A 144,179-nucleotide genomic window follows, 5' to 3' on the forward strand; every position below is an offset into this window, starting at 1 on the left:
TATTATCTAGTTAACAAAAGCACAAGTTCAATCACAACTATACCTGCTTGGGTTATGTTTTTCAATATCCAGCAATCCTTCTGATTCAAAAGGTGCTTTCGTCCCTGGGTGGGCTCGAACCACCAACCTTTCGGTTAACAGCCGAACGCGCTAACCGATTGCGCCACAGAGACGGGGATGTCACTGCCCTCAAAACCAAAGCAGTTCATGTGAATGTACCCACCAACACAAACAGGACAAACTGATAATAGAAAGTAATAGTACAACAGATGTGACCGTAGCCCTATTATAATTATTATTAAGAAACTGCTACATTAAATTTGTTTTCAATTTATGTAGCATGTTGTCATGTTCTACCATTTATGATGTCTTAGTATAATGACCACTAGATGGCAGTGCAGACTAATACATAGACAATGGAACAACTTATAAGTGTAACACGTTTTTGATTAAGCTTTTTGTAAATGCTTTTCATTAAATCAAAATTAAATATCCTCCTTCTCCCCTTAGATCATGCATGATGTTATTAAAAAAATATTAGGCTCTTCTTTTTTTAAGAAAACTCCATCCTCCATTGAATGAGTTGTAAACAGGTTGTTCACAGCCGTATCTGGTTTCTTATTGTTTGCTAGTCTACAGATATATTGTTGATTGTGAAACATTCTTTTAGTGGATTTTATATTTTACAATTTATTTTTGTTATTCTCCCCATAATATTATTTTAAAATGTATTTAATGTCAACTACTCTAGAGAACATGCATGCATCTTCTACATAAAAAAGCAAGCATTAAAATCATTTTAAAAGGAACTATTATGTATATGACCTGAACATTTATTGTGTGAATGGCCCCTACAGATTATGGCTTTGTGTGCGTCGTGTCTATAGGCTACACACATACCTCCTGAAAGAGGTCATTCCATTTCTTCTGACGGGGAACATGCGTGTTGTCAACATCAGAAATCCAATTCTCTGTGGATGCAAACCGCTACTGTTGGGACACTCATTGCCCAGTGACTTTGATTGGGACATTTTCTGAAAACAAACACAATGAAAATGTTTCTCTTCTACTTCCAGCATCCAACACCTGCAACTTCTGTGTTAAAATAATTTAATAATTAGTATGTTTGTTTTATTAGATTATGCACAAATATAAAATAGACAGTTGTTGTAATTTAGGTGTTAAACCCACCGAAATGAGACTGGGGTTTCTTGAAAACCACTCAACAATGATTAACAACAATAAATACACTAAAACATTTGTTGCTCTCATTTTGTATCTCAACCTTTTTGACTACGGCTGTCCACTCCAGAAAATTTCTACCCAATAAAATATTTTAGAGCTTGGCATATCTGGAAGGATCTATATTTTTAAAAAAAAATGTTAATGATCAAATACTAATATATCGACTTTTAGATGCTTTAGCTTATTTTAAAGCTTTTTTCGTCTTATTTTAAAATAATTTAAGTCAACTGAGGCCTGCTTGGAAGTTTGTTAAAGCCCCCTGGTTGAGAACCATTGTTCTAACTTTTGGAAACTACCATTTCATCTCAGAGTGGGTCAAAAACCCAAAGATAACAACCCCGCATCTCTCGTGTCCTGGTTTGAGACTTAAAATCTAGTCATCATATGCAAGCTGGACCAGCTTGTTAGTTTTTCACTCCATTGATCCATGTCTATTTCAGCCATATAGTAAAGTTAGTACTGAACTATGGAAGCTGGTTTCCGCCACTTAATAAAAAATAAAGATAATTGTGACTTGAGAGATATAAAGTCCCAATTGTGAGTTAAAAAGTCAGAATTGTGAAATATAAACTCGCAATTTTGAGTTATAATTATTTTTTAAAATATATTTTAAAAAAAATTCTCCCTTCAGAATTTGACTTTATAACTCGCAATTGATAATTTATATCTCATAAATCTGAGGAAAAGGTCAGAATGAGATAAAAAGTCGCAATTATCTTTCAAACTGTGATAATTAAAAAAAAATATGCCTTGCTGTCAAAAAATTGTTACCTGTAGGTAGTAAATGTCCTCACGTTTGCAACAACAATCAATTCGTGATTCAAAAGCCCTATTCGGACGGGACTAGTTTTCCAAATTCGTGTTTCACAGACGTAACGTTAGCCTACTTTGCCATTTTAAACCGTCCGAATCTGCCACGTCTGTGGGTTTTTTTCCCACACCGATTAGGTGTATGAAACCACAGACGTTGAGTGACAAGAATTGTAACTCAAACGTCGTTTAGAAAACTTGTCCTGTCCGAATATAGTTAAAGATGTCATGAAATTAGACGTAACAGTTACATGTCAGTGACTGGGCAGAAAGCGAAATGGGAGTGAATGCTAATAGCTCACATAGCCTACGCAATACGAGAAAAACCCAATATTAATACTATGTACCGAGTTATGTAGCATGAGAAACTCATTCGATCTATTTTTTTTCTGAATGTTTTATTGTTTGAACGAATTTTTAATGGATCAACCACAGCCACGTAGGTCTAAGCCTTTATGCCTTCTTCGGTGATGGCGGAACGCATGGATCGAGAGACGCGCTTAGTTCAACAAGCCCGGCTAGCTCAGTCGGTAGAGCATGAGACTCTTAATCTCAGGGTCGTGGGTTCGAGCCCCACGTTGGGCGATACATTTTCATTTGCTGATTAAAAACTTAATTTACGCTATGTAACTTTTAAATAACAAAACTATGCATTTAGCGGAAGAACATTGTTTGGTTGTGCTTCGGCTCTGAGAAAAAAAATAGGGTATATTCGTCCGCACAGTGCGGATGAATATGGTTCTCATAACTAAAAGAAAGCGATACAACATACTTCGCATAAAACATTCACTACTAGGCTTAAAATAAATAACCGGTTTATATGGAAAGGATATCAAGCCGTTAAAGAGCTACACAAGGCAATACATATATTCGATAAAGTACCTTACTCTCCTGTTGAGTAACAACAAGCCGTCTCACGTTGTTTTTAGATTACAAATCTCTATTCTCGCCATCTCTGAAAAGCCAATCCAATGCTGATTCTCATTTTATTACGAACTCTATCGCGTTCTGTTTTTGCCAGCAGACTCTCTGTTCGAAGGTTTTTTTTGTTAGTTTTTTTTTTAAGCGGGTGATTCGCCGAAAGTTCAAGATTTGCATGCTCCACGCTAACAGTTCTTGCTCGTATAGCGGCTGCCGTCTTATTCTTTTTCTAGTAGGTAGTTACAACTTATGGTGTATTACTGCCACCAACTGGACTGGAGTGTGGAGCAAAGGGTAATTTTATTTGATAATATAATACAAAACAATTAGGCTACTTATGCAATATGTGATCTACTTTTCAATCCTGTTATTTAAAGACAATTAAGTATTTCCCTCTGTATTCTTGACTGTCCTAAGATACAACTTAATATTTGATGAGTGAAATTGATCTTTTTTTATTTCTCTCAATTTTGTAGCTACATGCTCAGAAGCCTCTGCTTCACTACAGGATATACATAATCTAGTTTGAGGTTTCCCTATTGTGAACAATTAAGGATTTAAATCAGAATGTCCTATTCAGAGTCTAGTAATTTAGATATTGTAGATTGTCCCACATTTCTTACCCCATTATATTCATTTTTTAGAAAAAAAAAAAAAAGAAAAAAAAAAAAAAAAAAAAAAAAAAAAAATATATATATATATATATATATATATATATATATATATATATATATATATATATATATATATATATATATATATATATATATATATATATATATATATATATATAAAATATTATAATACTTTTCTAACAATTTATGTATAGGCTATGTGTCTTGAAAGTCTTGAGTGTCTATGTGTCTTGAAATCTTATAACTTTAGTATCTGACAGATTTAAAGAGTACCTGAAAACCAAAAGTACAGATATCTTACAGCAAAAATTACTTAATTACAAGTTACAATACCGCTTGAGTAAAAGTGTCAGTGGAAAAACATGAAGCAGTTGATTTGTGAGGAGAGCAATCATGTATATGTTTTAAAATCTAAATAAAACTGAGCACCTCAAAATTGCAATAAACCAAGGTCGACACAACAGACTCTTAAACGTCTATAAACACTCAAGTCTCAGTTAATCTCAAGTGCTCTAACAGGGCATAAGTAAACCAATATCCTTCAAAAAGGTCTCTTCAATATAACGGATAAATAAAATAATGTTAAGTAAAATTAAATGAAGTTCCTAAACGTAAGTTAAGGAGGAGCGAGCCCACCTTCATCTTATCTTGCCCTTTGTAATCATATCCTACTTATTTAGTCACAGGGGGTATATCAGAGATTGAGTTGAAGCTGCTTCATCAAGCCCCTCATCAGTGGACAGCAAGCCAAATAATAATATTTAATCTAATATTTTAAAGATTATATTGACAAATGATCTTGTTAAATAGTCTAAGCCCACTTGCACTGGAAGTGCTGGTTTCGGCCGCACTAATATATTTAAATGGCTCCCAATTTGCTGTTTTAAATGTCCATCTTATCCTCTATAATTTCACTAACATCCATGCCTAATGACTTAGTGATCACTTCCTATTGTAGAGTCCTCCCAAACATCACACATATTCCTGCTGGACATTCTGACACCAGTGTTAGATCTTTAGAAGAACAACTACCCCAGACAACATCAATTTTGCTCTTCCATCATGCACACTAAACCCTCAAAATCCAGTATTTTTTCTATTACCTTACCATTACGATCAGTTGCCATTTCCCATATTCCCAAGTATTATTCAAATCCTTGCACCATATCACCATTACCCATTCATCTTTTCTAACACTTCAATACCAACCAAGGATTCTAAAAGTGAATCTCTTAAAAACACCTCAAATGTAATTGATTCATATTCATCACTCAATTCTATAATCCTGTGTAATTTCATTTGCAATAAATACAGCCACCCCTCCCATTACCTGCCTGTCTACCCCTTCAAATAGTAGTATAACCTTGTATCAAAGTCTAAATGAGATTTCAGCCATTTCTCTTGTATAAAGGTTAATATTCCTTATCTTTTTTAGCTTTTAAAACTTTTGCAATTAAGCTCCTTGCATTTCACGGTAATACTAGTAATACCATTATAAGGGCCTCCATTAAACCTGTATCTACTACTTGATCCTTAAGTTTTTCATTTACTTGTTCCAGAGTGATTCCCTCAACCTGTAGATGTTTTTCAGCGGCCTTAATTATGATTTACGAAGCTTTAATTATGAGACTTCAAAGGAATACTATTCAGGAACTATTCGAAGAGGATGATGGAGACTGTGAGAAACAGAAGTGCAGGTAAATCGTCATGTAAGTCACAGGTATGAGCAATGAGACAAGACAATGGGTGTTTGTGAGATGGTTGTTTATGGCAGTCCTTGATGAGTGAAAACAGGTGGAGGTGATCAGAATTCTTGGGATTGGGAACGTATGGAAGGAGCTGAGGAGCCTAGCACTGAGGGAATTGGGTAGATTTGTGATATTACTGCAACGGTGGATACATTAATTGGAATTCCAGAGATTACTCCCCTTAACCAAGCTCTGTACAAATCACAGATTGACCAAGCATTGATGTTATGCCCTGTGCCACTTTCTGCTGTTTTTCATTCCATTTTTAATTTTACTCCATTTACTTACTCATGTATTCCCATCACTCCATCTCCTGATCTCTTCCAGTACTACCGTCACTTCCTTCCATCAATGTTTCAGTCACAGTCCAGTGTTGTCAACCCTTACCCATCAAAGTAGCCGGAGCAACTTTTCTCTATTTACGGATATGATGAGACACGCAAGGGCGAGTGACGTACAGTATGTACATGTCTACTTCTCTTATTGATTGCTATCAGGATGTGAAGAGTTTCAACCAGTATAACAAAAAGTGTTTTAAAACAAATTGCCTACCCTACTTTTGAAGCGGCAGGTCAGATACCTGTGTCTCTTCTATACACATATCCTTTTCAATGATTATTTTTATTATATCCATAACCTGAATAATCCAGGATAATCAAAATCAATATCTCTTTCTCTGCTTTCATATGTAATCCAGAGATGATTGTAATTCTGTGAGATTTTATTCTTTTATATATTTAGTTTGAGGATGATTTTGTAGAGTTAAATCTAGTCTCCCCAGCTGCTCTGGGTTGACCTCCAGCCAGGATGCATGGCTCACTCTCGTGAAGGATAGCTGTGGCGGTATCGCTGTTTGGGTATTGAGTGTTCTCTTGATAAACGTTCATAATCCCCTGACATTAACTAGAGTGTGATGCCCTAGTGCTTTTATGTGTGTGCTTTTCACAAGTTCTGTGCAGGTTTGTTGGAGCTATCTGATCGGGGCCTGACCCCCGTCCCGACATGCAGGCGCCCTTTACGGCGTCCGAGGCCAATCTTACCCTTCTGGGAGGGATGTTGCGACGAGCATCCTGACTAAACTACGACATTCCGGCATATCTATACATGTGTGACAAATGTTTAGGCTTTTAGGTCTCTGTAGCCAATTAAGGCTTAGGCCATCTGCTATTGTTTATGTAATCAATGTCCTTGTAACCAGTATAACTGGTGGGCAAAATTCTCTGTAAGTCAGAGTCTGGCCGGCGATTCCACGAGAGACTCTGACGCTGGCTTCTGCTGATGAAACTGCAAACTATTCTTCAGTAAATATTTCTTTAATTAATCTAACTCCTGACTCTTGGTCTTCATTTTTCACTACTGGTCCTGGGTCCTAAACTGTTACCCCAACACTTTTATCTGGCAAATGCTAAAATATTTAGCCTCCCTATATATTTTCCAGGAACATTTTAATATGAAAAACACATTGCGTTTAACTCCTTGCCAACTTAACATATTTTTGTATATTTTGTACATTCTGCTGTGCTGATTTCAAGACTTCGGAACAGTGACCTTCATGAACTTTAGTTATAAATAAACACATCAGTCAATAATATGCATGTGAAAATACAGAAATATTTTGCAAGGTCTGGACATGTGTTCAGAGCTCTGGAATGGTGTGAAAAAAAGAAGAAGAAGAAAACCAAGGGTTTGGTTCTTCAGCCAGTTTGGCCTTGTTCAAACTGTTGAAGATTTGAGTGGTTTAAACCCCAAATCATGATGGCTAAAATCAGATAGATCGCTTGAAACCCATTAGTTTATTTGTCTTGATTTATTCTGGCCTCAGGACCAAACACAAGGGCCAACAGATTTCACTTGCCTGTGCACTGCTCAAAAGACTCTCTGTTACCGCGGACTTATGTATCGCTGCCCAGACAAACTACTAATAGGTTTAAAGAGGGTCCAAGGAGCAAGAGGCTTCCAGAAAAAAAAAAAAACTTCAGCCACGATGGGGCCTTGTTTCACATTGAGTAAGATTGCTCTGAGGACCAAACACTTGTCACACGCACTTGGTGCTTGGCATGCTTACAGATTTGGAGACTTTTATTCCCAATCTCATGTCCATTATAATCGCTGATTGACCTTGCATGAGATTTCCTATGGCTTTTCCCCTCGTTTGCAGAAGTTAATTAACTTGTGGAAAGCCCTCCGGTGGCACGGCTGCAACTTCATTTAGGACTAATCTTTATGAAATGGGAGGTTTGGGCCAAGACAGGCTCAAGGTTGTGCTGGGATTTCACAAAACTGCTATGCAACGCATTGCAAATGACTCCAATCAAAGAAAGCTGGGTTGAATTTTAGCAAGACAAGTAAGTCTCAGATTCAGGGAAAGCAAGTCTCCGTATTAGGGAAAGAACAATGTACACTACCACTAATAATTAGGGAAAATTTCATCATGCTTATCTAAGTCTAGCCTAATTTATGACATTAAGTCATAAATATATATTTGCCAGAAATGCTATTATAATTAAGTACATGACAGACACGATACACACTGCTTTGGAAGCATAATAAGGTATGTGATTATCCCCCGGTTTCACAGACAATGCTTAAGCTAATCCTAGACTAAAATGCATGTTTTAGCTGTTTTAACTGAAAGAATCTTGCACTGACAAATCTTAAAATATGTCAGTGGCATTGTTTTGTCTCAAGATGCACACCAGTAATGTTTTTTTCTTGGGCACGTTCATAAAAGTTACTTAAATGTCCTAATTGAACTAAGGCCTAATCCTGGCTTAGTCTAAGCCCTGTCTGTGAAACCGGGCCATTAATTACTAACTTTAGTGATTATCATTAAGAAGTTCAAACAGTAGGTGGCAGCATTCCCACATAGTTCCAATGTGGTTTCCTGAAAAATCCTCAAATTCTGTATCAGAAACATTTTATTGCAATGAATATAAAGACAAATGTGTAATCAGACTCATTCCAATCATTTCACAGAATATTTATTTTGTTATTATTTAATATGAACTAATTTGACCGATTAATATGCTGTAACTTTATTAATCTGAGATATTTTATAAGATATTAAACAAATGTATTATGCATAATATAATTTTAGAAAATTTTATTTCACAATATATGAATATTATATACATATAGGCCTATACTGTATACACTTTTCTATTAATGTAATATATTTGAGATACATAGTATAGCCTATATTATATAGTTTCAACATTTTTGTTTTAATCATTTGTAGATATTATATTACTTTAACTCCCCAAGTGTGAATTCATATTTTCCTTTCAATAGTACAATTTACATTTATTAATTTAGCAGTTTATCTAAAGTGACTTACAAATGAGGAATCCAACAAGCGATTCATCTTAAAGAGGCAATAAAGACGTGTTAGTTATACAAGGTTTCAAACATTTCCATATTTACTAATCTGAGAGAAAATTTAGTTGTGAGTTGAGCAGTTCTTTCAATTACCTTCTGAAAGTACACTTTGGCATCATCTCAATTTTCTGCATTTTCTGCGTTTTCCATCAAGATGTTCAACAGATGTGAGATGTTGTATATGACATAACACAGGTCTTCATACCACAGAGAAACACGCTCGCTAAATTGGATCTAGTTTTTAATCCTATAATGGCAAAATAAAAAGTAGACATGCAAAGCTGTGATGGCCACATACAGAAGAAGCTTTATGCAGAAAAATGTCCAACTGTGCAAAGAGCAATATGATAAACATGTTAGTGACAGATTGACATATCCACCTGTTAACCTCTAACACTAACATACCTGCCAGCACTGAAGAAATCATGAGAAATTCAGCTGGCCGAGCTCTCCGGAGCGACACGCAAGCCAACTCTACCTGCCAAAATCTGCTCTGTGGGCAGCAAAAAAACATTATGCAACCACCCCATTTGGAGTTTAAAGAGATTTTTCACACAGAAATTCATACAGAATAAAGATGTGCTTGCCTTTAAGTTGTACCATATACAATATGGACCAGAAGAGCAAAGTCAGAAAAATGGAGAATCCCAAAGTCTCTGTCTTTCCACATAACATATGTTGACTATCGAAGTTATTCTGGTTATATTTTAGCTATCCTGTTTCAAAACCTAGTAAGCATATTAGCATTTTAAGGTAGCCTATCTGATCCAGATGCAAAGGCTTTTCTAAAAGGTAGACAATACAATATGCTGCCTTATAAACTCAGCAAAAATAAAAAGAAATGTCCCTTTTCCAGGATTATTTTAGAGGGTTAGTTAACCCAAAAATGAAATTCAGTCATTAATTACTCCCTCATGTCGTTGCAAACCTGTAAGACCTCCGTTCATCTTCGGAACACAAATCCATAGGCAGCAACGTCATTGCAACTTTCAAGGCCCAGAAAGGTAGTAAAGACATTGTGTCTACAGCGGTTAAACCAGGGGCGATTCTAGGATTTTCATTTTAGGGGGGCTCAGCCCACAGTGAGGGTATGAAAAAAAAAAACTTTAGTTTAGGGTCCAATTCTCACTACTAACTAGTAGCTTATTAGTTTGCATATTAGGATATTGGCTTTTTATTATTACGTATACTTATAAAGCAAATATGAATGCCTTATTCTGCATGACCATATTCTACATCCCTTAATCAAACAATGTAGGCAGGTTTATAATCACTGAGATCCCAAATGTGAGTTTAGGGGGGTTCGGGGGCATGGCCCCTCGAGAATGTAGATTTCTATGATCTACAATATGCACACATTCATTACTAATCTTATGCCCAATACAGGCTGAAAAAAGTTGAGCTTTTTTATTTACTGAGAGCTACACATGGAATTATTCATTTACAATACGCACACATTTATTACTAATATTACTTTGTTAATATTTCTTGTTTGTTAATTATATAATAAATGACATTACATAGGCCACATTCAAATCACATTTCAAATCAAAATGGCGAAATTAGACAAAAGTTTATTAATTTGCTTGTCATTTGTTTAACATTTCGGACTTAAAGAAGCAGCTTTCAAATATGAAACGTTTAGTTTAGCTACTTACATATCTCACACTTGACGTTGAGTCGCGCTGCTAAAATTCACACTTGGCCTCAGCAGCTTCTGTGAACATAAAGCCCGCCTACTCTGATTTGATTGGTTTTCTCAAATATTTTGACATTGACGAGCGGTGACAGACCAATGAGGCTCAGATCAACGCACACACCTCTGCTTCTGACGTGCGCTCTATTCGACGCCGCTACGGATTGACGAAAACGCTGATTAGCGCAGATTAAAAGACGGGACGAAACCGAAGCCTCCCACCATCACATATTTTTTTAGGGGGTCTGGACAGAAGTTTAGGGGGGGCTGAAGCCCCCCTAAAAAGGGCCTAGTGACGCCCACGGGTTAAACCTTAATAGACTGCATTCAAAAATGTGTTTGCTGTTGACGTAGTAAACACAGTTTTTATTGGCTTGCTCCGGCGTCAGCATCACACACATGCGTTGTTGTGCTCACAGGAACAACGCCGACCAATGGTGAGCCAGCGTTCTGATGTAGAACCCGGAAGTGCTGTACTTTATTTACTACATCAACAGCGTGGGTGAATGACACAGACGAGAAGCAATTGTTGAACAAAGTCGTTATTTTTGTCTTATTTTCGCGCACAAAAAGTATTCTCGTCCCTTCATAACATTAAAGTTGGATCACGGCAGTCACATTTTCACTGATGTCTTTATTACCTTTCGGGACCTTGAAAGTTGCAATGGCGTTGCTGCCAATGGAAGGTTCAGAAAGCTCTCAGATTTCATCACAAATATCTTAATTTGTGTTCCGAATAAGTCTTAAACAATGTTTTTCATGCTTGTTTGATGAACCATATGCAATTATTGCACTTGCACCTGTGGAACAATCCTTAAAGGGATAGTTCACCCAAAAATGAAAATTAGCCCATAATTTACTCACCCTCAAGTCATCCTAGGTGTATATGACATTCTTCTTTCAGACGAATAAAATCTGAGTTATATTACAAAAGTCCAGGCTAATCCAAGCATTAGAATTTGATTCATAGTTGCTCTGTTTTTGAAGTCCATAAAAAGTGCATCTGTCCGTCAAATAACGTGCTCCACGTGGCTCCGGGAGGTTAATAAAGGCCTTCTGAAGCGAATCGACGCGTTTGTGTAAGAAAAATATACATATTTAAAACTTTATCAAGTAAACTTTTCGCGCCCACCGCCTTCCGTGGAAAAGTGTTGAATGTTGAAAGTGAAACTCAAGATGCGTGCGTGACGTCATGACGAGCGCACCTGGCCGCGTTAGTCTTTCGATCGGCAGGGGAACTTTCAACAATTTTTCCATGAATTGAACAGGGAAGGCGGTCGGCCGAAAGTTTACTTGATAAAGTTCATAAGGCCTTTATTAACACCCCAGAGCCGCGTGGAGCAGTTATTTGATGGGCAGATGCACTTTTTAAGGACTTAAAAAACAGAGCAACTATGAATCTAATTCTAATGCTTGGATTAGCCTGGACTTTTGTAATATAACTCCGATTTTATTCGTCTGAAAGAAGAATGTCATATACACCTAGGATGACTTGACGGTGAGTAAATTATGGGCAAATTTTCATTTTTGGGTGAACTATCCCTTTAAGACACTAACAGTTTTCAGACAGTAGACAGTTAGGTCACAGTTACAATAACTTAGGGCACTAAAGACATCTTTCTACTTCACCAGAATGAAGATGCCCAGGGTCCCTGATCACCTGTGTGAACATGCCATTGTCTTTCTGCCGGAGGCATGAGGACTGCAGATGTGACCAGAGCAAGAAATGTAATGTCTGTAAGGTAGGACGCCTAAGACAGTGCTACAGGGAGACAGGAATGACAGCTGGTCGTCTTTGCAGCGCCAAACCATGTGCAACCATATGTCTACCTAGACATGTTCGATAACTTCTTGCAAATGCCTGGGTGGAAGAGTGGACTAACATCTCACAGCAAGAACTGCTAAATCTGCTGCAGTCCATGAGGATGAGATGCTCAGTAGAACAATAGCAGCTGGTGGCCACACCACATACTGACTGCTACTTGTGATATTGACCCCCCCTTATTAATTATTCCATTTCTGTTCATCAAATGTGTGTGAAATTTGTTCAGTTTCTCAGTTGTTGAATCTTTTTATGCTCATGAAAATGTTTACACATAATAAGAAATATTGCTGGAAAAAATGCAGTTGAAAGTGGGAGGGCATTTCTTTTTTTGTTGAGTATATGACGCCTCATTTGGCCAAATTCAAAGACACCATTTTATGCATTCTTTGCAAAGAAGACAATCCCATAATGCATTAAGACAAGCTCAGTAAACAACTATTCAAGAAGGTGGAATAAGTGAGAAAAAATTCAGTCTATAAACATAATTGTTTTACAGTTGTCTTCCGGTTTCTTATTCTGTCAGAACCTCGCAGTTTTGTAACTTTGTATAGCAGCATTTCTTATATAGCCAAGCTATACAGCTTCCTTAAGATGAATCGCTTATGTTTTTCTAATTTTTAAGGATAAAAGTGTCTGCTGAATGAATAACTGTAAATGAAATGTCATATTAGCCCAAAGGACATCTGGGTAAAGGTGACAGCGCAGTTCTTTCCTTTCGAGATAAAGTTTAACTTTAAGAATGAGCACGACAGTAGGCCTACGCTTCTAATGACGCTGAATAATTCCCCTTCATTGCTCACGGTGAGCAAGTAAAAACATGCTCAGCGTCACCGCTAAACGCCTTGGCAATTTTTTCACTCTCTGCCAAATGATTGGCTTGAAGAATCAAATGACGCCCACACTCTTAAAAATAAAGGTTCCAAAGAGGGCGTTTTTGCAGCAATGCCATAGAACCATTTCTATGGAATTAACATTTATACGACAACAATATACTAAAAACGGAAAAGTGTTTCCTTTGTGTTTTTCCGCCCATAGATGACAATGCTGTCAAAACGATCCCCGTTCACACGAATACATGAAAATGACTAAAAACACAGTATTATGCATGCCAGGCCAGGTAAATACATATGCTCATGACATCACCGTTTTTACAAATATGCGTTTTTGTAGTTTAGACAGAGACGATAACATTTTTTTATTCTAATCTTTTCATCTTCAAAAACTTGTGCTTTGAAAACCATTTCAAAAGTTTTCATGCCCCCAAAACGTCATTGTCGTGTAAATGAATGGCTAAAACGCATAAGAAGTTTTCTGGTTTTAGTTGAAAATGGTGTCCCCTTAAAGGGATGGTTCACCCAAAAATGTACTCATCCTCAAGCTAGGTGTATATGACTATTTTCTTTCAGACGAACACAGAGTTCTATTAAAAAAATATAATTGCTCTTCCAAGCTTTATAATGGTAGTGAATGGAGGACGAGATTTTGAAGCCCAAAAAAGCGCATCCATCCATCATAAAAGTCAATACCGCTCCCGTGGGTTAATGAAGGCCTTCTGAAGCGAAGCGTTTATGTAGGAAAAATATCCATATTTAAAACTTTATAAACTAAAATAACTAGCTTCCAACAGACGGCCGCATGCATTGATTTACCTGACGCATGACATATAGACGAACGCAGAGAATAGAGCAAAACAAAACACCGGTCATGAATTAGAAGTCTAAAACGAGAATTTTTTAAGAGAAATGTCAGACGATTTCGATATAACAGAAGAGGAGCTTGAGTTTGTTGCCCAGCCCTCTTTGTCTGAGAGGCGTCAAAGCATATGCTACTCCTACCCTCTTAGTAGGCGTAAGTCAACTTGCGTAGGCCGTCTGCTCAAAGCTATTATTTTAGTCTATAAAGTTTTAAATATGGATATTTTTTTTTCAAAAAAACATCGCTTTGCTTTGGAAGGCCTTTATTAACCCCCTGGAATTTACTCATAGATTACTTTTATGATGGATGGATGCACTTTTTTGGACTTTAAAAGCTTGTGCTCCATTCACTTCACTCTAAAAAAAAAAGATGGTTCTTTTAAGGTTCTTTACACATAGTAACAGTTCTATTTAGAACTGTATCGTTCTGAAGAACCTTTTATATGCTGAAATGGTTCTTTGTGTTACAGTTTAAGGCTTTATTCCTGCCTTTTTGTTTTTCAAATGTGTAATCTGTGATCTCATTACTGATTTTCTGCTCAGCTATACAACTACACAGACTGTTAACACACTCTCGACAGGTAAATGATTTCTTTCTTAAAATGTCTATACATTTTAACCTTAACAAATTGTAACTGGTTTCCTACCAATCCTGTCTTTATCTCTTTTTAGTGTAACAGAACATGAAAGTGTGAGCAGTTTATATCCCATGACTTTATGTCACTTTTTCCTTTTACCATGGTGAATCTTGTCCTCAATTCACTGCCATTATAAAGCTTGGAAGAGCCAGGACATTTTTTTTTTTTTTAAATATAGCTCTGATTGTATTCGAAAGAAGAAGAAAGTCATACACACATAGGATGGCTTGAGGGTGAGTAAATCATGAATTTCCATTTCTGGCTGAACTATCCATTTAAAGCACCTCTTTTGTGCAATGAAAAAGTTCCATGGATGTTAAAGGTTCTTCGTGAAACAGATGCCATTAAAAAAACTTTATTTTTACTCAAGCCTGACTGGCTCACACTGTGAACCACTTGCGACCTCAAGAAGTTTCAAAAGAAACTTGCGTTTCAGGGGGGCCAAATGAAGAAGGAAGCTGATCAGGCGTGCATGATACCCATAAAATAAATCCAAACTGTGAAATGTTTTCCTTTAAAGCACAGCTTTCAGCGCAGATAATGCTCAACAATATTTCAAGGAGGAATGCACGTCGCTGTTATCCTATAAACGTCTTCTGAGGTTATGAGGTTTAAAGATAGCTATGAATATAGAGCCGCGCACTGTATAGAGCTTTTTTTTTCCTTTAAAATGCTCTCCGGCTACTTAGCAGAATCTCATTTCAGGTCGTCTATTGTTTTATTAGTGATGTTTGCTGAGGCGAGCATCACTATAAGCGAGTAGTCTAACTCATTTTGCGTAGTTTGTCACTTCAGATCTTTCAGCTTGTTAAGGAGAAGTGTGCTATTACTTTTCTAAGCAATCAGTCCCATTATTTGTGCCTGGTGAATGATAAAATGGGGGAAAAAAATCCCTTAGACTTAAATTGAAGGAGGAACCTGAGTCATATAGACCAGAAGACCTAACGGTTGGCTTATTTGACTATCATTATGGTTGCGTGTCTCATAGCGTTATTAACATTGAGTGGCATGGAATCTTATGCACAGAAACCATTGGCACATTCCAATATTTTGCATATATTTTTGCATATATTTTCCAAACATATAGTCAGTTTGTGGCACATCTTTATTTCAGTGGCATGTGCCACTTTCAATATGTATTTAAATACATTGTAAAACGTGATTTAAAAACGTATAATAATAAATATAATATAATATACAACGACCCACAAGACACATATTTAACATATGGAGAAGTCTAATGGTTGTTGTAAAAATTAACTCCGGGATGTAATAAGCATCCGGGATGTTACAAACATAAATGTTTGAAAGCAACATATTATTTATTAAATGTCGTTCTGCATATGTCACACCACCTGCATAATGCTCCGGCAGACAGTGGCATGTGTCTCCAGGTTATTGGAGGTGCCACAACACAGTGACATGCTCTGCAACAATGTCAGTGGCATATAATGCAATCCATCGGCACATGTCATGAGTTTTAGTGTCACATGCCACCATCCACTGACACACGACAATGACAACCGAATGTGCCACTATATGTGCCAATGGCTTCTGTGCATAAGATGCCATGCCACTGAACGTTAATAACGCCTCTCCATGTTTGGTGAAATGTAAAAAAATTCAGCTGTGTTGACAGTGAATCTGGGGAATGGTGTCTACATTTAGACTAGATGGTGTTGATTTTCATAAACAGAGATATCCTGATAATTTACAAGTGGAAAACAGAGCGTCTGGCCTTTTTTCCCCCCCTTCTAACTCTGCAGGGAAGTCACAGATGGTAGAGATAGTAGAAAAAAAAAGTTGAAAAAAAGAAATGATATCACCATTTTTGAAACAGAACTTAGCTGTGAATTCACTTTGAATCAGTGCTGTTGTGCAGCTTGAGTTAATAAACCAAATAAAACAAAGAAGGACGTAACATAGACAGACCTGTATATTAAAGGGTTAATTCACCCAAAAATGAAAATTCTGTCATTAATTACTCACCCTCATGTCGTTCCAAACCCATAAGACCTTCGTTCGTCTTCGGAACACAAATTAAGATATTTTTGATGAAATCCGAGAGTTTTCTGACCCCACATAGACAGCAACACAACGACCACTTTAAGAGATCGTTAAATAGTCCATGTGACTGCAGTGGTTCAGCGTTAATGTTATGGAGCGGCGAGAATACTTTTTGTGTGCAAACAAAACAAAAATAACAACTTTATTCAACAATCTCTTCTAGTCTGTGCCAGTCTCCTACGCTGATGATGTAGTAAATACAGTGCAGCGATTTCGAAGCGCTGCATCAGAACGCTGACTTACCATTGGCTGACGAAGTTCGACGCATGCGCGTGATGCTGACACAGGAGCTAGCCAATGGTGAGCAGCCATTCTGCCGTAGAACTCGGTAGTGCTGCACTGTTTACAATACGTCAACGGCGTAAGAGTCGGACACAGGCAAGAAGAAATTGTTGAATAAAGTTGTTATTTTTTGCACACAAAAAGTATTCTCGTCGCAGTTGAACCACTGGAGTCATATGGACTATTTTAACGATCTCTTTACTAACTTTCGGGGCCTTGAAAGTGGTTGTTGTGTTGCTGATGTCTATGGGGTCAGAAAGCACGAATGAACGAAGGTCTTAAAAGGTTTGGAACGACATGAGGGTGAGTAATTAATGACAGAAATTTTGTTAATTTTCGGGTGAACAAACCTTTTAAAACTACAGCCATCATGTAAATAATTTACAGTGGGATAAAAAAAAAGTCTGAGAACACCAGTGAAAATGCTTCTGTTGCTTTTGACGTATAGTAGGCTATTTACAGGGTTTGGTTCAAGTTATTTTGCTTTCATTACAGCAGCACTCGAGCTGACAGCTGACAAACAAAACTTGTATTCTCACTCAGGTCTACATGAAAGAAACCCCATATTTTTAATGTGGTCTTTTTTGGACGTTCACTGTAATTCTAAATCAATCTGGTTGCAGAGCATTCCTCCTGTCTTTTCAAACGCTCTCAGTGTGATTGCAGTGACTGACTGCAATTATCATTTCATTTTTTTCCATTTCCTTTTATGACTGTCACATGCAGAGACATAGGATAAAACTGTTGAAATACTTCATAATATAAATATATTTTTATCATGTATCATCAGTGATGAGAATTGAATGAAGACATTGAAATGTCCCTTACAAAAAAATTATTTTCAATTTCGGTTGGAACATGAGGCAGACACGGTCTTGACAGGTGTCATGAGCTGAGACTCACCAGTTAGAAATAGGCTTGTACTTTTAGTCAGTCATCATTAGGGATCGTCACCAGCCTCGTTCAAAAGTGAATAAACCGTGAGCTGTGAATCTGCACATCTCAGTTACTTCCACTTATCTGGATAAAAACGCCTTTTATTGGCGTCTATCTGACACACTTGCGCATGCAAAGCACTAGCCATAAGCTCGTGCTGCTAACCTCAATAGTAGAGCGCACTCATTCTGCCATAGGCTTACAGGACAACACTTATATTGGCTGGTGTGCCATCTGTCGTGAAACAGGACCAATATTTCAGGTTTATTGAACTTGAGCTCACAAAATGAAGAGATAGGAAGGGATGCGGTGTTTTGAATGGGAGAAAATAATGCAGGAGTAACTCGAGGAGGTTTTGGATGTATCGCGTGCCAGGACTGAATGTTTGATGCTCGTGTTTTGGTGAGTGTGGAGGTGATCAATTGTGCGTGAATCATTTACCGCAAAGTTACCAGGCTGGACTATCGACGAGCAAATATGCGTTTGTTGCTTGGTTTTGTTTTGTCAACTTTTTGGCTTTGGGAAGCGTCGCTTTCTCGCCTTTACACCAATCACTGGGCTGTTCGGATCCCTGGAGGACCAGTAGACGCTGATACACTCGCCTCAAAATATGGCTTCACTAATTTGGGTCAGGTAAGGATATTTTTTTATTTTCCCCCCTTGTGCATATATGACGAGGAACTAATTTAAATCAGTTTAAAGTCCACGAGAATACAGCATCATTGGTATGTGAGCATTATCAAAAACTAACAAGTTAGGTCATGCATAAATTACGCACTGAAACGCTTTGCTCAGGGCTGTCATTCTACGTTTAGGTATTTTTAGCCTGCACGCAGCGATTCACAGTTGTAATTCTAAAACTGGTTGGCAGCAAAAGAAATGGTCGTGTCCAAATGTAAACAACGCAGTGCTAGAATTTTACTGCGAGCTGTTTAGCAACAGTCAACCAATCATCAACTACTTTGACGCGTTTCTAATTAAATATGTATTAGTGGCAGAAACTTGCTTATTCGAGTGATAAAGAGACGATTTTTCCCTTTTGGTTTTTAGCAGATATCAATTCAGGTCGACTGCTGTCGCCTAAACAATTTTGATAACCCTAGAAATCTCGAAATCTTAATATGCAGGATTTCTTAACTCGGTGTGGACCGTAAGAAACATTGAACAAGATAACCTAGGATCTAATTTTTAAATGTCTCAGGGTTAAGTGTGCTGCGTTTTAATAAAATGTCAAGAAGGGACCCAACACAACAAAATAGTACAAAAGCTAAACTTAATTAAACATTGAAATGTATTAATATTACCATAAATTGCATCCAACATGTCAATTATAATGATGACATTGGCTGAATAGGAAAATTAAAGTGTAGGTACTTTTGTATTTTGATGGTTTTTTGATTGGTGTGGCAGCCAGTAGCTACCACAAATATCAAACGTTAATTGTGGAAGTGATCCTGTATATAACTAACTAGATAGTTTCAGTCATGTGTAATAAAGCACTAGGAGATCAAGCTAATTGTCCATGTGTCACTTGGTAGAAATGAGACAGGTGAAGCAGGAATTTGCACCGAAATACTGTAGAGTTTGATAGAACGTACAGCCTTTGGTTTCAGTTCATAAGCTTGTTCATGTTTCTATCTTAACTATGGATAATTATATCCTTACTTGCATTTGTAGCTTTTTTCACCTCTGTGAACCCAATCTGTGACCAAGTCATACATTCGTTTTTGCTAACGTGTACGAAATTTTCCCCTTTCCTCCTATTAATTTACATGTTTTGTGGGATCAAATTGATCAGCCAATCAATAAGAATTGGAAGTGGAAAATTTCAATTGAAGTATTCCCACTTCTGATTAATCTGGATCACGTTATCATTAGCCATTGAATTAGACCACCCACTCTTCCTTTCTGTAAAACTACAACTTTTGTTATTGTTGTGGTTTAATAGTCTAGGTGTCACGTGTGATATCTCAAAGCTTAAATTTCACTGGTATTCTTCAGGTTGTGGGATAATTTTATATGTGGTATTACACCTTTAACAATTTCAAGTATCAAAAAGCCACTAGGATTTCCAAACGCGACAAGAGTCTCTGGGTTTTACTTGCTCAATGTGCATTCTTGCATTATGTACAGAATTACCCCTCTATCTTTAAATAAACTCTTCCTAATCATGTTTACATTGCAAGAACTTGAGAAATCATACTGTGGATTGTTTGAACACGTTATTCAACTCTTGTTTCTCAAGTCGACCGCATGGTATGAAATGCACCTCTCTCTTGCACTCAAGTGCCTTAGGACATCTGGAGGTGGAGTCTGTTTAAATTAACACTGTCTAAGCTAATAGCCTTGAATTTAGTCTCTGTGAGGTTGCTTATCTCAAGGCTTCAAGATGTTCTCCTCTGAGGTCTGTGAATCTTAGATTTGATAGGATTGGTTGCTCAGTGCCTCATCACAGTGGCAGATCTCTTTCATTACTTTGTTAAAAACACAGACAAACTTGTCTTTCAAGGTTATTTTAAGTCCTCATTGTCACATAATGCATTTACATACATTCCAATTCTGCTCAGTGTGTCCTGACGGCAAGGAGAATCAATAGTGAACAAAGAAACATGGAGATTATTTACAGACAAACACATGTGAACGGATTCTTCCCCACATTTTTAGCAAAGGCATATTTAATATTACACCCTCTCAGTTGTTACAAAAAAAATCCAACTTATTTACAAGAATAACATTTGCATTGCAGACAAATCAAAGTAGTTAGAAGTAGTATGTTTTGCCTCTTTGTCGCCATCTGTGTTTGAAACCTGCAATTGCAGTTATTTGCAGAATTATCATCTTTACGTGGGTTGTGCATCAGCACGGCTCCTCAGTGTGGATAAATCTAATGTTTAGACTTTTGAGGAGTATGTGTGGCTGTCAGTCAATGCACCAGTGTGGATACTGTACTTTGGAATCACGGATTCTGAGACTCGGAAGTATGACCAGAATTTTGCGGATTAAATCTAACGATCGCTTAGCTCATATCACATCAAACTGTGCAAATTATTATTATTGTTGTTTTGAAATTGTTAAAGGGAGGGTCTAATGCTATTTCATGGATTCTGACTTATTTACACTGTTAAAGTTGGATTCTCATGCTAAACATGGCCAAATTAAAAAAAAAACTTGTTGCATGTTGCAAGTATTTCTGTGCCAAATACACTCCTTCAGGATTCGAACGATTGGAAAGTTTTTTTCGAATATGGCCCTGCATGACATCATAAAGGGCGGAATTCCTTGTATGGGCACTTCTCCCGGATGAGCACGTGCGCACATCAACCAGAGCGAGAGCAAGAATATGCCCATCAACAAGCTTTGTTCAAGTTACGGAAGTCGTCGGCAGCGCTGTCATTTTGTTTTTTGACCACGAAGTCAACAATGTCACTAAAGAAGTGTGTTTCTGGTTGTGAGGGAAAGATAAACTTGTTCAGCTTCCCAAATAACCCAGCGTTAAAGGTCCCATGGCATGGCATTTTTCTATTATTTTATAATGTTTCCTGAGGTGTACTTATATTGTTAGTATGATTTTTACATCATAAAATGTCATCATTTAGAAATAAAAGGCATTTTTTCAATACTGATGTTTGTCCTCTGGCTGAATGCCCTGTTTCAAGGGGCGTGTCTGCTGTGAGACTTCAGTAAAAACGCCCACTGTTGTAATTGACTGACATCTTTGCATTTGAAATGAGCAGAGGGGGCGTGGTTTAACGAGGTCTACGAGGCAAAAGCTTCTGCCAGAGACGGATGGACCTGAGTTCACTTCACATCAGTTCTCATCATGTCTCAGTTCAGTGAACTGTTGTAGTTAGAATATACTTCAGGTTATTCTTTATTTCTAGTCGGAGGGACTGTCACTCATGTCAGAAAGTTAGTAACTTTAGTAAATTATGGATCAGCGCTGACTCGAGACGCGAACCCTTTAGAACGATTCAGTCCGATTTGGTGAACTGATTCGGTTCACCGGAGCGATTGCTAACAAAGTTATTTATAGTAACTACTGAGTTGTGAGAGCGCTGTCTGTCAGCGCGAGTTTATTGTGTTTGTATCTGAGAGTCCCAGTCACGCCGAGTCCGTCTCTTAATCATTATTCTACCAACTTTGTAACATGTAATGTACCATTACAGCTGTCGAGATGAACGAGTTACGAGTAAATGTTGATTATAGCATTATTTTTAGATATGTTCCAATCATATGAAAAGCGTCAGTGACGCGCATTGAGTACACAGCGCAGCAGTAATCGAATGTAATCCAGTTTATTGTGGGGATAGCTGGCTAGCCTAGCCTGGATACCCTCACGCTTACCCCCCTTCTGCTTAATCTCACGCCGCGTTTGGTGCCTCCGCTGTGGGCCAGATGCAGTACTGGGGGTCGGGGATGTTGAAGGCCGACCGGTCAGTGCAGCCCGAGCCTCGGCGTGTGTGAGGTTTATCTCTAAAGATGTGACTCTGCTGATGTTGAGCAGAAACTCATGACTGTATGCATATTTTAGAACAGATAGACGCGACGAGGACGTACAAAAACACTGACTCGCAAGATAGAAAACACGAAAATACCGTTCTGTGTCGGGAGAGAGAGAAGCCACAGCGTGTGCACGAATAATAAATAATTACCTACACATACCTACACATCACAGATCAGAAGGAACTGAAAAAAAGACTTCTGTTTTCATTTGTACATCCAAACACTGAGAAACTGCCAGCATTCACTCGTTCACAAGCCATGATCTCTCGAGGACAAATATAGCGCTTGCATGGGCGTGCCAGATTCTCTGGGTGGAGGAAAGGGAGGTAACCGTTCCTGTTTTGACGTCAAAACAGGAGACTTCAGGATTGGCTAGTCTGGCCTGTCATTTTCTCAAAGGCAGAGAAAGACAGCCAGAACTTGGTTTTACACAGATCAACATTTCTATCCACTTGGGGACAATATTCAGGCTAGGGGAACTCATATTAATGTTGAAAAACCTCATAAAATGAAAATTTCATGCCATGGGACCTTTAAAGCTACACTATGTAATTTTTCCGTCCACTAGAGGTCGCCTGTTCAAAACAAAGGGGTAGTTTGATGACGCCACGTTTGAGCGCAGAATCTTGGGACATGTGGTCTTCACCTCACAGCCGGTGGAAAAGAGTCAGGTTAGGACTCGGGCAGAAATCATGTTCATGGATGCGATTATTAACATTACTGTAGTATGAAGCAGAGCAGGACCGAGTGTTGTCGAGCTGAGCAAGGCCGCAGGAGCGATTGAAGAGCGGGACTGTTATTATGGCATAGTCGCCGGCGGGACTTTTATTATGACAGTCGCCGGCGCCACTTCCTCTTTTCCAGTCATGAGTATGAGGTAACGCAACTCTGTTTATCGTATTAGATATATCTGAGTGTGTTGAAAAGGAAGTTATGACGTTGGCTCGGCGGCTGCTATGACACTTGTTCACACTGCAGTGAGAGTAAAGCGTTTCTGCTAAATAAAACCGGAAACCGAGGGTGACGCAGATATGACGCAATCGACAGGCGACTCCCTCAAACGCATAGCTCACACGTCCCGGTTCCTTGGTTAAAATAGCAATTTCTCACGATTTACAAATAGTTGGAAACATTTGGGATATTCTAAGTACTCAACTGAACAAAATATATAACTCTGGCCTAGTGGTTTTTGGATATTTTACTGCAAAAATCTTACATAGTTCACCTTTAAGGAAACAGTGAATGCAGTTTGATATTCCGGAGCAGCTACAGAGTTCTGCAAGTGTGTTTGTTTGTTCCCGGTCATAAGTCAAAATCGCAGGCGGTGAGTGAAACTGCCGATATAAGATAAAACTAAAATCTCTTTGGCGATATGAAGGATGCAATGCTACTTTAAAGGTACTCAAAATTAACATGAGATTGTCAGAAACTATGTGTGTTATGTACCCTTTAAAGACACCAATATGTAATTTTTTGATGCTAGAGGTCGCTTATTCAAAACAAAGGCGTAGTTTGATGACCCTTGATTTCGCAGAGCTTTTATTATGCCGCAAACGAGCGCTTCCGCTTCTTCCGCTCATGCGTATGTGGGGTAACGCAGCACTGTTTTATCATATATTACAATACACACATTTGAGTGTGTTGAAAATGTTATAATGCTACTCTATAAGACACTTGTTCATACTGCAGTAAGCTAGATCGATACTAGGCATGGTAAAACATGGTACTAGCGATAAATCAAGAAAATCAGATTTAAAAAATAAGACTAACTGTGTTGAGCTGTATAACAATGATTCGTTTTCTGTCGATGAATGTCTCCAAACAGTTGCTCACCTGTATTATAAAACACATCATATATTAAAGTGTCTTTGGTGTTTCCATGGTTTCTACAAAATAAAACCCGAAAATTCAGACTTTTTTTCTTTCATGATAGACAATTTTTTTTTTAATAATCTTTATTCATCTATTTTACATACAATCAGCTGCACAAAAACACCATAAAGTAGGTGTTAAAGTAGGTTAGTACATACAACATACAGCTTATTCTCTCTTTATCCAGTGAAATGTTCCACCAGAGTTCTAAAATTCTAGTTAAAAAATGACACCTGCATCATTCCAAGTACGATGTCATGTACACAAATGCCATTGGTAGGCTACTTGTGTATATCGTAGGCAAATGATGTGACAGTTTAAAGGGATAGTTCACCCAAAAACATTGAACATTGAACATTTACTCACCCTCAAGTTGTTCCAAACCTGTATGAGTTTCTTTGTTCTGCTGAACACAAAAGATGATATTTGGAAGAATGTTTGTAACCAAGCAGATAGAGCAACCATTGACTACCATAGTATTTTTTCCCCCTACTATGGTAGTCAATGGTTGCTCTCTGCTTGGTTGCTCTAACTCTTCATGACAGAGTTTTCATTTTTGGGTGAACTATCCCTTTAAATATATAGGAAGGAGAATTATGTTATTATTTATGAAATTTAAATGATTACATTTTTGTCTGTTCCCTGTGCAAAGCTATTGAATAATGGAAAATTACTCTCATTGAAAAAACAACAACAATGCATACAGGTTTGGAAAAACTTGAGAGTGAGTAAATACTGAAGTATTCCTTTACCATTTGTCTCAGAAGTGCCAGTGTCTGAAAGATGTGCTGGGGGGAGAAGGCATGTGCCAACTAGATTTTTGCCTTCCATTGCAACACCCACTGTGTGCCATATGTCCATTCTCTTTGGCTTGTTGTGAGGCTGGAATAGCAATCTATGTGCAAGCACTTTTTATACTGGAGTCTGCTGTATGTGTTGTTATTGGTCCTTTTGTGTTAGCAAGTCCCTGCCAAGATGGACTCCAAAATATCTGTGTCCTCCAAAGCTGTCTAATAAAAGTTCATTTCATGCCTTTCTCAAATGTGTGACTGTCATTTCCCTTGCTGGTTTTCATGTTTTTTTTGTTCTTTAGATCGGAGGACTGGATCACCATTACCATTTCCATCACAGCAGGGTGGTACGCAGATCCACCTTTTCCACTAGGGGCGCTCACAGCTTCATTCACATGGACCCAAAGGTAAGCCTTCCCTCCTGTGGCCACCCTCACCAAACACTCCACTGATGACAACAAGAATGGCACTTAAAATGCTTGCAAGTTTATGAAAGCTATTGCTAAGTGAAAAATGTTTACGCTACTGTTCAAAAGTTTACTTGCATATTCAAAATAATGAAAATTCAGCTTTGACATCACAGGAATAAATGATGTTTTCAAAAATATTAAAATGGATCATTTGATCAAATTGTAATAATATTTCACAACATAACTATTCTTACAGTATTTTGATCAAATAAATGCAGCCTTGGTGAGCACAATAATCTTCTTTCAAAGACATAAAATCTTACTGACCCCAAACTTTTAAATGGTTATCTAAAATAAAACTTAAAATGAGACTGAGAGTTTACAGCTGCTGTCTTCATGACAATTCTCATTTAGTTGATCTAAATGGCCTCACACAAAACTATTGAATATATTTCTAATATTTTACACAATAAACTTCTCAAAATTGGCCCTGTCCAGGCCATCTAACACCAAAGTGGACGGAGTTTGTGCTGATGAATCATAACGCCGGTGGGATGGTAGTTAAAATTTACTGCTAAATATGGCAGCAGTGATGCATTCATAGCACATTTCATTGTCCATATGTCCTGCAGTATGCTGTTGTTGTGAATTTGAAAAACATATTAACCTCAACATTGATATTATTATTTTATGTTAGTATGTGTCATCATAGCCAGAAGGAGCAATGTGTCCGCTGTGCCATAAGGGATGAAACACAGACTAAAACTAATGGTTTAAATGACTTGAATACTCATCCAAATTTTTTACATTGGTTGAAATTCAGTTAATCTATTCTCAGAGAGACCCTATTTTTAATTTTGGTTGGTTACGGAATCATTTTTCTCGTTACAGTGTCATTTTTGTGGTCTTATTCTGTTTCGACACTGAACAGGGTGACTTTCAGCCTGGGGTTGCAAAAGCACTCAATATTGCATAATTAAACAATAGCACAGATGGACCCTCCTCCCTCCACTGTGTACAATGACTGTAAAACTATAACTGAAACTTTATGGGAAAAAAGATTTAATAAAAAATATATACTGTTATGTAAACTGTTTATTCACAATTTAATGTTTACTCTAAAATCTTTATTTTCTTTTTTGCTGGATTTTTTTTGAGTTTTACTTACTTCCCAAAACTTAATTTTGTCAAATACATTGCATTGGAAATAATTATGTTTTAGGATCTTTTGTTTTGCTTGGTGACAGTACAAATAGATTTTTTTTTAAACTATTTTAAGATCAAGCAAAAGCCTCTTCGAAACAGTTGTCGGAGAGCTATAATCCTACTACACCCAGTGCCTATTTACCATTGTTTGCTTCTCAGCAAATCAGGTAGGAGTACCGGGACTACTGTTGAATATTAATTATGACTACATAATGAATATTCATGAGCCAAGCTGTTAAGTTCTGCTACGTTTGTGTCCCCCCTACTTTCAGATGGTTCCTATGCTCCGATGTTCAGTCCTCCGACTTACACATTAAATCACTTTGGTCCCGGACGCATTAATATGACGAGCAGCCGTGTTTGTCCAAGACTTCATTTGACAGAGCAGCCAGGCATTCAAAGTCAAGCTGTTTCCAGGATTTGGAAGCCAGCCTTCCCCTGCTAAGATTATCTCCTCCCGACAGCCGGCATCTCGGGAGTAATAAAACAGTCCAGGTCTGTTGGAGGGCATCTGATGGAGGCCCTCTGATCATATCCTGCCCCGGGCCATGTGTACAAATGGTGCGGCGTGGCAAATGCCCAATAACCCATTTCATCAGTGTCATGCCACAGGCAGAGGCCATGCGAGGCGGCGCAAAATGTTTTGTTACCGCAAGCAAAGAGCTGTCAAGCTGAAAAGAACGGGGAAAAACAGCTATTCCAATAGATGTGTTGTGCTCCTCATAAAAGGACACTGAAAATGTAATCTTTCACATCTGACATGCAGTGTTCAATCTGCTGTTTTTGCTGTTGCACACCATTGTTCAATAATTAATTTTTAAAAAGAAATTAATAATTTTATTTAGCACGGATGCATTAAATTGATCAAAAGTGATCATAAAGACATTTATATATTACTAAAGATTTTGTTAGTTTTTAAATAAATGCTGTTATTTTTAAAAATGTATCACATTTCCACAAAAATGAGCAGCAAATCAGCATATTAGTATAATTTCTGAAGGATCATGTGACACTGAAGACTGGAGTAAGGATGCTGAAAATGCAACTTTGACATCACAGGAATGAAGTACATTTTAAAATATATTCAAATAGAAAACATTTATTTTAAATTATAATAATATTTTACAATATTACTGTTTTTATTGTATTTTTTATCAAATAAATGCAGCCTTGGTGAGCATATGAGGCTTTCAAAAACTTTTAAAAAAACGTACTGACCCCAAACTTTTGAATGGTATTGGTGTTGTTACTGTATCAATAATAAAAAAAAATTGTCAAGTAATACAGTCCAAAGATCATATTATAAAGTGCAACTTGGTGTATTAATGTAGAATGATGCATTCACAGGTGTTTATTAGTATTGTATCGGCTTCCAATCATCCAATTGAACGATCCAGTTTACAATGTGGTGTATGCTACAGAACATACTACAAATCAAGTGAACTGCATATTTTATTTTCTTGTTACTTAGTACATGAGTTGCTGATTTACTGCCACAACGGTGTGACATGCTATACTTCATCTTAACAATTTTAAACTCTAATACATGCAGTTTTTATGACCTCATATTTATTAAGAGACCACCTATTTTTTTTTATGTGTATAGCTCTTTATAGGCCTGCTATATGTACTACTAACTATATACACCGATCAGGCATAACATTATGTTCCCGGTCTGCAGTGGTCAGTATCTATCGAAAGTGGTCCAAGGAAGGAACAGTGGTGAACCGGCGACAGGGTCACGGGCGGCCAAGGCTCATTGATGCACGTGGGGAGCGAAGGCTGTGCAGTGTGGTCCGATCAAACAGACGAGCTACTGTAGCTCAAATTTCTCAAGAAGTTAATGCTGGTTCTTATGGAAAGGTGTCGGTATATACAGTTCATCACAGTTTGTTGCATATGGGGCTGCATAGCCGCAGACCAGTCAGGGTGCCCATGCTGACCCGTCCATCTCCGAAAGTGCCAAAAGTGGGCACGTGAGCATCAGAAATGCAGGATAATGCACCCTGCCACAAAGCAAAAATGCTTCAGGAATGGTTTGAGGAGCATAACGAGTTTGAGGGGATGACTTGGCCTCCAAATTCCCCAGATCTCAATCCTATCGAGCATCTGTGGGATGTTCTGAACAAACAAGTTCGATCCACCTCGCAACTTACAGGACTTAAAGGATCTGCTGCTAACATCTTGGTGCCAGATACCACAGCACACCTTCAGGGGTCTAGTGGAGTCCATGCCTCGACGGGTCAGGGATGTTTTGGCAGCAAAATGGGGACCAACACAATATTAGGAAGGAAAATTAGGTCATAATGTTATGCCTGATTGATTTAACTGAATCTTTGAGTGAGTCAGAACAATGAAATAGCTATTTCATTAAAAAGAACTGGCTCATAGAAGTAATTTGTTCATAAATTGCCAGATTCAACGATGGGTCAGCTACAATTGTCGTGCTGCAATGTTGCATTTAAGATGAGTTGTCTATTTATTATTTTTGTACTTTTGCTGCACCCAGCCTTTCTCTCGCATAACATTCAATTCAGCCTCCAAACAACTTGCTGGAGATTCATTAGTGGTTCAGTATGATCTAAACATTCAAGAATTATTAATAGAACCAAATGTCATAAATCATTTGGTTCTGTTCATTTATTTATTTATTTCATAGAACCGATTTTTAATAAGAACTGGTTCTTGATTCCCAACCCAACACAACCCATGCATTTATAGCATTGGGACTGTAACAGAGAAATACATAATTATTGCAATATGTGATTTTCATTACATTTCCCTCTGGACCTCTTTAATGAAGGCAAGAAAGTGTAGTGCACTAGTGATTCTGAAGTTAAGTTCTTTTGAGGGGAACCACAAATCCAGTCATTGCCGCAAGACAAATAAATCTGCGGGCATGGCTGGGTGACTTTTCTAATTAGAAGTCCACATCCCTTTATTTACAACAGATGATACATTTAACTGGAAGGATACAGAGATCTAGATAGATCTGAATTTGTTTGGTGCTGCTCTAATCGATATGGAAAGCACAACAGCACTTTCGTCCTTGCCTTTTGTCATTTTTAGACTAGCGCACACTCTAATCCATTGTTGCCTTTATATTTAGTATTCAAACATGTTTCCACTAACCAAATATAATAATAATAAGTGAATTCTTAAATTGGCACATATTAGGGACAGTAATGTGTATAATAAAAGGTGAGAAAACGTGCATGTATTTTGGATGGTGTGATTATTTCTTCTTCAGGCTGGATTTAGGAAAGCACGTTTCGGAGTACTACATTCCCATTTGTTCCTCCTCAAAATGCAATGACTTCATGAGCCTCACGTAATGGAAAAGCTAGAGCGTGACTAAATACAGGCTGTGCATTTCGCAGACATGTTTATGTGCATGAAGGTGAGCATAAACTGTTTAGTCTTTTATGTGAGTCGATGTAACCCGGGCTTTTTCTGCAGGTTGAATGGGCGCAGCAGCAGGTGGTGAAGTCACGAGTGAAACGCCACGCCAGGAGTGACCCGAGCTTTATCCACTTCAACGATCCCAAATGGTCCAACATGTGGTACATTGTTAGTAGATATTTCACACATTCAGTCCTTTATTTCATATCTATGCTATGCTTACCTTTTGACCCTTTTTTCTAATGAAGAGATTTAGCAAATGAATCGCTGCCTCATTTCCAGGGACTCCTGGAGAAAAGGGCCACTGATTTGTGCTTCATTAAACGGGCTCATTTGTGAAGCTCCTGTTGTTTTATTTGTTTTATAGCAGGACTGCTTCCGCTGCCCTTGCCTCATAAAAACCGAACTGTGTGAAAGTAGTGTTTGTGTGCTCTAGTTTGTTTCTCTAACAAGCTTGATGCTATGAATTACAAATTAATTCATATCGTAGGTTTAGTGATGTTGAGAGGAAATTAAATGAACACCGTCACACTAACACTGGCATCAGTCAGTCAGTCATAATCCCTGGTTCCTTTGATAAAAGCTGATTTTTCCATTGGCTTTTGGATTATTGCAGAAAATAAGCTCTGTGACCAAAACATGCAAGTATCATAAACTTCTGTTGTTCACAAATGAACGCAACTTTTATGAATTCAAAATTGGGATTTTATTTGGTAAAGTGAACAAATGTTATCCTACTTCTCTCTGTAATAATTGTTTTAGTTTGCATGGTAGGCCTACTCCTGCTCTTATTTCAACAAGCTTCTCTTTTATTACTGATTGAAGAGTGTTTTCCTTCCTTCCGAAAAGTGTCTTCGAAGGACTTCAGACCTTGTGTGTCAATGCAAATCCTTTTGTTCTCCGTATATCAGTATCAAACACTACATGATTAATGGTTAATCCATTAGAACTGATGTTTTCAAACATTATTAAAGCGTATTCTGTGTTTATTTGCATTCGCATGATTAATATTGCAGCACAAAGGTATCTGAGACTGTTTTCAATCCGTCCTCTGATGTTGACTTCACACTTGGGACGTCTTTGTTGATTGTGTCCTCAAAGACTGCGTTGAAAAGAATCATAAATGAGACCCTGAAGGACACGCAAACCTCTGCCGCTGAATAAACATGAATCGTCCCGTTTAATTTACAGGTTCATGCGGCCACTTGCTGTGACATATTTCCTCACAGACGGATTGAGTCATAAGGTTACTAAAGTAATAAAGACTTGTGTTTGTGTAGAGCAGATAGAGTGTCACTAATGTCCCAATGTTTCCTATTTTCAAAGTCAAATGCGTGTGCCTGAAACTGATTGCAAGTGAAGGTGCATTGATGTTGATGACTTCTTATTGTCTTCCAGCACTGTAGTGATAAAAGCAGCCGCTGTCGTTCAGAAATGAATATCCTTGCGGCCTGGCAGAGAGGCTACACGGGTCGGAATGTGGTTGTCACCATCTTGGACGACGGTATTGAGAGGAACCATCCGGATCTGGCCCAGAATTATGTGAGATTATCTTGAAACTTTCTGTAATCTTTTAAATTAATGCTGTTAATCGATTTAAAAAAATTAACTAATTAATCAAATTTTTCAATAATTAATCGTGATTAATCACACCTAACACTTAGTAAGTATTTAATACATTTTTATATTGTAATAATTTCACATTTAATCTCCAAATTGATGTAGAAACAACATACAGTAGCCTATATTTTAAATATTTGTTTAATAATTAATAAAGATAATAATCTTTTTATGAAAGAAGGCATCACCAATACCAAAACCGCTACTGATGTCTCTATGAAATAATTATTTTCTAAATTTTAGCTATTAATTATAGCCTTATTTCAGCATTATAGTATAATTGAAAGCTATACATTTGAATTTTAACAACTTTTAATATAATTGAACTTAAAACAATCTCCACATAAACCCATTATAATAATGCTGCGTTCCAGGCAGGTTTTTGAGCCCGTAAATTACAACTTCAAACCACGACTCACGACTTTGTAGTGTTCCAGGCAAAGTCACGCCAAACTGCCTGAGCGCAAGGAATTGTGTGGTAGTTTGATGTAAACAAAGCGTGGTGGACCGTACGGGGTGTATGCTCATTTACAATCATTTCTATCGCCAAAGGTGCTTACTCCTTGTTTATTTGAGGGAAACGGAGGAGAAAAACAGCGCAGACGGCAAGAAATGCTGTTATACCTTTTATTTTACGTTATTTGTATATTTGTTTCATAAACACTTCATCCGTAGGGGGCTGCCATTGTTGCTTCGCGGGCTATGTGACGTCAAAACTCGTAACTGGGAGTACATCGATCTAGTACGAGTTCACGGGTGGGAAGTCACGGGTTTGACTGCCGTTCCAGTGCACTTTCACGGGTAGAAGGTTGGAAAAACACGGGTTACGGGCATTAATGTCACATTAACTTGTGCCCTTCAATACATCAGGGCTCACTTTTTTCTATCGGCCCAGTCAGAACGGTTGAGATTTTTACTTGCCCTATCAAAATGCACAAAAATTTATAGTTTTCATTGTTTTTGACTTGTAGGATGTAACCTTGTAAACAGTGATTTTTTTTTTTTTAGGTAGGTCTAACAGGTAGGATATATACATAAATTGAATAATTATCAAACACTTTACAGTATTCACTACATAAATTATAAATTAAATATAGAATAATACTTTTTAAAGCTACAGAAGTTATTCAGTCAAGAGCAGTAAGTAATTTTCTCTTTTTCTTTTGTTCTTTGATTATTCTTAATCTGTGACATCTTAAAGTGACAGTAGCCTAATAAACCTACTGCTGTTTGTAGGTCTGACACGCGTTCAATTTTCTCAGAACTCTTTACGTTCATTTAAGACTCCCATTTAACTAATTTAAGACTGCTTGCGAGGATACTCGACAAAACGTGCATTTTGTCATAATTTTGTGTGTTTTTGTCCATTCAAGTGCTGTTTGAAGCAGCTTTCTGTGCGCACGAGTCGTGGTGTGTCATACAGACCGGAGATTCACAGATGCGCGCCAGTACAGCACTGTGATCTATTTTTGTCTTGTCGCGACTCGCGCTTGAATAGTTTAAAAACTACAGCGAAAAAACTACAACTGAAAAAAAGTGTTAAGTCTTAAGTGTTATTTTTACTAACAATAATGCTGTAAATGCATTTGAGTGTTATTTTATAAGAATGTTTTAATAGTTTTAGTTGAAAATGTTGTTTAATAGTTCATAGTTTTAACACTGATCTGCATAGCATGAATTATAAAGTCATTGCTTATTTCATTCTTCATGCCTCAGATGCTTTATTTGATGTACTTTGTCTGTTATTTAGGATCAGCTTGCTAGCTATGATGTGAATGGCAATGACTACGACCCGACCCCACGATACGACTCCAGCAACGAGAACAAGTGAGGCCTGATGTCTTCACCACACCGCTTGTCTTAAATGCATCTCATTTGCTGCAAACACATCATTTCTTGCTTTGAGTGATCAGACAGTGGATAAGTGAAAAGCCGTAACATCCTTTAAGCAGTGAGATTATGTCCAGTGGACTTTTTTGCAGTTTAAAGTCCCCCGGTAGGCAATAATTGTATCCCTTAAAACTCAGATTTGATCACTAAAATTACATATTTCCTGTGAAAAAATGTTTAATGAACTTGAGTGTAACTCTACACCCTTGCTTCATTTAGTATACATGGAACCATGAATATGCAAATTAGCCCCGCCTCCACTCACTCAGACCAGCTCAGAGACCCACTCGGGCAACTTCACTCAAGTTACTGTAGTAAATGCTGTAATTAGCATGTGTAGTAACATTTAATAATGTGTAGCTAATGTTACACAAACCATGTTCCTGTTCGCCATCTCAGTCTGCCTTCCTATCCTTAGAAACGCTTTGAACATCTTAGAACGTCAGTGGAGAAAGGCATATAGTTCATCATAACATCATAATATACATCATACACATCACCCACTATATTGTTAAATGTACACAATTTTTACAGAAAAATATACTGGGAGAACCTTGCTTCTCTTGAAACTCCCCTGCTTCACAGTTAATGATATGCTAAAGCCCGCCCGCTTGTTGACATGATTGGTTACAAGGTAGTTTGTGACGTCAGAAACACCAAAGATATTACTGTTATATTTTTATGACTGTCTTTGGTTCACTGCATTTTTAAGGAGAAAATACTCAGCAATGGTGTTGACTTATGAATTTACACATGGTTTGTCTTAACTTTAACACCACATAGACATATAAACAACATTTAAAAACTTGATTTTTACCACAGGGCGTCTTTAAATAATTGGTTTGTTTGAAGAGAGATTTGAAGTTTTAAAGGTATATTGACCTTGCTAGGAGGTTGCTAAGATGTTTTAATGGTTGCGAAGTTGCTAGTGTTTACTGGGTATTTTTAATCCGTCCTCTGATGTTGACTTCACACTTGGGACGTCTTTGTTGATTGTGTCCTCAAAGACTGCGTTGAAAAGAATCATAAATGAGACCCTGAAGGACAAGCAAACCTTTGCCGCTGAATAAACATGAATCGTCTAGTTTAATTTACAGGTTCATGTGGCTGCTTGCTGTGACAAAATAAATAACACCAGCAATAATTTTATACGTGAGGTTGTTTTTTTGGTGTTCTGGGTGGTTGCTAGGCAGTTTCCAGGTTAGCTGTTGGCACCCTTATGGCACGACAAGGGATAATCACAAAAGTGCGCACCTCAGGTCACGCAAATGGATTGTTGGATCTGTGCGCATGCTGCAGTTTAAATGCCTCACGCTAATAGTATTTATAGCACCAAACTTAAAGGTGTCATGAACTGGCTTTTTTAATTTTTTTATACTGTTTTCTGAGGTCAACGTATGACGTTCGCGTGGTTTTTACATTCAAAAACATCATAATGAATAAGTAATAGGCTATTTTCTGCCTTGGTTTTGAACCTCTCTCAAGACACGGTCGCTTTTGATGGGCGTGCCGCACTGAAGACTTGGAAGTAAACGCCCACGGCTAGGATTGGATAAGAGTTGCATATTTAATGAGCTTCTGCTCCCCCTGTCAGTGACAGCGTGAGGCAAACGGCAACCGGAATGAATCTCCCAGCCCACAGCCAGGGCTCGCAAAATGTCTTTATCAAACACAGTGATTCATCTTTCATCCACCCGCGATTGATTGGAATGTTATTCTTTTATTAACGTCATTTGGCCCGCCCGATCGATGAATATAACCGCGAACCACACACACACACACACACACACACACACAAATGCTTGCGCGCCCTTCAAATATCAAGTCAAGAGAGTGAACAATGCACATCAACAACGTAATGAACCAAGAACACCACAAATAAAGTATTCTCCTGCCTGTGACAGCGTTCTTCAATCAGAGATGTACACTTAATCAATACTTTCTGTAACAATGCAATACTATCGTATATAAAAAAAATTTTTTTTACTCACATTAGTGTGTTGCTTCATTCGTTCATGTAATCTCATCCTCTCTGCAAATCCAGTTTCGTTTACAAACGAATCCGTGTTCAAATGAACATATGTGCAATGTCTTCCCCACGTGAGCTGGATATTCATAAAAAATAAAGTTCATCCATGCATTCATAATATTGGAATCCGAAAAGCTTATTTGGTATGTTTACTGCTTAGAAATTCGATGCGGTTTAGCTCTATGCTGCTCTTAGCTGTCATGTCAGGCACGAGTCGGTGGGCGGGGGTATAGAATCAGGCGTTGTTCTTCTTCTGTTGAGGCGGTGCATCACCACACTCTTACGTAATAGCCTGCACATTCTGATATCGATCGTTTGCTGGGCCTGGTGTCAAGAAAAGCTTTTCTTTGACTAACAAGGACGTTTTCAGCTCTGAAACGTACAGGATATTCTTATATTACCATGACCTTTTATATATCAAAAGCTCAAGGAAAAGTTGATTTCTCAATTCATCACCCCTTTAATAAAACAGACCATTTGACTATATATGATTGATGATCACCTCAAATGGTTGCTGGGGTGTTCTGGGTAGAACTGGATAGATTTTGGACTATCTATAATAAATACAGCAATGTTTTGAAAGAGCTGTGATATTTGGAGCAATGCAAATGAAGCCGTAATGCTGGACTCGTGTGATTTTGCGTGTCAACAGAACTAAGAGGCTTTATGTTGGGGAAGCATTGAAACCAATCCAATCTTGTGGGATTGAGTGTGGTGTAGATTTAATTGAAAATGTCTCTGTCTTTGATAAGCACCTGATTTAATGCTTGTTCTCTGCTCATGCCGCATGTTTACGAATGAACTGCCAAGAGCTCAGGCGAAACTTCAAAGCGCTGGTTTGTTAATACTCATCAGGATATTTGAAACGGAAAACAATGCAATGTTCAATTCATTTTTGAAGTGTGGAACGTGCCTCCCGGAGCAGAAACTTAAATGAGTGAGGACAAAGAAAAAACTATTAAAAGAGACTTTGGTAAAAAGGTGCACTGAGCGAACGAGAGAGTGAGTGAACAGTGCACAAGATAAAAATGCAATTAATGCATTGCTAATGCAGCCTGCAGCGATACACTGGGAGTGGTGGGAAGACGATTGAATTGCATATCAGTTTCAAAATGTGCTGCCTCTGGAGTCCAAAACAAAGTTTTTGCTTTTAGTTACCAAAATGAAATTTTACTCTATTTACTTTCTTAATGCATGTTCCTGATCAGCATGTTAGAATGATTTCTGAAGGATAATGTGACACTGAAGGCTGGAATAATGATGCTGAAAATTCAGCTATGCATCACAGAAATATATTACACTTTAAAATATATTCAAATAGAAAGCACAATCAATACCATTTTTGAACATTGTGGAATGTCACAACCCGATAGAGAAGCAGCATACATTTGTATTGATACATACATTTTTTGTAGAAATGTGTTACTAAAAACTGAAAATTCACAGTTGCTTGCCATGGAAGAGCAATAGGAAGGCATGCAAACGTGTGGTGGTGTTAGGGGAAGACATAATGGAGTGTAAAAAAAATACAAGCAAATGTGAATTTTCAGTTTGCATGAAACACATTTCCACAAAATAAATGTACTATTTGAATAAAAATATACATTTTCTTTTTATACAGTATTGACTTTTCCCAGTAAATGTTTACCTATTAAAAATTCAGTATTATACACAAGCATTCAGCTAGCCAAATCTGACATTCTTGTGCAGTACAGAAAGCAGTCAGTGTCAACAAAAAACATTTTGACCAGTGTGGCTCATATGATGACAATATTTTTTTTTGGGTGGCATTGGCAAATTTACTGACACAATAGCTAGGTTTTGAATCATGAATTAAATGTTCTGGGTGAGTTACTACATTTTGCAGACATGCAATGTAGTTCTAATGTTCCAGCAAACAGTACAGTTTAGAGAATATTTTGAAAAATGTGCCAAAGAACAACTGTAAATGTCTTTCCAACCCCAAACATTTGAACGTTGTTTTAACTGACATGCTCCATAATAATGGTGGTAAAGAGAGAACCAATGAATCAAGGTAGCTTTTCCACAAGCTGAGGTAAATACTATTATATAGAAGGTGCACATGCACACAAATACAAAACACTATCATGGTAACACACAACACCAAAATAATGCAATAAACATTAATATAACACATACCTGATAGCGACTTAGATAATAGATAATGTACATACCTGATAGCAAAAATTAAGAAGAAACATAATTATTACAATTAAAAACCATCAAATGTGAAATGTCAGTTTACGTTTTTTTCACTGTAAATTAGAAGATGATTTGTTATTTTTACTTTACAAAAGGGTACATTTAACAATATGTTACTGTAAAATTACAAAATGTAAGATTAACTGATTACAGTTTTTCTCCGTATACAGGAATTTATTGTTAACCAATTAACAGAATTGTACTGTCACATTTTTACAGTTTGTTTTACAGTTAATATTACAGTCAGGGCCGGATTAACATAAGGGCTAGGTGGGGCTGAAGCCCCAGGGCCCGAGCACGGAGGGGGCCCGTGATTGGCCGAGGAAATGATTGACAATGGATCGGGTGCACCTAAAGTTTTCCTGTTGGGCCGCTCACCAAACCACACCACGCCCCCACAAATTAAGCGCTGTTATTTACGCTACTGGAGTGCTGCGAGTGCATGGGAAAATCAAAAGCCAGGTGAAGAAATTTGGAAGAAATCCAGCAGTCACAGTGTGAGAGCAGCTGGATCATCTCACGCACAGTGCTGACAAACTTGTCCGCTGCAACTCGTTCGCTCTATTGAAGTCTTAGCGTTTTAATTTGATACAAGCCCAACATCGTGTACAGTAAAGGCTCTGTGATGAAACTAGCTGAATCAGACTGAAAAGCTCCGACCATGTAATCTGAAGTGTGGAGGTAAACTATAGGCTGCCTACACGATGGCCCACTTGTCCCACCTTCAAACATGTAATTTTACTGACGGCTGCTTCTCTAATCTCGAAGTTCAACGCGGGATTAACAAAACGCTTTCTTGATGCAGTTTACACATTTAAAGCTACACTGTGTGATATTTTCCCCCATCTAGTGGTGAAAAGGTATATGACCATCCAGTGAATATTAGTTTCTGTTCCTCTGAATTCCGATTTCGTTTTAACTCCTACGGTGGCCGATTTAGTCCAAGATTAACATGGCTTCCAGTTCTACCTCGTCCACATTCGACACGGTGCCATCGAGTGTTAAAACGCGAAAGGCGAAGCTTGAATTCACGGGTATGTCCCTCTTTGTCTAATGTACTTTCAAGATGGAGGGGCAACATGGCGACCGGCATTCGAACCCCTTACCCGTATGTATTTTCAATGGCATATTATAAACTTACGAGAATACTTTATTACTTGAAAGAAGTAAATATACATTAATGAGCACATATATTTTTGAAAGAACTAAGTGTTTTTAGCTAAGAATAAACAAAAAAAGTTACACAGTGTAGCTTTAAACATTGGTTTGTTGATGGACATGCACTTGCTAATGCTGATGGGGAGGAATTACAGTTTCAACACCTCATAATGTACATCAAACTGAGTAGTGTATCACTGAGAAAGGTCCTGCTCAAGTCGTCCTTGTGATGGAGGTTTGGGTTGAATAACTATTTCTTCCAACGTTTCATCATCGGACCCTCGGATTGATATGGTAAAATCAACATCATTGTTACTATCTTTACAGTTTGTACAATCGCTGAGCTTTAGGAAGCCCCTGTAGTTGAAGTTAATGGTAATGGCCGTTTTGTTTCCGACGTGCGCGATAGACCAATGGTAACAAACTGGGCCATCAGAGCAGAGTACCTTGCGGAAAGGAGGGATTTAGAAAAACTGATTCATCCAACGAGTCATTTGAGAATCATTGAAAAATGTGGTGATGTGCAATGGATGTTATGAGAAAATGAAAGTGATTTTTGACCTTTGATGCATGTAAACCTGTTGTAGGAGACCTCCAAAACAAAACCAGGAGCCTTTAAAATAGCATACTAGGGGCACTTTAAATCAGAGCCTTGTGTTAATGTGCACTACTCAATCCAGCCTTTTTATGAATTTTTTTACACTATTTAAAGTTTTAATTAGCAGTGTAGAGAGGACAGAATACAGTGAGGAGATAATGGGGGAGCAAGACTGGCATCGTTCCAATTCTGATTCAACTCAGACACAAACACATACTAACATATTTACATTTTTTGAGTGATTTTTTTTTTTTGATTGATTGCATTTCTTTTTCTTTCCAGGCACGGGACACGATGTGCAGGTGAAGTTGCTGCTGTAGCCAACAACTCGCACTGCATTGTAGGTATAGCCTACAACGCCCGCATAGGAGGTATGCATCTCTTGAAAAACAGTCTGTTTACTTCCCTGCTCTGCTTATTTTCTAATAAATGTCAGATGCTATTTCAGTAACAGACCCGCCACAGCCGACACTCAACACAGACATGGATTGGCAAAACTGACCAGTTGCCGCAAGTGGCTAAACCCTGATCAAGCAACAGGTTTTAGACCCAGAGTAGATAAGACTGGATTATTCCACATGTGTGCACAGGATTAAATCGGCGAGACGGCCGCACTCCTGTCCGCCTCTGTTCGGAGAGTTCATTAATTTAGTGGACAGCGAACCGCTCGACATTCATGCGCTCATAAGCAATTAATCCTATGAAAAGGGTGATCAGTTTTAATCAAAAAGCGGATTTCATGATATGCCATCAGCCATCTGGGGCCGTTTTGTTTGGGCCGCAGCTGCACTGAAAGACGCAAATATTTCCTTATTGTACTCGCAGGTGGCAGTGCCGACAAACTCATCCTTTCCTCTGACTTGGCGGGGTTCGGCTCTGTGTTGTTCCAGTTGCGCTGTGTGCCAAATGCATCAAGTTTAGCGATGCAACTGCGAGTACAGGATAGGGCTGCATATACAATCTCTTTAGGAGCCAAGCGAGGGTGTGAAGCTTCTTCTGAATTCATTCATTTTCATTAGTTTTACTTGTTGGCATTGGAGTCTGTGGCTTTCAAAAAGTCATTAGACTTTTAGGCCAGGGTTTCTGAAACTCTTTCAAACCACAGATCCATTTCATAACCCTCACTGTTTGTGGACTCACTTCAGGAATATCTGAAAAAGCATTATAGGGGCACTTTAAATATTACCTTTCGTGTAGTGTGTATAGTTGTTTGTGAATGTGAAAGGTCTGTCAGACGCAGTTAAGATGTGGTGTTCTGATTTAGTATCTGCTGACAGAGATGTTGTCACGCTATATGTCCAGGGTTGGGAAGGTTACTTTTAAAATGTATTTCACTACAGATTACAAAATACATGCTTTAAAGCAGCACTAGGTAGGTTTTGCTCTCGGGGTCCCCCTACAGTTGGGAAACAGTTTTGTCCTCTACTACTGTCGTAAAGTCTTGTCATCTTACATCAGTGGATGCATCGCACGTGCATTTGTTGACATGACAACCATGATAGCCCTGAATACTGCAGGAGTTCACATGCAGGTGTTCTGCTTGCGTCACGTGTGAAATGTCTTCATCCCAGGTACAGTGGCATATGTTTCAGCATGTCATATGAATATAATTTAATGGGTTTTATTTTTTTCAAATGCCAAATGATCGCGATGCTCACGTTTACAAGCCAGCGTCATTATAGTAGCCTAGTCTATTGGTTCCCGTTTTACAGAATCTATATGATACTTCAATTCAATGTTTGAGTGGTAGGTAATAACCATATCGTCAATATTATAATATCACGCTACCCTATCTGAATCTGCAAATTTGAAAAATCGATTTGCATTATAGCTTGAGGCAAGACAAATAAACCAATATCACAGACATGTTAGGTATCCTAAAATATGATTTTGTACATCTTATGTATTTACTTGCAAGAATGTAGCCCCTCCTCCTTCAGCTCACGCCAATGAGCAAACGCTGGCCCAATGTTGATCCTCATCCTGCCTTTAATCCGATCACTTTCTCGTTTCCTCTTTTTGCTTTCCTCCGACAAAACCTTAGCTTTCTTATTTTTCTGTGCTGCTTCAGCCATGACTATAACATCCGGCAAACAAACGATAGTTGGGCTCGCACGTCCGAATTTAAGGAAGTGGGGGTGGTGGTGGAAGTGACGTATATGCCGTAAAGCAGTCGCATTTTGTAGTTCTTTTTGTTCTCGGGTTACTACCCGAAACCCGAAGTTTAAAAGTACAATTAAAAACGATACACTTCCGTCAGGCTATGGCAGACGTGTCATTCAACCCATTGTAAGTCGATGTATCATCACAAGAGTCTTGAAAATATATTATGAAGGTTGAAAAGTTACCTAGTGCTGCTTTAAAAAGTCATTTGTAGCATATATTTTGTTAGATTACACAAGTTTTGTAACGTAATCTAAATACTTTAGAATACTTTGGAATACTAATAAGGTATGTAACACAAAGGGACCACCAAACAGAGGACTTGGTTTTCCTCTGCGTAATATTTTCAAGAACATCCATTTTCCACAATACCTTTTGAAGCAAAAAAATGCAAAAGTCAATGCAAAAAGTATTTTTGACGCAAAGTCAATCTTAGAACTCCTAGAAAAAAGAAAAAAAGCATTGATGCTCAAAAAAGGCAACACGTTGCATTAAGGTCTGGGGTGTGTAAACTTTTTGAATTGGATGAATGGTAAATTGTACTCATTTTGTCTTCTAGGAAACATGTAGTTATTAGCTTCTGAATTAGCTTCTGAAGGGCAGTACTAAATGAAAAAATATGATCTTTAAAAAAAATAAGAATAAGATAAGTTACACATCATCCTGTTAAAAAATGTTCACCCCCTGCTCTTAATGCATTGTTTCATGGAAACCTTTTTTTCTGCCAATAAATATTAAAATAAAAAAGGTAATTGTGACTTTTTGTATCACAATTCTGAATTTTTTTTCACACAATTGTGAGATTTACAGTGTTATAGAGTTATAAAGTCAGAATTCCGTGTTATAAAGTCAGAATTGTTAGATAAAAAGTAATTACCTTTTTTTTTTTTTTGTTAGTCGCAATTCTGAGAAAACATTTGTATAAATTCAGGCATTATGTCTTGTGGAGTATATGTAAACATCTATTATGAGAAGCTTTTTCAGGACAGCACTAAATAAAAGTAACATGCAATTTTTATGATCCCAGATCCCTCTTATTTTGTTAAGTATTAAAATGTTGCATATTCTGTAAGGAGTATGAAACTTATGAGCAGAAATGTAGCGTAGGATGCTATTGCAGGGTCAGAGTCTGAGAATCATCAATTGCTGTTTACAGTTTACAATTATGTTTAAATTAAATAAATGACATTAAAATTCAAAGTAATCACTTTGGTAATCTAAAACACTTTTCGGATGTAACTGTAATTTGATTACCACCCATTTAAAAAGTAACTGTAATGAAACACAGTTACTCAAATTTTGTATTTTAAAAAATAAACTAAGTTACATGTATTTTGTTACTCCCCAACCCTGTATATGTCAGTGTCATTATTTTAACATTATTTTCATAACTTATTATGAAATAAAGGCACTTACCTCAGAATAACGAACTTCCTGTCCTGTCAGGCATTTTGTGTGGTCACAGCATGCACTTTTCAATTGCGCGCGCAAGTGAGGAGGCGCAAACTGTATATTACTGATGATTAAAAGGGAATTATTTGAATTTGGGAATGTTTAACATACCCCCTTAGTCAGTGTGAATGGGTGCATCCTAATGAAATTAATGTGTACAGGTGATGCGTGTGAAGCTGATTATTTAAGGACTGGTTGAGTACTTCCCGGGAGAGACGTGCTGGGAGCTCTCACTTGTGGGGAAATGCTAGACAGCCGTTTGGGACAATTAGTGTATCCGGCGGTGAAGATATTCAGTTAGTGGGGGGTAAATGTGCCCGATAGTTAGGGATACGACTTCCTCTGTATTCCGTGTGGTTGTTACATAGCATTGTTGAGTCGTCAACTACAAGTGGGTATGGGAATAAGCAGGTGCAACCTTTAGGAGGTGGTTGTTGGGAATGAGGTTGTAATCTGCATCTTAGGAGAGACTGCACTTATGTTCAGGGAAATGGGAGTGGGTAGGCACAATAGGCCAAATGCCTACCCCAATGCAAGAACATTTTTATCAGTTGGCCTCATCGTTTCAAGGCGCTGGATAGAGGCGCCAGTCTCTTCTGGGGTGTGGGTTTGAATCCCACTGCTGCCACCAGTGTAACAACCGTATGGAATACAGGGGGCAGAGAACGGCACACCAGTATGATAGTTAACACACAATTCTTTATTAGTGGTTAAAACACAACACAATCTCATTAAACACATTTACCCCCTTTATCAGCTTGTTGATCCACACATAGATTGGCTCACTTTCAGCAGGGAAGATGCACTGTAATTTCCTTTGTCAATTAAGCCACTCGATTGAAAGAATCTGTCCATCAGGCTTGCATAATCTCTCTGCTCAGTTCCGGTCTCAGAGTTGCTTGTCACATCTATTTACACTGATCAGGAGCTCTCCTAGCCAGAAGTCGCATCCCTAACTATCTGACACATTTACCCTCCACTAACTGACTATCTTCACCGCCAGAGACACTAATTGTCCCAAGCGGCCGTCTAGTGTTTGCCCACAAGTGAGAGCTCCCGGCACGTCTCTCCTGAGCAGTACTTGACCAGTCCTTAAATAATCAACTTTAATAACACATTAGTTTCATTAGGACGCACACATTCACCCAAATTAAAATCATTTCCTTCTATTCATCACATGACTGATATTAAGAGCGAATGAAACTACAAGCATGCAACATCATAGTTATGTTGCCAGTTAGTAAGTCATGAAATTACCAAAATGTATCAATACATTACACAACTGAACGTCGTGTTGTTAGCTGGGAAGGATTTCCCAAAAATTTGGCTCACCGCTTAATGACCATGGGAAAATATGGGGGCCACTATGGCCAAACCAGTTAAGAACCACTGGCCTACATGAATACACAATTTTTTGTCATAACCTCCAATTACACGTCGTTTAAAGGATATAACATATAGTAATAGCTTTATCTGATTAATTAAATAAATAATCAATTACCAAAAGATTAATCGATTACCAAAATAATAGTTAGTTGCAAGCCATATTTTGTACTTTAATGGAATTGTGATTGGTGTCTGTAATCGCAAATGTTTTGCCTAATTTGCCATCTGTCCTTTAAAAATGTTGAAGTCCGATGTCCTCAATAATTCAATTCAATTCAATTCAATTCAAATTTATTTGTATAGCGCTTTTCACAATACACATTGTTTCAAAGCAGCTTCATAGAAAGTGCATTTCATAAATGTACATTGAAAAATGTTAGAAAGAGAATGTTAAAGAAAAATGTTAGGATAAGTTAATCAATCATGTATTATTTTAGGCCATAACAACGCTGGCGTTGAGTCGTCTCTTCACAGGCGTCGAGTCGTCTCTTCACAGGCGTCGAGTCGTCTCTTCACAGGCGTCGAGTCGTCTCTTCACAGGCGTCGAGTCGTCTCTTCACAGGCGTCGAGTCGTCTCATCACAGGGGCATCTGAAGTCTCCATGAGAGGCTGGATACAAACTGGAGCTGACGAACTAGTTACCTCGGGACTAGTGTCCCGAGATAACAACAGAAAAGCAGATGGGAAATAATTAGCATAGCTGCTGTTCAGAATATTAATGCTGTTGGTGCGATTTAACTGTAGTATAAAACGTATTTATAATGTGAATGCTTGGCTAAAGAGATGCGTCTTTAATCTAGTTTTAAACTGGGACAGCGAGTCTGAACCTCGAACAATATCAGGAAGACTATTCCAGAGTTTAGGAGCTAAATGTGAAAATGCCCTCCCTCCTTTAGTGGACTTAGATATCCTAGGAATGACCAGAAGCCTCGAGTTTAGTGATCTTAAAGAGCGCGATGGATTGTAGGGCGATAAAAGATCCGTTAAATACACTGGAGCTAAACCATTTAGGGCTTTATAGGTCAGTAGCAATACTTTGTAATTGATACGGAACTTAATAGGTAACCAGTGTAGGAATTTTATCATCGGAACTTAATAGGTAACCAGTGTAGTTTAGGAGATGATAAAATTGGTGTTATATGATCATATTTTCTTGACCTAGTAAGAACTCTAGCAGCTGCGTTTTGGACTAACTGTAGCTTGTTTATTGATGATGCAGGACAACCAGCTAATAAAGCATTACAGTAATCTAGTCTCGAGGTCATGAATGCATGAACTAACTTTTCTGCATCAGAGATAGATAGCATGTTACGTAGCTTAGCAATGTTTCTAAGGTGGAAAAATGCCGTTCTTGTAACATATGAAATATGATTTTCGAAAGACAAGTTTACTGTAGTGGATAAAGCGACAGGACATCATTCCAAGTTAAAGTTGTATTGTGAGAGGTTTTGTGGGCAGTTTTTTGGACCAATAAGTAAAACCTCCGTTTTATCTGAATTCAATAGCAGAAAAGTACACGTCATCCAGTGTTTAATATCATCAACACACGCTGTCAGTTTAGATAATTTAGCGTTTTCATCTGGTCGTGAAGAAATATATAATTGAGTGTCAGCAGCATAACAGTGGAAATTAATTCCATGTTTTCTTATAATATTACCAAGTGGCAGCATATATATAGAGAATAGCAGAGGGCCTAGCACGGATCCTTGCGGCACCCCATAGTCTACTGATGTTATCTTTGATTTTTCCCCATTTAGACAGACAAAATGGTAGCGGTCTGATAAATACGATCTAAACCAGTTTAATGCCTGTCCCTGAACACCAGTGTAATTTTGAAGTCGATCTAATAGTATTTTATGATCTATAGTATCGAACGCAGCACTAAGATCGAGTAGAACTAGTATTGAGATACAGCCTTGGTCAGAAGCTAGAAGTAAATCATTTGTGATTTTAACGAGCGCGGTTTCTGTGCTGTGATGCGGCCTGAATCCTGATTGAAATTTTTCATAGATATAATTTTCTTGCAAGAAAGAGCACAATTGAGTGGACACAACTTTTTCTAGTATTTTAGACATGAACGGAAGATTTGAAATTGGTCTGTAATTTGCTAGGTTATTATGATCTAATTGTGGCTTCTTAATGAGAGGTTTTATGACTGCCAACTTGAATATTCTTGGAACATGACCTAAAGATAAAGACGAGTTAATAATATTGAGAAGAGGCTCTTCCACTACAGGTAACAACTCTTTCAGTAGTTTAGTGGGTATTGGATCTAATAAACATGTTGTTGGTTTAGATGCAATGATAAGTTTATTTAGCTCTTCCTGTCCTATGGTTGTTCCAATAAATGACACGATTTGAGTAATTGTTCAAGTTTGTAGCACAGACGTTGCAGAACATGTTCTGCATGATAATACACACTAATAACCACAAAGTGGACAGATGATTGACTTGTTTCTCATCCAAATGTTGACTGCACATATCAGAATATGTCTCTACTGTTAAGTCCTGTCTGCAAAGTATTCCTCTTAAGAATAGTGAAGTGATGTTTGAAAAGAATTGGCCATTTTTCCAAGCCACATACAGACAGATTACCACAATGAAAGATGTGCTTTAGGTCTTTTGGCTCAGCAGTTGACCCCCCCCCCCATCACTGAAACGCTGCCAAAACTAATACGTGTCAGATTCAAGCCAATGACTTCATCGCCGTCTAATGACGTTTCTAATCTATTCGGCCTCGCCTTGGCTGCAATGTAGAACTTCAAGTCCTTTAACCATAATTAGAAATGTTGAAATGATTAGTTTTTCTGCTCTGTGGTTCAGAAAAGTGTTTACTCTGTGCTGTTTTAGAAGTCGAGAAATCAATTTGAGGTGTAATGCAGCTTGTTAGAAGTGAGAGGAATGAGAGAGAAGTGTTGAACCCCATGCATTTCCCTTTAGAGGTGTTTCAAGGAAGGAACAGCGTGTTGCACATATGGTGTTAGAAATAATAACGTACATGCACACACTTTCTCACACTAAACAATCGGGCTCTCTTCTAGTCTCATGAGCACACACGCATAACAAACACGCACACCTTTGTTATTATATTATGACAGGAACCTCCTTATTGACTTCTTGAATTAAACTGATTAATTCCACCTCATTAATTAATTGCCTCCTCATTTCAGTTGTTGTAACGGATAAATAAGGCAGGATACAATAGCAAGTAAAAGCTCGTTTATTGAGACAGAAGATCGCAGGTAGAAGCCAGAAGGCCACTGGAATCACTCGATGATATGGCAGAAGATCGCAGGTAGACACCAGAAAGCCACAAGGATCAGAGCGGTGCGTTGGCAGATGGTCAGGGCAGCACAGGGACGCTGCAGACAACCTAGCTTGGTGACGACGGTGAACACGGTGATGGTGGAACTCCAGGGTGCACACGGAACACAGGAAACAGGCAACGCAGGAACACAGGAAACAGGCAACGCAGGACCACAACGGGCACAGGCGGGAGAACACACGAGACATCCAAACAAACGCTCTGACAAAGACAAAGAGAACACAGAGAGACTAAATAGGGTGCGCTGATGATCTGCAGCTGGAGCGCTGATCAGCTGCGACAGGTGTAATGATCATCAGCCAACCAGCGGCTCCGCCCCATACAAACCCACATACACACACACACAAGAATGAGATGGTGAATTCATGAACCGTGACAGTTGTCCATCAAGTCCAGTCACCTTTATTTATATAGCGCTTTATACAATACAGATAGTTTCAAAGCAGCTTTACAGTGATAACCGGAAAATTATGCATTTTGGCTGTTTTTCAGCTGAAGTCAGTTCAGTGTTGATGCAGTTCCATTGTAAAGATCATCAATTATTAAATTAGTTAATCTCATCCATAAAGCAGTTCTGCAAATAAAATTGTCGTATTCCAGCTCAGTTCAGTTCTCATAATATTGTTGAATTTTAAGTGTCCCCAACTAAGCAACCCAGAGGCGGCATCAAAGATCTTGGCTGGTAGCTGAAAGGTTGTAGGTATGAACCCCAACTTTCACCATTTTGCACTTGAGCAAAGCACTTAAAAAGAGGTTACTCCAAATTGACCTGGCCTGTAGTAAGTTTACTGTAAGACATCAATTTTTTCAGCTAAATTACTTGCATAGATACTATAATTTTTGTACCACGTATTCTCTCAAGTTATGGAAAACTACCAAGGATTTCTTCTTTCAAAATAAAGCGCAAGAAAAGGAAATTAAGCAGTATGCAATTAAGCAGTAACGGAATGAAAAGAAAGACTGCAGATTATCGAGGCAATTGAAAACATCTCATTGCAGATTTGAAATTCAAATTTTTGTACATTTGTGTGCGTTACTGACCATATGATTATGTGCCTCTGTGTGAGTTTTAAAGGAATTCTCCAGTTGCAGGTTTGTCATATTGATATTTTTGTAGGAAATTCAATAGCACAGTTTTAAAATATCACATTGTACTAATGTCTTTTTTTCCTAAATCTAGTGGCTAAAATATTTAGTAAATGTATTTCATTTTTTGTTTTTTTTTATTTGTAAAAAGCTTCTAGAGACAGGGTTGTTGTTAACTAAAATGATTAAACATTGTTATTGTTAAGAAAATATAAATAATAGATGAAAAACCTGAACTTATTTATTTAAGTTAGTTGCCAAGGCAAAATTTCTATTTAAGTTGATGTACTAAGTTAAACTCTTTATTTTATCAAGCAGACTGTGCACTTTCATTACTCTGTTAAGTCACTCCCCTCAGATTGTTAATATTGTTCTGAAACGCATAGATAAATAAAAAAAAAACTGTGTTGCACTTTGTTTGAAGTCAGTGATGCCAAACACAATCTGTTTTTGCAGCTCGACCACAAAATGACACTTTCATGATGCATTTTAGAGCTTGCCAGGATAAACATCCTTTTGTTGCATTTTGAGTTTCATAGAGAAAAGAAAATAATACTGGTTTGGAATGGCATCGGGGTGATTATACAATGACTGGATTTGTTCGTTTTTGGATGAACTTTTTTTCTCTAAGGTGTTCGAATGCTTGATGGAGACGTGACTGATGTGGTGGAGGCCAAGTCTCTGGGAATAAGGCCAGACTACATCGACATTTACAGTGCCAGCTGGGGCCCCGACGATGACGGGAAGACCGTGGACGGACCGGGGCCTCTGGCCAAACAAGCCTTTGAACTGGGAATTAAAAAGGTTGTTGTCTCAAACTCACACACACAAACACAAGGGATTTTTCAATGAGTGACTGGCATCGTCAGGGTTGTTAAATTAAGACTAAATTAAAACCACAACATTTAAAGGGAAGTAATGTTTGTAAAGTTTGTAGAAATAAATGGTTGTTAATCTTGTTAGTGTTGTTGTCAACTTGGAAGTGTTGTTTTTGTTAAATAAATAAATACAATAAAAAAAAAGGATAAATAAATAAACAGTCTATTGTATGTCCTTGTTCACACGTTTTCATGTAGGGCCGTAAGGGTCTCGGCTCCATCTTTGTTTGGGCGTCTGGTAACGGAGGCCGGCAGGGAGATCACTGCTCTTGCGATGGCTACACCAACAGCATCTACACCATCTCCGTCAGCAGCAGTACGGAAAATGGCAACAAGCCCTGGTATCTGGAGGTCTGCTCCTCCACCCTCGCCACCACATACAGCAGCGGAGAGTTCTACGACCGCAAAATAGTTAAGTAACACGTCCATGTTCCCACGAATGTGAGTGTCAATCACACAGACATCTGTTAGACCACAGAAAGTGCATTTTCTCCCGAAGTACACTAAAAATGTCAATCAATATGTAATCCATTGATTAACATTTTCAAAATTCAAAACATTTAGGGCCAGATTTACTAACAGTATGCGGCAGCACAAACTTTTTGCGTAAAAAACTACCGTCAAGATTTACTGAAGACGCAGTGAAAAATGTTCGCTTAAAAGGCGTGGACAGGGTTATTTTTGCGGCTGACCTTATTGCACATGCATTTGTAGGAGTTTCCCTTTCAGAGACAAATTAAAAGAATCATGCATGGTGATTTGCTTTTGATCAATTTAATGCATCCTTGCTGAATAAAAGTATTACATTTCTTGACTTAATTATTCATAATTATTGACTGTCAAGAGCCTGAACCCATCAAAATTCAAGAGACGTTTATAGAGTAAAATGTTAATATTTGTTCACATTTTGCATCTCATGGGAATTAATGAAACATTGCCACTCATTCATATTTAGAACATTTGTTTTCATTTGTACAATAGTCACTTTTGGTTCTCTGTTGTGATGCTTGTTTCCTGAAACAAAACTGGTTGCGATGCAGTACAGAGTAAATTGAGGCTACGTCTACATTAATCTGGATAGATTTGAAAATGGAGTTTTCGTTTCCAAACACTCTCCGTCCAACTAGCGTTTTCCAAAAGTTTCTCATCCACACTGAAACGTCAGTAAACATCAAATTCAACTTACTGCGGATACGTAAAACCTCATAAAAGCTCACTGAGATAATACAGACATCAAAGTTATCACACAATGGCAGGAACATTTTATTTAGCAAAATATCTCCCCATTCACTGATGCGTCCAGGTCGCACTCAACAATAATTATGTTTGATCGAAAACGCAACTCCACTCGTGTTTTGCTGCAGGACAGCAAATGCAAGTACATTTTCTGTCATCCTTGCAGGACTGTGATATGAAGAGTGAATAACACATAACTCTGGCACAATAGCGGTATAAACATACACATATATTGGTACAATATGCGTCACATGATTAAACATGGGTAATCGTTTTCAAATACCTCCGTCTTTACAGTCCACACTATGACGCAAAGACGGCGTTTTCAAATTTATCCGCTTTGGAGAGCGTTTTCAAAAAGCTATTTTTCCGTTGACTTAAAACGCCGTCTCAGTGTGGACGGAAGGCCAAAACGGAGAGAAAAAGATGTGTTTTCAAACAAAAACATATTAGTGTGGACATGTCCCGAGTTGCTCTGTATGAAAAGAGTGTGTTCCATTATATGACCCTGTTAAGCGTGTATATGTTACATGTATGCTCTGTGTTCCCCCTTCATTGTATTTTTTGTTCAGTCCTGTGACCTAGGCTGAATCTGAAATCGCCCCCTAAACCCTTAATCACTATTCCCTACTTTAGTCCACTAATACAGTTCACTTGAAGGAGTGAATAAAAACGAGTGAGCGAATTCGGACAGCCGCTGTGTGTACATCGGCTGTACACTCGTTATTGCGGTGCAATGTGGGATTGAATGAGTTCACTCAAAAATGTCCACTATGGTTTCGGACACCACTACAAATGAATGTCCCCTCAAATAGTGCCCTATTTAAGGGTATAGGGGGCGATTTCGGATTCAGCCCTAGATTTCCCCAGTCTTTCACCTGTCTTGTTAATCACCTTGTTATCATCTCATTTGCTCTGTGTATTTAGCCTTCAGTTCTCCCTCAGTGTTTGTCCGTCTACGTTAATGTTAATATGGTTTATGTGACGTCTATGCTAGTTTCCTGAGTTTTTGTTATTAAAGTTCCTGTTTCCAGTTCTTCATCGTTTTGGTGAGCTTTCATCACCACGTTACGTAACAGTATCTTTGTGTACTCCATCTGTCATATACTCAACCTTTTGTCCTCGTTTTACTTTCAGCCTCGTAAGCATGCTCTCTGTTTTATTAGGTCATTTGCTCTCTTGATGCCCCATCTTGTGTCCTACAATTCATCTCAATTATTTCTGTGACACATTCTCATTTCATTCCTCCTCATCACCTTCTAACCCTAAGTATTAAACGTCTTACCGTTTGTGCAATGGACATGAATAATATGTGCTGTTCTATTTCTAAGCAATCTGGTGGGGTTTTTTTGCCTTGTGGGTGATTTAAAAATGAATGAGAAATCCCAACATTGAAGGACAGATCAACTTTTGACCGGACCAGTATAGAAATGCAGTTTCACATGCTGTTTAATGGTGATCTGCCAAAACTCAAACGTCTTCCATAGATCATCTGTCCCAGATCCTGTTGCTTATTCTGCTAATACAGCTGAGCTCTTGTTGTTTGGCTCTTTTCAAAAATATCTATTGATGAAATGAGCCGTTTGGAAAAAATACTGAGGCTATATGTTTGGTCCGGCTCCCATGCGCAGGGAAATCCACAGGGAGATATCAAGAGGATGAAGAGAAGTAGCGTTTTTTTTGTGTGTGTTTGCTTTCTCTTCCAGCAGTGCAGATTATGATGTTATCCTTAAGAATGACTACTGGGTTTTGCTTTGCTTCTGGTATTTGGTTGGGAGTTGTGGGCTTAAGAGTTCATTTACACATGCCTGACAGGTTTCTTTTATCATTTTCTCACACACTAATTTTGTTTACACCGTGTCTACACCAGAAAATACTGTTGTTTTAGTAGTGCTGTTGATAAGTGTTTACTTAAAGGGATAGTTCACCCAAAAATTAAAATTACCCCATGATTTACTCACCCTCAAGCTATCCTAGATGTATATGACTTTCTTATTTCAGACGAATACAATCAGAGTTATATTAAATGTCCTGGCTAATCCAAGCTTTATAATGGCAGTGAATGAGAGCCCAAAATTTGAAGCCCAAAAAAGTAAAATAAAGGCCTTCTGAAGTGAATCGATGCGTCAAGAAAAATATCCATATTTAACACGTTATAAAGTAAAACATCTAGCTTCCACCAGACCACCTTACGAAAAAAGCGCAACTGGCGCGATTTAGGACAGTGTAAGCGTTTTGAACTGTGAGAGGCGTTACAGTTTCTTTGTAAGTTGAATACCGAAGGCAGTCTGGCAGAAGCTAGATATTTTACTTTATAAAGTTTAAATATGGATATATTCAAATGTTGGGCTCCCATTCACTGCCATTTTATAAAGCTTGGATTAGCCAGGATATTTTTAATATAACTCCGATTGTATTTGTCTGAAAGAAGAATGTCATATACACCTAGGATGGCTTGAGGATGAGTAATTTTTGGGTGGATTTTCATTTTTGGGTGAACTATCCCTTTAAGTAAAACTTCAGAGCGGAAGTCATTTGGCACCACCTTGAATGGTATTTTAAAATACCATTAAAAATGACCTAAAACATCCTTCCTGTTGCTCAAACAATTCAGCATAGCATGGGCAATGCCAAGGCCATGGGTTTGATTCCCTTGGAAAGAGAGGACTGATAAAATGTGTACTTTAAATTCAATGTCGCTTGGGATAAAAGCATCAGCCAAATGTATAAATGTAGCTTTTTGACAGGGTGTCCATGGCTCCTTGAAGGATTTTTGTTTATTTCTTAAGGTGAAAAGATTGCATCTGTCATTTTTGAGATTTTGGGCTTTTCAAAAAGTGCTTTTTTTTTCCTTTCTCTCAGACTAATGGAAATAAAACATCCAAAATAGAGCTGCCACTAACGACTATTTTTATATCGATTAATCTATGGACTAATTTATCCATTAATCGATTAATCTATCGACTAATTTATCACAATAATTTTCACAATTTTTACTTAAAAACATTTAATTTAACTTGCAACGTTGGCCTTCAGTAGTGTACTATAAAAAAAGTATAAATGTAAACAAGCCCTTGACAAAATGTAAAACTAAAAGAGTAAAAAAGTACAAATTGGTAAACCAACATAACAAAAAAAGAGAATATCAGCAAATACTTTATATATAGAATAGTGTTGTCACGATACCAAATTATGACTTTGATACGATACCAGACTAAAATACCTCAATACCGATACTGAATCGATACCATGGCAAAAAACAGTAAACGTAATTGAATAATATGACAGAACTTACTACAATATTGACGTCGACTAATTAACAGCGTTGACGCAATCGATTGTATCGACCAATCGCGACAGGCCTAATCCAAAATACTGTTTGAATCTGTAGATTTCAGTTACATATCTTTCATAGTTACATATCTTTCAGTTATCTTTTAAAGGCTTTTTTCTCCTATACAATGAGCCAGAAATCTCACTTGCATAAACCAAACTTCATTGTTTTATTCCAATCTATATTCCAAATGATTTTACAGAAGGGTTTTATTCATATATAGTTTGCCTGATTTTATACAATACTTTATTACCCAAAATAAAAGTAAAAAAAAAAAAGCAATAATTTTGAACCAGACTTCCAACATGCAATGTTCAGGTTTTTGTTCTAGAAATGTATGCAAATGAGTGCATATTTAATTAGACAATGCCTAATTTGCATATTTAAACATGACATTTTAAGAAAACTTGTAATGCAAATTTTTTTTGCGATTCTTAATGTAATCAATCAACTGGAGAAGTACAGTGATATCTAATCTTTTTTTGCTTATTTTTTTATCCTTATTTTTTACCCTATTCACCGGGGGTGTCTTGCCTTAAAGGAACACGCCAACTTTTTGGGACTTTGGCTTATTAACTGTATTCCCCAGAGTTAGATAAGTCCATACATACCATTCTCATCTCTGTGCGTGACATAATTCTGTCTGATGTACCCCCCTGCTAGCCTAGCTTAGCACAAAGACTGGAAGTATATGGCTCCAGCTAGCCTACTGCTCAATAAGTGACAAAATAACGCCAACATTTTCCTATTTACATGTTGTGATGTGTATAGTCACAGCGTGTACAAATAACAAGGTTACATGAGACACAGCCATATTATAAACGTATACATACTGGGGACTATATTCTCTTAAGGCGCAGCACTGCTCTACTTCTGGGGAGTGATTTGCTCGCAGCACCTGAGAAGCAGCGTTGTTACTTGCGTCAACAAAACCAGCGTGACTAGGTAACGTTAGCTGTTTTTGCACATGAACCCACAGACAAAAATTAAAACTGCCCATCTCCCCTCCAATTCATTTGCAAGGTAAATGCTACAATCCAGAGAATTACCTCTAGCACCGCTCATTTGTTACTGTGACAGAGCGCATTTATGACAACACAATACTAACATTACAGGGGATGGAGCACGGGGAAAACTGCAATACAGTAGTGACCACCCTATTCATGTAACAGTGTCACAAACGTTACATTAGATCTAGCTAATGGTACTGTTACAGTAGGCTAGTCATCTAAAAACATAACGGAACATTACCGCAGCCGCGGGTGATCCCGTCTGTACTATCGATGGGATGGCCGTATCCTTCAGCACACATTTCATGGTCCGTGTGGCAAATTTCCATTTTTTCTAAATTGTCGTCCTCTGTGAAATGTTCAGAGCAAACACCATGGTGCTTGATGATGGCTACAGGTGTGTTTGGATCTATATCCAGAGCAAGTAGCCATCGATTCATCAGGTCAGCGTTTTGGATTGGAATTCTATGAAATATCATTGTATTACCTGGTCTCCCCTGTTTATTGTTGCAGTTCTTTACAATACAGCGAGCATCCATGATTGTAAACTATCTAGTAATTGCTGACTCTATTACTCCAACTCTGAGCGAACTCTCTCCTCTTCATCGCGCGGCTTCTCAGGTGCTGCAAGCAAATCACTCCGCACTCTGCAGAAGTAGAGCAGTGCTGCGCTTTCTGAGAATATAGTCCCCAGTATGTATACGTTTATAATATGGCTGTGTCTCATGTAACCTTGTTATTTGTACACGCTGTGACTATACACATCACAACATGTAAATAGGAAAATGTTGGCGTTATTTTGTAACTTATTGAGCAGTAGGCTAGATGGAGCCATATACCTCCAGTCTTTTTGCTAAGCTAGGCTAATGGTGGGTGCGTCAGACAGAATTATGGCACGCACAGAGATGAGATGTTATGTATGGACTTATCTAACTCTGGGAATACAGTTAATAAGCTAAAGTCCCAAAAAGTTGGCGTGTTCCTTTAAGTTCACATTTGTTTTGTTTTATTTCACTCAAAAATATGTCTAGACCCCCCCCCCCCAACCCTTTGTCATTCAACCCTAATCACCTTTAAAATGATTAAATCACAATGTAGTTTTTCCCTGTTAACAACTCGCTTTTTAATGACATAATTTTGAATTTTTATTCATCTTTAATTTGCAAAATTGCTCAATCTTAAAAACATATTCAATTTCAAACTTGCTTACTTACTGTTTTCATGTTTGTTTCCTGACTGCTGTTTTTAAACATGACCATAAACCGCCCCAACACACGCACATATATTGGATGAGAGCATTTGTCTTCTATCTCAGAATCTTTCTCGGGACACTGTCGGTGGCACTGACCCCATTCATGGTTGTTCTTCTGAGAAACGCCAGTGTAATCAAGCTCATGTTTGATTGAAGACACATTGGAGCGTTTGCTCGTTCTGCCTGCAGGCTACCAGAGCAGCTCTGTGGGTGACCCACAGTTTCCCAGAAAACCACAACGATGGAATATTTACAGAGCAATTTGCAGAAAACGACTCGTCTCATCATTGTCACGAAATCGCATTCTTTCAGAGAATAGCTGAATGTTTTAAGTAGGACCTGACGCCTGCATCATTTCCCTCTAGTCAAGTCACCTTTATTTTTATAGCACTCAATACAATACAGATTGCTTCAAAGCAGCTTCACATTAATAAACAGGGCAATAGCAGAATCAATTATGCAAAATTTGTCAATTATGAAACAAATTCAATTCAGCTATAAAGCAGCTCTGCAGAAGACAACAGGGTCATCATCCAGCTCAATTCAATTCAATTCAAGTTTTGTTCTCATCACTCATCAAGGCAGTCAGATTAAAAGTTTAACTGAATATTAAGTGTCTTTTAACAGAAGAAGTGGCCACACACAAATCTAGAAGACCTGCCATACCTGTTAATAAGATTTAAAGGACAAAAGGACAAATTTGCAAATAACTTTGCACATTCCTCTGTTTTAGTTTCAGAGTCATGCTCGTCCACTAAACTGGAGTTGTTAACTCTCTGTATTCATGTGTTTCTGGTACCAGGTGACCACAGACCTGCGGCAGAGGTGTACCGATGGCCACACGGGAACCTCAGTATCTGCACCGATGGTGGCGGGTGTCATCGCTCTCGCTCTGGAGGCAAAGTGAGGTTCCCATTCAGTTGCAGAAAGCTGCACTGCTTCTTTTTATTTCAATGTTTGAACTAACTTTCATTTATTGGTTTAAAGGGATGGTTCACCCAAAAATGATAATTCTGTCCTCACTTATTGCATTTTCACACCTGGCTCGTTTGGAGCATTTTTTTTTCGGAACCTGGCACAGTTTCCCCCTTAGTTTGGTTAGTTTAGGCATATATGAACATGGCAATTGCACTCTGATCTGCACCAAAACAATCAGTCCGAATAAAAAAAGAACTTTGGAACAGTTTGGTTGTGGCGAGATTTTAATGTTGTAAATACATTTTGTAATATATTTTGACATTTCAATGAAATTATTTCAATTTTAAAAATGTGTATCATTAAGTAATGCTGCATGCTGTTATTGTTATTTAAAACTATTAAAACATGTTAATTGAAATATAGCTTTAATTATTAGATAATAACTTTAACTTAAATGAAAATGAGATATGTTGCGTTAGCAACTAACTGAAATAAAATACATTTACGTTGAAATATTAAAATGACAAACTAAAGTAAATGTATATTTCAGCTACAGTGAATAGAAATATTAAAAAAGACTAAAGCACATAAAGTTGCTAAAAATTAAGACAGTTTGACAGAAAATATAAAAATAAAAGCTAATTAAAAAATATTAATAAAATGTATGATAGTATATAAACAATACTAAAATAACACTGACTGTTTTCTGCATATATATAAAAAATATTTTGACAGAATTTTCATTCTTAGGTGAACTACCTAAACACTTGCACTTTTCATCATTACTCATCAATTCTTCTGCAATTCAGTCAGTTTTAAACAAAAGTCTTTTGCTTACATGCTTTAAATTAATTTTGTATATAACTATTATTATAATTACATCCTAGCAACTGCCTAACAACAGCCTAGAAACCACCCAAGAAACCCTGCCAACTACCTAGCAACCACGCAATGCTTTTATTAAAAGAAATAACTTTTCAAGTTGTATTACTCTTTTGTAATTCACTCCTCTTTATGGAACTACTTTTTTTTATCTGCTGGAGTGAAGTAAAACAAAATGTTCAGTATATTATGTGATCTTACTGTCTTGATCTTGCCAGGGCCGGCTCGGTGTTGAGAAGTTTTATGAAGTGCTGAAGTCTGCCCCAACCAATCAAAAAAATCACACCAAAAAATTGCAGTATTTTTCTTTTATTAGCTGAATGTGACGGGGTGTTATACATTCACAAGGTGGATTCAGTCTGTTGCGGAAAACTAGCTGACAATCAAAGGGCAATAATCAAAGGCCTGGATCTTTCCACCATTTTTGTCTTCTAACATGAGCAGAGACTCATGTAGAGACTCATGTATTGATCATTTTCCAGTGTCTGTCTAAACATGATAAAGTACTGTCAAAGATGGCACGCAAACTTTTAACCTTTTAAGCTCATATAAACAGTGTGTCACTCGATCTGCATATTTTCACATACGTAATATTAATCGAATTCATCCTGCTCTTTTAAGGAAGAGTATTTATGAAACTTGCTTCTTCAGGATGTGAGAAATAGTGAAAGTCTTCTCGTTTTTAAGGGCCAGATTTACTAAACAGGGCAAATTAGTGTGAGAGCGCAATTCCAAAACAAGCGCCGATGGGAGTGAAAAGTTCTTTGTGTGATCTACGGACGACGCGCAAATTAAAGAACTGACACAGCTGGATCATTTTCATAATGACCACCGCAATCTACCAGTTAGCGTCTGGTTTGAAGCATGCATTTTTGGGGCAGTAAATAATTTTGGGGCTGCAAACACCAGTAAATTGACAAGCACAAACCTTAGTAAATCACCTGGCATCATGATTCATTTAAATACTCTCCTCCCATTCATTTTGTATCTGAAACGGAAACTCCTACGAATGCATGTGCAATAAGGTCAGGCACAAAAATAACCCTGTCCACGCCTTTTCAGAGCTATTTTTTCACTGCGTGTCTTTAGTAAATCCTAACCGTAGTTTTTTAACGTCAAAAAAGGGTTTGCGCTGGTGCAAGCTGTTAGTAAATCTGGCCCTAAATCTCGTCTTGAGACTTATTTTTTTAGGCAGGCATTTATGTGGCTGTATTTGTGTCCAGTCTGTGCTGTAATGACCAATGAGGATCATTGTTATTTAATGTTGATTGTTTTATGTTGTTTGTAAGGTGTCCTTGAATGTCATGTAAAGTGCCTATAAATAAAATGTATAATAATAATAATTATGCACAGACAGCTGTTGTATTACTGTATTGAAAATGTAGAACAACTCAAAAGGCTTAAAGTTCTCTCTTTTCTTTAACAATTTATTTTTCAGTCCTCTGATAACCTGGAGAGATGTCCAGCATCTTCTTGTAAAGACGTCGAGACAGGCTCACCTGAAAGCTAGTGACTGGAAAACCAATGCAGCCGGACACAAAGGTATAAGCCTCAGAAATTACTTTTCTGTATGATGTTTTTATTATTTCAAATGTAGATGTGTGGTGTGTATTATAATTGATTTTATATGGAACTTGTATGACATGCTGTACTGTATGTCCAAACGCATAGTCATTTTATGGAACTCTTTGTACTTTTAAATTTTTATTATTAAATAGAACATCATGAGAGCGATTTGCAAATCTACACAGCAAAAAATAATTCTCTCTCTCTCTCTCTCTTTAATATATATATATATATATATATATATATATATATATATATATATATATATATATATATATATATATATATATATATATATATATATATATTAGTGGTGGGCCGTTATATATATATATATATATTAGTACGTGAGACTCTTATCGGGCGATAAAAAAAATACCGCCGTTAATCTATTCTCAAAGTTGGGTTGGGAGCTGGGTCTATACTACGCAAGCTATGATGACTTTCACCTTGATAGTCTATCGCAGATGTATACCTAGCCGAATTGCACTGTAGGGGGCGAGAGAATGAGTCTTCGAACCTGTGTGTATGCCTACTAGTTTTGTCAAAAATATTCATTTTTCGCTATGTATGGATACTGAAATATCTGAAACGATACGATACTCATTTTCGACAGTATCGATATCAGCTGCGCTCTCCTCTCCTCTCCGGCCGACAGCGAGTTGACACGCACCCGCCTCCTCTCATTCAGTCCGTTTAATCCTCTGAACATTGCGAACGGGTGTTCTGCTGTACTTTTCTTTAGTGTGTTAGTATCGGTGTGACCGGTCTGAATTTCGTGCGGGGTTGCACATAACTTTAATTCTACTAATTCCCGCAGATTTCGCGCTCGCATCTGAAGCGCACACACACATACCGCAATAAAGCCGCCTCTGACATACAGGTGCAAAAATGAGCTCCTTTTTCCAGTTTATTAATGGAAAAAGGAGTTATATATATATATATATATATATATATATATATGTATATAGCCTATATATGTATATATATATATATATATATATGTATATAGCCTATATATGTATATAGCCTATATATGTATATGGCATAACACTGATTATCTCTTCATCACGGCACCTGTTAGTGGGTGGGATATATTAGGCAGCAAGTGAACATTTTGTCCACAAAGTTGATGTGTTAGAAGTAGAAAAAATGGTGATGGCTAGACGTGATGGCTATACGACTGGGTCAGAGAATCTCCAAAACTGCAGCTCTTGTGGGATGTTCCCGGTCTGCAGTGATCAATATATATATCAAAAGTGTTCCAAGGAAGGAAAAGTGGTGAACCGGCAACAGGGTCATCACAGTTTGTTGCATAAGGGGCTGCATAGCCGCAGACCAGTCAGGATGCCCATGCTGACCCCTGTCCACTGCTGAAAGCACCAACTGTGGGCACGTGAGCATCAGAACTGGACGTTTTCTTTTACATCACGTGGATGGCCGGGTGCGTGTGCGTTGCTTACCTGGGGAACACATGGCACCAGGATGTACTATGGGAAGAAGGAAAGCCAGCAGATGCAGTGTGATGCTTTGGCCAATGTTCTGCTGGGAAACCTTGGGTCCTGCCATCCATGTGTATGTTAGTTTGACACGTACCACCTACCTAAGCATTGTTGTAGACCATGTGCACCCTTTCATGGAAACGGTATTCCCTGGTGGCTGTGGCCTCTTTCAGCAGATAATGCGCCCTGCCACAAAACAAAAATGGTTCATGAATGAATTGAGGAGCACAACAACGAGTTTGCGGTGTTGACTTGGCCTCCAAATTCCCCAGCTCTCAATCCAATCGAGCATCTGTGGGATGTGCTGAAAAAAACAGTCTGATCCATTTAAATTTAAAATTGTGTTAAATTTATGATTAAATCAAGACAAAAAAACTGTTTTCAAAAAACTGAAAATTGTATTTAATTCAAGGTATATTCCCTGGTATTACCTGGTTAATAGCATGTATGTTTGTTGTTGTGTACTAGTCAGTCATCTGTATGGCTTTGGTTTGGTGGATGCTGAGGCCATGGTGGTGGAATCCAAGAAGTGGAGAAACGTTCCTCCTCAGCACACCTGCACCAAGACCTCAGACCGCAGAGCCCGGTAAGGAGAGAGTCACTTTTTCTTTCAAACTGCCAAATATAACTCTTTTCTGCACAATAATGTATCTTTGTATGGGCTGGGCGGCATTACTGGCATAACTAAAATCTTAAATTAAACAGACAAGGCTTAAGCCTAGTCCAAAATGTTTGAGCTATTAAAATATGAAAGTATGTCTTAAAATATAAAAGTGCCATTGTTTTGTCTGAAGATGCAGATCAGTAATGTTTTTTTTTAATGCGCGTTTATTAAAGCTACTTAAATGTCCTAATTGAACTAAGGTCTAATCCTGGCTTAATCTAAACCCTGTCTGTGGAATCAGGCCTTTATGTCATGGAAACGGTATGGCAGTATATACAGTTTTTACATAATTTTTGAAAGAAATTACTGTAAAGACTTTCATGGTAATGCAACATTTTTCTGTTTCAAATAAATGCTGCTCTTTTGAATTTTCTTTTCATCAAAAATACTGAAACATATGTTTCACTCACAGTTTCCACAAGAATATTAAGCATTACAACATTAATAGTAATCACAATTTTTGATTTCTGAATGATCATGTGCCACTGAAGACTGGAGTAATGATGCTGAAAATTCAGCTTTGCATCACAGGAATAAATAAAATTTTAAAATCTATTGAGATAGAAAATTATGATTTGGAAAATAATGAATTTTATCGGTATTTACAAACATGGGACTATTTTGAAAGGGAGTTTTAAAAAATAGGCAGTACAGAGCAGAATATACTGGTAGAGTTGATAATTGACTCCTATACAAAGATTAATCCCTGAATAATCTCTTGTCTCTATCGGGCCATGATGAAGAATAGAAAACACATCTAGCTATATTAAGCAGATATGGGAAAGAGAGTTAGGGGAAGAAATTCCAAATGAAGAATGGTATTTTGCTTGCAAGACACAACATACAATTACCTGTTCAGAACGATGGCAAGAGTTTGCATGGAAAAATCTGGTGCGTTTTTTCACTACTCCCAAAATTTAAAGGGAACAATTAGCCACATCATGGTTATGCTGGAGGATGTGTGGGCATGTTGATGTTGACCATCTTCATGTATTCTGGAGTTGGCCAAAAAATACTACCTTTCTGGGACATGGTTTTGATGGAGATCCAAAAGATTTTAGGATATGATATACCAAGAAATTTCACTATATTGGATCCTGGAAACATTACGCACTCTGTGTTGAAAAGTGATGTATATCTTGTTCATATATTAAGTGTGGCATGTAAGAAGAGTATTACAAGACATTGGTATAAGCAGGACATCCACTTACTTGGAGAATGGATAGAAATTGTTAAATAAATATTTGGGGTGTAACGGTACACAAAACTGACGGTTCGGTACATACCTCGGTTTTTAAGTCACGGTTCGGTATGGGTTTGGTACAGCAGTTTTGCAAAATTACTTTTTATTTATTTTTATTAAACAGTGGTTTTCTGAAAAAAAAAATGTGTCTGTCCTTCATTCTGTCTGAATTCAAAAAGTTTCTTAAAGATAATGCTGTAAAATATATAGGGAGCCCTTACTTGCACATTATTGTAATATTAAAGGTTAACAACAGAGCCAAAACTATTTGCCTAAATTCAGTTGCTATTTATTTTTAGATATAATAATCAACACTCAAATAACATAGTACCCAAACATGTAAACTTCACATAAGGCAGTTTTTGCATTAACTTATAAAACTTATAAAATAGTTTTTTCTCCAATTCGTTGTTGAAATATAATCATTTACACAGTGGCTGGCATTTTCATGACAGATTTAAAACATACATTAAATACAGCCTTGGTGAGCATGAGAGACTCACTGACCCCAGACTAAATGCTCATTATGGAAATGCCACAATCAATGAAAGGTGCTTCATCTCATTTGATTGTTTTCTCTTTCAGTTTACAATTTGATGGCCACCAACTCAAATGAATAACAAATGGATATGTCTCACATTCTTTAAAAAATGACTTAACATTATGAACCTGTATATACTGGATATATAACACCCATTCCCGCTACTGTCTCATATCAAATTGACACATCTCTGCAAAAAAATCCTGCTTTTTCATTTGAAAGCGATATCTGATTCTAATGGGAATAATTAGAGGCATTTATTATGATCAGGAGGTCAGTGGTGGTAACTGGAGCATGTCTAAGCTTTATTAGATCATAACGTGAGTCACCTCTCCGCTTCAGCCTCAGAGAGGAACAACATATCACATTGGTTTTATGAGTGGTGTACAATCAGCAGACATGTTGAGATAGTCCACTTGAGCGCCGTGAATCACTTACACATTCAGTGCAACACTTCAGATCTCATCTGCGATATAACCTGTAAGAGGTCTGAATTACTGAGATATTTTGGCAAACCACTAGGCTTTATGACAAAGTGACCACATTTGCAGGAACATCTCCATTTTCAGTGCCGCGGTGCTGTTGGATATTGAGCAGATGCTTCCAGCATACAAATGAAGCAGAAGTTCTGCAAAACTTGCTACCTATTTGTGTGTTCAAACTTGTCTTTGATCCAATGCTATTTCTATGTCAGTTTAAGGGAGTAAATAACAGAAATTAGTGATGCTACGAAGCCCCTAAAGGGACAGAGTGATGTAAAAAAAAATACGAGATGGGGGAAAAATTATATTTCAATGCTTTCGCATTCACTTGCCAAATTTTTGCGTTCCCTGAAAAACATGTTCTTTGCGACAAAGATTCACGCGGAAACGCAAAAGTTTTGCGAGGGGACAGAAACTTTCTTGGGGGAACGCAAAAGTTTTGAGAGCGAACGCAAAGTTTCTTGGGAGAGTGCAAAACATTTGCGAGAACACAAAAGCACTGACATAATCTTTCCTCCCATCTCATATTTTTTCCTTCACCATGTACCTTTAGGGGCTTCGTAAATGTTTTTTGTCCCCTCACATTGACAGGTACTAATTATTACATTACGTAAATTATTGGCTGGAGGCCTATTTTCAATTAAAAATGGCGAAATTAGACAAAAGTTTTGTTAGTTTGCTAGACTATTTTTTGCCGGTCATTTAACATTTCTATCCTAAAACGGCTGTCAAATATGAAATATTTAGTTTAGCTACTTGCATCTTCTCCCACTTTATGACAGTTTTACTGAACATGCTGTCTGTTCCACTGGAATTCACGCTCAGCAGCTTCTGTGAACATTAAGCCCGACTACTTTTATTTGATTGGTCGACTTAAATATTTTGACATGGACGAGCGGTGACAGACCGCAGAGGCAGGACAGATGAGAAGATCTTGGTGCTATGCAATATACTTGCAGCACTAAAGTAGTGTTCTTACTTTTTTAGGCAATTATTTCACAATGTTTATTATATAGACCTTGGAAAAATACAGAGGTATGACCTCATAGCTGGCTACAGCCATGATACCGGTGTGAACTTTCCTCACCATGACATCCCTACATGGCATCAGTGTGGTTAGCTTCTGGTTATTTGTTAGCTTCTAAACTGCTTTTTCAGAAGATTAACCTTTACCGATGTTTACTTTAAATTATGAGTAGCTTGTATCGTGGCAATCGACAGCACTTGAGCATAGACTTGGTCGGCATTACTGGCAATGCCTACAAAAACAGCATATTCACCATATGCCGTGGGGGTAAACAAGCCATTAGAATGAATGCACGTAGACCTTGTTAGACGCTTTATCTTTACTCTAAAACTTCAGATAACTAGAGGTACAGAACGCCATACAGCAACTTTTCGGGACTGCACCAAGCAAAAATAAGTCGTAATCATTACAAAGAGTAAAGATAAAGCGTCTAACTCTACGTGCATTCATTCTAATGGCTTGTTTTCCCCCACGGCATATGGCGAATATGACGTTTTTGCGGGCGTTCCCAGTAATGCCGACCAAGTTTCTTATTTGCATGAATCATTTTCTGCTGTCTTGGATTGTTGTATTCTTACAAGGAAACACAACTGTGCCACATTGACACAACGGCATCTCCGTGTCAACACAAGAACAGCTCACATCCCAACCGAGCGGGAATGCGTCGGCTCAAGGGTCCTACAGCATTTGTTCCGAAACAGAGTTTCAATACTGTTCTGTGTGGCCTAATTTGAACTGTGATATCTCATGTGGGCACGTCCAACTACTGATTTATATTGAAAGGGATTTTCTATCCTTTCATATCTAGCCTCAGAGGATGTGCTGTCACTGCATTGAAAGGCAGATGATCATGTGATCTGTTGAAGGGCATGATGAAACATTGTGACCTTAAAGCTTTATACTGTTTTGTTTTAGTACATTTTAGTGATGATATAAGGCCTGCATTTTCTTCTGGCTTACTGCTTTGCGTATTTCCTTTATTAACGGATGTACATTTCAAAATGGTTATCAGAAGTAGGCCATCTTTATCATCAACCAGTACAAACTTGACCATTTATGAAATTTCATTTAAATGAGATGGGGGTGGATCACATTTACATCCAAATGGTAATTAATTTGCATGCAGTTTGACCCCAACGTGCTGCTATAAACTGCTTAATCAGCTGATTAAGTGTTTGTGAAAGTGTTCAAAGAGTGTGTTTATCACTGCATGCGGTTGGTAAGATGTTTTTGAAATAATTTTATGCTATTTGTAAAGAATGATCACCAAGGCTGCATTTATTTGATCAAATATTCAGTAAAAACAGTAATACTGTTAAATATTACAATTGAAATGAACCGTTTTCTATTTTAATGTTTTTTTTTTTCTTCAAAATGTAATTTTAGCATAATTACTCCAGTCTTCAGTGTCACATGATCTTTTAGAAATCATTCTAATATGCTGATTTGGTGCTCAAGGAACATTATTTATTATAATCAATGTTGAAAAGAGTTGTGCTGCTTAATATTTTTGTGTAAACCGTTATTTTCAGAATTTTCTACTTAATAGAAAGGTAATTTATTAGAAAATGTGCAGAAGCAGTGTAAATGTACTTGCGCAGGAATTACAGGAAACAATCAAGCACTAAAAAGTTGTCGAATTCTGTGCTCATCTGATTGAAAACAAAGCACCAAGCACAAAGCGTGCAAAGATGCAAAGCGAGAAGAGTAGACTGAATGACATCATCTGTCCTCTGTCAAGGACGTCACATGGCTTGATTTCTCTTTGTACGGGTCCACAGCTATTGATCGTCTCTTGGCCTTGTGTCTGAGCCAGCTGATTGAATTAAAGAACTGTCAGCACTTCTCTCAATAAACTCTTTAGACGTATGTCAAGAATGTAGACATTTGTCAAGAATCACCCGGGTTGGACAGGTAGTTGTTTTTAACTGCTGGTTTGACTGATAACAGAAAGGTTCGGATTGAATCTTGAGTTGATGATCCCCAACCTCAGATTGATGTGTATAAATGCTTCTGCTATAGAAGTTGTTGTGAACAACATGAATTCTTAGTTTTGATCTAAAATTCCTGAGAACCAAACATTATTAGGTTTTTTGACATAATGCAGCTTTGAAACAACATGAGTAAATAATGGCAATTTTGACTTTAGAGCTACACTGTTACTGAACTGTTACTTTTATGATTTTAAGACTGTTTTAAAGTCTGTACGAAACAGAAGCTGCAACAGTTTTTTTTCTTCCCTATTGTGACGTATATCAGAGCGAAAAGTACGGTGGCCCAGTAGTGCACAACACAATGAAATTTAAAAATAAAAAATAAATTCACAACACAACGAAATCAAGCCACAACACAACGAAATCAAGCCACAACACAATGGAAATGCTCCCTACCACTAGGGGGCATTCAGGGAGCGCGGTAAAGTTAGTTTTCCTTGCCACTGTTCTATAGATTCGGCAGTCCTATAAAGATTTCAATACTACGATCAGTTTAAGTGTATGTTTATCGACATTAAATAATAATTCAAAATCACCTACATGCATTATAGCTGCATATTTATACTCAAGAATGCTTTGACCCGCTACCAAGGCGCATGATGCCTAAGGGAACGTCTGTCAATTTTAAAACAATGCAATTTTAAAAATTGAAAAAAGACATGTTCAAGTTCCAAAGTTGTGTTGTGTACTACTGAGTCAGTCTTTTTTGACAATGTTGTTGTCTGTCCGCGAAAAATACACTCAAACATTTTTTTTGTTGAATTTACTTAAAAAAGCTGCGTCAAGTGGTTCCACACAACTATATTGAGTCATTTTTACAAATAACAATTTAGTTATAAGCCATTTGAATTTGTCACTGTTACATAATATTTATATGTGCAGTTTACTTAATAATGTTATGTTAAATTTATAAAAGTTTATTTATGTTTGGTGAACACATTTATTGATTTAATTTACCTTATTAAATTAACTACTTGCTCTACAAGTGTAAGTGGAAAACTATTAAATATAACAAAAAGCATATTTTTAGAAACAAAATTCAAAAATAACTTAATTGAGAACAGGAAGTTCATCCAATAAATGAGTGTATGAGTGGCCACAACCTAAACACAGGCACCACTCTTCTGCGTAATGGTAACCACAAAATTACAGAAACTCCTCTAAATGTCCAACATAACTGCACATAACTAACATAAACTAACAACATCTTTCCCTTTACTGAAAAGGATAAAATAACACTTTAATCCCTAAATTTAAATCCCTAAACGTACCCTAAGACTAAATTCGAAAATAGCTGACAAAGTGAACAGTAGTGACAGGTTGTCCCGCCCTCGTGCCATACACGTCATCAGAGACGAGATGTCGCTGCAAGAGGGAGGGGAAGTTATTTTGATTAAAGATAACATGAAGGAACATGAATATAAAAAAATATGTGCACTGCTATATCATTTATCATAAATACTGCAATACTATTATTTAAAAAAAAAAAAAAGTCAATTTTGATTTCATAGTGACTTTAAAAAAGCTGGTCATTCACCTCGTCGCACATCAATACGTTTATTAGTAACTCTGTTTACCAGAATGCATTTGTGTTGAATGCAGTTGAATGGAGTAGACCTGTAAAAACAGGCTGCATGACTTTATAACTATAAATATTCTCTGTTTGAAAGGTAGGAAGTTTGGTAGGTTCAAATATTTGTGTTAGACTAGGAGTGTCCAGATGACCATGATAAAAATCCAGAGATGTCCTGTTGAGAAGTGCACATTCAAATTCAAATCAAATCACGTGTTACTGTTTTAATGCACACCAATGTGACAACTGAAATCCAACACAGATTACCATGTCACCATGCTGTTAGAAAGTTTAGGGTTAGTTGAAATGAATCTGCCAGATGGCAGCAATTGAAATATAAGAATATATAATACACTGTATCAGGAAAATGAGCCAATGTTGCACGGATTTTTTTAATGCACAGAAGCAACATAAATGTGCTTTCAAAGACTGTGTAAAAGTAGTGTTTTAGGATGGTAATCTGCTATTAGTTTTGTGGTGACTATACATAGACTGATAATAATAAAAAAAAAACGTTTTTTTTTTCGTTTTAGATTAAAACTGATTCTGAGGGGTAACTTACACAACACCGTTTTCAACTAAAAATGGGAAAAAAAATGTCAGAGATTTATTTACACAAAAACGGCATTGAGTGCTGAACAACATACTGAGTGCTGAATATACTGCTGTGTAGATCAGCATTTCACTTCACTTTGCTGTGGTTAATTAGTGCCTTAAATCTTGTCTTTTGTCAGCTGCACTAGAATCAACAGACGGATTTCTAAAAGTGAGCATGCATTTAGAAAGTTTAAAATAGTTGAAATTAATCTGTCAGATGGCAGCCAATAAAACAAGAGCATATGTTTCTTCAAACTTAAAATGTTGTCGTGCATAATTACTAACATGCACAGCAGATGTTAGGAATCAGCAGATGTAGTACGTAGTGTTCTGTTAATAGGTCAAAGAACTACAGTTCAGCCACTCTTGATAACTTTAAAGGAATAGTCCACCCTAACATTTAAACTGCAATCATTTACTCTCCCTTATGTCTTTCCAAACCTGAATTGCTTATTTTTTTCTGTGGAACACCAGAGGAGAAGTTTAGCAGAGTCTCCATTAAATCTCCATTGAAGTTGTGCATACAACATGTGCACTACATTCTGAGCCTTCATATAACATAACATTCTTTACCATCATATGAGAGCTTTGTGTTAGGAATAGATGAAAATAAAATAGATGAAGATGAAAATGAAGTAGTTATTCACGGCAAATCGGCTGTGGTCTGCGTTCGCTTTCATTAAGAGCAGTTTGAACATTGTTATAAACGACTCTCTGTGTTCCACAGAAGTAAGAAAGTCATACAGGTTTGTAATGACATGAGGGTGGGCAAATTAATCTCTTTAAGACTTCAACTGACTTTACATTAAAACTGCGGCTGGTGTTTTAGGATAGAAATCACAAATCACAGCAATGCCATTTTAAAATATTCGCTCATAGCAGTCAAAATAAAACTATGGCTAATTATGACAGTATGTAACTTTATCAGGATGAGCTGTGGCTGGTAAATGTAAACACAATAGAAGAACATTGTTTTAGCCAGGACATTTCTCACTGTCAGCTAAATAGTATCTCCAACAATAGTTGTTTTTGCTGTTCACTCTTTGTTTTGGGGTTTGATCAATGGGCTTGATAAAGCAATGAAAAATAAATGATAAGTCCACCAGGCATAAATTGTGTTTGTGTTGTAAAGATGTCATCCTTTATGTTTGCGGCTATTCCTCGGAGAGTGTCGCCCCTATAGCAGCAGTTATCACATAAAAGGACAAACAAGGTGTAAAGTAAAACATTGTTTTATTGCGGTTAGCACTGTGACTTACTGCAAAAAAAGTGATGATTTTTTAACATTTCTATATAGCTTTAATTTATATTTAATTCAGTTATAGTAATTTTAAGACTTCAACTTAAATGTTTATTTCAGTTTGTTCCAAGGCAACATTTCTCATTTACAATACTTTTTTTTAGTTTAAATATTTTACTTTAAGATTTTATATTTTTTCATTTTATTCCAGTTATTCAATTAACAGAAATAAAGTTTTAGTTAACAATTACAACACTGTACAGCATGACTTAATGAAGTATATATTTTAAAATGTAAAATATATTTCATTTAAATTATACATATATACATATACACGCTGAACAAAATTATAAACGCAACACTTTTGTTTTTGCCCCCATTTTTCATGAGCTCAACTCAAAGATCTAAGACTTTTTCTATGTACACAAAAGGCCTATTTCTTTCAAATATTGTTCACAAATCTGTCTAAATCTGTGTTAGTGAGCACTTCTCCTTTTAATTCAGTTATAGTAATTTTAATACTTCAACTTAAATGTTTATTTCAGTTTGTTCCAAGGAAATATTTCTATTATTACTATTTTATTAGTAATGTTATTAGTAATGTTAATGTTCTAATGTTATTATTTTGTGCCTAATAGCATTTATTAGCAAATTTCATTTAAGGGAATCATGAGAGAGATTTTTGCATTCAAATTGATTTGCTGATGAAGGGTGCAGAGATGAAGGGTCCAGGGGCACAATGGTCCACCCTTGTCCCCTGTCCTCCTTTAAACCATCAAATCTTTCATTCGTCTACTGCTTCAAAGCACAGAGTGTCTGTGTGTAGTGTTGGCTGTGTGCACTCATTGATATTGATCATAGATTGGGATTTATTTATAGCATCTCACGCTCGGATGGCTATTGAGAGGGAATTAGCTGGCGCTTTGGCCATGCTTAGAATTTCGTTAGATAGGGCTGCCATCTATCGATTTACTGTCTCATTCCTTTGGCTCTATGAAGTGAAAAATGTAATGGCTGTATGCCATTAACAATCACAGTTGGGTGGGTTACTTAAAAAAATGATTCCGTTACAATTACAAATTACTTTTGTATTCAGTAATACTTTTTTATGAAGTAATTTGCAAATATATATATGATGCCTGCCTGTACATGCACATGAACTTTAATGACATCCCATTCTTAATCCGTAGGGTTTAATATGGATTTGGCCCACCCTTTGCAGCTATAACAGCTTCAAATCTTCTGGGAAGGCTTTCCAAAAGGTTTAGGAGTGTTTATGGGAATTTATGACCAGTCTTCTAGAAGCGCATTTGTGAGGTCAGGCACTGATGTTGCACGAGAAGGCCTGGCTCACAGTCTCTGCTCTAATTCCTCTCAAAGGTGTTCTATCGTGTTGAGGTCAGGACTCTGTGCAGGCCAGTCAAGTTCCTCCACACTAAACTCGCTCACCCATGTCTTTATGGATCTTGCTTTGTGCACTGGTGCGCAGTCATGTTGGAACAAGAAGGGGCCGTCCCCAAACTGTTCCCACAAAGTTGGGAGCATGAAATTGTCCAAAATGTCTTGGTATGCTGAAGCATGAAGAGTTATTTTCCCTGGAACTAAGGGGCCAAGCCCAACCCCTGAAAAACAACCCCACACCATAACCCCCCTCCACCAAAATTTACAATTGGCACAATGCAGTCTGGCGAGTACCGTTCTCCTGGCAACCGCCAAACCCAGACTCGTCCATCGGATTGCCAGACAGAGAAGCGTGATTGGTCACTTCAGATAACATGTCTCCAATGCTCTAGAGTCCAGTGGTGGCGTGCTTTACGCCACTGCATCTGATGATTTGCATTGCACTTGGTGATGTAAGGCTTGGATGCAGATGCTTGGAGCCACACGAAGTTTGGAGGTCTGTAGCTATTGACTGCAGAAAGTTGGCGACCACTGTGCGCCTCAGCATGCGCTGACCTCGCTCTGTGATTTTACGTGGCCTACCACTTGTTGGCTGAGTTGCTGTTGTTCTCAATTGCTTCCACTTTGATAAAAATACCACTGACATTTTACCGTGGAATATTTAGTAGTGAGGAAAATTTCACGAATGGACTTATTGCACTGGTGGCAACCTATCACGGTGCCACACTTGAATTCACTGAGCTCCTGAGAGCGACCCATTCTTTCACAAATTTTGTAGAAGCGTCTGCGTGCCTTGGTGCTCGATTTTATTCACATTTTGCCATGGAAATGATTAGAACACCTGAATTCAGTGATTTAGAGGGGTATCCCAATACTTTTGCCAATATAGTGTGTATATATATATCCCCACATGGATGCTGTTTCAGCCCGGGGGAAGCTTGAGGTTCCCCTCCAATTTTACCACAAACTGTCATGTTACAGTAAATTGAAGGGACACAGCCTTCCATTTTAAGCACATTTTCCTTTGAATGTCAGTCACGAGATTGAAACGAGGCAATCTCCACCTAGTGTATTTCTGGGTGATACTGCTTCTGAACGTGTGCTAAATAATGGCTCAGACCTCAAGTGACTAATTTTGTTGCCATCTGTGCGGTGTTGTTTATCAGCAGAACCATAAAACCGCACAGTCGCTATAATAAAACCATTGAAACAGTGTTGTTCCCAAGGAAAAAAGGATTTAATAAACAAAATGAGCTTCTTCCGGATTGACCGAATAGATGATCCCGCAGCTTAATGAGCCACAAAACGACATTGTGAATATGAAAATGTGTGTGCTTGTTTTTTTATTTTATTTTTCACACTATTAAGGGGAAGGTTATGTGTAATACAGACACTCTGATGCTTACTATGTGATTTAAATGATTTAGGTTGAAATAAAACGAAAAGGTCAGGTAATTTAATATTTCTATATTGCTTTTTTAGCTTAACGATTCACAGTAGGTGTGTGATGCTCTAGCTGGACAAAGGATTATGTGAAATTTTGTTTAGTCATGCAAACCTGTCACATCGTAAACCAGTAGTCACAAAATGCACAAACATTTTATGAATATAGTGCAGTACAAGCAACACGATTCAAACCTGCAAAGTCAGCCTTAACTGAGATTAAAATTGATAATTGTGATATTGTGATAGTGTTTATGACCGCTCATATCGAAAATATTATCATTCTGAGTCTGATATGACTTAATTATAGTAGTGACACTTTGTTCACAGGAAGAGTAAATGCTACAGCAAGATATATAAATAAAGTTTTGTGGTTTTTGACAATGACTCAAAGGAGGTAGGTCTTTCCCAGAAGGCCACTTGTCCTCAGAACACACTGGTTGTTCTTAAGTTCAGCCATTTATCATGTTAAGAGGCATTTTGTCTCTGTTGTTGCATAATGTGAGTCTCTTTAATCCAGTATTACTTGAGGACAGTCGGGAAAACTGGGAGTTTTTCCTTTTAGGCAAGTGGTTACACAAAGCAGCCGTCGTTTACGTCACACAAGAAATGCACTATTGACCGAGAGAATGCATTTTCTACATTGAAAGTGGATGTTGATTTTCATTGCCAATCTGTTTAAAAGAACAAAAATGCACCTAGCTCATATGGTGCTATGTTACATACTATGTTTATGGTAAGTTTATAGTATTATTTAAACCTTTTTGACAGAATAAATTACCATCCATTTATTTATTTTTACGCTTTTTTAAAATCAATCAATTTTCCAGTTTAGTGACTAATGACTGTCATATAACCTGACAGTTAAGTAAATATATATAACTAAATTTATATATGCACTAGGGATGCAACAATACAGTTAGTCCACGGTTCAATACATACCTCGGTTTTTTAACCACGGTTTTCGGTTCGGTTCGGTTCTGATGGCTTGTCACATCATTTTTTTGCTATCCTATTCTTAGGCAACAGGAACAGCAAGAGGTTTAGGAGAAAAAAGACTATTTTTTATTGCAATACTCTTGCTTTATTTTACTTAAAAGAATTGAAAAACTTTACTTAAACTTAAAACTTTACTTAAAAAAACCCTTGTACACATTCCTAGTGTATAGTATACTATAATATATATATATATATATATATATATATATATAATACAGCATTTAAGAATGAAATTGAATGAACAAATGTAAAAATAAAACACTACATATACTTCACTATAAAATATACACTGATTCTTATTAAAGCTGCTGTATTAAAGTTTTTCAGTCAAGAGCAGTGAGCGATTTTCTCTTTGCCTTTTGTAGTTGTATTAACATTTAAATGGATAGTTCACTCAAAAATGAGAAATGAATACAGGTTTGGAACAATATTAGAGTGAGTAAATAATGACATTATTTTAGAGGTGAACTGTCCCTTTAAGGGCAGCGTATTCACTAGTCTGCCTGCTGTCAATGTAAGACCTGCGTGCCTCTAATACAGACACGCGCCGATTTTACTTTCACTTTAGACATAACCGACTGTGTTTGTTAACCATGTGTGTATTTGACAGTATTAGCGCAGTAAGACGACTACTTAGTCCAGTAATCACATGTTTGACAGGCATTTAGTGCGCACGCTCGGAAAAGCGCATGTTTAAACTGCGCACACGCCGGTGTCCTGACATTTCATCCTACCTGTCAGATTGTCCTACCAAGGCTTACTGCGCATGCCCACATCAATATATATATATTTTTTTTTTTATATTTACATTTTAAGGGTAGGGATAGGGGTAGGTATGGATATTAATGGATATTAATAAAGCAAATCACATTAATATGATTCTGGTAGCACAATCTGATAGGTAGCATTTTACATCCATATTTAATATTTATTTATTTAAAATATTTACATAGTTTTAAGGGTAGGTTCAGGGTAGGAGTAGGTATGGATATTAATAAAGCCTCAAATCAGATGAATATGATGCTGGTAGCACAATCTGATAGGCAGCATTTTTTGCTGTCGAATCGTGCTACCTACTGTTTTAATGGGAGGTAGCAAAATCTGACAAGGTAGGACAAATCGACAGAACACCGGCAAGGCTTTAAAACGCATGCAAATAATGAACTTTCGTGATTGTGAATAACTATAGTGTTCCGTGAGTATAACTCCACCACTAACCTGTGATGTGAATGTATGTCGCGTTGTTCAGTATATTGGGATGGAGGCAAATGATAGAATTTGTAGAAAAATACTTAATTAAATGCAAAACCGAAAAACCGCAATTCACAGGCCGTACCGAACGGTTCAATATTATATTGAGAATTGTGGCATCCCTAATATGCACATGTTCACATGCCATTTTTCGGTGATTTAAAATCTTTTCTGATTTCTTCTATCCACTTTTAGTTGATATCAGGTTTTTTAATCTTTTTTAAATCAGTAACCATTTATTGACTATATTGTCAAAAATAACTTTACAATTTTTTAATCTGCATTTAATATTTTCACTGATGTCCGGGTCGATGAATGCAGATCTGTTTAAGATTCTGACCACTGACTCCCTTTGCGTCCTCTTGCAGGTACATTCGAGCAGATCAGAAACTGAACGCAAGCATCTCGAGCACAGGCTGCAGCGAACAGTCCGATCAGCATGTGGTGTTCCTGGAACATGTGGTGGTGCGAGTCCTCATCGTCCACCCTCGCAGAGGAGACCTGGAGATCAACCTCATATCACCCTCAGGGACGCGATCACAGCTACTGGGTCAGAGGTGATGCTCCCTTACACACAACAAAACACACTAGAACATGTACAGTGCACAAAAGTTTACATACACCTTGCAGAATCTGCAAAATGTTCATTATTTTAACACAATAAAGAGGGATAATACAAAATTCATGTTATTTTTTATTTAGTACTTTTCTGAATAAGATATTTTACATAAAAGATATTTACATATAGTCCACAGCATGTTTCCTTCTGGTGCATCTTTGAATGTTTTAACCTTTTTTAAATAGTTGTGTAATAGTCCCTCAATTGTCTTCAGTGTGAAAAGATGGATCTCAAAATCATACAATCACTGCTGGAAAGGGTTAGTGCAAACCCTTTAATAATTGGGTATGTAGCTGTTTTTACAGTTCATTCATCATCAAGCTTGTGTGATATAGTACACACCTGTCTTCACCTGAAATGACTCTCGTTAACTCGTTAATTAATCCCTGCTGTTTTTGTACGATTTTTCTGACTTTTTGGTTGCATGCTAGTACAAGAGCCATGGGCCATAAAGAAGAGCGTACAATACATCAACGAAATCTCATTGTTTTGCTCCGGTGAGGGCTACAAAAAAAATTAAATGGCATTAGATATACCATGGAACACAGTGAAGACAGTAATCGACAAGTGGAGAAAGTGTGGCACAACAGTGACCTCATCAAGGACAGGACATTGCTCCAAAATTGATTAGAAAACAGAAAAAACTTGTCAGGGATACTGTCAAGAGGCCTACATCAACATTAAAAAGATTCATAGCTTTTTCTGGCAATTACTGGTTGTTCCCTACATTTGTCAACTATGTCCCATATTCTCCATCTGTCTGGGCTCTGGGTCAGGGTGGCAAGACGCAAGCCTTTTCTAACTAAAATACATCCACGCCTGGCTAAACTCTGCAAAAACACATATCCATCATCTCAAAACTATGGGGAAAATGTGTTATGGTTTGATGAGACCAAGAATGAACTTTTTGGCCAATTAATGTTTAGGAATGTTAATGTTTTCAAATGGCTCAGCCAGAGATCCGGCTCAGCCGGAATCCTGAATTTCGTCACCATGGTTTTCCGTGGCATTGGATGTATCTTTTACTTTAAACATTTAAGTTCTGATATGATATAGCTTTGTTTCATCACAAAAACCAGTTGTTTAAATAGGGGTGTGTAGACTTTTTATATACACTGTATTATCAAATGAAAAAAAAAAATAGCACCATACCAGTTGGGAATGTCATGACAGTGAATAAGTGACAGCTAATTTTTGGGTGAACCATCCCTCTGCACACACAGTTTATGTGCTACAAAACAAATCAAAGCTTCCGTTTTGTCTCCTCCATCCACTTTTAGTTTCCAGGAACTTGGGTTTCCCTCATACAAACACATGCACATTAACATGGTAATATCTTACATTTATCATCGTGTATTCTAAAGGGGTGCACAGGGGCTGACGGGCTTTGATCTGGCTGCTCTGGTTTCTGTCACACAGGAAGCTTCATCCTGTCAATCACACAACAGTTTGATATCCTCTCTGTTGGATTTTGACGTTCTGCACCCTGCAAAATCTCTCCGCTTCAGTGTAGTTTAGTATTCTCTTAGTGGTTTTCACCGCATGGTTATGATCCTGAGACTCATTCTCATAGCTCTCACGAATAAAACTCTCACACGCTCCACATGACTTGTTCTCAGCTGCTTTTGCTTCAGGACGCAGATTTTACAGTGGCAACACAACATTGGACCAGAACTGAATATCGTACATAAGTAATTATTCTATGATTACTATTATTATTACTTTAAATATTGCATAGTTTTGTTTTAGTTTTTGGAGGGCAAATTTGCGTGAGAGAGCAATCCCATAAAAGCGCCGATGGGAGTGGTTAGTTCTACTTGTGATCTACTGACGATGTGCAAATTAAATAACACAGACGCATCAGATCATTTCCATAACGACCAACGCAATCTACCAAGAGCAGCGCAATTTAGCATCTGGTTTAAAGGGTCATGAACCAAATATTCATGAGTGTCATCAGTTATGAGTGTTAAGCATCATAGAAGTCAATGTTACCATCCATTCATTTTTATTGTAGGAGAAAACTAGCGCTATATTCAACTTCCGGGTTTAAATTCATCTTTGTATCAACGTTACAGAATGTGACGCTTTGTCGTACTATAGTACAGTGATGACTCATCGATGTCTCATAATTATTCATGAGTCTGCGTGTCCTTATCCTATGAGAAGACGTCTTGCTTAATTATTCACGAGTCTGCTTGTCCTTATCCTATGAGAAGACGTTTTGCTTAATTATTCACGAGTCTACATGTCCTTATCATATGAGAAGACGTTTTGCTTAATTATTCACGAGTCTGCGTGTCCTTATCCTATGAGAAGATGCCTCGCTTAACACAGCAGCACGCGTTGATTGACAGGCGCTTCAAAGAGTGAGATCGCATTCGTAAGTGAGATCGTAAGTGAGAGATTCATTAATGGATAAAAAAACGAGTGATTATTTTTGCTTTGTATTAGCTTCTGCGTCGCATAAGTTCTCTTCAGTAGATCCTGAGTCTTCACACAAACGCGATTCATCCACAATGTGAGTGTTACCTCTCTTTACGGCCCATTAACTGATCAAACGGCTCATAAAACACTGCAAAACAAGCCTCAAAAGTTGATCAATGATGCAACAGTGTGTTCGTATATATTTTCTATACAGAGAACATGCGAATGGCTGTACATTTATTTGTGCAATAAATAGCTGTCATTTATTTTATGTATTTGTGTTATTTAAGGTGAGCTTACAAAACCATGTGTATATTGTGTTATGTAATATTTTGCAGCGTGCAATTGTTTTGAAGCGTTAATGCTTTTACTGAGAGTGAAATAATACTCTGAATCAGAAGCCGTTGCTGTGTTGTTGTCAGTCAGTCTCCCCTCATCCCCCTCCACTCCGCAGCTTAACCACGCCCACTTTTATAGCATTTTTCAAAACTGTGGTGAGAACTGACTGCTGCTAAAACAGGGGGTTTCATGACCCTTTAAGACATGAGCTGCGTCCGAAATCGAATACTTCACATACTATGAAGTATGCGAAAAACAGTATGCCAACAGAGTAGAATGTCCGAATACATAGTATTCGAAAAACAGTCTGCGAAAAGTCCACGGATGACCTACTACTTCCTGCGAGATTCCGAATTGCGCATTTGATGGACACTTTACTATCCCATGAAGCCACGGGAGAGGATTTATGAATGGAGGTAAAGCGGCGTAACTTATAATAGTAGGTCACATGACAATGACAACATACGTGGTAGTACGTCCGGATTACATTCATACTACACACATTCATACTATATAGAACATACTTTTTTAACGGTCACGAATTAAGTTCAAATTCAAATGTAGGTCCTACTCAGACAGTACGGTGGTAAATAATAGTGCAAATACTAGTAGATTGACTAGCGTAAACCTTAGTAAATCACCATGCATGATTCATTTAAATACTCTCCTCCCATACATTTTGTGTCTGAAAGGGAAACTCTTACAAATGCATGTGCAGTAAGGTCAGCCACAAAAATATCTGCCTTTTGACAAACTCGCTCTACTCCCTTTTCCCATCACATATCAGAGCGGAAAGGCATTTATTTCCAATAAAAATGAAGCACATTTTCGAAAAGGGGAAATAAAGTCTAGCCTCTTTAATAATAAAGTGTTTATCGGTTAGGGTTAGGGGTAGGTGTAGGGAGGGCTTTATTGTCCCAATAAGGCGGCTTCCATTTAATTATTTTAATAAATATAATAATTTACACTCTGTTATTATTGCATACCGTTTAATGTACAACAACACAGAGGTGCAAATAGTATCTGCCACTATTTATAAGTATAAATAGCATCTATCTACTGTTTACACTTTATGAAAAAATAGCAGTATTTTCTTTGCAATGTGTAAATAGCATCACTTTTTATTTAAATAGCATAATTTTCTTTAGTGTCTTTAGTAAATTCTGACAGTAGGTTTTTAACACCGTAAGAAGGTTTGCGCTGGCGCAAGCTGTTAGTAAATCTGTCCCTAACTGCCAAAAATATCACTACAATCAAATATGTATAAAATTATTTAAAGGTGAACTATGTAAGATTTTTGCAGTAAAATATCCAGAAACCACTAGGCCAGAGTTCTATATTTTGTTCAGTTGAGTACTTAGAATATCCCAAATGTTTCCAACTATTTGTAAATCGTGAGAAATTGCTATTTTAACCAAGGAACCGGGACGTGTGAGCTATGCGTTTGAGGGAGTCGTCTGTCGATTGCGTCATATCTGCGTTACCCTCGGTTTCCGGTTTTATTTAGCAGAAACGCTTTACTCTCACTTCAGTGTGAACAAGTGTCATAGCAGCCGCCGAGCGAACGTCATAACTTCCTTTTCAACACACTCAGTTTTATCTAATACGATAAACAGAGTTGCGTTACCTCATACTCATAACTGGAAAAGAGGAAGTGGCGCCGGCGACCGTGTCATAATAAAAGTCCTGCCGGAGACTATGTCATAATAACAGTCCCGCTCTTCAATCGCTCCTGCAACTTTTATTGGGGGAAATGTGGCTAAGCAGACAATAAGCAGACATTGCCTACAATGTCATTAAAATCAAATTCATAAAATAAAGCATTTTAGCATAAGGCTGCAACTTAACAAAATAGTTATTATGGGAAATGTGGCTCTTCAGACATGAAATGCCAAAAATGTTTGGAAAAATAAAATGCCACTGTCATCTTTTCTAGTGGTAACAATGTCCGTCACTCTAGTTTGTATACGTGAAAGTCCTTTCATTCTCAATTCTCCTCTGAAAGCTTATTGTTTTGACGTTCCATGTCTTATTTACCGCATGGAGACGGAAGACCTGTCAAAAAACGCCCCTGCACAAACATCACCCGCAGAGCATCTGCTTTTGTGATAACAGGCATGACAGCCTAATGGGGCATCCCGCGTTTGGAGAGTATTTATTAACGGCCACTAGTCGCCCCACTCTCCTGCTCTCTCACCCCGGGCTTTCAGTGCTAAGAGTCGAATTGTAGAGTTGATGGAGCGTCGTCCATGTGACGCCTGCAAATTGCCAGGAAAGACATTTGCCTTGAATTATTGCTCCAGTTGGAGAGGGATTCTGTGGTCGGTACCTCCCTTCATCTCATTTATTCAACATGCACGCTGCCAGAGCCAAATGCAGTTCAGATTTACCATCTCCTTATAGCGCAGACCGCCTTGACTTGGTGGCGGGAGAAGAAAGCGTGTAGATGTAATATGCAAAATACCGTCCAAGCCTGTTAACAAGGGCCGTGAAAGGGCCAAGTTCAGAAATGGTGGCTTTGCAAAGCTCTCATTAGTAGTGTGATCGTGGACGGAGCTCAAGGGGAAGAAGTGTTCTTATCACTATGAGTGCCGTTCAAAGGAAGCGCTAGGGGTCTGACAGCAGGCCGCTTGAGTCGCCCTTTTGTTGATATCTGACACTTAGGGCGCTTTCACACTTGGTTCGATTGCCTGGACTGAACCCGAGTTCGATTGGTCCCCTCTCCCTCTGCCCCTGCTGGACTGTGTTCATATTATATTATTTGGGTCCAAACTGGGGTGCATTTCCGTCATCAAAGCAGCAGTTTACCTGGTTGCTTTGTAACGACAGCGAGCGTTAAGGCATAGCGTTGCTCCCCTCACTTTTATATTTTTGTTTTTTAACCGTTGGTTTTGTTTCTAAAGCTTCAGTATGTAATCGCACTTGCGTCTATCTACCGTGAATGTACTGCAAGTGCTCTAAAGAACGCTGAAGACGAGCAGAAATGAGATTACAGCTCTCTGCTTGCAGTACGTCAGTCACGCTCACCAGGGAAATGAGTGAAACACACAAACGCACATTTTTATCAAATCTTACGTCATTAATAACGGTTCATTTCTGCGATTTAGTACGATTGCGTTCACATCAGCAGCGAACCGTACTGGAGTTCACATGAACCGTACCCCAGACCACCCTTTTTAAGTGCACTCGGTTTGCAGGTGCGAACCCGAGTTCGGAAGACAGCGTTCACATCGTCCAAACGAACCAAACTTTTGACGTCAATCGAACCCGGGTGCGCACCAAAACTGCTAGTGGGAAAGCACCCTTAGAGAGCGAGTTCATGCTGATCATAAGTAGCGATAAGTATCACAAACGACTTGCAAAAACGTACAAAAATACTGGAAACAAATGATTTCCATGATGTTTGGTTAATAGGTCTAATGGGACTTTCATTTTCATCTGACATCACCCAGGCCCCATATGATATTAAGGATATCAGCTATGAACCTATTACCCTGTGAATCTAATATTAACTTGTAGCCATTGTTTTTGGTCACTGTTAAAGGTAATGCAGCCTTTCTGAAACCATACCAATAGTTGAATAATTGAATGCCTGTTAATATAATGAAGGTTAATAATCGCAGTTAGATTCTTAAGCTGTGGAGTGGAGGGGGATGAGGGGAGACTGACTGACAACAACACAGCAACGGCTTCTGATTCAGAGTATTATTTCACTCTCAGTAAAAGCATTAACGCTTCCCAAAAAATTGCACGCTGCAAAATATTACGTAACACAATATACACATGGTTTTGTAAGCTCACCTTAAATAACACAAATACATAAAATAAATGACAGCCTTTGTTTAGTGGAAGAAGAAGATATTTCGCATTTATTTTTGAATCTAGTTTTTATTGGGTCAGTTGTGCAGGTTTAACTTTATCTGCATGTATAATGTAAATGTGTTTAAAAAAAAAATAATTTATATATCCTTATTGATATTTCACAGGTGTTTTACCCATATTTTGAATTACACATCATATTGTGTTGGGTTTTAGAGTTAAAGGAAATGTCCATTCATTGAATTGATAATGTCCTGACATAAAATTACCAGTACCATTTTTTGTTTTTGTTTTTTCAGATTTATTCTTACAGTGTGTATGTATATATTGTATATGAATGTGTGCATATTGTGGAATGGATGTAATTATTATTCTTTACACTAAAGCCTGAAAAGTATGTTTGGATTTTATAGTTTGTTTTATTTTTTTAAGTGAAATGGTTAATGGTTTTTTAATCACAAATTATAAATTCTGTCATCATTTACCTCATGTTATTCCAATTATATATGATTTATTTCTTCTGTGAAATGTCACAGAAGATATTTTGAGACATTTCTATGTTTTTTTGTTGTTGTTATTCATACAAGTCAATGGGATCCAATGTTGTTTGGTTCCAAACCAAACAATATTTCTTCAAAGTATCTTCTGTGCTCTGCAGAAGAAAGTAAGTCATACAGGTTTTGGAACAACATGTGGGTGAGTAAATGCTGACAGAATTTATATTTTTGGGTGGAGTATCCCACAGACTCTGACTTGTCCCTCAGTTGGTAAAGACATACTGGAAAACGTATTTTCAGTAATACACCTACAATGGAACATGATCTGCCTGACCTGAGCAAAGTTTATAGCACCACTTCACACCAGCTGCTCTGAGCTCACACGAACGGAGCCAAAGCATCCATCTGCTAAATCACCATGATGCAGTGGTGTGACGTCGACTCGTGCTTCACAGGTGCGAACACAGATCAGGCTCATGGACTCTTTCCCAGTGAACCCTGCTGCACAGTGCCAGCATGCGAAAGTGATTTTGTCTTGGATGACGAGGAGCACATATTTGTTTTTGATCTTTTTGCACACTTCTGAGGCGCGATGAAATTGACTGAAGTCAGTGGTTTTTCTCAGAGGCTGAGGTCTAAATTGGTATTGATCAAACATGCTCAGTCTTTTTGTGATGTGTTTTTTGTATATTATTTTCTCTTTTTTTGGTCTTTTAAAAATAAATCATTGTCTTGTTTTTCATTTTGTTTTATGTGAAACAAATGTATAGATCGTTATTTGTTAATGCATTAATGGGACATTATTTTAAAGTGTTACCAATAAATGTACATTTCTTAAATTTATTTTAATACATTTAAACAAATGTATTGCAGTTTAATAAATGTAAATTATACTATTAAAATTTAAATAAAAGTATGCATCTGCATATTAGTAAGAAATTTATAAAATTAAGTTAATTTAATAACTTTAGATTGTTTCATTTATTTAGCATACGTCTTCCTATCATAACTGGTAATGATCTTCATTTACCATTGATAAAGAAATGAGCGTAACAGATGACTTTCCTTATTTTTATCATCCTCTTTTCTCTGAAACATTCACCACTCTGTTTCTTCTGCCTTCCAGATTGTTTGATAACTCCAACGAGGGCTTCAGGAACTGGGAGTTCATGACGGTGCATTGCTGGGGGGAAAGAGCGGAGGGCACGTGGACCCTAGAGATATCTGACTCGCCCTCTCAGCTACGTAACCCGGAGGTGTTGGGTAAGGAATGAATGGAGGAATGAAGTTCAGACTGAGTATGCATCCAGTGCAGACAACCTAAAGCCAATGTGGTGCGACGCCAATCATGTCCGGTCTAGACATGGTGTAATCCTAAAACATATGACTCTAGTCCGAAATTCTGAGCCTAATTCTCATGTTGTGTTTGCTCAAATATGAAGCTGAATTGCCCCATTGGTACTAGTTTGCTTTTACGTTATGTTATGTGCGCATGTGAAATACTTTCGCATTCCAAACTTATTAAACAAGTAGTACATTTAATTTAATTAAATTTAATTATTTTTTATTTTGTTGTATTTATATATATATATATATATATATATATATATATATATATATATATATATATATATATATATATATATATATATATATATATTCAATTGTTTGTTTGTTTTTTTGCTCTCAGTCAAGTCAAGTTAACTTTATTTATATAGCGCTTTTAACAATGTAGATTGTTTCAAAGCAGCTTTACAGTGTTAAACAGGAAAATAATGCAGCATAATTATGTATAATTAATCTGTATAGCCATTCTGGAAAAAACGCTGATATCATCAGTTCATTTCAATTATCATACAGTGACAGTGTGGGCTTTAGATCAATAATTAGATCAGTAATTTTGTTTAAATGGTTAATTTAGTTTATTAATTAGATTTATTTCGATGTTTAGTTGAAAAATTTAGTGTCCCCAACTGAGCACGCCAAGCCAGAGGCAACAGTGGCAAGGAAACCAAAATGGTGACCTAATGGAGAAAAATAAACCTTGGGAGAAACCAGGCTCAGTCGGGGTGCCAGTTCTCCTCTGGCCAATTAACAAACAGCGTATTATTATTATTATTATTATTATTCTGGCAGCTTTACAGCTCAGAGGTCATAATAGATCAGAATATTCGAGGGACCGGGGGCAACATGCTGGAGACGGGTTTATTGAGGATGATGTTGATTAAATAATTATTAAAGTGCAATATTCGAATGATCGGAGGCAACACGCTGGAGACTGGTTTATTTAGGATGACATATCGATTTAAGTATTATTTAATTGTAATATTCGAACAATCTGAGTCAACACGCCGGAGACAGGTTTATTGAGATGCCGTGTCGATGAGGCAGTTGCAGGGGGAGTCCAATCACGGTCTCTGCAGACACTTCGGGGTCCTGTGTTGGTCTTCTCTGGGCGCAGGTCCACCATCTGAACTGGATACGGCCCGGATCCGGCTGACTGCAGTAAACCTCGGGATAAAACAGAGAGACTATCATTAGCGTAGATGCCATTCTTTTGATGATGTAACGAGTACATCAGGTGTTATGGGAAGTGTTCCCGGTTCCGGCTGACCTAGTTAATGCAGCCTAAAAATCATTTCATTGAAAAAGTGTTTTATGTGTATGCCACAGTAAAGAGATGTGTTTTTAGTCTAGATTTAAACTGACAGAGTGTGTCTGCTTCCCGAACAATGTTAGGAAGACTGTTCCAGAGTTTCGGAGCTAAATAGGAAAAGGATCGACCGCATGCAGTTGATTTGGATATTCTCGGTATTATCAACTGGCCAGAATTTTGAGACCGCAGTAGACGTGATGGAGTATAATATGTTAAGAGCTCGCTCAAGTATTGGGGAGCTAAACCATTTAGTGCTTTGTAAGTAATAAGTAAGATTTTAAAATGTATGCAATGTTTAATTGGCAGCCAGTGCAGTGTTGACAGAACTGGGCTAATATGGTCATACTTCCTGGTTCTAGTAAGAACTCGAGCTGCTGCGTTTTGGACCAGCTGGAGTTTATTTATTAAGCGAGCAGGGCAACCACCCAGTAGAGCATTACAATAATCTAACCTTGAGGTCATGAACGCATGAACTAACTGTTCAGCATTTTGCATTGAGAGCATGTGCCGTAATTTAGATATATTTTTAAGATGGTAGAAAGCAGTTTTACAGATGCTAGAAACGTGGCTTTCAAACGAAAGATTGGTATCAAAGAGCACACCCAGGTTCCTCACTGACGACGAGGACTTGACAGAACAGCCATCAAGTGTTAGACAGTATTCTAGGTTACTACTTGTGGAGCTTTTTTGTCCAATAATTAAAAATTCAGTTTTTTCTGAATTGAGTTGCAGGAAATTACCGGTCATCCAATGTTTTATATCAGCTATGCATTCCGTTAATCTTGTGAATTGATAAGTTTCTTCAGGTTGTGAAGAAATATAGAGCTGAGTATCGTCAGCATAACAATGAAAACTAACGCCATGCTTCCTAATGATATCTCCCAGTGGTAGCATGTACAGGGTGAAGAGTAGCGGTCCTAGCACTGAGCCTTGTGGTACTCCATACTGAACTTGCGATCGGTGTGACATATCTTCATTTACTACTACAAACTGATAACGGTCGCATAGGTATGATTTAAACCATGATAAAGCAATTCCACTAATACCTACATAATTTTTGAGTCTATTCAAAAGAATGTTGTGGTCAATAGTATCAAATGCAGCGCTAAGATCGAGTAACACTAATAGAGAGATACAGCCACGATCGGATGATAAGAGTAAATATTTTGTAACTCTGATGAGAGCAGTCTCAGTGCTATGATACGGTCTAAATCCTGACTGGAAATCCTCACAGATACCATTTCTTTCTAAAAAAGGAACATAATTGTGAAGACACTGCCTTTTCAAGTATTTTTGACAGAAAGGGTAGATTTGAGATTGGTCTATAATTGACTAATTCTGTAGGATCAAGTTGCGGTTTTTTAATAAGTGGTTTAATAATAGCCAACTTAAAAGTTTTCGACAATGACAAAGATGAATTAATGATATTAAGAAGAGGATCTATGACCTCTGGTAGCATCTCTTTTAATAGCCTAGTTGGTATAGGGTCGAGCATACATGTTGTCGATTTTGATGATTTAACGAGTTGAGCCAATTCTTCTTCTCCTATAGCAGTGAATGAGTGTAATTTTTCCTCAGTGAAACTACAATGCTCTTTCTGATGTGATACTGTAGTAGACGACTGCATGGTTAAACATTTTTTCCTAATATTATCAATCTTACATGTGAAGAAGTTCATAAAGTCATTACTGCTGTGCTGTTTACAATCATCAGAAGTTGAAGCTTTATATTTGGTTAATTTAGCCACTGTATCCAATAAATACCTTGGGTTGTGTTTGTTTTCTTCCAAGAGAGTTGAGAAATAAGCAGATCTAGCAGTTTTTATGGCCTTTCTGTATGTGATCATGTGCTCTTTCCACGAATTACGAAATACCTCTAATTTTGTTTTCTTCCAGCTGCGCTCCATTTTTCTGGCTGCTGTTTTAGGGGCCCGGGTGTGCTCGTTGTACCACGGCGTTGGACTATTTTCTTTAATCTCCTTTAAGCGCAGAGGAGCAACTGTGTCTAAAGTACTGGAAAAGAGAGAGTCAATAGTTTCTGTTGCAACATCGAGTTCTTCTATACTATCTGGGATGCTGAGCAGATGATACTAATGAGGAAGATTATTTAAAAAGCAATCTTTAGTAGCGGTAGTGATTGTCCTGCCATTTTTGAAGCGAGGGGGCGGCTTTGCAACCTTAGCTAAATTAAGTATACATGATACTAATTAATGATCTGAGATGTCATCGCTCTGCTGCAGAATTTCAACGGTATCAACATTTATTTCATGTGACAATATTAGGTCTAAAGTATGATTATGGCGATGAGTGGCTCCTGACACGTGTTGCCTAACTGCAATAGAGTTTAGTGTGTCTTTAAATGCTAATCCCAATACGTCTTTTCCGTTGTCTACATGGATATTAAAATCACCAACAATTAGTACTTTATCTACGGCCAGTACTAACTCTGATAGAAAATCAGCAAATTCTTTGATAAAGTCTGTATTATGCCCTGGTGGCCTGTATACAGTAGCTAACACAAATGTTGAACGGGTTTTATCATGTACACTACATAGCGTTACATAAAGCACCAAAACTTCGAAGGAATTATATTTGAAACTAGACTTCTGAGTAATACTGAAGATATTATTATAAATTACAGCAACCCCTCCCCCTTTACCTTTCAGACGCGGCTCATGTTTATAACAATAATCTTGGGGGGTGGACTCATCCAAGGTAATGTAGTCGTCAGGTTTTAGCCAGGTTTCTGTCAAACAGAGCACATCTAGATTATTATCTGTAATAATATCATTAACAATAAGCGCTTTTGGGGAAAGGGATCTAATATTCAGCAACCCAAGCTTTAACAATTGTTCATCTGTATTATATCTTTTGTTTATTTGTTGGACATCAATTAAATTTTTACTGTTGAATGGTTTTGATGTTTTTTTGTATTTACTAATTCGGGGAACAGACACAGTCTCTATATGATAATATCTAGGTGAAAGAGTCTCTCAGTACTAGATACAGTAATTGTAGCTTTACTTTGTCATGTTTTGCAAAAAAGGGAACCAATACAAAGTATGACATTAAATTGGCTTTGTTCTTAAAACTTAGTAAAGTACATTGCTGTTTCAATGGGCAGCTGATTTCTTGGGCAGTATCCTAATGGAAATGAAAACTCATAAGCACTCCCAGATGGACTTTTGTCCATGTTTTCTACACCGATTTTTTTTTTTTTTTTTTTTTTGGTGGTGGTGGTTTGGAATTGTTTGCATTCTTGTACTTCAAGTTTGTTTCTTAATGCAAACTTTCTTTGGAGACCTGCTACAGATTAACGTTTTTCTTTTCCTCAAATTCCTTTCAGGAGTGATGTGATTCATTGTAATGCAAAACAGAACTCCCAGAACAAAACAGATTTTTCTTGACTTCATTGCTTCGTCTCTTGCTCTTTCTTCTCTCTCAGGTAAGCTGAAGGAGTGGACACTAATCCTTCACGGCACGTCTGAACACCCATACCAAACCCAGGGTTCCCACAACTCTCGCTCCAGAATGCTGGAAATTCCTACTGCAGTCAAGGAGCTGAAAAACGCAGATTCTGTCCCTGGAGCCCCTGAGAATGAAGAGGAGGAAGAGGAGGAATATAATGGTACTCTTAGTAATACCTAAAGTTAAAAAGTTTGGGGTCAGTAAGTTTTTAAATTTTTTAATCTTATGCTCACCAAGGCTGTATTTATTTGATCAAAAATACAGGAAAATGGTGAAATATTATTGCAACTTAAAATAACTTTTGTTTTGTAATATATTTTAAAATGTAATATATTCCTGTGATGCAATGCTGAATTAAGCATCATTAATCTAGTCTTTAGTCTCACACAATCCTTCAGAAATCATTCCAATAAGTGATGGCTGAAATGTTCAAAACCGTTTGTATCTTGAGTCCACAAGTTACTAAAGTTACTCACTTTCAGATATGCCTGACAGTCACTCTGACTCAAAATAAATCAATATCCCGGAGCATATGTTGCTCCAGTTATTCCAACAGTACACTGAACTGAGAACTTCCGGACAGTATACATACTGCTGCTGTGATTCTCTAGTCAAGAGGTGTGTTGACTTGAAGCAACACTGCACAGACTGATCAGTGCATGGCATCAAAGTACTGCCGAGAGCGATTAGAGAGCAGACGGCTCTGTATGCTTTCGAATTGCTCTCATGGTACTTTGATGTCATACACCAATTGGTCTGCCGTCTGCGCAGGGCTGCTTCAAGTCGAACACACCTAAGAATTGGTTGCAACAGTTTTCAAATCACCAGTACACTGAACCGAGAACTGTTTCTTTCGGACACGTCCGACATACTGTGAACCGATGAGCTGGTGATACTGAGCATATGTGAACCTATTGTGTATCCAGTATATATTTTAAGTTTATATGAGCTGGATCATGGTTTCTGTGAAAAGTTGATAAAGACTAGTGCCACATCCGTGCCAGTGCTTTAGTTGCAAAATTTAAATGTAACAAACTTGATGGTGATTATTATGATTAATATTATTATTACAGAAGTTATGATTACAAATTACTTTATTTGAATGTGTTTGAGTGTATTTTCATCCGCTGGGATGATAGAATTGGCGTTATTGCGTCATTGTGAATGACGTCATTATGTGAGGACGTAAAAAAACTGGTAAAAGGAACCAGTTTGCGGAAAAACGGACCTCCCATCACTATTTCTAATATGCTGATTTGCTGCTCAAAGAAACATTTCGTATTATTATCATTGTTGAAAACAGTTGTGCTGATTAATATTTCTGTGGAAATGGTGATACATTTTTTTTCAAGATTCTTTGATGAATAAAAAGTTCAAAAGAACAGTATTTATATGAAATAGAAATCTGTTCTAACATTATACATGTCTTTACTGTCACTTTTGATCAATTTAATCCATCCATGTTAAAATAAAGTATTAATTCATTAAAAAACGTACTGACCACAAACTTTTGGACGGTAGTGTATATATAATAATTTATTATGACTCTTCCAAAACCCATTTAATATAAGGAAAAACCGGTGATGAACGAGAAATCTTTTGTTCACTTATGGAGTAAAAAGAAGTTGAATGTTAATAATAAAAACAAAACAACAGCAGTAATAACAGATATAAGTTACATTAAATATATTTGTTTGTCATTATATTTCAGGTCCGTGTCATCATGAATGTGGAGATCAGGGCTGTGATGGGTCGGACGCTGATCATTGCCTCAACTGCATTCACTTCAGTCTGGGCAGCCTCAAAACTGGCAGGTAAAGGGGTCGTCTAGAAAGAGGAAAATAAAATGTAAACTCTTTTAGTTTAGTGTTATAGATAGTTGTGGGCAGTATGTCCACAGCCACGGTATACGTGTATTTTTTCCCCCACTTAAAATATCTACTTTATAAAGGTACATTATAAATGTACTTAAGCAAAATTGTCAACTATATATTTAGAGAATTTACATTTACATTGTCGAGTAGATTTATGCTCCCCTCATTTTTCTTCATCTTGTGTCTTCCTCATAGGACATGTGTTAGTCACTGTCCACTGGGCTACTTTGAGGACGAAGACGCCCGTAGATGTCGTCGCTGTAACAGAGGCTGTGAGAAATGTGTCGGTCGTGGATTGAACGAGTGCAGATCTTGCCGGAGAGGCCTTTATTTCTACTCGAATGAGAGTGTCTGTGTGGAAACCTGTCCCACTGGCTGCTTCCATGACGAGGGTGAGTACAACGAAGATGGGACGCCCATTGTGGCATTGCATTTATGTGTTTTTTGAGCTGAACTTTCTGAATTACCATATGTGTCCAATAAGTTAGGTGTAGGATTTAATTTGAAACAATTTTCATTCAGACATTGCTAGTAAATTTCACAAATAATTACAAAAGAAATGATAAAACATTGAATTATATGTGAAATTGTGATGTAGAAAGACTGAAACCATGTTTCCTTGTATTTTCTCCAATTATAAATAATAAATTGTTACAGTGCACCAACAAGAATGCCATAGGTCTGTGATTTTAAGAAAATGTCTATAACAGTGTAGAAATAAACTCTTTTGTTTTGTTATTAAGGAGCAATATTAACAAAATTGTAGCATTTTTTTTTTTTTACAAACGCTGTTAAACCAAAGCAACCAAAACAGACAGTCTACTAATACTCAAATGAGAGTTAGCTGACATTTTCCACCTTGAGCAGCTGTGAAGACTTAATATATATATATATATATATATAGAGAGAGAGCAGTTTTTACAGGTTTGGAACGACGTGAGGATGAATAAATAGTGTCAGAACTATTATTTGTTGCTGAACTTTTCTTTTGAAATACTGCCTATATAATCACAGAACAGAGCATGTTTGCATCAGTCAGCACTGAAGCGTAGCAGCCCATGGGCGCAACGCAAAATAAGAGCGTTGTTTACATCTTTCTGACTAATTTTGCATTTGCATGTGGGATGTTATTGTCCCTTGTTGTTTCCATCTTGTTGATAACAGATGCTGGGATGGAGATGAGCTCTAGTTATCTCCACAAATCAGCTTGTTGATTGAGCGTCTTTCACAGTCCGCCTGTGATGTGTACGAGGACGATGAAAGCCAGCAAAGACTTGGTTTATCACTGTTTGTGCACGCTGGCCGCAGCTGTTGAACACATGCAGAGCTGTGCATGTGGAACAGATGTTGACGGGATATGTGTTTAGTGGCAGCTTTAATGGATGAAATTTGCACATACCCAAGTATGAATTGCATCCAGATGCATCTAGATATTTCGCTCACTGGTAATCAGTGAAAGTTAAAAGTAATATAAAAACTATGAATTTGCCACTCCCTTTGTCTGTCTTTCGGGCTACATTGGGAATTAAACGCTAGTGCACTACCACTGGTGTACCGCAAAACACTTGGTGGACTAGGGGTGACAGTGTTTTTGTCTGGGATAAAATAATTTTTTTTATCTTAGATACTGTTCTCTTTTCCTTTTATGTGCTAAAGTATTTTCTGTTCACCATTCTAGATTTCTGTCATTTAGAATGTGTAAATCTTGTGGACAACAGATTTTAAATAAACTATTCAACATATTAACTCTTTCCCCGCCAGTGTTTTTGAAAAAAAGTTGCCAGCTACCGCTAGCATTTTTGATAATTTTCTCAAAAGTTTCATGGCCCCCAGAATATTTTGTTGTATGAATATCTGAACATGCAATATATCAAAAGAAAGAACAGCCCCTCTGCTTTTAAACAAAATTTTGATTCTAGCTTCATGCATTTTTTTTAATCAACGCTTGAGTTTCATAAAAAAGCAACATTTTGAGCAAAAAGCTAAGAAAATATTTTTTTTGTCAAAGACTAAATCCGAATCGGATTCAGAGCGATAATCAAAACAGATTGAGTAGATCGAGTCCATCAACACCCATAATGCTTGAACAGAATAGCTTGTCCTGGGTCGTCATTTCATTCAGTAATATTAGTCAGTTTTGATTTATATGCCGTTTAATGTTGATGATCGCGTTATTTGACATATGCATCTGCGTACATATGATATTGCATGTTTATGCTTTTTTTTTTTCCTGTGTTTTGATCAGGAGATTCAGTACTCTTTCAGAAGATGTGTAATAGCGCCCCCTCCCAAATAACTGTGAAAACCGAAAGCCGGACATTTCGGTCAATGGTGGGGAAGCGTTTTCTCACAAATGACGGAAATTTCCGTCAATGGCGGGGAGTCAATAAAAACTACTATGGTATAATAATGACACTAAAATAATGCTAGTATGCAATTTGCAACAATAAGCATTTTAAACAGTATTATGCTACATTGCCACATGATCTGATCATATTGCGTGTTTAATTCAGCAGCTGGAATCCAGTTATTTATTTATTTATTTTTTAAATCCACAAATGTTCGCATTTTTTATCTAATTTTGTGTAAAAGCATCTTAACTTTGTCAGTCTAATCAAAGAATAAGTCTAATCAGTCTAATCAAATTAATAAAATCACAGATATTGCTTCTAATTCAAGCATCACTAATGTGAGCTGAGAGCATTGCATTGTGGGAAACAGTACCCAGTGCAGTGTGATCTGGTATGCTGCACATTTTAACACAAATATGGTAAGGTGACTCTTACAACTTACGACTTACCAAAGAACCAATGGTCCGTGGACATTGATGTGGCCAGGAAACAGGTTTCCTGACATTTATATGCAAATGATTTTGACTCTGGGGAAATACATAAAGCAAAGCCTGTGAACACTTTATGCTAGACAACACTATAAATACAATATAGGTCTAAATACGGATGATAACTTATATCATTGTTATATCGTCCTATCGCCCAGCCCTAAAACTTGTTAAAGCACCAAGGCATTATAGACATAACATTATGACTTCATGTAAAGCTGCTTGGAAGCACTAATACATTTGACTTGACTTGATGCTTGATCAAACTTCAAGATGGGATAAAAGTGACTAGGACATCAACTGATATTCTAGTTGTCTCTATATATTTTGTAGACACTTTTAAAGTTACGTGAATAACTATCAGCTGTTACCGTCATGCAGACAATACAGAGTTACATGATGTAAACTGAATCTATTTAAAATCTCCTTTGTGCTCATATTTATTTATCTATCTTAACTTACTTTGTAAGGAAAACGGGATTTGTCTAACATTCATACTGTGAACTCACCGGTGTTCCTTTGCGGAGCTTAAAAGAATTTTATGAGCAGCAAGCTTTAAGGAAAGCTAGAAGTATTATGAGCGTTGATGCAGACCCCCTGCATATGAATTTTGAGCCACTGCCCTCGGGCAGACGTTTAAGAAGTATTAAAGTGAAGTAAAGAAGTGTTTGACAAACCGATACAAGTTCACTTTTGTACCAAAAGCCATTCGTATTTGTAATGCAAATTTTATTAAGGATTTTTGAGGTTTGTAAATTGTGTAAATGTTATTATAAAGCATGGTGCATTGGAATGTTGTAATATGTAGATATGTGTATGTGGAAGATGATTGTTTTAATGTATGTGTTTTTTTTAGTTGTGATGTGCTGCCACTGCCCTAAAATAATTGCCCCTTGTGGGACTAATAAAGTGGTTAACTAACTAACTAACATTATCCAACCATCCCCATTTTGAGAAAAAAGAACACATTGATGTGTTTAATAAATACTGATAAAAACTTTACAGTTACCCAGAATATAAAATGGTAAATAATTATACTACAACATACTGTATCTGACACAAAATGATAACTGCAAATCCACATTTCGCTGCCTGGATTCCAATTGTTTCTGCGAATAGCAGCGATCCATTTGCTTCTCTTTTCTGTAGCTTTTGGCATTCTGTAAAAGATAGCTCTGATTTGTTGTCAATCGCAAAGCTGTATCCCATTATAGATTTGTGTGTTTTTTTGTGGCACTCAAGCTGAACACCAATGCTGCCACTAAGGCCCTGTTTTCACCTGGTATTAAGATGCGTTTTGGTTGATCGGCTCACAAGCGAACGATGCTAAATACAGGTGTAAACGCGCTCTAAAACGTTTTGAGTTTGTCCACTTTCGACCACTTCCAGAGGTAATCAAAAACGAATTCGACCAGATTGCTTTTGTAGTGTTAATGCTCAGGCGGTCTTTTGTGGCCGTTTAAACGCATTCGACTACATGAGCGTGGTCGAATGCCCTAATGCGTAAACATTATGGGAAGCGTGCTAGCCAAACGGGATTTCAATTTTGTCATCTGAAGACTCAAGTTTGGTTTGAAGATGAAAATGTACCAAGCACAATGTTCTCTCATCAATGTGCTTACCTGCCAATAAACCCTCCCCTAGAAGAAATCAGGACAAAAGTGGTTGAAAGTGGACAAAAGAGGCGGATTAAAACACCAGGTGCAAACGGGTATGTGTCTGCCTCGTCTACTTGTGATCTGATCGACCAAGTAAACAGGGTGTAAACAGGGCATGAGTCTATTTCCCACTCAGTGGGTGTAACCGTAGTGATTCCCGCCTACTTTGACGTTGTGCATAACCTATGTAGTATGAGTAGTACGCTAAAATGTCTGTCTTTGATTGTCTATATGATCTTCCTGTCACTTTTCCTTTCCAGCCCAGAGACGTTGCCTGAAGTGTCATGAGAACTGTTTGAAATGCTTGAGAGATGCAGACAGATGCACCGCCTGTAAAGATGGCTTCAGGTAATACAAATAAAAATCAGAGCTGTTCTAATTTACAATGTTCACTGCAAAAAAAATATCATTATCCTAATCAACATTTGCACAGAACAACCTGATTAGAAAGAAATGCACAACTTCATGTCGAGTGTTGAACTGTTGAACTATTATGCATTTAAAAGTCTCTTGTAACCTATAAACTTTCACTCGCAGAACTGTGACCCCTCTTTGCACTCTTGCACAATATATATTGAGTTATGAATTCTCAAGACATACTGGTGCTGATGAAATGGCGTAAGAAGTGAGGCTTTGTGGTTTTGTGTCGGTTTAGGACATCTAGGATGCATCTGGTCATCTTTATGTATGCTGTCTTTGCTGTGGTTTAGACGAGCCGTACTGAGACAGACCGGGCTTTAGTTCTTGAAAGGCAGTCTGGTCTTGTGAAGGGCAAAGAGCTGCGTGCTTTACGCCGTGACCTCTCTTGCAGCATTTAATCTGTCAGGGTTATATATCGTGATGTGCTGTGTTTTGAAGCGCGGATAGAGACCGAATGCCTGGAGTCTTTTAGATTCACATTCTCTGCGTCACACTTGCTCAAATGATTATTGAAACGGTTCTCTTCTCCAGTTATTTTCAACCACTGACCCACAGTTCCCTAACAAAACAGTTCTTTGAGCCAAGACTAAATCAACTCAGCGTGAAGAAGATTGTAGAGTTGCTTTCTCAGACACACATTAAGCCTCGTCTTGGTTTCAGCTTCACTGGTATCTCTGAAATATAATTTACTTCAACACCAGTTTTAGTTTATGTGCCATATTTAGAGCACTAAAGCTTAAAGGGGCCACATCTACATGTTTGGAGCTAGAGCTGTCACAATTGCACATTTTATCTGGAGATTAATTGTTAAACAAAGCAATTAACAATTTAATTGACTATTTTTGTGCATGATGTTACTGTGTGAAATAATGTGTTATTTTCTTTAAGGGTTTAGGAAAATAATGCATGTTAAAGTGACAAGTATACTATTCTTAATATTAAAATACTTTATTTACTTTTAAAATATAAAATGAAAGTCTATTTTGTCATAATAATAATAATAGCAACAATATATATTTAATAATAATAATAATAATTATTATTATTATTATTATTATATTAAAGGATTATTTCACTTTCAAATAAACTTTTGCTTATAATTTACTCACCCCCTTGTCATCCAAGATATCCATGTCTTTCTGTCTTCAGTCGAAAAGAAATGAAGATTTTTGATGAAAAGATTTCAGGATATTTCTCCATATAATGGAAGTCAATAGACCCCATACGGTTCAAGGTCCAAATGAGAGGTTCAGTACAGCTTCAAAAGGGCTTTAAACCACATCAAACGGTACCAGACGATCAATAAGGGTCTTATAGCGAAACGATCAGTCATTTTTAAAAAAATAAATAAAGTTTAAGTTTTATAAGCACAAATGCTCACCGTGCTCTGTTCAGTGATGCGCGCTCGTGACGTCACGTAATACACAATTACGTTGAAAAGGTCACGCTAGACGCAGGCGGAAGTACCGAGTCAATAGGTGTTTCTCAATGTCAAGGATCCTTCCTCTGCAGGACTGGTCTTTCCAAGTCACTTCCTTCAGAGGCTGGGCGAAGCTCCTCTTTAGCATTCAGAGAACACATAAATGGAACAGGCTAGCAAGTGCGCGTCAGCCTCATTACGTCAGTGAAAAGGTCTGTTAGCCATCAATAACGTCATTTATATAATATCAATACGGTTGTAATTTGTACTGGTATTTAAACGTTAAACTTTACTTATATTTACTATGGTTATAACAAATGTTTGGTAACGTAAATACTTACACCTGAAAGCATATTGCCCCGTTAACGCTCCATCTCTGCCAACGTCCGATATTTTGTATTTTTTGAACAAGATAGCAAAGCTGCGCTCATAGGATTGTGGGTGATTTGAGAACGCTAAGTGCACAAAGTCTACTCGTAAGCATCCTTTCCTGTATATGGCATATTTTTTTGAACGAAGGACTCAGACCTTGGTTGAAATTCCAAGGATCCTTGACATTGGAACAGCCCTTCGAAGGACGTCGATGACGTAGCATCCTCGGAATTCTGGCTTCCGAGGATCCTTCCTTGACATTGAGAAACGCCTAGTGTTTACAAATGAGCAGAAGGAGGACATCCACATATTCAAACGTATTTGCGTCTGCGTATAGCGTGACCTTTTCAACGTAATTGCGTTTTACGTGACGTCACGAGCGCGCATCAATGAACAGAGCAAGGCGAGCATTTGTGCTTATAAAACTTCAACTTTATTTATTTTTAAAAAAATGACTGATCGTTTCGCTAGATAAGACCCTTATTGATCGTCTGGTAGCGTTTGATGTGGTTTAAAGCCCTTTTGAAGCTGTACTGAACCTCTCATTTGGACCTTGAACCGTATGGGGTCTATTGACTTCCATTATATGGAGAAATATCCTGAAATCTTTTCATCAAAAATCTTCATTTCTTTTCGGCTGAAGACAGAAAGACATGGATATCTTGGATGACAAGGGGGTGAGTAAATTATAAGCAAAAGTTTATTTGAAAGTGAACTAATTCTTTAAATATATTATATTTTGTTTTGCTGTTTAAAAAATAAAATACATTTTATCTGTCAATTAATCGTTAAACAATGTCAGATAATAACAATGAATAATTTTAATGTAACTATTTTTGTGCATTTAGGTGAACTTGTATTAATTGAATAATATTAATTGTTAAACAAAATGGCATTTAACAAATGAATTGTCTATTTGTGTGCATGTTGGTTACAGTGTGAACTAGGAAATAATGTAATATTCTTCTTTAAAAGTTACTAAAATAATGCAAAGTGACAAATATTATATTCTTAATATTAAAATACCTTTTTTCTATAATATTTCATGGAAATGTCACTTTGATGTTATAATAATTATGCTAAACTGTATTTTTGTGCATGTTGGTTACAGTGTCAACTTGGAAATAATTTAGTATATACATAAATGATATACGATTCTAAATATTAAAATACTTTATTATTTATTTCTGTAATATATATCGGAAAGTCCACTGTAAAAAAAAAAAACAATAATAATCATCAATATTATGAAATATCAAATTTTACAAAATTACAATTATATATTTTGTTTTGCTTTTGATGTGAGTAGTCTTAAGTTGAATTAATAAAAGTGTTAATATGTAAATATGGCCGTGAGTGATTGTTTTGACATAAGTGTTGTTTTTGCTTTCCATGATGTGGAAACATTGCAGTGAATTGTGATATGGGTTTAATCTTTCTCTCTTCTTTTTTTCTGATTAAAGTCTGGCAGGAATGACCTGCGTTCCAGAGTGTGCCAATGGAACTTATTTTAACTTGGAAGAAATGAAGTGCAGCCTTTGCCACATCTCTTGCTCCACATGCACAGGTCATTTTCTATTCTATTCTATTCCAATTTGCTGTCGTACTGTAAATATCACAGCCACAAGTCATTTGACAGCCATTATATTCAGAAAAAATGCACAATTTTATGCAAAAAACGATAAACAAAAATTCCTAGTGGTATCTTAATGGTCAATACAAATGAATTGATAATGGCCCAATGTTTTATTTACATCAGCATTTCTCAAGTCTCTGGTCTTCAAGGTCCACCGTCCTGAATAGTTCAGCTCCAACCCTGAACAAAAACACCCTTGAACAAATTAATCAAGGTCTTCCGGCTCAATCAGAATCAGTTCAGTTTGCTCACGGGACATTGCAGATGCAGAGCCGACTAAAATATAACTCAAAGTTTATGAAATGAACTGAATGCAGAAGTAGAGGAATGAGATCAGATGTCTTCCCTAACTTGCTTACCACAGGAGCAGAATCAATTCGCAGTGAGAAACGTCTTGTTTTCAGGACAGCAGGAGTGAAAGAGCCCCCGTCAGGCCTGTATCACTATTGCTGCTCAGCCATAGAACTTAATTAACTTAGTTCATTATACCAACTCACCAGAGACGCCTGATAAGCCGTGAGTTGTTTGCTTTTCAAGTTCGCTGAAATGTGGAGAACTGATGTTATAGACACAGCATGGCGGAGGAAAGTAAATTGACAGATTAACCCGAATATGTGTGTTAGTGTGTGTGTGTGTGTGTGTGTGTGTGTGTGTGTGTGTGTGTGTGTGTGTGTGTGTGTGTGTGTGTGTGTGTTTCTACCTCATTTAACATAGTAATGGACTCTATTCCAAACCCTATATTGAGCTGCCCATGTAGGCAGCATTTTAAGACATAAAGTAGGAAATATTATGCATGGCATGCATCATTCATGGAGACGGCGATCCCACAATGCACTGCAACATACTCCATCTAAATTGGTAGACTGAGCAGGAGACTTGTTTACTTCATCCAATACTTTTTTTTTTGGGGGGGGGGGGGGGTCAAAACATTTCAGTCTACTTAAAAATGTCTTATTTTGTGTGACTGTATTTATGGCTGTCTATTGAAAGCAATTGCATGTGCAAGTGCTCGTGCGTCATGTGCAGAGCGTTCAGTAAGATTTTATTTTTTTGAAAGAATTCTCTTATGCTGCATTGATTTGATCAAAAATAAAACAGTAATAGTGTGAAACATAATTACAATTTAAAATAACTGTAATGTAATTTATTCCTGCATTCATGCGAAGCTGAATTTTCAGCATCATTACTTCAGTCTTCAGTGTCACATGACCCTTCAGAAATCATTCTAATATGCTGATTTGCTGCTCTAGAAACATTTCTTAGAAAATTCAAAAGAACAGCATTTATTTGAAATATAAATATTTTGTAACATTTTAAATGCCTTTACTGTCAGTTTTTACCAGTTTAAAGTATTAATTTCTTTCAAATGAAAGAAAATCTTACTGACTCCAAACGTGCAAACACCTTTCAAAGAGATCACATGGTTGACCTATAGAAGAAAGTCTCTCGTATTCTTGCTTTAATCTTAAAGATGAGCTGATCAGCTGGCAAGAAAGCAGGCAATAAAGTCGCCTTTGCGGTCTGATCTCGATGTTCAGCAAATCATCCGTCATCTTCAGCTGAAACCGGTACATTGTATCAGGCCAGTGATGTCGTACTGATTAATGATAACATTGTTAACATCAGCATCTATCACCAGACATCCCAAACATGCCTCAAACAAAGACCCCAATGAAACACAAATATAAATAACAGAAAACCCATTCCAGACCACCAGCGTTGAGCTAATAGTGTGGTTGTGTTTGCAGGGCCGGGACTGGAGGAGTGCATTCAGTGTGCACCTGACTTCTTACAGCAGGAGTGGCGGTGCGTTCGGACGTGTGCTCCCGGCTACTACAGGAGCGAGGCAGCGGGATTCTCACTGAGGATGTGCCGCAAGTGAGTCATGCACACGTCTCGAATGACGACTGTACTGTTGAAAGTTGTGTACTCAGAAAAAAAAACGCCTTTCCACTGCACCCGTCCTTTGGACTGAAGCTTTCATTATTATCATATATTTATGAGGCAACCAGCTCATTCTCATCTCTGCATATCTAGTCTAGTATTTCCATGTAGTTGTATTATTCCGCATTTTACAGTAAATTTTGACTTAAACTTGGTTGACTTAAACTAACAAAGAGTAAAACTTACAAAAGTGCAACAGAAAGAGCCTTTATCCTCCAAACATTGACAGTGGTGGAATGAATAAATGAATGCAAACAATAAAAAGCTATGCATATAGGACAAATTACCACCAATAATTTTATGGAGACACATTAAAAAGTAATAGAATGTAAATATTAAATTAATAATGTATTATGTATTTATCAATAACCATGCATTTTTAAATGCATCAAGTGTTTCTGATAAAGTTAAACAAAGTATTAAACGGCTCCAATTAATTATGTTTGCAAAGTTGAAAAAAACACAAATTCACTTCAAAGGGAGTTATTCTTCATATCAGCAAGCACTGTTTCTGAACTTCCTGAAACATCTCCATTTTAGTCTTTCTTCTGGGAACGTACATGTCACAATATTCCTTATTTAAATAATTCACACCTAAGGTATATGCAATGAAAATGGGGCAAGGCCTGGTTGAGTTGTGTTAGTAGTGTGTTGAAACCATAGACTGTAAAAAAAAATATGGACGTAGTGTCCGTGACGTCACCCATAGGATTCTGAGGAGCAGTTTTGAAGCGTAAAGTAGGGACGAGCTGGCCGTTGCCATCTTGTCAGCGCGTCACCACGCGTCACTCCCGGATAACAGAAAATGGGCAAAGAGGCGGGACGTGGGTGGAGCTGAGGTGACGCGATGACTAACAGACAGCAGATAAATGGCTATCCACCTGTCACTCAAAGTGGCCACGCCCTTAATTATGCAGAACTTTAAGGCTTTATATTATGTAAAAGAATGAGTTATATAAAAAATTCACCCCTCACAGTTGTCATGAAGGGCAAAATTAGATATATAGACCAAAACCACAATTTGTACCAGAATGTAAACATGTTTTTTTTTCTGTTGTAAAGTTGGGCATTTTAACATGAGGCTCAATGAGATTCTGTTCCCTTCTGGAGCCAGTCGATGAATTGCAGTTTAAGTCACTTCCATATTGGCTTCAAGAGAAACTCAGGGTTATGATAATTTCTTAAACATGCTGGAAGTGGTTGACCAATCACAGCACACTGGTCTAGCCAACCAATCAGAGCATATTGCGCCTTTCAATGAAGCCTTTTTTTTGGGCTTCATAGAGATCGAAACTAAACAAAGAGAGAAGACGAAGAGAGTTGCTGAAAGATTGTGAATAATGATGTGTTTTTTGAACATTCAAGCATAAAAACCTATTCTAGTAGATCCCAAAAACAAAATCAAGACTTTGGAAAAGGGCATAATAGGCCACTTTTAATAATTTTCACCTTTCGCTAACTGATTTATTCGGAAATACATGTGCCATGACAACACATTTATACCATAGTTAGAGGAATTTGCCAAAAAAAGGGTTATATGTGACTGACAGTTCAATAAAGCTTGACAGTCAAAATGGTGGATGGCAACAAGGCTTCTTAGTGCAGAGATTTGATGAGCTATTTGGGCTGTCACAGTTGGATTATTGGGTTATGAATATGCATTTTATACAGTTTTGAACTGGAGCACTCCTTATGATGCTTTAAAATGAAAATGCATTTCATTAAACATTTTTATTAAGATATTTATGAAAAATGTTTAATATTTAAAGGTCCCATGGCATGGCATTTTTCTATTATTTTATAATGTTTCCTGAGGTGTACTTATATTGTTAGTATGACTTTTACATCATAAAATGTCATAATTTAGAAATAAAAGGCATTTTTTCTATACTGCTGTTTTGCCCTGTGGCTGAATGCCCTGCTTCAAGAGGCGTGTCTGCTGTGAGACTTCAGTAAAAACGCCCACTGTTGTGATTGGCTGACATCTTTGCATTTTAAATGAGGGGAGGGGGCGTGGTTTAACGAGGTCTACGAGGCACGAGCTGCTGCCAGAGAGTCGGATGGACCTGAGTTCACTTCACATCAGTTCTCAGCATGTCTGAACTGTTGTAGTTACAGCATATACTTCAGGTTATTAGTCTATTTCTAGTCGGAGGGACTGTCACTCATGTCAGAAAGTTAGTAACTTTAGTAAATTATGGATCAGCGCTGACTGGAGACGCGAACCCTTTAGAACGATTCAGTCCGAACCGGACATCACTAATGTACCAGAGACGGAGATCAGCGATTGCTAACAAAGTTATTTATAGTAACTAGTGAGTTATGAGAGCGCTGTCAGTCAGCGCGAGTTTATTGTGTTTGTATCTGAGAGTTCTGAATAAACACGAGTCTAGAGCTGCAACTAACGATTATTTTTTCTGTCGACTAATCTAACGATTATTTTTTCGATTAGTCGACTAATCTAACGATTATTTTTCCAGATTAATCTTATTATTCTTTTTTACTGATTATTGTATTTAAAAGAGGGTAGTGAATTTGTATATTATTTTAACATGAAATCAATGAATGATGACAATATTAATTGTATTTCAGGAAGGGTAGTGTACATAGTATGCCATTTTATAATGAAATATATGAACAAAAGAAGCTTTTTAAACATAATATATAATGATACTATTCATCATAAAATGTATACAGAGTTGGCCTAATTAGGAAAAGTTGTTTACTATAGTAGTTGAGTATGATTTACTTATTGATTTGTGTCAATAGTAAACGAAAATGCACTTGTATTTATCTGCAAAAGGTTCACATACAGGAGCTTCCAGCATAGTGTTAATGTATAACTAGTCGTCTATTTTGAAGATACATGTGCATAAACAACGACTAAAGCTGCCAGAAGTTTTTGCCCAAACTTCAAAGACACATTTAAATTATTAAAGCTAGAGGCATATCTTAACTTTAATGTTACTTTAATCATGTAAACTACCTATATACAACAAGTTATTATGCATATGTGTTTGGGACAGAGCGGAACCAGGTCGCATTAACAGCAGATATATGCAGCCCATAATAAATAAAAGCACGAGACGTACTGGGGTCGGAGAAGAACCCCGGAAAATGTGACCGTCTGTTGCAATACACGCGCCACGGTTCAGCTGCGCGAGAGAACCATGGAGAGAACACTGGCAGCAGGGTTGCCAGGTTTACACAACAAACCCCACCCATTCATTACTCAAAACTAGCCCAAAACAAGCCCAATCGCGTTTCGGGGAGGTTCTCTGGTAAACATCGCGTTCGGGGGGTTAAATATGTGTATTTTTTTGCTTCAACCCGCGGACATGAGACACAGCCCGCGGCAACAGTGTAGAAGTAGCCCAATTCCGCGGAAAAAAGCGGACTTGGCAACACTGACTGCAGTGTGAAAGCTCCCGCTCTCCACGCGCACAGCTTCTGCTCTGCCACCGCGCGCAGTGTGAAACCGGCGTTACAGAGTGAACAAAGCACAGTTTTATTCGGCTTCTGTTTAAAGTACTCCTACACTTTTGAATGTCGCGGTCTGGCTTTATATGATAAATGATCATTTTCACTATGCCCGGGAGCAGAAGCTGCCATTATTCTAGATCTTCTGTTCCATTCTAGAACGTAAATAATGTCCCGCCGACGCGTCGACGCATTTCACGCACGTCGACGTATTTTCGTAGTCGACGTCATCGACGACGTCGACGCGTCGTTGCAGCCCTACACGAGTCCCAGTCGCACCGAGTCCGTCTTCATCATTATTACCAACTTTGTAACACATGCAAAGTACCATTACAGCTGTCGAGATGAACGAGTTAAAAGTAAGTGTTGATAAAAGCATTATTTTTAAAATAAAATAAAAGCGTCAGTGACGCGCGTTGAGTACACAGCGCAAACAAAGACACAACAGCAGTAATCGAATGTAATCCAGTTTATTGTGGGGCTAGGCTGGCTAGCCCGGATATGCTCACGCTTACCCCCCTTCTGCTTAATCTCACGCCGCGTTTGGTGCCTCCGCTGTGGGCCAGATGCAGTACTGGGGGTCGGGGATGTTGAAGGCCAACGGCCAGTGCAGCCCGAGCTTCGGCGTGTGTGAGGTTTATCACTAAAGATGTGGCTCTGCTGATGTTGAGCAGAAACTCCCGACTGTATGCACATTTTAGAACCGATAGACGCGACGAGGAAAAACAATGACTCACAAGATAGAAAACACGAAAACACCGTTCTGTCTGGAGAGAGAGAAGCCGCAGTGTGTGCACGAATAATAAATAATTAGCTACACATCAGAAATTACTGATCACAGATCAGAAGGAACTGAAAAAAGACTTCTGTTTTCATTTGTACATCCAAACACTGAGAAACTGCCAGCATTCACTCGTTCACAACCCATGATCTCTCGAGCGTTTGCATGGGCGTGCCAGATTCTCTGGGCGGAGGAAAGGGAGGAAACCGTTCCTGCTTGGACGTCAAATCAGGAGACTTCAGGATTGGCTCGTCTGGCCTGTCATTTTCTCAAAGGCAGAGAGAGACAGCCAGAACTAGGGTTTACACCGATCAACATTTCTATCCACTTGGGGACAATATTCAGGCTAGGGGAACTCATATTAATGTTGAAAAACCTCATAAAATGAAAATTTCATGCCATGGGACCTTTAAAGCTCAAAAAGTTACATTCTCGCAAAACACAATTTCAAGTAATAAGACAACGAAGGTAACCTCAAGCTAACATCTCTCTCAGGTCATCCTCTTTATCTCTGACTTTAATGTCATCAGGGCCTTTTCTCATTTTTTATATTCTTTACATGTACATTCTCAACTGCTGATTATGGAATTGGAATTGTTGGAATCGGAATTATTGCCTTTGTAAAGGAATTGTGTGCTTGGAATTTACATTAGAATTATTTTCTCTGGCACAAATGTTAACATACACTGAGGTCTAATAACAATCACTATTAAAAATGTGTTTTGCATGTGTCATTACATATGTTATTTAAGAACAGTTTGAGAAGTTTTTACAATTCTACAAAAATGTGAAGTTTAAAAAGTTGTTTTTTTAGTTTAAGCTTGCTTTTTTTTAATCTCCATATCAATGATCGATAAGCTTTCGGGTTTGCAGATAAAAATCAGAGAGGACCAGCAGAGATCTTTCATGTATGGATGAGATTTATAACTCCATCACAGCGTTTTAGATTCCTGTAATGTGCAGCATAAGGGCGTCGGGAGAGGATAGCCGCCTCTGTACTGCACAATTTATAAATCAACAGTCTTTTGCTTTATGAACGCTGTCTAAAGCAAATAGAGGCTTTTATGAAGGTCATGGATGGTGATTGCAGTAGAGACGGGTTCTTCTCCGAGTACGGTTGATGTTCACTGGAGGCAAATAGATCAGACAGCCGTAAAACAGAGGTAAAGTGTGGCCCTGAGGTAACCAATCTACAGTGGAAGACATCCATTTTGAACTCCTATACCAGCAAATGACAAAGTACATATAGTAAATATTGTATAAGGGCCCAGAGGTCACATACGGAGTTCCAAGGACGGTTTTACAGCTGTTCTTTATGATTTCTGATGGTTAATGTGACACTGAAGACTGGCGTAATGACGCTGAAAATTCAGTTTTGCTAGTATTTCACAATATTAATGTTTAATTATAGCAAATAAATGCAGCTTTGGTGACCATAAGTTACTTAACTTTTTTTTTAAATAAACAAACTAAAGTATCTGTAAAATGTAAAAAATTTTGATACCAAATTAAAGGAATAGTTAACCCAAAAATGAAAATTCAGTCATCCTTTAGGCCGCATTTACACTGCAGGTCTTGATGCACAATTCCGATTTTGATGATTATTTATATTTTTTTGACAACCTGCTTACATCATCTTTTAAAAGCGACCTGTGTCCGATATTTGCATTTACACTATACACTGGCGAAACAGCCCAAGACGTTCTGAACCTGAAAAGGAAGTAAAATGGCACGATATGCAATGGACACAATGGTTGCAGACAAAATGATTATTCAGTCTTTAAAGGTCAGCAAAACATTGCTCTCGTAAGGCGGAGAAAAAAGAGGAGAGCCCTTGTTGCAGCCTGGGCAAATTTAGCGATGTTCGTGTCCACCTGAGTTGACGTCATTCGCCTCCGTCCCTTTTTCAATGACGTACGACTCGTATTTACTGGGGAATATCCGATTTAACCGCTTACATGGCAGACGCAAATACATGTATCCGAATCATATCGGATTTATTACCACATATGAGTGAGGCCTGAATCCGATCTCAGGATATCGGAATTCATGCGTTTTTTTCCTGCTTACACGTTCACATGAGAGGGAAAATCGGAATTGGGTCACTTGAACCATGCAGTGTAAATGGGGAAAATTTGGGGAAATGGGGAAAATTCACTCGCATGCCATTTATGAAAGAAATTCAACGAAGGCATGTAAAGCCGCAACGCGTAGGTGTACCTGTCACCAATTTTAAATGTTTAAGCCATGAAAAAATAAAGGCTTTTTAACTTTTTCAACACACCCATCGAGTGCCTTGGACTACCTTTGTTTCTGAAACTTAATTATCCCATACAACCAAAGAGCACCGAGACTTTACACCCTGTGCAGCACTTCTTGCATTCCTGGCTTTGAGAAATTCATATTGGTTTGGAATTAAATGAGTAAAATGCTGACAGAATTAAAATTTGGGGGGAACTTTTCCTTTAATATGCATATAAACCTATGTCAATAATGCCATAGAGATGGAGAAAATGGTAGTGTTTGTCAGATATTTAGCAGCAGTATCAGTCTGACTCTCAGTTGCAGTCGCCCGGTGTGTGAATGAGACGTGCACTTAATGAGCATTCACAGTGAACGCTCTGAGCTGTCAGAAGCACATTTGGGTACATGTCTTGACCCTTTTCAATTTGGAAAGTAATAACCTGGACTAGTAGATGTAGAGCAGTGAAGTGTTTATATGGTGCGGTTGAATTAACAAGCTCTAAACTAAGTTCAGCCCCATAAACGTGAACCCAGTGTTCCTCCTCCAAGATCCAATGTCACAGTTTGACTCACACCAACTACAGTAACTAATACTAAGAAGTACTAAAACGCCACTTTATGATTCAAGGCATTCACTCTTTTTACGGCTGTCACTCACTGGCATTGATGCATCAGACCTGGTTGGCCACACACCTTCATACATATTCATGTAATGGTGCTCCTGTTCTGGTCGCCTGGCTTCCCTCGTGTTTTCAGGAAATCTGTCATTTTAATTGATCTTTTTAGACATGAAAAGAGGAAACTCATTTGAAGTTTTTCTGTCCATCTTCAGGTGTGAGGAGAACTGTTTGAGTTGCCAGGGTCCTGGAACGAGCTGCACGCAGTGCAAGGATGGATACAGCCTCATCAGTCGGACGTGCATCATGAACGCCACATGTAACAACGGTAGGCTCCTTTCAACAACTGTTGCTTTTAATGTTTGTTGTTCTCCGGTGTTCTTCACATTTAGACACAGACCCCGTCAGCAGATTACGAGGGCAGCTGGAATGAGTCACGCCTCATTTATCTAATTCAATTAAATTATATATTTTATTAAAGGCACAATATGTGAGATTTTTGTCATTATCCCAAATGTTTCCAAGAATGTTTAAATCCAGAGAAATAAGCCATTTTAACCAGGACATGGACTGTGTCTGTGAGTCGCGTTACCCTCGATTTATTTTTATTTTTTCAAAAAACAGAAATCTAATTATTTTCTCCAACATACAATATGTTTTCAAATTAAGTGCATGCCATTTAGCAACACAAGACATGGTGCATTGTGCAACACAAGCATTTATTAATATGATATTCTGATATTGATTTAGCCTACAAAAACAAGTGTCTCATTGCAGCTACGGAGCGAACACACAGTGTAACGTTGTAACATAATTTTCAACACACTCAAAATTATCTAATATGATAAAACAGTGCTGCGTTACCCCACATATGCATGACTGGAAGAAGTGCAAGCGGCGACTGTGGCATAATAAATCGCTGCTGTCGCTCTCGTCTCTCATTAGCAATCGCTTCAGCGACCTCATACAGCTCCCTCAGCATTCGGCCCTGCTTTGCTTCATACTACAGAAACATTAATAATCTCATCTATTAATATGATTTCTGCCCGTGTCCCGTCCCGATTCTTTTTCTACCGGCTGTGAGGTGAAGGCGACATCTCACAAGATTCCGCGCTCAATCTCGGCGTCATCAAGCTACGCCTTTGTTTTAAATAGGCGACCTCTAGTGGCAAAAAACTACATAGTGTGCCTTTTAAATAATGTTTATTTATTTATTAATGTAAAGCTAATAATCTAACGTGAACTTAAAAAAAAACTATTTATGAGAAGAGATGCACTTTAGAACTTAGTTTAGAACTACTGACTGCTACTTTTGATATTGATTTTGTCATTATTTACTTACCCTCAATTTGTTCCAAACTTGTATGAATTTCTTTCTCCTGCTGAACACAAAAGAAGATATTTTGAAGAATGTCGGTAGCCAAACAGTTGAGTCCATTGTCTTCTGTGGTTTTTCTTCCCTCCATACTATGCAAGTCAGTGGGGCCCATCAACTGTTTGGCTACCGACATTCTTCAAAATATCTTCTTCTTTTGTGTTCAGCTTATATAGTTGACAGAATGTGCATTTTTGGGTGAACTATCCCTTTAAAGGTGCACTATGTAAAAGATTTTCAGTTGAAGGAATTGAAAATAATCAAAGATATTTGATATTTGAAATCCAACAAAGAAATTTGCTTTACTGTTGTCAAGACATTTGCTTATCAGAAGGGCCTGGAAGACAAAAGACAGGCCTGTAGGCCACATGGGGTGCCACACCTTTACAGTGGGGGAAGTTTGGTCTGATTGGTCAGTTTGAAGGTTATGTGTGAGTTTGGTCTGATTGGTCAGTTTAAAAGAATACATTTGGTTTCAGTCACATGGTCAAGGAATAGATAAAAGAGGATTGGAACTGTGGCTTTCTCTCTTTTTCCTCTGGCTCTTTTCCTCTGGCTCTTGAAGTCATCGGGGCTTCTCTTCTTTGCTCTCTTCCTCTACCCCCCCCCCCCCCCTCTCTCTCTCTCAGGTAACATTGTATTCATGCCGTGTACGATTAATGGTATAAGTTTATCATCTCATTCATCCATATTTAAACTATATTAAGTGGAACCATAACCAGATTTTGTCATTAAATCCTTTCTATTACAAATACTGTGCTAACTAGTTTTGATTTAGTATTGACTTTGAAGTGCTCCCTATTGCAATACAATATAGTCACCATATAGCAACGCTCTCCCACATATTTTGCTTTTGTAACTGCGCTTATCTCCGTCGTTGGTATAAGTTGCAGTGGGTGGAAATAGACGAGAAATGTACAGTTTTCTTTCATCTTTCTGATAACGTTTCTTTAGTCTTCTGGCAACCCTGCCGATTGAACCATCTGCAGGAGTCCACTCTTACACAGTAAAATATCCAAAAAACACTAGGCCGGTGTTATATACAGTATTTTGTTCAGTTGAGTACTTACAATATCTCAAATGTTCCCAACTATTTGTAAATCGTGAGAAATTGACCTATCGGTAAGCCCCTCCCCTTGAACACAGATGAACCAATAGCAGTTGAGTATCAGTTGCGCTGGGACCGGAACTCGGACATCTTTAGGTGTCAGCGCCATAGATAAACATTGGAAAATCCGAAGCTCGGTTTGACCATCGGTTTGATGGTGTTTATGCTACAAAAATGCTAAAATGTCGTGCCTGAGGTACTGTAACACTGATTCCAGGTATCCTGAGAGGATTTTCTGTTTGTCATTCTCTCGTTAAGTTACTATTAAAGTCCCTGCTGACATACAAACCGTAATAACTAACTGTTCTCACGTCATGTAACACTGTAGGTCAAAAACACGAAGGTCTACATTTCAGTGCCTCTCCATATTAAACTGGTTGTATTTAAATTAATTTAATTTTAGATATGTTTAAGGACTCCTATTTTGATGGGTATTATAGTCTCCGGGTAGTGAAAGGGAGAGCTCGCACTCTGTTTATCGGAGTTGTTTTGCAGATACAAAGTTGACCAGTTATTAACTGCACCCTCAAAAAGGCATAAGCTCTGTGTATATGTTTGTTTACTGTTAGTTGTATGAGTGTTTTTGTGTAATTTGCTGTGTATGTTAATGGTAATGCAACGGAGAGAGATAGTTTGTGAATGAGACGTTAATGCGCACTTCTTATGCTTTGTTTGTTCAGCTCTTACGATGATTTTTTTGTAGTGAAAAAAGACATAATAAACTTGATAAACCATCAGTAAAGTTTGGCCATCATTCGGACGGGATATACGCTACATTCTGTGTCCGAAAACATCTTGGGATAAGATTTTCACACTGACAGCTGTACATTGTAAGATATAGCAACTCCGTTTGTTTGTCCGAGTTAGCAGCAGTAACTAAGGGGGGCGGGGCTTACCGATAGGTCAATTGCTATTTTAACCAAGGAACAGGGACGTGTGAGGGAGTCAATGGCGTCATATCTGCATTACCCTCGGTTTCCAGTTTAATTTTGCAGAAACAAAATAATTTTTAATCATTTATAATTGTGTGTCATAGCAGCCGCCGAGCGAACGTCATAACTTCCTTTTCAACACTCTCAGATGTATCTAATATGATAAACAGAGCTGCATTACCTCATACTGTCATAATAAAAGTCCCGCCAGCGACTATGCTATAATAATAGAACAGTCCTGCTGCTCGCGAGACATGTGTTCCACTCTTCTTATTAAAAATCACTCCAGCGGCCTTGCTCAGCTCCACAACACTCTGTCCTGCTCTGCTTCATACCACAGTAACGTTAATAATCACACCCATGAACATGATTTCTGCCCGAGTCCTATCCCGATTATTTCCAACCGGCTGTGAGGAGAAGACCACATGTCCCAGGATTCTGCGCTCAAACGTGGCGTCATCAAACTACGCCTTTGTTTTGAACAGGCGACCTCTAGTGGACGGAAAAGTTACATAGTGCAGCTTTAACACAAACAACGACATTCCGCCTTTTACCGGTAAGATACCATTCACACATAAGTACCAAAATAAGGGCAAACTCATTATCATTAGAAATTACCTTTGTACTTTTCGTCATCCTCCTGGATGAGGAGAAATGCTTAGGTTTTATGTAACTTTTTTTTGTTTTTGTGACAGGTGTAAGGGGTGATCATACAGAACACGGGTTCACTCTTTAAGGATTAGTTCACTTTAAAATGAAATTTAACCCATAATTTACTCACCCTCAAGCCACTCTAGATGTATATGACTTTCTTCTTTCAGCAATCCTTCTGAAGCGAAGCGATGCATTTGTGTGAGAAAAATATCCATATTTAAAACTTTATAAAGTAAAATATCTAGCTTCCAGCAGACTGCCTTCCGTATTCATCTTATGGAAAACGTAACTGGCGTGATGTATGATGTCGGAAATTGCGTAAACGTTTTGAACTGTGAGAGGCGTTACACTTTCTGTGTTGAATACGGTAAGTGGTCTGGCAGAAGCTATGTATTTTACTTCATACAGTTTTAAATATGGATATTTTTCTCTACAAAACTCCATCAATTCGCTTCAGAAAGCCTTTATTAACCCCCCGGAGCCGTGTGCAGTTCATTTATTATGGATGGATGTGCTTTTTTGAGCTTCAAACTCAACTGACCCCGTCACTGCCATTTATAAAGCTTGGAAGCGTCAGGATATTTATTAATATAACTCTGATTGTGTTCATCCTAAAGAAGAAAGTCATATACACCTAGGATGGCTTGAGGGTGAGTAAATCATGGGGTTATTTTCATTTTAAAGTGAACTAATCCTTTAAAAACATGAAATGCATTATAATTACTATAGTACTACAGTTACTATAATACTGCAAGATGCAGTGCAATGGTCAGATGTTCGTCTATTGCATGTTTACATAGGTAAAAATTAAAAGCAGCAGAACTTGCCGTAAACAGCTCTGACAGCTTTATAATTGGCCCAAAGCAAACTTACATCAGCGTGTTCGGACCTTGTACGTGCTCAAACTGGTAATCTTCATTCTTTGTTCACATACAGCATCATACTAATGCTACAACTTCTAATACCGGGAAATTTCCAGAACTGATTTACCAGTATTTTTGAAAAGGTCCTGTTCACACATGATCTCTTAAAGGTCCCATGGCATGGCATTTTTCTATTATTTTTTAATGTTTCCTGAGGTGTACTTATATTGTTAAATAAAAGGCATTTTTTCAATACTGATGTTTGCCCTCTGGCTGAATGCCCTGTTTCAAGAGGCGTGTCTGCTGTGAGACTTCAGTAAAAACGCCCACTGTTGTGATTGGCTGACATCTTTGCATTTGAAATGAGCAGAGGGGGCGTGGTTTAACGAGGTCTACGAGGCACGAGCAGGCACGAGCTGCTGCCAGAGAGACGGATGGACCTGAGTTCACTTCACTTCACATCACATCAGTTCTCAGCACGTCTCAGTTCAGTGAACTGTTGTAGTTACAGCATATACTTCAGGTTATTAGTCTATTTCTAGTCGGAGGGACTGTCACTCATGTCAGAAAGTTAGTAACTTTAGTAAATTATGGATCAGCGCTGACTGGAGACGCAAACCGTTTAGAACGATTCAGTCCGATTTGGTGAACTGATTCGGTTCACTAAAAAGAACCGGTTCAAAAGAATGATTCGTTCACGAACCAGACATCACGGAGACGGAGCGATTGTTAACAAAGTTACTTATGTAACTACTGAGTTATGAGAGCGCTGTCAGTCAGCGCAAGTTTATTGTGTTTGAATCTGAGAGTTCTGAATAAACACGAGTCCCAGTCACACTCACACAGAGTCCGTCTTCATCATTATTACCAACTTTGTAACACATGCAAAGTACCATTACAGCTGTCGAGATGAAAGAGTTACGAGTAAGTGTTGATAATAGCATTATTTTTTAGATATGTTCCTATCATATGAAAAGCGTCAGTGACGCGCATTGAGTACACAGCGCAAACAAAGACACAACAGCAGTAATCGAATGTAATCCAGTTTATTGTGGGGCTAGGCTGGCTAGCCCGAATATTCTCACGCTTACCCCCCTTCTGCTTAATCTCGCGCCGCGTTTGGTGCCTCCGCTGTGGGCCAGATGCACTACTGGGGGTCGGGGATGTTGAAGGCCGAGCCTCGGCGTGCGTGAGGTTTATCTCTAAAGATGTGGCTCTGCCGATGTTGAGCAGAAACTCACGACTGTATGCACATTTAAGAACAGATAGACGCGACGAGGACATACAAAAACACTGACTCACAAGATAGAAAACACGAAAACACCGTTCTGTCGGGAGAGAGAGAAGCCGCAGTGTGTGCACGAATAATAAATAATTAGCTACACATAAGAAATCAAAGATCAGAAGGAACTGAAAAAAGACTTCTGTTTTCATTTGTACATCCAAACACTGAGAAACTGCCAGCATTCACTCGTTCACAAGCAATGATCTCTCGAGCGTTTGCATGGGCGTGCCAGATTCTCTGGGCGGAGGAAAGGGAGGAAACCGTTCCTGCTTGGACGTCAAACCAGGAGACTTCAGGATTGGCTCGTCTGGCCTGTCATTTTCTCAAAGGCAGAGAAAGACAGCCACAACTCGGGTTTACACCGATCAACATTTCTATCCACTTGGGGACAATATTCAGGCTAGGGGAACTCATATTAATGTTGAAAAACCTCATAAAATGAAAATTTCATGCCATGGGACCTTTAACGTTAATTTGCAGTAAAGACATTATGTAAAAAACAGTTCATAAGAGTCATTCGCCCAATCTTTCTCTTATCACATTCGATAACAGAGTGCAAACTCGCCACTCAGATAAAACATCATGGCTTTGTAGATTCAGTAAAGGACGTTCAGAGAACTGTTAACAGAGCCAAACGTCATGAGAATTATTCGGTTCCTACAGTTCTTGATTCCCTACCCGACTCATCTGCTGATGTGGAGGTGGTGAGGTGGGTGACAGCAGCAGATGCAGTTTATTGTGCTGTATCGAGCGCTTGTGATTGATTTAGAGTGACAGAGTGAGTTATCTGTGGAGTTTGGTGTACGTGTGTGTGTGCTGTTGCAAACATTAGGGTAAGAGAGTGTGATTGGGCATAAGTATTTTCCCTTCATTCCTCATTTACTTCCCTCATATTCCATAGCTTGACATTTAAAATTCACTTCTGTTTGAATGTGTCATAATTGTATGTGAATCAGGCTAATAGCTATTAATTCACTATGTAATAATTATTATTTAAAGTAAAACCTTCAACCTTAAACCTTCATATATATTCACTGACTTATTTTTATCCATGATGTTTTCTGAGCAGTTATTGAGAAGAATGATGTCATGTCAAATTGACCTGACCTGAGTTTTTATAGGGCTTTCAGACTTCAAATTTTCTCAAACACAGTTTGTTGCACAACTATAAAAGCTGACAGTTAGAGAGCGAAGAAAAGAGGGACACAATGGGTAGAAAGATTTCCGAAGAGAGTGACGTACAGAGAAAAGATAAAAGGGAAGAGGGTCGTGCGTGATTGAAGGGCTGGATAAAACAGGGATTTGTTGTAAACGGCGGCTGTGTGAGTGGAGGCAGAGCTTTGGCAGGCCAGCAACAATGCTTTCACCAGGAGCTGCTGCCTCTCATTCCTCTGGAACGTTCTTTCTGTCCAAACTTACATAACATGACCACCAGCTCACCCAGAGAGGAGAAAGAGGACAGCAGACGGTCCGCTGGTGTCAGCGGCATTGATTCAGGCAATGGTGATAGAGTGCACAGCATATGGGCTGCATCCTATTCGAGGATGCTAAGAGACACACTTTGAGGAAAATAGAAGAAACTCTTCATTTCTTTACAGGTGCCATTTGAGATTGAAGTTAGTGACAGGTGTCAACAGATTACTTGCGAAATGACTATTAAATGCTGCTGTATTTATTCATTTATTTATGGATATGGACTATTTTCATTTTGTGTCTGAAGGGTAGTCAGAAATGAACGTATTGAAGCTGTGTAAAATAAATGGCTCTTTTTTCTAAAAAAAAAAATCGATATTAGTTTTCTTAATATTTGAAGACTTGTGACTTATGAGTACAGTTGTCCTTATGAGTTTACATACCATTCGTAATTAAAATGTTTAGCATTTTCCAAACAAATATCATCATTTTGTTGTTTTTATCAAGCACTTGTCTGAAAAAGCTGCTCTACAAATATTTATATATTTCATTTACACTACCATTCCAGATTTTTAAAATGTTTTTGAAATAAGTCTCTTATGCTCACCAAAGCTGCATTTATTTGATCAAAAATACAGTATAAACATTAATATTGTGAAATAATATCACAATTTTAAATAACTGTTTTCAAATGTAATTTATTCCAAAGCTCACTCTTAGAAGAAAAGTTTCTAGAACTTTAACCCTCTGGGTTATACACATGAAAATATAACAGTTACACCTGAAATGTATCGCCTTTTATTTTCAGTAAAATCAGTGTAATGTGTTTTTGTTCAATTATAATTTTTCTTTTATATTTTGAGAGAATTTAATGGTACTTATGCAATAATTATGATACTTTTTTCCCCATTTAAAATGAAACAAAAATGTATATTTTTTATTTCTTTTCAATAACAGCAGTATTTCATGTAAAAATAGACGCAATTCCTTTAAAATCCAATTGTTGAAGGCAGATTTGTGCCATCTTGTGTGTCTTAAAAAAAAGAAAAACGTATGTAATACTGTGGTGTAACCACTAGATTCCTATAAAAAGGCTTATGTTCTTGTTTTATTCTTATAGTTGTTTACTTATTTTTATTAAGTTGTGGTTTTGGATATATAATATATAATAAGACATAATAAGACTACTTTTTAAACTATCAATTTTGCCATGTTGTTACAGCAACATCAGTCCATTTGTGTGTGTGTGTGTGTGTGTGTGTGTGTGTGTGTGTGTGTGTGTGTGTGTGTGTGTGTGTGTGTGTGTGTGTGTGTGTGTGTGTGTGTGTGTGTGTGTGTGTGTGTGTGTGTGTGTGTGTGTGTGTGTGTGTGTGTGTGTGTGTGTGTGTGTGTGTGTGTGTGTGTGTGTGTCTGTTTTGTACTCTTGATGTTTTCGAGTGTAACCCCTTCCTTGCTGTGAACTTTTTTCTGCATCGTGGCTGATTTGTAGACTGTACACATACAAAACATTTCTGTATTTTTGCGTATTTACAATTAATTTCCTACTCAAGTGTGACTATTTGTTTTACGACCATTTAGCAAGTCCAACATTTTTTTGTGGTCACATAGGCCGCATTTACACTGCAGGTCTTGATGCACAATTCCGATTTGGTGACTATATATGATTTTTTTTTGACGGCTCGCTTACATCATCTTTTAAAAGCGACCTGTATCCGATATTTGCATTTAAACTATACACTGGCGAAACAGCCCAAGACGTTCTGACCCGGAAAAGGAAGTAAAATGGTGTGATATGCAATGGACGCAGTCGAAATGATTATTCAATGTTTTGCTTTCCGCACTATCTTTAAAGGTCAGTAAAACATTGCCCTCGTATGGTGGAGAAAAAAAAAGAGTAGAGCCCTTGATCTCAATTCGTGTCCACCCGAGTTGACGTCATTCTCCTCCGTCCCTTTTTCAATGACGTACGACTCGCATTTACTGGGGAATATCCGATTTAACCGCTTACATGGCAGACGCAAATACATGTATCCGAATCATATCGGATTTATTACCACATATGAGTGAGGCCTGAATCCGATCTCAGGATATCGGAATTCATGCGTTTTTTTGCTGCTTACACGTTCACATGTCATATCCGATCTGTGCCACATGAGAGGGAAAAATCGGAATTGGGTCACTTGAACCATGCAGTGTAAATGGTGCTGCAAAAGTTACAGAGCTTCGTACCATACCAATGAAGTAGCGATTTTTAAAATTTCAAAATGTATTCAAACATTTCTCCATATATGGAACCTTTTTGACATTAAGGATTCTTTAAAATTGAATCAAGAACCCTAGGGTTCTAGGGTAAATAGAATCCCAGTGAACCTTTTTGTCTAAGTGTAAGAGCATGAGACCCGCCAAACTGGATCTCAGCATCATATCACCACTGTGGGGAAGAACACAAACATGCAGAGCATGCTGGGACATGACATGCAAACTCTAAACAGACGTCAATGAGTGAAGTCCTCACAATCCAGAGGTCTGAACTTTCTCTTTCTCTTTCCCAGCGGATGAAGTGTTCTGCGAGATGGTCAAGTCGAACAGATTATGTGAGAAGAAGCTCTTCCGTCAGTTCTGCTGCCGGACGTGTTTGATGACCGCTGGATGACAGCAAGAAAAGAGGCCATTGGACTGACCTCCTCTCTCTTTGGTTGTATTATCTAATGTACATTTTAACCTAACTATACTGTGATTATTAATGACAGAAGTAATACTCCTCATTTCAAGAAGCCCCGTTAGGGTGCTATTTGATTTAATCAAGATATATTTTTAAGATTGTCTGTTTTTTAAACATGCAGTACATAAATTGCTTTTTTATTCAAAGACATCTCTGAATTATGAAATAATTGTATACGAGAGAAGCCATCCGGAGCCGCCGTTCTCGATCATGTGATTTCCAGGCGGAATGATTGCGTTGGTGTATGTCAGAAAACGTTTTGAGTGATATTGCAATGTTAAAGGGATAGTTCACCCAAAAATGAAAATTCGCCCATGATTTTACCCTCAAGCCATCCTAGGTGTATATGACTTTCTTCTTTTTCAGACGAATTCAGTCGGCGTTATATTAAAAAATGTCCTGACTAATCCAAGCATTATAATGGCAGCCCAAAATTTGAAGCCCAAAAAAGTGCATCCATACATAATAAAAGTAATCCACACGGCTCCAGGGGGTTAATAAAGGCCTTCTGAAGCAAATTGATAGGTTCGTGTAAGAAAAATATCCATATTTAACACGTTATAAAGTAAAATATCTAGCTTATCCGTATTCAAAAAGTGTAACTCCTCTCGCAGTTAAACGCATCCGCTACCTCATACGTCGTGCCAGTTGAGTTTTTTTATAAGTTGTACGGAAAGTAGTCTGGAAGAAGCTAGATATTTTACTTTATAACGTGTTAAGTATGGATATTTTTCTTACACAAACCCATCGCTTCACTTCAGAAGGCCTTTATTGACTCCCCAGAGCCGTGTGAATTACTTTTATAATGGATGGATGCACTTTTTTGGAGTTCAAATTTTGGGCTCCCATTCACTGCCATTATAAAGCTTGGATTAGCCAGGACATTGTTTTAATATAACTCTGATTGTATTAGTCTGAAAGAACAATGTCATATGGCTTGAGGGTGAATAAATCATAAGCTAATTTTCATATTTTGGGTGAACTATCCCTTTACAAGAGATATTAAGCTTTCAAGGATCATCAAGCATAATGACACTGTACATTTTAAACTATGTATCTAATGATATTTGAAATTTTTGAAGGTGGTATACGTCCATCAGTGCTCTGAAATATAAACCTTTCCTTGAAGAAAATTGTGTGGCTGAGTTTCTCTTTTCCCACAGTGTGGATGCATGTGCCGGTGGTCCATGTTCAAACACTAATGATCATTAGTTTGTATAGATTGCCAGTGTTTTTCCATGTTCTGATATCAGACCTTGTAAATATTTAGATTGGACGCAACATGAACCCGCACTGATGCTTTGACTGCAGCGTCCTGAAGGGCAATTGATGAACAAATACACACTGATCATTGAAATGAAGGTTTACAGCTGCTCTTAATAATCTCAGCACACTGACACATGATGTTAGTGAACTCTTCAAGCTTCGGTGAAAGATTCTTAAGTCGCTTTGTGTGAAAACACCACAGGACTGATAACACGAGTTTGACACTGACAGTAACACGGTTAAGTACATGATGCTTTATTAATGAGCCCTGAACTATGATAATACATGGCAATTTGATCATTATTGCTCATCATTGCATTTCATTATTGCATAATCTTAAAATGAAATGTTACATTAGCATGAATTATTAAAATGTCTCTATTAAAAAACTATTAATTATTAAAATTACAAAAGGTGTATCTGTTAAAATTATTATAAATAATTCTTCATCAGAAATGTTTATTGCTCAGATGGTGTTCATTAATTCTTAGTCATTTTACTTGCATTAGTGTCAACTTTATCGTATGGTGTTTCTTCTAAAATTCCCAAAGGAAAATTAAACGAGTCCATTGTTATCTTAAAGTAAGACTAAAGAGTTATAAAATAAATGTGTAGAGCTGCTGAGATCATTTAGTCATGGAATAATTTGATAAATAATAAAATGTTCTTATACTGAGATTTCTTTTTGAGATTTGAGCACCGTTTGAGACATTGCTGAGATCTCTGATGCTCTAAATGTGAGATTACTTACATATACACTCACCTAAAGGATTATTAGGTTTGACCCCCTTTCGCCTTCAGAACTGCCTTAATTCTACGTGGCATTGATTCAACAAGGTGCTGAAAGCATTCTTTAGAAATGTTGGCCCATATTGATAGGATAGCATCTTGCAGTTGATGGAGACTTGTGGGATGCACATCCAGGGCACGAAGCTCCCGTTCCACCACATCCCAAAGATGCTCTATTGGGTTGAGATCTGGTGACTGTGGGGGCCATTTTAGTACAGTGAACTCATTGTCATGTTCAAGAAACCAATTTGAAATGATTCGAGCTTTGTGACATGGTGCATTATCCTGCTGGAAGTAGCCATCAGAGGATGGGTACATGGTGGTCATAAAGGGATGGACATGGTCAGAAACAATGCTCAGGTAGGCCGTGGCATCTAAACGATGCCCAATTGGCACTAAGGGGCCTAAAGTGTGCCAAGAAAACATCCCCCACACCATTACACCACCACCACCAGCCTGCACAGTGGTAACAAGACATGATGGATCCATGTTCTCATTCTGTTTACGCCAAATTCTGACTCTACCATCTGAATGTCTCAACAGAAATCAAGACTCATCAGACCAGGCAACATTTTTCCAGTCTTCAACTGTCCAATTTTGGTGAGCTTGTGCAAATTGTAGCCTCTTTTTCCTATTTGTAGTGGAGATGAGTGGTACCCGGTGGGGTCTTCTGCTGTTGTAGCCCATCCGCCTCAAGGTTGTGCGTGTTGTGGCTTCACAAATGCTTTGCTGCATACCTCGGTTGTAACGAGTGGTTATTTCAGTCAAAGTTGCTCTTCTATCAGCTTGAATCAGTCGGCCCATTCTCCTCTGACCTCTAGCATCAACAAGGCATTTTCGCCCACAGGACTGCCACATACTGGATGTTTTTCCCTTTTCACACCATTCTTTGTAAACCCTAGAAATGGTTGTGCGTGAAAATCCCAGTAACTGATCAGATTGTGAAATACTCAGACCGGCCCGTCTGGCACCAACAACCATGCCACGCTCAAAATTGCTTTAATCACCTTTCTTTCCCATTCTGACATTCAGTTTGGAGTTCAGGAGATTGTCTTGACCAGGACCACACCCCTAAATGCATTGAAGCAACTGCCATGTGATTGGTTGATTAGATAATTGCATTAATGAGAAATTGAACAGGTGTTCTTAATAATCCTTTAGGTGAGTGTATGTGAGGTATTTTTCACTATAACTATAGTGATATAACTAAAATTATATAGAGATATAACTAAAATGATTCTTTGCAAATTGCGTCATTTGATCAATCGTATGTTGCTCTAAATGAGAAATGTAATACAAGAATGTGTTTTTTTTTTTTTTTTTACATACAATGCAAGTCAATGGGTCCAATGTTGGTCGCACAATAAAGTTCTTGACTTATCTTTTGTGTTCAAACAATAAACGATGGCAGAATTTTCATCTTTGGATGAACTATCCCTATCCATTTAAATCTAATTTAATCTCATGGCAATTTAGGAGAAACTATTGAGAAATGAAAGCCTACTGCAGGGGTTTCCAAACTTTATGATGCCAAGGACCCCCAAATATGATGAACCTTTTTATGAATATCCATCTATCTATTTTTATGTATGGAAAAAAAACATTTAAACTGTTAGAGAAATAGTAAGTGTGACATTATAAATACAACATATTTCCATAGTTCCAAACTTAAATTGGTTATACTTAATGTTGGATGTAGAAACCTGAAGAAAACTTTCAATTAAAAATGATTTGTATAAGCATCTTTCACAATAAATGTATGAAAGCAGCTTACGCACTGCGTTAAGAATACTCACAACCCCAGTGAGCAAGACAAAGAAGAAAAACTCTTTCAAGTAATATTTCAAGATGAACACCTACTGGACTGAAGCAACTTGGTTTACTTGATTATTCATAGAAATCATGTTAAAATGTGAGTATCAAATGATACATTAGGCCTTTGAGGAACATTTATTTGTTCATCATTATTGTATTGCATTATATGTTTTAAAACAGCTTTGATCATAAAACTAAGCATTTAAATATCATCCTGGAGATACAGGGTGACACATTTACACCAATTAGGCATAACATTATGACCAAATATTGTTTTGGTCCCCCTTTTGCTGCCAAAACAGCCCTGACGTGTCGAGGCATGGACTCCACTAGACCCCTGAAGGTGTGCTGTGGTATCTGGCACCAAGATGTTAGCAGCAGATCCTTTAAGTCCTGTAAGTTGCGAGGCGGGGCCTCCATGGATCGGACTTGTTTGTTCAGCAGGGAAAATGTTTTTAGATAAAAACTGAAAGAGTTGTCGGAAAGATTCATGATGGTGACGTTGAATTTGTGGAACCATGGTGTAGTTAGTTTTAGGCTTTCTTCATTTAGGCTTCAAAATTCATAAAAAAAATAATGTTCATCTGTGATGATTATCTTTATTGACAAAACATGCAAGTATCATAAACTTTTGTTGATCACTGAGCATGTTTTTAGCATTAATCCAAATGCCTATGGGAAAATGCTGACTGCCGGTTGGCCTACAAAGTGACGTCATACCTGCACCGCTCTTTAGCTGCGCATTTCAAGGCACTTCAGTGGGCCTTTAAAAGTTAGAACGAAATGGTAACAATACCGGTCTACTTTCTGGGATCATTCATGTCATGCCATACAGTTTTTTTTTAAATTAAAACTGTATGGTATTTATTTTTTAAGTATTTATTTTTTAAATACCATACAGTATGAAGGTCACATTAAAAATGCATGTACCATATATCTTCATTGGTTATTTTTTGCTACTGTACATTTTTGGTGTAGGCCTAGAGTCTCTCTTCTAAAACCCAGACTATCAATCTTAAACTATGAAAATACATGATTAAAGTATAAATTATAACTTGTTTTCAACTTAAAATAAATAAATAATAACATTAGTGCAATAAACAAATTTTAATTCAAAAGTTACCGTACTTCTTAACCAAGGAGAAAACAGTGTCCTTAAAGAGCGTGATATGAAATATGAAACATGATTGTGTGCGGGGGGGAAACAAAGAGAAATTAAAGTACATTTTACTTGTGAAAAGAATGATTTTGTTGTCTTTTCCAATCAAGTGTAATTTTGTCAAAAGTGAAAATATTATTTAAGAAACCAAAAGTACGGTGGCCCAGTGGCCCGTTGTGTTGTGGCTTGATTTCGTTCTGTTGTGTCTTGATTTCGTTGTGTTGTGGATTTTTCATTGTTTTGTGGCTTGATTTCGTTGTGAACTTATGTATGTTTTTTAAATTTCGTTGTGTTGTGCACTACTGGGCCACCGTACAAAAGTGATGAGACAACAAGAGCTAAGTTTACGCTCTTAAAAGGGAAGTTTCCAAAGGTTATTTAAGGTTGTAATGAAACCAGAAGCCAACAAAGAATCATTATTTTTAAGAGTGTTCTGGATCTGAAATTAGAAACACTCAACATTTGCCTTTACATTTATTCATTTAGCAGAGGCTTTTATCCAATTTGTCCAATCCATCCAACCAATTTGTCATAAGAGCCAACACTATTTGTGTGACACACTGCCACATTTATAGTGTAAACTTGAGCACAGCTTGCCCAGGAAATGAAATACCTTGGAGTTAAAAAGCTTGGACACTTTGAAAGATGAACAGAAAACAATGGTTTACCCTGCTGGATTAATCACATTGTCCAGAGCTGTTGACTCGATTCTTCTGAATATATGATCATCTGATGATTTACTGACTTTCACATTAAAAACATCTGCTGAACTTTATCAAACTGTCGTTTCTTGAAATGATGAGAATTTACAAAAACAAAATAACCCTCCACATCTGGGAAGAATAGCCCATCAGATGTAATAATGTAGATTATTTAGAAATGAAACGTGTTAAAATGATTGTTTCAGTAGAGGAATGAACTAAATGTTAATTACACCATCTGTGCTTTTCTTTTCCTCCCTGACCATTTATTTTATACAACTTTAACATGTTTCAATGAGGAACAAAATAAACTGGTTTAGACTGACAGGACTGTGCTGCGCTCTGGTGGCCTCATGAGGGATTTAGTGTTACTGTGTGAGTGTTTGGGTTAGTTCACCCAAAAATGAAAATTCTGTCATTAATTACTCACCCTCATGTCATTCCAAACCTGCAGGACCTTCGTTCATCTTCGGAAACACAAATTAAGATATTTTTGATGAAATCCGAGAGCTCTCTGACTCTGACCCCTCCATAGACAGCAATTTAATTAACACTTTCATGGTCCAGAAAGGTAGTAAAAACATAGATAAAAAAAGTCCATGTTACTCCAGTGGTTGAACTTTAATTTAATGAAGCGACGAGAACACTTTTTGTGTCCAAAAACAAACAAATATAGGCTAATGACTTCAACAACAGGGATGCAAACGGGTGAGGGGTCAAAAAGGTGAGAACATTGCGTGGATAGAGAAAACGGTAACACCTTACAATAAGCTTCATTAGTTAACTACATTAGTTAACATGAACTAATAATGAACTGCACTTTTTTAAAGAATTTATCTTTGTTAATGTTCATTTTAACATTTACTAACGCATTATTAAAATCTTGTTAACATTAGTTAATGCACTGTGAACTAACATGAACAGCTGTTTTTTTATTAACTAACGTCAACGAAGATGAACAAATACAGTAACAAATGTATTGCTCATGGTTAGTTCATGTTAGTTAATACATAGTTAATACAATACATTACATCAAGCAGATAGAACATGCAAACCCGGAGCCATGTCGAGATCCAAACTATAGAATCTCACAAAAGTGTGCGGGGAGGACCAACCTGCCGCTACACAAATGTCTTCCAGAAGAGCCCCTCTAAAAAGCGCTTGAGAGGAAGCCACACTTCTGGTAGAATGTGCCCGAATGCTAAGAGTTGAAGCACCTCGTATGCCAGCGAAATAGCCTCCGTCACCCAATGGGAAATCCTCTGCTTCGATGCGGCAAGCCCGCGGCGGCCAACGTCGAAGCATACCAAGAGCTGGTTTGATTTTCTCCAACCACCAGACCGAACCATATAACACTTCAACGCTCGGACAGAGCAAATTAAGCTTTTCGTCCTCTTTTGAAGCGAAAGGAGGAGGGTGGAAAAAATGAAGGGTGTTAAACCTGAGAACGAAACGAAGTGGACAAAACTTTGTGCACATAACCTGGCCTAGGTCTTAAGGTTACCTTGACTAGACCAGGCGCAAAATCCATACAGGTCCCATTAACAGAGAGAGCCTGTAGGTCGCCCACTCGCTTCAAGGAGGATAAGGCTAACAAAAGGGCAACACTGAGAGTCAGAATCCGTTCTGGAGCTGACTCTAAGGGCTCAAAGGGAGCCTCTGTTAGCCCCTCCAGGACAACTGAAAGGTCCCAAGAGGGAATACCAGGGGAGCGTGCTGGTCTCAGGTGCCTAACCCCTCGCATAAAAGACGAGACTAACTTATGTTTGCCCAAAGGGACTTCATCCAGCTCCCTATGAGCAGCGATGGCAGCGATGCTAAACCCTAAGGGTGGTGGCTGCTGCTCCAGCGGAAAACTTCTCCTGCAGGAACTCCAGTACTGAACCCACCAGGCAGCTAACTGGGTCCACCGCATGGGATGAGCACCATGACTCAAAAACCCTCCACTTTGAGGAGTAGAGTCTCCTAGTGGAAGGAGCTCTCGCACTCGCAATGGTCTCCTGAACATCAGCAGGAAGACCAGCGTTTAGAGCTAACGGCCATTGATGGGCCATACCCACAGCATCCAAATTTCTGGGTGAGGATGCCAAATCCTGCCCTGAAGCTGAGACGGTAGGTCCTCTCTGACCGGGATCTCCCAGGGGGGAGAGTCCAGAAGGAGAACCTGATAGGCTTGGAGGATGGCCATAATATGAAGGGCTAAGCCAGCCTGACCAGCTACAGTGTAGGACTTTCCGATAAGGGCGGAAGTGGTCCTACACGGCTTAGTGGGAAGGAGAGGGCGGGACTTCCACGAAGGAGCCGAAGAGGGAGCAAGATGAGTGGCCAGCGTGTTTTCAACCGCAGGAATGGCGGAATAGCCCTGCTCCACAGAACCAATGAGGTTGGTGAAGTCAGCGGCTGCCGCATTTGTCAAGCGTGCTGAGAAGGGCTGTTTCCAGGATCTGGAGATTTCACTATGCAGATCGCTGAAAAATGGCAGCTTTCTCCGCGCTGGCCTGGAATTAGGACCACTTAAAAATCTCTCGTCGAGTCGAGAAGATTGTGCCTCGCGGGGCTCGTCCGGCCACTCGATAGCGAGCTTTTCAGTAGCGCACGAAAGCACGTCGATGAGCTCAGCGTAGGCCGGAGGGTCGTCATTCGTGATAAAGCGAGTGTACGGTGGCAGGCAGCAACAAAACTCCATGACACTTCACCGCAAGGAGAACAAAGTTCCACTATCCACAGTCGCTGAAGTGCTGGTGATAAAAGTCGAACGAAATCCAAGATATTTGGGCCAGAAAAAACGAAACCGAAGGGCTAGAAATGGCCGCTTCATCGAGACATGGCCACGCGCCAGTATAGTGTGGCGACGTAAGAGCATCGGGGCGGCGCCTGCGCCATCAGCCAATGGATTGCAGTGATTCTATAAGAGCTTCAGACAATCGTCACACCCAGAGGGAGTTCCCATTGCATCATAGCTACAGCGTTGAGTGAACCCATGAAAGAGAACAACCCTTTATAAAACACAAAAAAGGATTCAATAGATGTGGGAGCTGAATACTTAAACAAAACAAAAACATGTTTATATGTTGGAAATCATCTTAGCTTCTTTATTAACACTCAAAACTGAAGATCCCTGGTTACAAATGCATCAATATGGGATACTTTGTGCACAGCCTCGTATGTTAAACCCTATTTCTTCTGATATTTAGCCACCAGAATTTCAAGAGCCCGCTTCCTTTGTTTTGCTGCATGTCTCAGCATTGCCCGTTTTTCTTCGACACATTTATAAAAAAAACTATAAAATGTTATTTCCTTGTAATGTCACTTCACAAAACGAGAAAAAAGAAAATCAGCCTGAACGGAGCTGCTGACAGGATCTCCTTCAAAAGCAGCCTGATCTTCCCTAGAGAGCTGTCTACAGGCGAGAGATAGCAAACATTCAGAGATAAAACCCCGGAAAAGTTTGTTGTTTTGTGTTCCTGAAGACTGTGTTGTGTGTAACAGGGTGCCATCAGTTGATTAGCTGGTGTCTCAGTGACGCGGCAGCAGATCGTTCCATTTTAGACGACATTGAGTGCCATCCCTGGTTACAGTGAACAGGTGGCCAGTGACAATACACTTATCTGAATCACAGCATTCATGGCTTGGATTGTATTGTTAGGATAGTGTAGATAAAAGGTTTTGATTATTTGTATAGGGTAAGCAGGAGTGACACAGGAACTGCAGAGAGCTTCCTGATCAAATACAGAAAGAGGAGTGGACCACGAACTACAGTTTACATCCTCTGTGAAGCTCGGTGTGAAGCTCGGTGTGGATGCTGGAGGAGCTGAACATCGCGCCAGCTTCTTTTTTTTTCGCTGGCGGGACACCTGGCGCTCTTTTTTTGATCACTTTTTTATCGTATCATATATTTTAGTAATTATCATAAATTAGGTATCATTCGAAAGCTTACGAACTCAAAATTCATAGTGTAAAAAAAGTGATTTGAAATCAGACGTTGCATTACCATGGAAACAGTACTCTAAATTCTTCTACCGGGCTCCACCCCCTAGTGGGCGGTGCCATATTTCATATTACAAAATGTATTTTAACTATTTTATAATCAAAATCTTTTCTAATCTTTGCAAAACTTATTGTCGGAAAGGTCTGAGTCTCAAGGTTCCACTGTTTTGTGATGGAAGTGATATTTGGACAGAAATTTACAGGAAAATGCATAAAAAAAAACATAAATGGAATGTGAGACACCCGGTGGTAAATTAAATGTTCACATTTTAATGACATTTATTTAGTGGCTAAAATAATAGACCATAAAGTACCATTGCACATTTACTGTAAATATTAAGATAAAAGTAAATAATGAGTAGTTTCCTTTTGAATAAAAAAGAGCAACTGATTCTGTGTTGAAGTTTTATTCTCAAACAAGAAGTCATGACATATATGACATACAATTAACAAAAACACTTTTATTTAAACACACACATTAACACACTTTGTACAGGGTCTTGGGATCCCCGACAAATCAAAGTTTGGTTTGCTCGTGCAATCCCAGTGATACCAGCATTTGCAAATAACACATTCAATCAAATATTCAAGTAAAAAGATATAATACAATTACATTTACAACAAGCCAGTATTATTAAAACTGTCATGTTAAAAACATAGTGAAAAATAAGTGTCTGCTTTGTCTGGTGTACAGCGATATTTATTGGCACAAGCCATCTTCTTTGGAAAAGAATCAAGGTTATATTATACATTATATTGGTTAGCTACAGATTTATAAGAGTGTGTGTCGTCTGACACAATTATTTTATTTGCATTGCTAATGGGAATGGAAGGTCTTTGCTCTATATGCCAAAAGAGTTATCATTAAATATTGATTATTCCTGGTATTTTTTTTCAACAGAAAATGTTGTCCTTTTTTGTAATAGTGTAGCCTATGGCCTACACAAAGATTGTTTTGGGTGGATATGGAACATTTTAGAAGGAAAACATACTATGATATAGCACGTTTTATTATGCAGGGACAATTTCACATCCAGAACGGGCAGAAATCCACAAGTGCTTCAGTTTCGGATCGTTCATGTAGCGTTCAAGCAGCAACTCTTTTTCTCTTCGCTCCTTCTCCTTGATTATTTTCTTCTACTGCTTTTTCTTGGCCTTCTCCTCTCCCCAGGTGAACAGAACAAGTGGCACTTTTCTTTTGCTCTTTGTCTGGACGTTCACATTGTGCTGGGTCTTGTTCTTGACACAAAAGGTTTTTATTTTATTTTTACAGAGGCTGCACAGAAGAGCTTCATCGTGAGCTCATCAATCTGAGAGGCATCATCTGAATGGCCTTGTATGGGCTTGGAGTCTCCCATTTCACTGGGGTCACTTTCCTCTTCCTCAAATGCCTGGACCTCCACCACTTCACTCGCCCACGCTTCATCCTGCACCTCGCTGTCCTCCTCCAACCAAGCAAACATCTTTCTCGGTTTGATGTCAGCCTCCGGCGTTTGGGGGCGTTCAGACTTGAGTAAGTCACTGGCCCGGATGGTCTTCCCTGTGTACTCCACGTACATGCTCTCCTCATCCTCTATGTCAATCAGCATGAGTTGTGGAGGTGGCTCAAACAGGGAAGAAGAAGTGAACGGCTGAGGCTTCCGGCTGGGAGGACGTCGCAGAGCAACAACTTCATCAGGTGCAGGAGTGGGGCTCGGAGGAAGTCCTTTGGGATGACGCACTTGGGCTGAAGAGCATCGGATGGAAAACAGTTAATCAGGTGCTGGAGTGGGGCATGGAGGAACCACCAATGGAAGCACATGGAATGAAGAGCATTGGAAGGAAACATCTTCATCGAGACATGGAGGATCCACTTGAAGTGGAGAACATGGCAGGGATAACACATCCTCAGGTGCTGGATCTGGTTTCTGGCGATGCACAGGTTTTGTCACTGGCGGCAGGGGTTTGAAGTGAGCGGCTGGTAGAGTGAGGTGTCCGGAGATACTTGGAAGCATTGGTAGATCTCCCTCTACTGGCTTTAAGAAGGAAGATCTGACTGTAGCATGCAGAGGTTTGACCTTCACAAGAAGTGGTGTTGGCTCTGTGATCTTTCGCTCCTTCCGTTTTCTCTTCTTCCTTTTCTTTTCTCCAGCTCCTCTAAGCTCCCTTCCTCCCTTCATCAACTTTTCCAGACTGTGCATGTCTCCTCTCTCTCCGAGCGTCTCTTCCTGCACTTCTTGTCATTGGCAGTGTAGTCTAAGGCCTCACACTGCTCTGGAAGTTTCTCTGCCGCTAGTTCTTGCGCTGCACACTGCTGTGCACTCTGAGGTGTCTCCCTTCTGAGCAAGAAGTGAGCAAAACGTTCAAATAGTTGCCTCAATACACTGCTAAACAGCGCCATTATGGACACAGAATGCTGCAAGTAAATTCAATATTTGTCGTCAAAATCTGCAGAAAGTCTCGAAAGTCTTTCGATTTATTCACTCCTAAAGGTCCTTTCACACTGGACACGATTTTGACGCGCGAATAATTCGCGCAATGGTTTTATTTTTTGATCAGCTGTTTGTGTAATGAGTGCTTCCACACCGAACGCGAATGTGCTGAGGCGAAAAAATGATGTTTATTTTTTCCGTTTCGATGTCGATTTTTTTAACACTCACAGCGACAAAAAAAAGGCTTAAACCAATCACATACAAGGAAACAAAGGTCACGAAATGTCCAGTTGATATCATTAGCTATTCAATCAACATTAACCTTTGCCAGGTATCGTATTTCTCATGACATTACAGCTGTGCAGCTGCAGCTGTTTGCCCACTGTAGGCTACAGACAACGATAACATCACCTTTTGAGTTAAAACTCGTTGATTTTTTTCTAATCTAATTGTGTCCGCGACTATAGAAAGTGAATGTGTTTCCATTAGTACGACTGTGGCACTTAAATGTTTACATTGTGACTCAACTGGAAACATAGCTGGAAACAGCTGCTCCGGATCAATTGGTTCCTGAAGTGTGTGTTTGTCTCGTCAGATGCGGTGCTACCGTCTCTCTCGAGCTCCACAAATTGTCACACGGACATTTGAAGTAAGTGTGGAACCGGCCATGATAAAGTTTTAGCTCCTGTACAAGTTTAGCATGATACTCCCCTTCAGACTCTCTGTTCTTTAAGACTGGGTGCACCCAAAACCTTCTTCTCTGTCTTTTAAATAAAATGAAAATCTCATCTTCACTGGATGATGAAGTGTCCGTGTTCTCATCTGTCGGCGCGAATGTTTTGGAATGTTGGAGCTCTGAAACGTCACAGACGTCGCAAACTCGCGTCGCAGCTGATGTGAATGGTTTTGACGCGAACTATTCGCACAAGAAATATTCGTTTTTCCGCTTCGCTTTTCCGTTATGCGTCCGGTGTGAAAGGGCCTTAACACACCAACAGCAAACCAGAGTCAGAGCTGCAGTTTAGAGCTGCCAGAACGGAATCTCCACTATAATGTCACAATAGTGAGCTCAACCATCTGAGCAGCTCCAGAAGCAGCAAACACACACAGTCACACTAGTGGCAACAAATTAAATACTGTTTCCAAACACTCCTCCCCCTCCCTGAATATTAAACTGAGATAGTAGAAATAAATTGAGTTACCTGGTTTTAGATTAATATTTAATATATTGCCTATTTTAAATTTTTTTCAATCAATTAATATTTCAACATTAAAACTGTTATATTTAAAACATGAATCTCCTAACATAATTTATGCACAGTGTTTGGTAAGTTTCTCTAAAAAAAAATAATTAGATTACTAACCACTTACTATTTATTTTCTAAATCAATCCCATATCAACTTCGACCAGTTGAACAATACAAAGATAGACGTGAAACTCTTTTAATTCTTTCAAATAAATAATATAAATTTCATAAATTATTCTTGAACTTGAACTTTTTAGAGAAGGTTACATTACATTTGTTTTACATAGAATTTTTAGTCTATACAGTATTTAATGGAATTACATCGGAAGTAACTGTAATTAAATGAAAGGGTTAGTTCACCCAAAAATAAAAATAATGTCATTTATTACTCGCCCTCATGCCGTTCCACACCCGTAAGACCTCCGTTCATGAAGATATTTTTGTTGAAATCTGAAGGCTCATTGAGGCCTGCATAGGCAGCAATGACTGTTACACTCTCAAGATCCATTAAAGTACTAATAACATATTTAAATCAGTTCATGTGAGTACAGCTCCCGCGCATGCGTCATAGAGACAGAGCGACACGCGTCATAATCTGAAGACCACGCCCACCGGGGGGGGGAACAATCAAACAGTCTCCATTGACTTTGCATTGCGTGAAGCGGCCTTTTTGTCATTTCGGACTTATAACAAAAAACTGAACAATGTATAAAAGCTGATATGTGACAAGGTGTACAGCAAACAAGCTAAACAAAACCCAGAAGCAAAAACCCAGACGTTTTTATAAGCTGTTGACCCAAAAAACGAGCGTTTAAGTACAAAAAAGTGGATTCAGGCCAGTGAGACAGAGCACGCGGGTCATATTACATTGAGAACTACGACGACTAGAGGGGAACGTAATCAGCGACAGTAAATATAATATATAAAACGGACATTTTGATATTTGACTTAACAGTGACAAAATGTTTACTGCACACATAGACATATTGAGGCATACTGAGTGTCAGGATCCCAAAATTTACCCATTCTTCCTGCTGAAGCTTCACTTCGTATTGCCTGTATCCACTTTTATCTTCTTAAACGCTCGTTTTTTTGGGTCGACAGCTTATAAAAACTTATTTCTGTGTTTTTTAGCTTGTTTGCTGTACACCTTGTCACATATCAGCTTTTAGACATTGTTCTGTTTTTTGTTACAAGTCCGAAATGACAATGAGGCAGCCTCCCGCAATGCAAAGTCAATGGAGAGCTTTGGATTGTTTTCCCCCCCGGTGTGGGCGTGGCCTAAATACGCTCTGTCTCTATGGTGCTCACGTGAACAGCATCGGCTGCCGTAGATCTCGAGAGCACTGCACTATTTCCAACCTAAACTGCGTAGGAGACTGTCACAGGCTAGAACAAAATTGTTGAATGAACAATGTTTTTAATACCTTTCTGGACCTTGAGAGTGTTAATTAATTTAATTAAAGTTGCGGACTGCAGGTTTAAGGTTAAAACTGCTGTTGTTGACAATCAGGACAAATAATGATGCGTAATATTTTACACCATGTTCGCTCCATTACTCAATGATCTGTGAGCGAGCAGCATCTGGTGGTTTCATCACAATGAGGTACATACAAAGTCAAAAGGCACTTCCTGTAAATAAATTCTGATAAAACACTCTTACTGCATAAGTTGCTTTGGGTTAAAGAGTCTCCAAAATTATAAAATGTAAACATTAATTTCAGCTTTTTTTATTTCAGATTTGCTTTTACTGGCTGGATAGACCCAGAATAAACTAAATGGAGATCTGACACCAGGGTGTATGAAATGGGGAGCTCTGATACCTGAACGGCTATGGCAGGAACATCTGGGGCTTTTGAACAGCCTTTGAGGCAGCCGTGACAAGAACTTCTAGGACCAGGCAGGCATGACAGGAACCATAACAGGAAGCTTGGAGACCATGGTGGCTGAGACAGAGAGCTCTGAAGAAGCCATGACAAGGAACCTGGGCTGGCAGTGGAAGGAACCTCTGAGTGACTGGACCCACTGGACTGATCAAACATGAGGTGGCCATCAAAGAAAACTTTCGAGTGGCGGAGATGGGGGTGCCCATGATGGTGCCTTCCGTGGCAGTGGCCATGATGGAAAAAACTAAAAGGGGCAACCAAAAGAAGTATGTACATATCCCTCCGGAAGCAGTACCACCAGACGCACATACTGCTCCCTTAAACCAAGGCGCAAGACGGTACACAAGGTTTGCTCGCCCGCAGGACGCACAGGCAAGAGGAGGGATGGAAGCGTCTCCCATTGCAGCCCGCAAGGCACCAAGCTGCATGAGACACGCCAACTGGAGTGGCCTTATGCAAAGACCTGAAACAAAACAGAAAAAAGAACACTACATTTGACTTGGCAAATTCTTTCTAAAAGAAAATTAGTTATTTTTTAGCTGATCTCAGATTCATTACCTTAAACCAGTTGTGGGACAGGACTTTCCCCTGAGGAAGTCGCCGGCTTGGTTTGTCTTGCAGGAGAGCATTGAGCAGGTGACAGCATTCTGTACAGGAAGATGGGAGGGACGTCTGATTATTACCTTAAACTTTATATCTGCTCTATTTGATCATGTTAAGATGTTTTATATATGATTGTGAATATTAATTCTAGATCTCACCCGTTGACAGGCTGGGTTTGGACCAGCGTTTCCATTTCAGCAGTAGCCGATCATGAATCAGAACCCCTAGTGACCATGCTGTCACCTGCCTGCCATAGTACATCCCCCATGACATAGTACTCTGGAGGGGCGTATGCTGCTGTGCCTGGAAGAAAGAGATTTAGTCTGATACAGTTTGCATTAACGCAACATGATTTTTTTTCTGTATACATTAGCACAGGAGAAATTAAATATAGAATACAAACCAGAGAATGACCTATACGGCGAACTCCTCAGCATGTCCCCACATCCAAAGTCAATCAGCTTGACTTCGGAGGTCTCACTGTAAATCAGTAGGTTATCCAGTTTTAAGTCACTGTGGAGTACTCCACGAGAGCAGGATATGTTGGCAGCATCAGCCACCTGCCACATGATATGCCGTGCCTTCTCTTCCACTGTGACGCCTCAGCAACTGTACCAGACTCTCACAGGGACAGGGACAGGGACATTCAAGGACCATACCAAAGTGGTCAGGGCGGTCCTGCCAATCCAGCAGCCTGATCTCTGGTACGCTGGGACCTTTATCGGCCTGGATGGCAGGGGCGATCTCTTTTGGAAGGGGGTTTGGATGATCAGGCAAGAATACAAATCAGGCTAGAATAGTTTTAATCATCATTAGATGGAGGTGATTTCCCAAATAGGGATTTGTTATTAAATTTGTCTGTGATTGAAGTTAATGATATTTTATACTGTTTATGTAGTGTAATGTACTTACAATTATTAAACATTTATGCCCTGGGTCTTTGTGACATATTTCAAAGCCACCTAATGAAAAAAAAGAGAAAAGATACACAAAGAGGACTTGGAGTAAAAGACAACGATAAGACAGGGCAAACATTTGCTGGCTCGATAATGTGTTATTTATTTATTTTGACTTACTTTAAGATCATCATCCAAACGTCTCCCTTCGTGCACCACACCAAAACCACCTTGCCCCAGTTGATCAGCAATACTGTAGCGGCTGAAGATGTAGTCTATTGAAAGATAAAATAACATGACATGAGAGGAGTGTCTCGTGACATTCATGTTAATGTATTTGAATCAATTAATAGAGACTATATGGAATATTTTGAGTTTTAACATTAGTACATATAGACATGTGATGTATTGTTTTTAACATGTCTTGTAATAAAGAAGGATCACATCATGGCGTTGATGTTTAGTTTGGTATAATATTATGTAATGATGTGTATTTGATATCGTGTGTGACAGTGTTAATTTCATTGACCACAGATGCAAATGAGCTATTTAGCTAACTCTGGCACAACATTTGTAATCTAACTGCGGGAAAATGCGGCGCTGTTGCGCTTCTACATTCTCAAGAAACTGCGCTTCAGAGCGGCTCAATCAATTAATTGTAGGGCTGGACCAGAATATTGGAATATTCGTTCGATGGGTTGGTATTCGATTTTCAAATTTGGGATTTTTTTTTTGCGCACACCCGGCATCCCCCTCGAAACGGTTCTCATTCGCGCTTGCATATGTTTACACTATAAAATCTGGCACACAACTGCACGAGCTTATATGGAAGAAGTGCATGCCTGAGCTTGGTTAAGCTGCGTTGGTTTGACATTGTGGAAAATAGAATAATAGAATCAAAATGTATTAGCCTTTCTACCCATTAGGGATGTGAGAAAATGTTCCCTCACCGTCACATTGCTGTGCTTGTGCACTGAGTGGCTGTGAACGAATGCAGCCGTGCGCAGTTTACTTTCGGTTTGCCAATTCAGGGGCGGGTTGCTTGAATTGTGGGTTCATTAGCATATTATTCTTAATGAAAAACACAACAACAAAACAGTACAATGACAAACTCCCTTAACTAGGCGCTTTTACATTTCACTTTGAAACCAAATCTTCGGCGATTATCTTGTCATTCAGTTCCTCACTCTCGTGATGAATGAGATCTGACTTCTGCTGCAGTTTGTGCTGCGACTTTCTTTCGGCTCACACGGCACTTTCAGTTTTTAATTGTAGATAATCTGTTCACTAACTGAACAAAATTATTTTTACTACTATAATATATCAAAACTGGGACGTAACAGACCTGTGTGTTTTGTATCACTAGTGCAGTGTCCATTCTCGGAGCATATAAGCCCTGCCCGCGTGAGGCGCGCCGCTTCTCGAGATTCCTGCCTTTATTAGAGAGAAGAACATGTTCAGCCCCCTCCCTCCGAATATTCGTTGTTGATTACTACCGAAGCTTAGTTCGAAGCTCAAAAAATGGTATTCGGACCAGCCCTAATGAATTGCGTACATTTATGCCAGGTAATTGTTTATGAACTAATGCTGAGGAATAATGACAATGTTTACTTTATGATGTCAGTGTTTCCCACACATAGACTAATTCGTGGCGGTGCGCCACAGAATCAACACCGGCCGCCACATATTGCAAGTCGTTATTCATTAACTTTTTTACGCTATTTAAAACCCGCAGCGTGTTTGTTCATTTCCTTTCCCCGCTCTCCCTCCATCTCTCTGTCACTCATGCGTCTCTTGATATTAACCTGCTTTTATATTAAAGTCTAAGCGTTTAAAATTTAATACGAAATGCAAACAATAAATAGCGTTTTGGCGCTAATGTGTAACAGTTCAAGCCAGAGGCGTTGAAAAACAGAGGTGTGACCTGCTCTCATCTCCCGGCGCGCGGTCACGTGGTTCACGGAGCGATCAATAGTTATAAACAAACCCGCTGTCAATACATTTGAATGGCTTAAAGGGGGGGTGAAATGCTGTTTCATGCATACTGATCTTTTTGCACTGTTAAAGACTTGGATTCCCATGCTAAACATGGACACAGTTACAAAAGCTAAGGTGGACGTTTGATGGGAGTATTTCTTTGCCAAAATTAGTACTTCCTGTTAGTCATAAGTTTTGGAAAGTTTTTTTCGATCATGGGTCCGCTTGACGTCAACAGGGCGGAATTTCCTTGTATGGACTGTACGGACAATTCTACCGGAAGAGCGCGCGCGAGAGAGCGAGAGAGAGCGCGTGAAAGCAATAGGCTACGCCCATCAAAGCGCTGGCTCGTAGCCAAATAACCCCGCGTTAAGGCAAAAGTGGATGGAATTTGCTTTTCCGGATCAGCAACTGAGTTGCGCAAATATTTATGTCTGTTCCCTGCATTTCGGTGCCGATTGTTTTATAAACAAGGCCCAGTTCGACGCCGGATTTTCAAATCGCCTAATACTGAAGGATGGAGCGGTCCCAACGATAAAGGTCCCAACGTTGGAACCGCAGGCAGTGAGTAAGACTGCTTCAAATGTCTGTTTTTGCCTATGCCCATCAAGTAGCCCAAACATGATCACGTATTGATCAATGGAGCATGCGATGTATAGTGTGTGTACATTTGTTTAGCTGGCCACTATATGTGTATGTTTGTGTATTGTAAAAGCACTCCAAACAACAATACACAAAGAGTGGGGAAATATGTTGAACTAAATAAGCGCGCTTCTTCATTCAAATGCGCTACTATTCCATGTCTTTCTATGTAAACACTAGCCTGACGCGCAAAACCAGTCCGCTTACTACAAATCATGTCTACACAAACCACGCGTAAACACACACACACACATGATATAATTAAAGTATAAATGTGTAAATAACACAAGCCGCTAAGCATATTATATAGTTAGTGTAACTTATACCACATAGAGATGTCCTGCTCTAGTCGTTTTTGCTGCTGCTCCTGTTCAACTTCAGCCTCTGGGTCTGATTCCGGATCATAGATGTATGGCTGTATCTGATTAAAAGCCATTTTTTATGTTGAATAAAGTTTTTCCCCGCTTTTAGGGATGACGCAGCTTTCAGACGCACTCAACACAGTAACAGCGGCGCGCGCTCAACATTCTTTAGCTCCGCCCACACGATACGCCCCCAGCCGCACGGCTTTTTTCGGAAAGACTCGGAACAGCGCATCTTTCTTTTATAATTATAATAAAAATAAAGACTTTTCGGAGATATGCAGGATGCAATGCTACTCTATAGGTACTCAAGATTGACATTAGACTGACTGAAACTGAGTGTTGCCCCCCCCCCCCCCCCCTTTAAGCCGCGGATACACAACATTTTCACTGTACAGGTGTTTGCAGCAGGTTTTGGTACTGTACAGCATAGTGTGCATTGATTATTACATCAACAACAATTTACAGGAGCATTTTATTATGAAGAGTGATGATAGACCCAACATTGTTACATTAATGTCAATGTTTTTCTTGTATTTAGCCCTCATTGCTTACTAATTGTTCACATCATACTCATTGGTGGTCAAATGTGACCATACACCTTAACTATTTTTTAATTAAATAGCCTATGCTATATTTTAGTTTAATAATGTTTATTGAATATTTTGAGGATATATTTTGGTACTAAACATGCCTACTATTTGTACAATAATTGTGGTCCATTAATGACCACTTAAAATATTTTGTATTATTTATATTACAATTAGTGTAGTAATTAAGGTTAAAATAGAGAATTCCAATGCAAAGAGGCCTGTGTGGCTCTTTAATAAATATACAGTACTAATAAATAATATGTATCTAGTTGCTCAAAGTATTGCATATCATATCTTCTTACTTATTTTTAGGTTTTGCATTTGAATAAATATTTATACATGATCAAACACTAGATTTCTTTAAATGTGAAATTTTAAAAAGTTAATAACTTACATCCTAATATTTTGAATAATACTTAAGCACACAAAAGTGAATATTATTTGAATGTGAGCAAATATAATTTAAGAAAAGTTTAAAATAGTTAAACTTATTTTTCCTTATATGTACAGTAGGCTATAAATATGATTTGATACTGAATCAAGATTGAAATCGATATTTGTGGCAATCACTGAACCCATCCCCTCCACCCGCCCCATGCCCCTGCCCACCACCACAAATTGGTTTCTAATCTGTGGGAAACACTGGATGTTTATATAGTAAAATGTTTTAGACGGTTGTAGCAATGCATATTTTATCTCCCTCATCTGAACTTGCAACTGAAATAGTAAAGCTTGGTACATACTCCGGAAGTACAAAGAAATTTGTTAGTTTTCTCGAGGTGGCAAGAACAAGAACAAAGTTAGTTTTGGCCAGGACATTCCATACTTCACAAGAAAAGCAGGTGCCGATTGCCGAACTTCTGGGAGTCCTCAGAGGCAAAATGACGTAATTTTGTTCTCACAGCCCTGGGAGCGAGAACTTTTTTTCTCTGTTCTTGTGGATTATGTAATGGCCATTAGGTGCAGACATTTCAAAATAAGAGTCCCGGTGTATTTCGAGCTTATTTATAATTAAATGTCACGTATTATATATATCTTTTTGGTTACACAATAAACTGTATTTAATTTCATTCCCATTTAATTCATAGAAAGACTAAGAACAGCATTTAACATATTATTCAATAAATTATCAGGGTTATATTAAGCCGCGTTTCCACCACACGAACCAGGGTCTAAATGAAGTTCCGGGTAAATATTTCCCCCTCCAAACGGCCCTGCTCCCGGGGTAGTACTTTTTCAAAGTTCGGGAACTTTCGGGGGTGGGACTTGGGCGCTGACGCTCACGCAGCATTTTATTTCAACCGGCATTTTTAAAAGTCTTATGCGAGGTTCGTTCGTTCTGCGTTAAGTAAATAATATCAGTCTTGCTCATTCTGTCTGATAGCGCGCGTTCGTCTCAGCCATCTCACGGTCAATGTCCGTACTAGCTGATAATAACATACGTTGTCTTATTTTAAATCTAGCTTTACGAGCTTTCAGAATACGCTTTAGTATGAGTGCTCGTCTCTTTTCCGCCGTTTTGTTAATGACCTCTTTATTAAAACAATATATATAAGTATGTATATATATATATATATATATATATATATATATATATATATATATATATATATATATATATATATATATATATATATATATATATATATATTATCTATTTTACACACATACACATATATATATATATATATATATATATATATATATATATATATATATATATATATATATATATATATATATATATATATATATATATAGTGTATGTGTGTAAAATAGATATTTATTTTTCTTATAACATAGTCAAAAAAAATTTTTTGCTGAATAAAAAACCTTTTATTATAAATAATAATTGTTGTTGTTTATATTTTTGTCTAGTTTAGAATGAAAATAATTGATATAAAAAGACTAATGAAGGCATATAACTCGTTTTGGTAACGTTAACTTAATTGTTATCTAATGCAGTGACATTCCTATAGCTTATGTGGCCAAACGTCTGTAGCGGTCTGTAGCCGTGAGTGTATGCACATTGGAATGGACAATGGGAAAAGCCCACAAAAAAAATGTATGTGGGCATTTCCCATTGCCCGCAAATGGGAATGCCCACAAAATGTTTTGCCCACAAAATTTCACTGTGACCGCGCTTTTAAATCACTATTAAAATAACAGCAGTGTAACACGGTAACAGTTGTCAGTATAACACTAAGTATGTTATATTACTCTGGCTAGGTTCGACTCTTGGGAGGATAAAAAATTAACCTTGGGCCAAATGGTATGAAACGGCTAACAGCCAGCACATTTATTGCACATACAACAAAAAAATTAAAAGAAACAGTTATCAGAATCCAATGGGTTAATACTTTGAAGTTTCGTCCCAACACAACAATCAATATTTAGTCCAGGTTGTGCACAAAAGGTCCAAGAAAACAAAATAAACAAAATAAAGTGTCCAAAAGTCCTTCACAAATTGGTGTGTAGTGTGAAATGTATGTTTATGTAAAAGGCTTTTTTTTCTACTACCCGGGTAGTGTATGTATAAAATGACAGCTTAGCTGAAGTATAATGAATCCCGCGATGCAAACAGGTCTGTGTTGAACGTCAGCTGTGGGTCCTTCAACGATCACAGGGTCTGGCTCGCCATAGCTTGCATAAGCTCACAGTGGATCATGTCACAACGGTGGAATCAGGCAATAAAAAAACAGTCAGAGTTCGCAGAAACAAGGTCAATCAACATCAATGGAATTCCTTTTGAAACCCATGAACATACTCGTGCGTACCAGCTAAGAACGATCTTCTTCTCTTAATTTCTACGTCTCAGTTTACCAGTTCATATAGCGGCCCCTTCAGGGAAACTATGGTACTGCATAGAACTTAGTGTAAAACTTTAGAGGGTTACATCCTCCCCTCCTGAATCTGCATGCGTCTCTGCATGTAGTGTATTTATAAGAGTTCAGATGTATCAGGCGCTAGTACTCTAACTTGAGGGAAAGCATCAGCTTCAAGGGCTCGTGTGAAAGCTTGGTTTAGACCTTCTAATAGGGAGTGCATAACTAATGCCAAAGGATTTCCTAAAGACTTATAGTTTAGTCTATCAGGTTGTTCCCTATGTCGTGCAGAACATCTGAGCTCTGGAATCTCTTGAACAGGTATGTCTTTATTCTCTAGTTCATCCACATTCACAGTTTCACCATTGTTGTGGTTGTCTTCTCTTGCTTCACTCTCTTTTTGCTCAGCAGGTTCAGCATCATTAACGATCAACTCCTGATTGGACTCATCATTTCCATCAATTGACTTTTCCAGTTCCTTGTCAGATTTCATAATCTTTTCCAGGGTTTCCCCAGGTAAGTTATCCTCTGTCAGGGTTTCTCCAGGTAAATGCACATCTTCCTTACTTCCTGGAGGTTCGAATGGCCTTGCATTAGGATTCAACGTAGTCACACTTTTATCCTCATTCATGACTTTGGTGTAAGGCACTTCTCGAATAACAGTTATGGTAGGATATGATGCGTCTTGTGTGGTTTTAGGGAAATAATAATCTACCTCAGCATCAGGGTCCTGGACTGGTTCTTGGACAACTTCATCTGGGCAATGAAATTCATTCACTAACAATGTTTCCCTAGGACAAGGAATCTTTTCCTCTTTGTCACTTTCATCAGTGGGATTGGTGGAAGCCAAGAATCCGCAGGGCAAAAGCAAATCTCTATGAAGTGTTTTCTCTGGACCATTCGTCGTAAGAGGCTTCACTACATAAACAGGAGACTCATTTATCTGTTTGACCACTTGATAAATTGTGTTGCTCCATCGATCAGCGATCTTATGTTTACCTCTTAGTCCCACATTTTTGACAAGAACACGGTCCCCAACATGCAAGGTAGACTCCCTCACTCTCAGATCGTACCTTTGTTTGTTACGAAGAGCTGTCTTCTCACTGTGTTCAACAGCAATTTGGTAACTCTCTCGCAAACTCTCCTGCAGCTTTTTGACGTACTCTGTGTGAGTGACTTTCTTCCCTCCTTCTGGTGTGATGCCAAAAGCCACATCTATGGGAAGGCTTGGCTGTCTCCCAAACATTAACTGATAAGGAGAGAAACCAGTTGTATCATTCTTGGTACAGTTATAGGCATGTACCAGCGGTTGAACATGATCACGCCATCTCACTTTGTCTTCTTCTTGGAGGGTACCAAGCATTTGAAGAAGTGTGCGGTTAAATCGTTCTACGGGATTCCCACGCGGGTGGTAAGGAGTTGTTTGAGTCTTCTTTATCCCCAACAAGAGGCAAAGATCCTTAATCACCACAGACTCAAAATCACGACCTTGGTCGCTGTGCAAACGTTCTGGAATCCCGTAATGCACAAAGAAGTT

General features: G+C 38.1%; 1 protein-coding gene across 2 annotated transcripts; it reads left to right on the forward strand.

The window, feature by feature from the left end:
* Nucleotides 1-17,992: 17,992 nt before the first annotated feature.
* pcsk6 (proprotein convertase subtilisin/kexin type 6) lies at nt 17,993-120,609 on the forward strand. 2 transcript variants are annotated; one of them, XR_013818492.1, is made up of 22 exons: nt 17,993-18,508; nt 25,344-25,448; nt 30,117-30,227; nt 31,458-31,601; nt 33,430-33,506; nt 39,860-39,948; nt 49,621-49,793; nt 50,066-50,278; nt 57,502-57,602; nt 59,938-60,041; nt 62,036-62,153; nt 76,391-76,579; nt 84,850-84,986; nt 89,824-90,006; nt 91,558-91,660; nt 91,916-92,112; nt 96,478-96,565; nt 99,893-99,996; nt 101,814-101,943; nt 109,347-109,459; nt 119,314-119,677; nt 120,267-120,609. XR_013818492.1 is itself a non-coding variant. In XM_079843557.1 (21 exons), the coding sequence occupies exons 1-21, from the start codon at nt 18,353-18,355 to the stop codon at nt 119,412-119,414; spliced, it is 2,736 nt and encodes a 911-aa protein (XP_079699683.1). In that variant the 5' UTR covers nt 17,993-18,352; the 3' UTR covers nt 119,415-120,609. The 2 variants fall into 2 exon arrangements, 1 of the variants encoding a protein (XP_079699683.1); XM_079843557.1 differs by having other exon boundaries at nt 119,314-120,609.
* The last annotated feature ends 23,570 nt before the right edge of the window (nt 120,610-144,179 follow it).

This window comes from Gobio gobio (assembly GCF_949357685.1).
Source record: "Gobio gobio genome assembly, chromosome: 2".
Lineage (NCBI taxonomy): Eukaryota > Metazoa > Chordata > Actinopteri > Cypriniformes > Gobionidae > Gobio > Gobio gobio.

What these genes read in the sequence shown, in the direction of transcription:
- pcsk6 (XM_079843557.1), top strand. Translation starts at nt 18,353, where the DNA reads ATGCGTTTGTTGCTTGGTTTTGTTTTGTCAACTTTTTGGCTTTGGGAA. An exon ending in GGTCCAACATGTGGTACATT is followed by an intron (nt 30,228 to 31,457) that starts GTTAGTAGATAT and finishes ATTGTCTTCCAG; the next exon opens with CACTGTAGTGATAAAAGCAG. An exon ending in CTACAACGCCCGCATAGGAG is followed by an intron (nt 39,949 to 49,620) that starts GTATGCATCTCT and finishes TTTTTCTCTAAG; the next exon opens with GTGTTCGAATGCTTGATGGA.